The sequence below is a fragment of the Platalea leucorodia genome (assembly GCF_965183815.1).
Source record: "Platalea leucorodia genome assembly, chromosome: 12".
Taxonomy (NCBI): domain Eukaryota; kingdom Metazoa; phylum Chordata; class Aves; order Pelecaniformes; family Threskiornithidae; genus Platalea; species Platalea leucorodia.
The window spans coordinates 1,032,726-1,147,138 of NC_138834.1; the positions used below are offsets into that span (position 1 = coordinate 1,032,726).

Genomic DNA, 114,413 nt, shown 5'->3' on the forward strand with positions numbered 1-114,413 from the left:
GTGAAATAATTACCTTGCAGAGCCCACAGTGGCAGGTAAAGCACTTGGCTCAGGACACAGAGCTGGCTTTATTAGAAGCCCCGCTGTAATACTCGCCGTTATTATCATTCGCCTTCAATTATGTTCATGGTTGGTGCTTTGCAATAGATGGCTATTTGTTCCTTCTCGGGGGCTGCTTCAGCAGGCACCTTACATTCCTCTGGCGTCGCAGGCCAGGGGTGCTCACCCCAACCTTTGAGGCATATAAACAAAACTTGCCAGAGGTGGAAGTTGTCTCCCCGGATGCCGCCGTATTTGGTGAAGCGCAAACCAAAAGCACCTCATTCGGGTCCTTCCAGCGTCTCAATTGCGCTGACTTGGAGCCTTTCGTGCTCACGTACCCACGTGAGGATATAACTAGCTCTGAGAGACTCTCAAGAGCTGCGAGGGAGACAAGCTAGGCTAATTTTGTAAAGCTAATGGTTAAACAAAACCAAACTCATTCCCTGTGTAAGCTCCAGTGCCTGCAGTCATCTCAGCAATGAATTTGGCCCCTTTCACCTCTGCCCTTGCTGGCCTTATCCCTAAGCATCAGTAGGATGAAATGCCCAAGCTATGGGCTTTAAAGGACTTTACAAGTTCAGTTTACAAGCTCCATAAAATTATGAATTCTCCCTCCCCACTGCAGAAGTACCTTGTAAAACATGTCCTGTATTGTTTCAGTCTGGTGAGTCAGGCAGCAAAAGCAAGGCAGCATCTGAGCGGCAGCAAGCAGGGGAGGGAGCGCATCTGGTACTGAGCGGAGTCTCTGGCTGGGAGAGGAGAAAGCAGGAGGTGGACATGGTTGGCAGCAAGTAAAAATAATGCTCTGCCTCGTGCTACAGGAAAGCCCAAGGGCTAGTTCCATCTTCTGTTTCTCCTCTCTTATTGAGCCATTATTTGCAACATACATTTTGGTCAGTTTGCTTCAGGGTGTGACATCCATAAGCATCTCTGCACGTGCTTACATCCTAACCTAGCCTCAGCATCCAGGGCTGGGGCCACGTGGCTCTATCCTTAGCTAAGCACCTGGCACTCTGGAGGAAACTGCAGTGACCCTCCATGGCAAACACCTGGCACTACGCTGGCACCAGGGCAGCAATCCCCGTCTCGGATAGTTCCTGCTGCTGATTGTATGCCAGAGGTCTGCAGAGGTCATGTACTTCAGCTTTCTGGGTTTCAGTTTGGGCTGCCTTGAATAGCATCAGAAAACAAGCAGCAGCCCCAGCAGATGCGCGCAAAACACTTTCACATCTTACACACGTCTGCACCCAGAATTATTTGGTGTCAGGCTGAGCACAATGAGTCCTAACTCACCTTTTCACTGGAGCTGGAAAAAATACTCTGGACTTGTTGCCAGTGTCAGCACCATTGCCGATATATTTAACACCAAGGGAAAGCGTTAGTTGAAGAAGAAAGCAAATAAGGTCCTCCCAACATCAGCTGAAAGACTGCCAGCAAAGGATGGAAAGAAAAATTCTGGGTTCTGCTGATGGCCTGTGCCAATCCATCATGTCCACAAAAACACTCGAGGACCTGTCGGGATGGCTGGGCTGTGCCAGCACACAGTGCCGGTCAGTCGGGGCTGGCAGGGAGGAGCGCAGAGGCGTTGCGCCACCTGCGACAGGGCAGCAGAGGCATCTCCAGGGGGAAAGGCCCGAGGGAGCAAACTGCCCCTGGAGAAAGCTGCGGTTCAATTTACTCAAATGCACTCTGGGCGATGTACAAATGGGAGCGTGTCACTGGACACAGTTTTAAAGATGTCTCTTAAAATACACTTGTGCCCAGAAATGATGACGGGTAACACAATCTCAGGGGCACCCTGAGAAGAAAAAGAGATAAAAAAAGCTTTGCCAACACAGATGGCCTGCAGATGCCCCCCAGCCCTGTTGCGCCCGGTGCTGTGGCCCCTGCGGCTCTTCCCAAGGGTGGCAAGCTCTGGCTGTCCTAGATTTGAGGTCTCGTGTCAGGGCCACACAGTCTCGCGGAGCCCCCTTGTTATACTAACTCAGGTGTCTCCAGGGATCACCATTGCAACAGCTTCACGCAACGGGACTGAGCTCTCACAGGGGCCAGACCATTTCAGGCTGTATAGGAAAGGAAAAACCTTTCTAAAATCCAGAAATCCTTTATGCAGTAATGACAAGATTTTATCCTCCCCCCACTATGGTGCAGGATGTTTATGGGCATTTTTTTGCAAGTTGTCTCTTTTTAATACAAAACTCAGCTGGCTCTGAGCAGGGACTCGTGATGGAAAGGACGACAGGGAGGGACCCAGGGTCTGTATCTTGTTTTCAAGGCTGGATACTGCGAGGGGCTCAGGAGCGTGGGAAGAGGGGTCAGGGCTTGGGTTCAAGCCCAGCTTTATGCCCCCCCGCAGCCACCCAAGCCTTTCGCAGAGGGACACCAAGTTTTCTGAAGTGCCCGTCACTCTCAGCCTCCTCAGCACTTACCCGCCCTGCAGCTTCTTGGCTCCAAGCGCTCCCATCAGCCTCTGCCTCCGTCCTTCCCCAGAGAACCTCCTTCTGCTGGCCTCTCCCTGGCCACGGGCTCCCAGCTGAATTTCAGCCGGAGCAGAGGCAGCGGGTGCCTCCAGCAGGCAGGGACCTTGCAGGGCTGCGTCCCACAGTCCCGCTCCAGCCTGGTTGTGTGTCCGCAGGCAGAGCCAGACATGGGCGGCTGCCTGGTGGCTACTGGCCTTTTCGGCTGACTTCTTCAATCTGCGATGGCAGTGCCAATGTAGCTGCAACATTTTTTAGATGTTCAAGAGGACAAAGTTGATATATGATTCCCCTGCTCACCCCTCTGCTACTTTGGATGCAAACTGTTTACAAACAGCTGTTGTAACATCCCTGCGATCCAAAGGAAAATACTCTGCTAGAGAGAAAAAGATCTTAGCATGGACTATGTCCAGGAATTTCATGAACAGAGCCAGGAGCCTGTTCAGATGTTTCCCTTCCAGGCTCTGGGTTAACAGGATCTGTGGAGATGAGAGGGTTTATCATTCGTAACAGCTGTGACTGGAGCGGGGCTGCGATACGGCCTGGCGTGGAGGACAGCCTTGAGGGGGGCGGCCGTCACGGAGGGCAGCCATCGGAGGTCCAGCCCAGCTGCGGGGACTCCCATGGCAGCAGCAGCCACCGCTGTCCAGGTGATTGCTCCTTGGCCAAGACCCCGCGGTCCGCACTGGCACCTCTGCTCCCGCCATCGAACCCTGGGGCAGAGGCCAGCGTGGCCCACGGTCCCCAGGGTGCCACCAGGAGTTCTGTGACCAGCTCTGCTGGCAGCGAAATCTGGCTGGCCATGCTGTGCTGCACCGAGATGCAAAGAGAATGTAATCTGCAGCCATCAGCGCTACCTCTGCCCAGCTGAGCCCTCGCTGCCTCCACTGCCAGGGCTGGAAGGGCCACGCACCGATCCTGCTCATGGCTGGTGGCTGGGGTGCTGGGTCCCAGCCCGCTGCCGCCCTCCTCCCAGCATGTGGCACACCTGCTCCTCAGGCTGCCACACCATACGGGCGTCATTCCTGCTGTATTTAAAAAAGAAACCCTCTTGCTTTCTCGTCCCTGTATTCTATGAATCTCCCCTCTCCTTGCCCCACTTCCCATCAGCAGGGTCGGCACGAGGAGCTGCTTTCTCACCCTGGAGAAAACCGTTGCTCAGCCACACAACAGCGGGAAAAAATAGCTTGTGAAAAAGAGGGAATCAGATCCCTCAAGCTAAAGTTAAATTTTCTTTGAGTCCCCCTTTCTGGAAGCAGTTTCCTGCTTTTCTAATTGGCGTTTCTGAAGGGAGAGAAAGAGGTCCCTGTTCCAGGGGTATTAAGCCCTTTAAAGATGCTTTAACTAACAAAGCAAAGATTAGAGAACACAGATCAGATGTTTTTCCTATCAAAGCCTTTTCTTTTCTTTCTTTACTTTTTTTTTCCCCACTGTGGATGTTTTGAGTCTCCTCTGGGCCGGGCTTCATTAAGGCTGTTAACTTCGTAGCGCTGATGTCTCTTTGCCCAGCTCACAGTTTGGGTGGCCTGAACTAAAATCTCCCAGAGGGCTCATTACAGGTGGTAGGCAGACAGGGCTGGAGCCTGGGCCACACCACATATCCCTGAGAGAAATGTGTTTCCCTGACCAAAAAAGCACAATATTATATTCTTAAAACATTCCAGCCCCGTCTGGGTGTTCTCTGCATGCATTCCTGTACGTGGGATTATTATTGTAGAGAATTTATAAAGTCATTCATTTCTCTGGAAGTGTATGACATGGGTTTTGGTTGAATGGGCCCAGTGCAAACTTAGAGCCATGTGGTGCTATAAAAACACAACAGTAAATAAATCAGCAGGGAGAATTTACACTTCAGCCTTCTGATTGTTTTTACATTCGGAGGCTCAGACTCAGAGCCAGAGTGTAAAATAAATACCTGTAGCACCGAAAGTGCAGTGTCACACTCTCGCCTGCTAGCAATCAAACCGGCAAAGCCGAGATACGTGCAAAGCAAGGGTGTTTACAGCAAGCTTGCGGTGACTTTTTTTTTTTCTTTGGCTGCTTCCTATTTTTCTTGGTGATACTTCAGATCTTTATTATGGTATTGTTGGTCCTACTGCTCCTGTGAGCGAAGGTTGTGTCAGGCCTTCAAGGGTTTGAGTGCTTGATTTTTTTTTCCCGGGGGTTATTTTTATCGCAGCTCTTTAGAGAAAAAAAAGGAATCACTCCACGCTGAAACTTGCCAGCTCCTGGGTGTTACCAGGAGGAAATCACGCTTTTCATCTGTGAAAAACAGGAATGAAAGGAGCCGGGAGATGGACATCCGGGCCCTGCGCTTTTATGGTCCTGCCATCGCGCAGGGAGCTCAGGGCGGGAGAGCCGAGTCCCAGGAAGGAGCCGCACGGGTCGAGGTCCCTCGCAAACCTGCCTTCGGTAAGAGCTGAATGGGGACCTCCTCACCACGCTGACAAGGTGACCCTGCAATTTAGCACTCCCCAATCGGAGGAATTTCTGCTGCGCTCGTCCCTGCATAACGTGAGAATGTCACTCAGCTGCAATTTCACCCGTGAAGAGGCAAAGGGTGAAATCATCTCTGATGACATCAAATTGTTTTCGGAAAACCAAAGCTATTCTGAGATGGGTGGAACTTTCCTATACTGAAGTAAACCTTTTCCAGGCACAAAAATGGATCACAAATCCTGCGAGGCAGTAAAACAACCCCTGGATTAACCTTCTCCCTGGGAGCCCCCCTGCATACCCCAGGTTGCTCCGGTTGAGTTCTCCTCTGCTGACCATTGCACAAAAACAGATTTTTGCTTTACTGCCAAAAAAGCACTAGGGTTATTTACCACCTCGGAGCTGGGGCCATTGCCAGTTCCGATGGACCATTTCTCATTAGCAATTAGCATCTATCTCGCCACCGACGTCTCCTCCAGGACCGATCTGTAAGAACGCCTGATTTTACCTGTCAGCCTGAAATCACCTCTTCCCACGCAGAGCAGATGCGGGGGACGTGTGCCAGCGTTGAGGTGCCTCCAGGTGACCTGTGGCAGCACAGTGCTTTTGTAACCCGCCGGCTGCCTCTGTCCCGTAGCAAGGGACGCTGGGGCAGCCCACCGCGGGTACGGCAGCAGTGGCTCTGCCGAGCTTTCTTGCTTTAAGAGCCTGCTGTGCTTTGTGCACGCTTGACAAAATAATGCTGCTGGTGAAGGTACCTGAGAGCATAAGAGAATGTGGAATTTGGCTCAGTTAAAGGAACATATTACTGACATTTGCATTTTCCATATTTTCTTAGTAAAATGAATCTCTGGTCTAATAAAAGGATGAGAATTAAGATAGTGTGGCTCCATGCCTTTGGTAAAAAGAGGTTGTTACACACACGCATCCCTTGACTCCCCGGCACTTGCAAGGCTGAATGGGCCACCTCTTCAGGCAGGTTAAGACCTTGACAACTCTATTTTGGTGGCTGAGACCAGATTTAAGCCTGCAATTCAAATGCACACGCAAAAACATGAACCCAAACTGTGTGTGCAAGAGAGCTTGTCCCCACCATCATGCAGATCTTGTGGCTTTTAGTCCCTCTGAAGGTATAGAAACTCTGAAAACTGGAAGCACATCAATCTCTATGAATGCATTATACAAGCCAGATTCCTGTTGTCTTTAATAACGGATTATTTTTGTTAGCCAGGCAGTAGAGTTATCGGATAGAAAAATGGAAGTATTTTCCTCTGGTGGGTCCCAGAACGCTGCCCTCCAGGAACAGCTCCCCCCTCCTCCAAGCCCCATCCCCAAGATCGTCCTCCGCTGTGCATACACTTTTCATGGGTGAGGAAGATTTTGTTGAGTTTTTGGGTAATGGATCCTCTATGCTCACTTGCTCTCTGTTTGGATTGTGAAGGAGCCTTTCTAGCAAAGCAGTATTCAGTGGTGGTCTCCAGGAAAAGGCATTTCTTGCATTAAAAACAATAAAAGGCCCAATGTTTTACAGACAGATGTCCATCAACAGCTGGCGCTGGAGTGGGAAGAGAACACCGGATCTTCTCCATCGTCACAGTGCTGAGGCTCTGCATAGCCACTTGTTTATTTAACAAGCTACGTTATTAAACTGGACCTTGGGTTGTGAGTGGAAGCTCAATCCCCTGAAAAGCCACACAGACACTTTGATCGTTTATAAAGACCTACTTGAGAGACCGTGCACTTCACCAGGGCTGCAGGGAAGGAAAAGGGCAAGGTCTGTATTTCACCAGCTTTCACTAAGTTGGGCCATTGACTCAGCTTGTCGTTGACTCAGATGTCTTTGGACTTGGTCTCATTTGCAAACTTAGCCATATCAAAATCCTGTAGTTGGAGCAGCGTGCTGTGAGGAGCATGGGCACCCAGATGGGCAGAGGCCTGCGTCCCTGTCCCAAACCAAGCACGCCACTGCAGGCAGTGCTCCGGGCAGCGATGGCCCCTTACCCGGCCTCGCAAATCCCACTTGCACTTGGCTTTGAGCCCTTCTCCATCCCACCACTCCGTCCCCAGACGGACACTGGTTCAAGCTATACCAAAGCCCAGAAAGGCTCTTGGTGGTCCCAGCACGCAGGTGAGCCCTCGGCAGCACTGTCTCCTGCTGCCGGCTACCTGGGCTCGGGCAGCTCTGTGCCACGAATGCTTCAGTTCTCTCCACGCGGCAGCTGCCCCCTGACTTTGTCACAGCAGCTGTGTCCCAGGACACGGCAACACTTCCAGCTAGGGAGGGAACATTTTATCCAGCTGAGACTGGCCGGCAGTTTAAATGGGGAAACGTAATTACCCGCACTTAAATTTGGCCTTGAGATGGCATCTGATGTCTCTGTTTGCAGTGAGCACCCGTCATGCTCCGTGTCAGCCCTCCCTCACCAGGACACCGCGCCTGCCCGTTGGAGGCAGTGCCAGCACTTGGGAGGAAGAGTCGCGTGTCCAAAGATGCCCTGATAATTTAAGACAGAAGAAGTTAGACTAAGACTTTCAGAAATACACTGAAAATCTGTCATTGCCCCAGGGGGAACCTATTCGCCCATCATCTGCAGGGAGGGACTCGTGGGGCAAGCACCGTGGGGGCTGCGGTGGGACCTGTCCTGGGGTGGTACCACCCCCTGCAAAACCACCACGAGGCCCCTCAGTTTGGGCCCCAAATTACTCCCACAAAGTCTTGTTCTCTTCAGTCACAGCCACCATCACTTTTGCTTGGGCATTTGTCCTCTGGATCTCCCTTGATTAAAAAGGTCTCTAGGTAAAGCTGGGATCAGCTGAGCAGCTCTTCGCTGTGCCCTCCCTGCCAGACCCCTGCTTGCAGGCGCACAGAGCACTGCTCCGGGGGCAAGGCAGGGTCTGCTCCCCAAAACTACCAAGCTTTTGCTACTGGATATGGCAGTAAAAGCAGGGCCCTTCCCTGATGCTCTCTACATGCTGGAGGTCAAGTTTGTCTGGATCAGCCCCCCCCAGACACTGTGAATACCTGCCAGATGCCTGCCGAACTCGCTAAGCCAAAAACCCGCCCTGGTCCCAGCCTGCCTCCCTCGCCAGGGCAGGCTGTTCCCCCAGGAATTTGACACTTTGACTTGATAGCATCGGTTTGGCCACCTGCTAAAGCCCCACTCACTCCACAAGCTGGGCAAGGCAGGCTGATACCCAGGCTGCCCTGGGGACCCGGAGGCGCTTTGTGGCGACCACGTGCCTTGGACAAAAGATTTTGCAAGGAGGCAGATTTTCAGCAAAGGATCCCAAAGCTGACTCAGTTGCCAGGCCAAGGGGAGGTTTGTCCAAGCTTTTGGGTACAGAAGAGCTGTCCTGCGCCAAGATCTCCCTCTGCGCGTAAGGAGAGCGAGCACTGCGCTAAAAGCTGAGCATGTTTTCCTGCCTCCACTCGCCTTCAGCGCTGCTTGCCTCTTCTGGCACAGCGCAGCGCCTCGCCGGACCGGGCAAAACTCTTGCAGGTTTGTCAGAGCATGAAATAAGGTGGAAATCACTAAAACCTGGCATTGAAATGGAAGTACTCTCAGCACAGCAACACCAAGAAAAGCACGGTGTCTGCGGATTGTTTTGCAGTGGCTACATACTTTGATTGTTTCAAAGAGATTTTACATTTAATTTTTTTTTCTACTTAGCCAATTTATTCTTTGTCCATGTTTTCAAGAAGTCTAAAATCACTACAGCACAACCCAGCCACGGGCTGAAAAAGTGATATTCCCAAAGCTGTTATGTAGTCCTAGGTATTTTGGACTCTACTCCTGACACAAGTAACAAAAACAAACACTTGGAACAGATACCTAATTTTAACTAGAAGCCAATCTAAGCTTTAGGATCATAAACAGCATAATCGTTATTTATGCTTGACTAACTTGTGTTTCAGTGAAACCTAAAAGTTTCTGTTGTGTGTTCAGTAAGGTTGTCATTTCAGGTTGGCCTCAATATGCTTCTGCTAAAGAAAGCAAACAGAAAATAAGAAATTCAGTCTCCGATAGTGCACCGAGGCAGAATAATTCAGCATTGGATACAAAGGTTGTGCTTACTCGCTCTGAGCCTGAAGTTAATCCTATTCTGTATATCGGCTGCTGTGCTGGAAAGGTTGCACTGGACAATTCACTTTATTGGATTAACTTTGTGCGTGAAGAGCCACCAGCAAGCCCCATTCTTGGGAATTTCCATTATTCAGCACTAGACCTGTGCTGCACTTTCTTACGCTCCCATATTTCTCTTTCTGTAGTTTTATTCTTGATGAACAACCCTCAGATATATTTGGTCTGTTGAGCAGCAGGCACTCGGCGCTGTTTCATCCCCCATAGGTTCCTTCCGCTGGTGGCAGGGACTGGGAGAGCTGCTCAGAAGCGATGGGGCTGTTAACAAGATGTGCTGCAGCAGCGAGCAGGACAGCCTCGCGGGGAAAGGAGCTTCCCAGTAGCAAAAGGCTGAGAATAGACATGGGATCTGGCACCGTCAACATACAAGTTACCTCCCACCAGCTGAGCTGCTGGAGCTGCCCTTCACACTTCTACCTGCACCCAGATGTAACACACTTCAGCTGGACCCTGAAGAAGTGCACGCTTCTTGGCTGGTGTTTCCAGAACTGACGTAACACCATAAATCCCACCGAGAGTCAGTGAGACTCAGGATGGTATTTTCAAGAGAGTGCAAGCATTTTGGCAGCCTGCATCACATCTGCAGAAGTGTATAAGGGTTCCTGTTTAATGCAGATAGTGCCTAGTGAAACTAGTAAACGAGTCAAGAGGTCAGGACCAGTATTGCTCTGATTTATTCATCTTTACTGGTCTTTGTTCTCTCCATCACTGACCAGTGCCTGGATACCTTCAGGTGGCAAACCTGTGGGTACGCAGCAAACATGCACTTAAGTACTTTCTCACTTTTGAAAATGGGGCTCCACCTCCTAAATCACCACAGTCCTGTTGGAAGCAACCCACCACATATAACAAGCAGGGCCCCTGCGTCTGCGTGGAAATCAGTGCAGCCTCACCGACTCTTGACAGCTTCAGCAACCTCCATCAGCTGTCCCACATCGTAAGCAATTTAATTATCATCATTTCTGCTGTACAGCATTTAATGTCACAGCCAGACACGTGGTTCTATGTGAGTTTATCACTGCATGCTCCCTACACGCTGTTTTCTCTCCTGTTTCAAGAGACCTTGCTGTACTTCTAAGAAACTCCACCTCAGAGAGCCCCGCGGTGTCCGTCCCTGCCATGAGGTGGGTTTGCGGCTTTCCCCGGAGGCTGAGCTGTTAATGGGGAAATCGCTTGGGCTCGGCCTCCCGGCAGACTCACGTTTCCATCAGCAGACACAGGCTGCTGCGGACTCCCCGAAGCTTCAGGCAGATTTTCCGTGCACTGCTCAGCTCTCACATAGCAGAGTGATGCCACACAGGGGTGCTAAAACTTCTTCTATAAAACATCTTCTTGCAAACCCCATTGTTCGGCTATGGGAACCTGCCCCTCTGTCTGGAGGGCAGATCCAGCAAAGCCACTCCGGGGAGACTGCCCCTGACCACCCAGGGGCTTGCCTTAGCCCCTGCTCTGCAAAATGATCCGATACCTCTTAGACCACAAAAGTAGAAATAAGATGATTAGTGGGGAGGAGCGCGTAGAAGCGGGCTTAAAAGGGATGAAAGGGAATTTTCTGTTTATAGAGAGATATGATTTTTTTTTTTAAGAAATGCACACTGTCTCCAACTTGCTTTTCTCATGAAGCCATGGTTACCTGATGGGTTAGACATCTCTTTGGATAAAAGAAAACTTAAGTCAGTCAAACAGCTTGCTGAATAAATGCAGGTCTTCTGCAGTTATTTCAGAGGACAAACGCAAGCCAGACAGAGGATTTTTCCTATCTTAGAGCATTAATAATCCAACAGCAAGTGCTGTCTGGTTGTGAATAAGCCAGTGTACAATGTTGCATATACAATATGTAGAATTAATTTCACTATAATATGGCTCAGGGATATTTTACCTGGATCCCTTACTGTGTAGGGCTGTATACTTCATTATCTTAAAGGGTGAATTCATCTCCTCATGGCTGTCACCAGCTTGAGGACCGTGTCAGCCACCGTGATGCTCCTGCTTGCTGCCAGGGAAGGACCAATGTGTTTTCCCAGCAGCAGGGAGCAACACCACGGCCACCCCAGCCCCAGCATCCCAGCCTCCAGCCTTGCTGGGAGACGGGCTGGCCCTGGAGGCCACTCGGCAGCTGACCACTGCCCGAGCAGTAACGCGAGCCCTGGCGATGGCTACAATCATAGACAAATAGTAATAAATAAGCAGCAAAGCACTGTGACTTGACAAGCCTTGGGCATCCCCGGGGATTTGTAATGGGATCTGGAGGTTTTCACCTCCTGGTCTCTGGTTCACATTTCAAATCCAGCCCCGCTCCGAAGTGACCAAAGGTCATTGCCAGGCTCAGTCGCCCGTGTGAAGACATAAATGGCCTCATTTCTCTAATTCCTCAAGTGAGGCTGGGGGGAGGACTGGATTTGTTTGTGTTTTATGATCCTGGTGGAACAGCCTGACATCAAGGCTATCTGTGCGCCTCTCCGTCCAGTCCCCATCCTGGCTGTGTCTGGTGCCCAGACACCTACCTGGCGGCTCCCGGGCACTGCGCCTGGCCCCAGCCCCCAACGCACAGAGGGGCTGGCTTTCCTCTAACTGAATCCTGCGCCTCATTTTACTTTTTTCATCTATAAAGCTAAGCAAGAGTGTGCATTTTTGGTGCGTCTTCTGTACAGGGCCTGGGAGATTTGCAGAGCTTGCTGCAAGTGTGAAACTCCGCTATTTAGTCGCAGATCCTCAGCCTGTCCCCAGAGCTTGGTCCTGGTCCCTGTAGCCCAGATGTCACGGGAGGGCAGCAAATGGGACCTTCTAAACAAACCCGGCATGAAAGGCGATGGCACTGGTGCAGCCTTCCTCGCCAGCCGCACCCGGGCTCCGTGGGCAGTCCTGGGGAGCCTGGGCATGGTCAGGCTGCCATGCACCATGCCGGCTTTGATTTCTCTAGTGGCATCTCTCTTTCCCCCAAGCACCAGGCTGCAGCTGGGACCAGGGGAAGAGCATTTATGACCCCCGCTCTTCCCCTGTTTCGCTCTGCTGGCAGGGAGGTGGCCAGGCCTGGGGTGTCCCTGCCTCTGCGCCCTTGCAGGACCACAGTGCTGGTGCTCACGGCTTGCACCGGACCTTTGCAGTGGCCCCTCCAGCCCGCACATTTGTCATAGCATTCAATGGGGATAGGGTTCATTTTCCCTTCGTGGCGATCACCGGAGTGGCTCGGGGCTGACAGGCAGACTTGCATAGGTTTGCAGATTGCTCTGGATTCCCAGGCACGGAGGTGTTTTATAAATATCCCCTATTATTACGGTGCTCTATTAATAACTGCCTTGGGGAACAACAGGAGCACGTAACAGCTTTGGTTATCTGATGCCAACCAGCCAAGCCTCCGCGGGGCCATGGGACGTTCCCAGAAAAGCGTCTATTTGGGGAAGCGTAGCATTTACACACAAGCCCAGGGGATGCACGAGGCCCTGGAGGAGGCCGGGCCGTGGTGCCTGCTCCTGGTGACGTGCTGCCTGGAGCATGGATGCTCCTCACCGTGCTGCGCCCTGCCCGCACCCAACATGGGGATGTGGCGGGGCCCAGCCTGTCCGCAGACGTCCCCTCGCCCCACTGCAAGAGATGCATCAGGGCTGTGACCCCGGGAATTAGGTTGTGCCTTTCCTCTTCCCCCGGCTATGCCAGACAGGCAGGGCAGGCAGGGAAGGAACGTGGCTTGTGGTAAAATCGGTTCTGCCCAGACACTGTGCAACTTGTGGTTGCAGCTCTTGCAAAATTTGATGAATTTGGGGACGTCCTGCACATTGTCACAGCCACGATGTCTGCATTGACGTGAGTCGTTCAGGATGAGGCAGCTTTTGGGCAGCCTTGATGCTCAATCAAAAGGCATTTTGGGGGTAAGACGGGAAGTTAAAGAGGCTGATGGAGTGACCTAGCATGTGTCCTTCTGCAAGACACTGCTTCCCACTCAGGCCAGAGACGGGGAGCTCATTGGGGACCCCCTGCCAGCCCTTGCTACTGCATGTGCCCCCAGCGTGCCCAGGCAGGATGAGACATCCCTCCCCGTCGTGCTGGGGATGTGGCTCAGCAAAGGAAGAGGAGGGAAATGAAAGGAGGGAGCTCAGCCCTCGTTTCCCCATGAGGGGCACGAGGGAGCCCCGCTCCTGCCGGGTGTTATGGTCCCTGCTTGGGACCCCGCCAGGTTCACCAGGGAAAATGGTACCGGGTTTTTTTCACATTGTTCCTGATGGCTGGGCACTTCCTGAGCCTTTCCAGCGTCCTGGGGAAGGGGAGCAAGAGGAAAACGGAACCTTGTTTTATTTTCCTTCCTTTCGCAATTTCTCTGCGATCACAAACAGCCATATTGCGGCTAATTTTCCTGCCTGCATTCACACGGGCATTTTGCAAGGGCACAGGAATTCCTCTATGAGGGACGTGGGCTCTTCTGATGCCCCGCGGCTGGCACCATGCCTCCCTGAGCTCCCCAAGCCACCGACTTATCAGCTTCCTGCACTCAGGGGCTTGGGGTGCAGCGTCGGGCCCCGCATCCCGCCCGCTGCCCTGGCCTGGGGTGGCAGAGGCAGGGAGCGGAAGCAGAGGCAAGCGCAGGGCACGCGGCCCCGGGACCTTTGCAGGGGCAGAGGTGGGAATGCAGAGAGGCAGCGGAGAGGCTGCACCGCAGGGCTGTGACTCGCCAGCCCCAGAGCACCAGGAAGGGCTGCCATCCCTGCGGGGTCGGGGAACAGGACAGTGCTGAGAACTGACATAACTCACCAGACACTGCTTGCAGCTGCTGTGACTGCAGAGCTACTGATCTCACGGACTCTGCACTGATTTACCTGGCTAAGGAGAGAGGTCTAAAAATGTGAAAGGAAATAAAAGTTGCAGAGTTTTGTGCTCTCTATTCATGACCAGGTCACTCAGCAACCGTATAAAGAAGTTGCAAAGCGCAGCAGGTACCCAAGGGGACTTTCTGTGTGATATGAAGATGGAAAATCTTTCAGTTCATCAATTCTGGAAAAACAGAGGTTTTGCCTAACCTGATTGTTTCCAGGGCCCCAACGGGAGTGCAGCCCTACCCTCGGTGCAGGCAGGATGCAGCGGATGCTCTTGCGCATGGGAGAGTGTGTGTGGCCACACTGGTTCCCTCCTGCCATGTTGCTTTTTGCCAGCGAGGGAAAGCCAGTGACCCCTAGGGTGTTTCAGCAGGGTCTGGGCTGGGAACGGGCCTTCTTCTTGCCCCAAGCGTGATCAGAGCCCTGAGCCGAGCAAGGGGACCCGGCTCTGAGCATCCACCACCCCCTAATTCCTCCCCGGTTCAGCTTTCACTTAGTAAGGACATTCTTTTTCTCTTTACCAACTGCAAAGCTGGAGAAAACTAATGCCAGTATTAAGAAAAATACTTTTCAAATTATCCTTTAGTTCCAACAGCTTAATGTCCTTATATATGCTTAGTGTGGAGTTTCAGCCTCATCTGTCTGCAGCGGGACAGCCCGCCACACTTGGGAGCAGCAGGACCCCTTTCATGTGGATGTGCCGGTCCCCCGGCCAGCTGCAGGGAGGAGCGGCCACGTGGAGCATCGGGCCCTCCCAGGAGGAGACTCCGGAGAAGGGCTGAGCACGAATAGCTGATTAGGTTTCTAAGGTTGTATCCACCCGTGCTGGAAAAGATGCAATGGGTGGAGCGGTCCTTCTTTTGCCGTGGGTGTGCTGAGGGTTTCTGCAGCCCCTGTGCTCTCATGTTGGCTCTGAGAGCAGGACCTGGTGCCCATGACTTCAGCATGGGCATGGCCATGCTTCATGCTCTGTGTGCGTACAGCACCGAGCACAGGGAAGGACTAACCCATGGCACGAGCCTGGGGATTTCATGTTTGCCTGGCTGGAGGCTCTGCCATTGTCGCCTCAGGGTGGGAACGTGAGTTATGTGCCAGACGAGCCCGTGGACAGCAGAGCAGTCAAGGCAATGACATCCAGGGGGTCTGTGTGGGCACAGACGGTCCTTTCGGAGAGTAACAGGACAGGCAGGAGCAAGGCTGCGAGGTGGTCTGCTGCCGAGCCCTTCCCACCTCCCCGCGCCACTGGAGCCCAGATGAGAGCAGCCGTAAGCCAGTGGGGATGGCTGGCAGCTTGTCAGGTGCTTTTCCAGTTGCACTGGTGAGAGCCTGCACCCTCAACCCCGCGCCGCCCCGCCTGTGCAGCTCCTCTGCATCACACGGCTGTCCCGCCTGCCGCACCCGGGGTTTTCTGGGTGAGGGAACGCATCACCCCAAAGCGGGGCTGCCCTCCACCTCCTCTCCGCTCCCCCTCCTGCCCGCTCCTGCTCCACAAATAAACAGGGAGGTGCTGACAGCTGCCAGCTTTGGCCAGAAAACTTTTGACAGAAAATTGAAGCCCCCGCTGCGAGGAGGGCGAGCTGGGGGGGATGCGTGCGTGCAGGGCAGCCAGGAGCGCGGCTGGGCTGAGGAGGCTGCATTTCTAAAGCAAATTCAAATACCAGCCTGATGCTCACCTGAGCAGGGAGAGCTGTGAAAGCCCAGCCCAGCATCTAATTTCCTTTTCTCTCCTTTTTTTTTTTCCTGAAGTAACTCATACATAACATCTGGCATTCATCTTTTCTTTCCTTCAGATGCATGGCAGAAACCCTGGTGTGAGTCATGTCCATTTAAATATGGAAGCACATCATAAAACCTAATGGAGAGTCCAAGAGGTGAGCTTTTATGTGGTTAAAACTCATAGAGAGGTCAAGATTGTTTGGTTTAAACATGGGGGGTCATTCTGCTCGTGAAGGTGGTCCTCTAAACCTTTAGAAAGGCTTGTTTGCTCAGCGCGAGAGCTCAGCTCAGCGCCCCGCGGTTTTACTGTCTGGCTCCCGGCAGCGCTGTGACTGCTGCAGAGAAGGGCTGCGTCACCGCAGCGCTCCTCGTCACCGGCGAAGGGGAAACACGGGGCGTGGGCCGCATCCCGCAGCCACGGGGAGGCCGTGGCCTCGTGGAGGGGTGTCCAGCCGGCAGCAGAAGTTGGAGTTGGGGCCGTGCTGACAACGGGGTTTTGGGGTTGTCACCTCCCTCACGGCAAAAGGCAGCGATGGTCACACTGCCTGTCCCGCAAGACCAGGAGAGCTTTGCATTCGACCGTCGCCTGTAAAACCTGGCATGTTTTATGAGACAGGGAAGAGGAGTAGTGTTAACAATTCATTTATCCTTGTTAAACTCTGTTTTTGTTTTATTGACTCTGAAATAATTTTTGGTGACCATTTTTACTATTTTATTGGCTAGTTTATTGTGACTAAGTACACGATAAAGCAAACCTTGTGGTCGGGGCTGGCGTAAAGATGGTGTTTGATCTCCAAATTCTTTTGCCTGATGTACATTAGCTTGAGCCAAAACCAGGCATCTGCAGCCCGTCTGGGGCCAGACAGTCCCTGCCTGTCCCTGGGACAGAGTCTTGTCCCAGTGACTATCCCAGCCATGGGCATGGGTGAGTCCCAGCCTGGGGAAGCAAGGGCAGGATCTGCCCTTCTGCTTCTGGAACAGGCCAGCTGAAAGCTTCAGACTCCTCCTTGCTGATTCCCTGGACAAGGATGATTTTTGACTGTCAGCAAACAAGTCAGTTGGGGTTATTAACCCTGGATTATGTCAATGTGGTTGATCGGTGTAGCCAAGATCACGTCCGACTCTCTCTTCAGCGCAGTCTTGGCTGTGGCAGGCACCGGAGTTGATCCATCCCGTGTCCTCAGACACCTGCTCTGACCAGAGGCTGCAGATTTAGGATGCAGTTAAAATAACAACAGCCAGGGGCAAAGTCCCTGACAACTTAGAGGTATTAAGCACTTAGGGTTTGCTCTGTGGTCCTCCCTCCCTCCAGCCTTGTTTCCATTACCATAACAACATCTCTATTTACTGCTGCTGTCCCTGGTCATCTAACGCTAGCGTGCCGAGTGTCTTGACTAATATAAGCCCCTTGCTCAGCTGTCTTTTGAATTTTCCACGATTTAATCCCCAGTTGTCAAGTTGGCCCTGGATTGGACGATGGTAGCCTGCACAGTCACCTCTGACAGTGAAGGAGGAGGTGACGGTCCCTGCTCGAGACTCTCCCTCTGCCCCTGGACTCTGCCCCAGTATCGCATGGCCGCGGGGGTCAGTGCAGTCGGGTTTTGGCGTGGGACCAGCCTTTGAACAGAATCAAGGAGCAATGGCTGGTCCCCGCGGTGGTGGGGAACCTCCCAGGTGGGCATATCCCACTCCTGAGCCCAAAGTTTGGGGTCTGATCAGCAGAGACTGGACACCTCCCTTTGCCCCAGGGATCCTGGGGATGCTCTTCACGCCTCCGGCTCCCTTCCTGCAAACCCAAGGGACAAACGATACCCTCCTCTTGCCCCAACCTGCTCTGTATCTGCTGCACTCGTGTTTATCCATCACCCGCCAGGCTGCTCTTGAGGAGAGCAAGGCGAAGCTGGATTTCTGCACTTTGGGTAATCTGTGGTTTCTCCTCTGCTGAAGACATTTAAGTGCTTGGGAGAAGGTGCGATTTCATTTAACGTCGCTCTGTCCTGTCTCTGGCTGCTTCCTGCCAAGAAACTGTCAGTTCCAGCCGAGCTTCCCGTTTGCTTGTTCTTTGCCATACCATGAAGTCTGGGCTCAGTTTGTAGCTCCCATAACTGCAGGAAAACAAATCCATCCTGCCCTTGCAGCCCAGGGCTGTGCCTGAACATCCCTGGGCCCTGAGTTTGCTCCTCCACTCTTCCTTCTCTGCCAGCCTTGCCCCTGCTTGCTGCCAAAAGGCAGAGAAAATGGGATCTCATGCTAATAAGCAATCCAGGTCGAGGTCGTGTTTGAACACAGTCAAAAATGGCCCCTGTCCAGTCTGACTTGCAGCATTTTGCCTTGCCAAAGCTGAGAGAAGTGGGGAAGAGACTGTCAAACCGGGCTGCTTTTAGACCCAGACTTGTGCAGAAGGGAGAGAGGCAGCAGGACACTGACACCGAACCGCCATTGCTCTAGCTCCTCAGCAGGGCACGATGGCGGGATTTATCTTGTTCCCTCAGCCCCCTTCCCCTGTCGCTGTCTCCTCTGCTCTTTTTTCATTTTCAGGTACAAGGTCTGCTAGTCCTTCCAAGGGGTTTCCATGCAGGTCTGGCAGAGAAGCTGCCATATGTTTTTCATTTTGATAACTCCCTTATGGTGTCTGTTATCACCCAAGTCTCTATTAAGATTTATTCCTGTTATTGTAGCAGTCATTTTCCCCAGTACATGTGCATTGTATTTGGAGAGAGTCATAACCACTCTCCACATCCAACAGATGCTGTAGTCAGAGCGACTCCTGCTTCCATTTACCAGACCTTTCTACTAATATGGGATTTCACCAATAACCACAAGTGCTGTTCACTCCCCAAGATTTCCGCACTGTCATTTCTCGACTGTGTTAGTGGCAAAACACCGATCAGAGCTCCAGTCCCTCACAAAGCGAAGGTTTTGCTTGGCTTTGCTTTTCAGCCGCTTTCCCATTCAAAGCAGTGAGAGACTCCTGCTCCCGATGGCTGGAGGGCTGAGCGAGGAGGGGACGTGCAGACCCGGGGTGGGCAATGGGTGATGTGAGAGGGGTAAAAGGCTGGTTCCCCTCACTTGGAGGATTTGATGAGGGTGGATTGGGGAAGGGGGTGTGATTTAAGAAGAGGCCAAGGTGCCGTGCATGGGGCTGGTTGCAGCCAGGAGGGGCCAGGCCTCGCTGGCATCGGTTTGGTGGTGCCCTACCACAGCTCTGCCGCTTGGCAGGCGGGTAGGAAAGAGATGTCCCCCCTCCCCGGGGGCTGGCAGTGACCCTGGCCCCACGGCTGCTTCGCTCTGGGCCCTGTTGCAGGCAGCAGCACAACTTGGGCTCCCTAAGCGAGGCAGCCTGCCCGCAGCATCCACAGACCCTTCCAATTTACCCCTCTTTCATCCTGTAGCAGTTTGGTCAGCTCGTACGGAAGAAAGGAGCTCCAAATGCTTTCCGGGCCTAATAATATCCATCAAAGCATTTCCAGGGCTGAGGCAAGGATATACACTGCAGCACGCAGAGCAGGAAATGGGCTCGGGTTTTCCAAAGCTGCCTCTTCCAGCCAGAGCAAACCACAAGATCACGGGAGGACAAGAGCGCTGCGCTCGTGGATTTGTTTGCCCCAGAAGGAATTGATTTGATGAGAAAGGAAATTGGCTTTCTTTAATCTGTCCTTGTGCGAATTCCGCAGAGGAAGGCGTGAGCATCGGCAGTTCCCGAAACTGAACCACTCCTCAGTGCCAGTCGGTTCGTGCTATTTGTGGGGATGGCGGTGTTTCGCAGGCCGTGGCCCATGGGAAGCGCCCGTGGACCGCAGTGAGCCATGCGTGGCGGAGGCAGGGAGCCCTTGCCTCCAGGGCCAGTGGCAGCCGGGGCCCCCACAGAGCCAGTGGCCAGCACAGCTCGGGCCCCGGGTGCGTTACGGGTCCCCTGACACGCGTGCCTTCCTCAGGCGACGGGGGTCCCGCTACCGGCTTCACCAGGGCCAGGTTTTCGCCAGCAAAAACCATGAGGAAGGAAACAGCTGTGCTGCTTCTCACCTCTAGGAGTCTGTGTGCCTTCACATCTCTTTTCCAAAGCCTGTCTCTGAGCCCAGTGGGGCAAGGAGGAGGACGTTCCTCATGCAGCAGCCATGTGTGTGAGAACAGGTTAGATTCGAACACCCTTTTCCATTAAAAATATTCTTTGAGAGAATGACAAGAAATGTAAAAAATCCACAGGAACATGGATTCCTGACCAGTTCCAGGCTGGCATTTCAACTAAAAAGGGGGAAATTGAATTAATGAGTAGGAAGAACAAGAGCTAATTAAGATGTCATCAGAGAAGAGCTAGAAACGGTGCAGTGCTATTTTATACAACAAAACCTAAAAATACAATAAATAAATTCTACAAAAACCTAAGCCAAGATTATCCTGGATCCCTTTCAATGCCAAACAGCTTTCCCAAGGTGACTAAACATCATCACTGTTGCTTGCACAGAAGGACATTGAGATGCAATTAGCAAAGGGATTTAATTGTGCCGAGCGACCCTGGGCACCCCGTGTTGAAATTGTTTGAGGCATCACGGAGGCAGGAGTGGGAGCACTGAGCTTTGCTCCACTCTGTTCTGCTTCATTATGCTTAGTTAGTTTAGTAACACACCATTGCCCTTAGCAGGGCTTGCGCAGGGATTACAAAACCTATTGTAAGGGCTTCCCGGCGTTTGGTGCAGTCCCTGCCCCTTCCTTTCTGTGAGGTGTCCGTTAAGGGGTGCCAGGTCTCCGGCCAGGACTCTGCGGGCAGGAGCACACAGGGTGCAGGGCAGGAGCACCTGCAGGCAGGGCTGGCCACCCGGCCGGCTGGGCTCAGTGCCTGGCAGGCCCTGACCGCAGTGGCTGCCTGCTCCAGCAGCCCCGAGCTCCAGCAGAGACAATCTGCTGGTCCCCAGCACGCACAGCAAGGTATCTGCCTGGGTTGATGGGGTGGTGGAAGCAGGAACCAGAGCAATGGCCTGAAATCCCCTAATTCCTTGTGACTGGGGAGAGGGATGTGCTGTCAGTAGCATGGGTGTGGGTCTGCAGGCAGGCAGAAGGGACCAGCACCCCTGCCTCACCTGCCCCACCACAACGCTCCGAAAAGGGGCGAGGTGTCCCGCAAGGCACAAGGAAATAGCTGAGAAAAACCCACAGGTCACAAAATCCCGAGGCACATCCACAAGTGGGTAAAGTGAGAAGGAGAAGGAGAAGGATAGGGGAAGGAGAAGGAGAAGGAGAAGGAGAAGGAGAAGGAGAAGGAGAAGAAGGAGAAGGAGAAGGAAGAAGGAGTGGAGCAGGCTGGCAGAAGGAACACTGCTTTTTTGCAAACAAACGTGGGCTCCAGGTAGGGTCCTGGGCTCATCTTCAGGTCTGGTCTCTGCTCTCAGAGACTGCGCTCTCCCATATGACTTTAACGTGCGCGAGCTGCCCTTGGTGACAGCGCAGAGCCCGCTGCCTCTCGGCTGGACGCGTTCCAGAGGGTACAGCTCCAGCATTGACGCAAGAAGAAAAATCTCCGGGATGGAGTTAGTCAGTTTTTATGCTGGATTGGATTTGAAGAAGCAGCTGACGTCGGCTGAAGCATCCGTTCCTTATGGTGCTTGGGTTAAGTTTGCAACGTGTCCAATGAAATACCCGGCAATGCAGGGAGAGGATTTATCTCAGTGGGAGCCCTGTAGATTGTGCAGCCTTCCATTAGCATGCTGAGCCTTGCGGTTTATTGTTGCTGTTAATTTGTTTGTGCTAACATACTGTGTTGTGTTAGTGATTAATATATAACATCAACTGCCACACCAAAACCCCATGAAAACATACGAGCTGCAGAACAAGTGATGTTGATCTGTTCTTTGCTGTGTCAGGGGACAAGGTGGAACAACAAGGAATGTCAGGGGTATTTTACTGGTCTAACAGAAAAGGGAAAAAGTCCTCACAAGGGAAAAATCTTTACAGAACAGTCTACAGCAACTGCCGGCAGGGAGCTTTGGGGGACACCTCATCTCCTGGCAGCGACAGCTCCACAATGCCCCTCCGTGCGAGGACCGTGCCCGTCTAACTGCAGCCCCGTGCAGGCTGGCACCCTCCGGGGCCCTGCGCGGGAGGGAAGCCTCGCAGCCAAGCTGCGGGCCGCAGCAGCTCCACCAGCAGCTCCTCCCAGCGCCCGTGTGGGTCTGCAGTGACTGCATCCAAACGAGAACCAGGCTGCCGTTAGCCAAAATAAATGTCTGCAGAGGATGCTGCTGTGGGGCTGAGTGAATACAAACCTTCGGTGCAACAACCACAACTGAGTCATGGAGAAATGCCTCCCCTTCCCTCTAGCCACTCGGCTGCAAGTGGATGGCTCGAAAACGACTCTCACTCCACAGAAAGGATCTAGCAAGAAGCAGCGAGGCGGCTGCTTTCCCTTCAGATGCAGCGCAGCGGCAGTGTCCTCCTGCACTCTGCGGGGCTCCTCTCCGCTCTTCCCCAAACTTGTGCTGTGAGAAGGAAACACGCTTCAACTGAGCCGTCTTTGGCACCTCAGTACGGGGATGGGGGGGGCTCCTTCCTTCCGACTGAAAGCGCCTCGTCCCCTGTGGCTGCAGCCCCGTTGCCCTGCGTGCTCAGGGAGCGCAGGCAGCCAGGAGGAGCTTCCCGCTCCGAGCCGGAGCCGGGGTGCGAGTGAGGGGAGAGCCAGGCCGGAGGGGACGGGCACAAATTCACTCGCACATATTAAGCGACAGACGTGTGTGTCAGCCCCAGGCAGCAGAACAGCACCCCCGTACAGAGCTTCTTGTCAGCATTAATGAACATTAATGAGGACAGGAGTGACTGAGAGTGACTGGTTTTAGAGGCAGCTCCTGGTGCACTCAAAACCAGAGAAGCTGGGGTGGGCTCCTAGGGGAGCCCCAGGCGATGGCCCCAACGGCCACGTCCCCTGGCCCAAGCCGCCCCGGAGCTCCCAAGGGAGCTCTGCGCCCCGGGGCTGGGCAGGGGTCCCAGAAACCTCAGAGCCCCAAACCGTGGGCCACGCAGGGCAGCTGCGCTGCAGGAGAGCACGGATAGCTCACTGGAGAAGCATGAGCGGGCGGGGGGAGCAAAAAAGGGAAAAGGAAAAAAGAGGGGGAAAGGGAGAAAGCCTGACGGCTGTGTGCTGGGGTAGAGTGGCTGACAGTTTTATTTCTGAGAATTTCCCCGTGCGTGATCTCTACATTGGGATCTGCAGGCAAGTGACCCATAAAACCAGCCCGAAATCCCCATGGTAAATAACGTGGAGCCAAGGCTGGCAAGCGGGAGACCGGCCCCGCTCCCCTGGGCCCTGCGGAGCCCCCACACCGCCACGGGCTCCCCGCCGTGCCCGTCTGCGGGGTCGGGCAGCCCACGGAGCCCCGCAAGCCCCGGCTTTCCCAGGCGCATCACTGCCTGTTCGCAAGAAAACAACTGTTGTTCATGGGGATTGTGCTGGCTGTAACAATGATTATTTGTTATTGAATGCTTTCTTCCTCAGGGTGTTTATCTCGTTTATTTTTCTTTCATTTGTTCATTCTTTCTTTCTCTCTCGTTGTTTTTCTTCCCCCCTCTCTCTCTTTGTCTTTGTTTCTTCCTTTCCTTTCCTTTCCTTTCCTTTCCTTTCCTTTCCTTTCCTTTCCTTTCCTTTCCTTTCCTTTCCTTTCCTTTCCTTTCCTTTCCTTTCCTTTCCTTTCCTTTCCTTTCCTTTCCTTTCCTTTCCTTTCCTTTCCTTTCCTTTCCTTTCCTTTCTCCTTTCCTTTCCTTTCTCCTTTCCTTTCCTTTCTCCTTTCCTTTCCTTTCTCCTTTCCTTTCCCCTTTCCTTTCCTTTCTCCTTTCCTTTCCTTTCTCCTTTCCTTTCCCCTTTCCTTTCCTTTCTCCTTTCCTTTCCTTTCCTTTCCTTTCCTTTCCTTTCCTTCTTCCCTTCCCTTCCCTTCCCTTCCCTTCCCTTCCCTTCCCTTCCCTTCCCTTCCCTTCCCTTCCCTTCCCTTCCCTTCCCTTCCCTTCTCTTCTCTTCTCTTCTCTTCTCTTCTCTTCTCTTCTCTTCTCTTCTCTTCTCTTCTCCTTCTCCTTCTCCTTCTCCTTCTCCTTCTCCTTCTCCTTCTCTTCTCTCCAACTCTCTCCTCTCCTCTCTCGCTTGTCTCCCGCTTCCCTCTCCTTTCCCCCCCTCCTTCCCGAGCCCCGAGCACCGAACGCGCCCACCGGCGGAGCACAGCGCGGCTGCCGGGCGGGGCCGCGGACCCCGGCGGCGGCGGCCCGGGCAGGAGCCGCTCCCGCCGCGGCCGCAGGTGCCCGGTCCCGATCCTGGTCCCGGTCCCGATCCTGGTCCCGGTCCCGGTCCCGGTGCGGGCCGCCGCGGGGGCCGAGCCGCGCTCCGCGGGGCCGCGCACCTGCCGCGCTGCCGCCGGCCGGGCCGGGGCGGCCAAATCCCCGCTCGCCACCAGCGGCGGGGCCGGGCCGGGGCAGCGCTGCCGCCGCTGGGCCGTGCCGGCGGCCGGAGGGGAGCGGCTCGGCTCGGCTCGGCCGGGCCGGGCTCGGGGCGGCCGCGGGGGCTCTGGAGGCCGCGCAACGGGGGCGAGCGGGGTCGGGGCGCCCCGGAGAAGCCGGCGCGCTGCCGCGGGGGTGAGCGCAGGGACGGGACGGCGGCGGGCCGCGGTGGCGGCACCCCCGGCCCGAAGCGCTCCCGCTGCGGGAGAGCGGGTGGGCGAAGCGGCCCGGCGGGACGCCGTGCCGTGCCGTGCCGTGCCGTGCCGTGCCGCTCCTTCGTCCGTCCTTCCCGGCCTGGCCGTCTTTCCGATGTCTTCTTCGGGCTCTCTTTTTCTTTTTGCTTTCTCTTTCTTTGTCTTTTTTCTTCCTTTCTCTTTCTGTCCTTTTCTTTCTTTTTCCTTCTATTTTTGCTAATCTTTCTTCTCTTTCCATTCTTTCTTCCTTTCTTTCTTTTTCTGTCTTTCTGTCTGTTTCTTTCTTTTTTTCTTCCTTTCATTCGTCTTTCTTTCTGCCTGTCTTGCCCTACTTTCCGTCTTTCTGTCTGTCTTTCTCGGTGAGACCTGGTTAACGCATTCGATTTTTGGATTCGTTAGATTCGTTAATTTCGGTTCCTGTAGTTCAAACACCCGTTGCAAAATCATACTAATAGTCGCCGTAGTTGGAGTAATAACGAGGATGACTGTAATTGTAATAAGAGCACTCATCGATAACGGTCCCAAATTAAACGCCAGGAAATCCCCGTTTTTCCCGGGACCCGCGGGACCCGCGGGCTTTTTTCACCCGCCGAGACCTCCCCGTTATCTCCCCCTTACAACGACGCCGCAAATGCCCGCGGCTCCCGTGAGCCGAGCCCTGCCAAGGACGAGCGCTCCAGCACAGCACCGCTGCCGGCAGCGCGGCCCTGCCCGCGCCGCTGCTCGCCCCCGGGGCCGGCGGGACCCGGCCCGGGCCGCCCCGCCGCAGGGCCACTGTGCGGGAGGCGTGCGGGGACGACGGCGTGTGCGGGCCCCTGCGCGGGGCGCGGTGCCGCCGCCGCCCCCCGCTCGCTGTTTGCGGCTCGGCGGGGAGCCGGGGCCGCCGTGCCGAGCCCCAGCCCGAGCCGAGCCGTGCGGGGCCGTGCGGAGCCGCCCCCAGCTGCCCCGCGGAGTCTGCGCCCCCCCGCAGGCCGGGCTCGCCGGGGGCCCGTCGGGGCGCGGGGGTCGGGGGGCGGGAGGGACGGCGGGGCCGGGCAAGGGCCGGGGGAGCGGGCAGAAAGGAGGGATCGCGGGAGGGACGGGAGGAGAGATGCGGGCGGACGGGTGAGTGCGAAGGGCGGGCGGAGGGAAGGCGGCGGGCGGTGGGGCTGTGTCGCAGCCGGGCCCCGGGGCCGCGGGGGGAGCCCGTCGGGGCCGCGGCGCACCTGCGGCACGGCCCGGGCTCGGGGTGCGCGGGGGGACCCGGCCTGAGGGACCCGGGCACCTCCGCAGCGAAGGGGCCGTGGCTCGGCGGGAGCGCGGCCCCGGCGCTGGAGCGGAGCGGGGGGTCTCCGCGCCGGGGCGCCTGGCCCGGCCCGTGGGAGCGGTACCGGCGGGGAGACCCCTGCGAGGGAGGACGGAGGCAGCAGCCCCGGGTGTCCGCCCCCGCCTCGCCTGGAAGGTCCGGGGGATTGCGGGGTGCGGGGCCCAAAGGGGGGAGAGGGCGGCAGCGGGCGCCTGCTGCGGGGAGAAGCCTCGCCGGGGCCGGGGCAGGTGGTGGGGCGGCGGGGAGGCGGCGATGCTCGGGCTCCGGGGCTGCCGTCGGGGGGACGCGGGAGCCGTTGCAGCGCGTTGCTTTCCTCGGTGCCGCCACGGCCGAGTTTCTGCACCGCCGGCGCCCGAGCGTTTCGGGGCGAAGCCGATGCGTGTCCGCGGAGGCGGGGGTCGGTCCTGCCCTTCTTCCCCGTCGACCTCTCGGCGTTTCCGCAGCGCGGAGCCGTTCCCGGCGGAGAGGCGGCGGGGCAACCCCGACCTCCCCTCCCGCCTGCCCGGCGAGGTGTGAGCTGGGGACAGCAGAGGAACCCCCCCGCCCTCTCCCTGGAGCCCTTCCGACAGCCCGCGGGACTGATCCGTTGCCCCCCGCCCCAACCCAGGGACGACTGCGGGGCCGGGGGCCGAGCAGCACCGCCGACGGCGGGGTTCGCAACCGCTCGTCGAGGCTGGGCCCTCTGTGCGGCGCTCCGGCGGTGCGGGGCGGCCGGGGAAGGGGACAGGCGCCCGCGGGGCTGGGCGAGACGGCTGGCAAAGGCGGCCTCTGGGGTTAGGCCCTTTCGGCGGTGCAGGAGAGGGAACGACCCCCGTTCGCAGCACGGCGCCGTGCCTCCCGCTCCCCTGGGCTGGCTCTGCCGCTTTCCCCCGGCGCGGGGGAACCGGGGCCGGTTTCGCCCTCCCGGCTCCGCCCGGCGCCGCTCACGCGTGCGGGACCCTGCGAGGCCGGGCACGGGGAGCGGGAGCGGGGCGCCGGGGGCTCCTCTCCGAGATTTGGGGCTCCGGGGCTGCAGCCCCGCGACTCGGCGGGGACCGGCTCCGCTGCCGCCCGGGGACCGGCTGGCAACGATTCCCGGCGGGTCCCGCGTCCCCGGCAGAGCCCGCGCAGCCCCGGCCCCGCCGGCCGGGTGGAGAGGCCGAGGGGCCCGTCCGCGCCCGGGCTGGCCCCGACGGGGCGCGCTTCCAGCCGGGAATTTGCCTAAGGAGCAGGGAAGGAGAAAGGGATAAACCTGGGAAACGGTGCGGGCAAGCCAGGCACGGGCAGCAGCCCCGAGCTCCCCGACGCTGCTGGGGCGCTGGATTCGGGGCTTTTCTTAATTTCCAGGGCGGGGATATTTTCTTTCCTCCCGGGGCAGAGGCTGCCCGGAGCCGGGCACAGCTCGGGGAACGGGCTGGCGCCCGCTCGCATCGGCGCTTGAGCAGCTCGCACCCCGGCACCCGGCGGTGTTGCCCCCAGGTGCCCTAACGAAATCCCTTCCCCTGCCCCTCGTACCGCCGCCGGGGCAGCACCGGGCCGCCCTCCGCCGCGCCGCGGCCCGGGGCTCGGGGCAGAAACTGCCCGGGCCGGGAGCCGCGCTGCCAGCAGCAGCGAAGAACGAGAACACCCGTCGTGTCACGCTCTGCCCTTATGCCGTTAGCTGCGGCAACATATGCTCAAATATGTAAGAGTAGTCTAGATTTTTCTCTGCAAATATTTTTACCACATCCAAAGATAATATTTCAACAGAAGAATCAAGCCCCGCAGGCTACAGACAGGGCAGCTATATATAACCCGCTTGCTCACTGCGGCTCTCCGCGCACCGCTCGGGTTATGCAACCCCCAGCGCGGCGGTAGCCACCGGCGCGCCCCACGGCTCCGCCCGCCCCGTCGGGGCATTTCCCCGGGACCTCGCTGCGGCCGCCCGCCCGGAGGGACCGGCAGCGGGGCCGGCAGCGGGGCCGGGCCCGGCGGGGAGGGCGCGCCGCCTCGGCCCGCGCCGATGCGGAGGAAGGGCCCGGGGGACGCCGGTGCCGGAGGGTGAGTAGCGCCCCAGCCCCGCCGGGGCGGGGGGGACCGGGGCGGCGGCCCCCGGCCCAGGCGGGCGCTGCAGGTGCTGCCGAGGGAGCGGGCTCCCAGGCCGGGCCGGGCAGGGGCTCGCCGGCCGGGCCGCCGGTGGCTTTCCGTTTTCCCCGTTTTTTTCGGCGAAGGAAATGCTCGCACGCCGGCGGGCGCTTTGGGGGTTTGGTGGCCCGGGGCTGGGGGTCCCATCCCGCCCCGGCGAGGAGGCCGGCGGTTCCCGCGCCCGCAGCGCACCCCGACGTGCCCGGCGCCCGCCTGCTGCGGCCCCTCGGGCTGCGGGTCCCCGCGGCCGCCGAGCCCCCGCGGCCCCGCGGTGGATGCGGGCCGGAGGGAGGGAGCAATCCCCCCGCTCGGTGCCGGACATCCGCAGCCTGACGCCGGGCTCGGCTCGGCCGGGCTCGGCTCTTCCCTTCCCGTCGGCCGGCTCCCGGCGCCGTGATTGACACCGCCGGCCCCTCCGCCCGCCCCGCAGCACATCCCAGCCCTCCCCGCCGGCCGCTCGCCGGGCCCGGGAGGCGGGGAAGGGCCTCCCCGGCCCTTTGACACCGTCTCGGCAGGAGTTTCACTTCGCTTTCGCCGCCGCCGCCGCCGCTGCTGCAGGCAAACACCCCCGGCTTCGTGACGCCTCCCAGCCACTGATGGGGAAAGCGCCTATAAGGGAGCCACTTTCCCTACGTGCAGGAGAAAAGGAGGGGACGGGGGGGCAGAAGCAGGAGGTGGTGGTTGGGGGGGAAGGGAAGAGAGAAAATAAATTAATAAATCGCAGGGAACGAAGTTGGGGGGAGAGAAACTGAGGCCCCGGGGAAGAAATTGGTGGGGTTATTTATTTATTCCCCCCCTCCCCGGCCCCCTCTCGCTGACAGGGCTCGCTCCGGCCGTTGCGGTGCTCGGCGCTGGCTGCAAAGGGCCCCGGGGAAGTTTCTTGCTCCCCAACGCCCTTCCCGGGGGGGGGACGGAGGGTTTGGGTTGTTTTCTGTTGGGGTTTTTTTTTTTTTTTGAAGCTTCCCTCCCCCCCGTCTGGAAGGAGGGGGGTCTCGCTCGCACCTCCCTGGATGGTGCGGTAGAAAGGAGGGGAGTGAGGGGGTGGGAGGGGGGGCTCGTGGTGGGAGGCTGCCGCGGCTGCTGCTCCTGCATTGGTGTCTCCCCTATGGACGAAAACAGCCCTCTGTCTCCCAAGGCAAATGCTTTCAGTATCGCCTCTCTGATTTCAGTCGCCGCCGCCGCCGAGCAAGCAGGGCAGGCAGCGCTGGAGGAGCCCCGCGGCGGCCGCAGCGCGCCCGCCCGCCCCGGCTGCCGCCCGCAGAAGATGCACTTCAGCACCGTCACCAGGGACATGGAAGGTGAGCGCCGCGCTCGGCCCCGCAGCCCGCGGGGACCGGACCCCGGCCGCCGCGGCTCGGGCTCTCCTCGGGCGGCCCGGCCGGCGGCAGGGCCCGGGCAGCGCTCGGAGCGCGGCCTGCCCGCGGGGCCGCTCGGAGGGGGCTTTGCGCTGCCCCCCGCGCCCCCGCAGCCCTCCCTCGGGCACCCGGGCGCTGCCCCTGCCCCGCCGGCGGCTTCCGACGGCTGCGCCGCTCGGACCCGCGTCTCCTCGGAGGAGCCGGAGCATCCCCGGGCGGCGGCGGGCCGGGGCTCGGCCCCCGCCGGCTCGGCAGCCCCTGTCCGGCCTGGGGGCCGCGGCGGAAAGGGGCCGGAGCCCCCCGGGCGCCGGAGGGGCCGCCCGCAGCCGGGGCGGCCTGTCCCGCTCCGCAGGGCCCGCTCGGGCCGGCGGCCGGGGGCTGCGCGGCCGGGGCGTCCCGGCGCCCCTCGGCGCGGACCCGGGGCTCTGCTCCGGGCCGCGTCTGTTCCCCCTCTCTCGCCCGGGGATGGGAAGAAGGGGGGATTGCCAAAACAGATCCGTCTTCCCCTGTCAGCCGCGGCCCCAGAGCGAGGGACGTTACCTGCAGCTCCGTAGCTACACGGAAATAAGAACCGGTTTCGTTCTTTGAGTTCCCCCCTCCTCTTTTTTTTTTTTTTTTTTTTTGGGGGGGGTGGGTGGGAGTTTGCTTTGTCCCAAATCGTGTGCGGCGAGGGAGGCCTTCTGCAGAGATAGCACGGGCTCTGCACCGCCGCGGCTCTTGGCAGATCTGTCGGGTTTGCAGAGGAAAAAAAAAAAAGAAGAAAAAAAAAGGAAAAAAAATAGAAAAGATCGGAGGCAGGCAGGCAGCGGGAGCAGCGAGCTCCCCGCCTGCCCCGGGGGGAGCGGGGCTGGGGCCAAGCAAAGCGGAAAGGGGGAGGCGCCCCGCTGGGCCGGGCGCGGGGAGGGCGGCGGGCACCCGCGGAGCGGCGCGGAGCTGCGGGCAAGCGGGACCGGAGCGGAGCCCTGACCGCCTGTTTTTGGAATGATTTCAGCTATCTCCAGCCCCTGGCTCACCCAGCTGTCCCATTTTTGCGATGTTGCAGCTTTCACGGCCAACAGCCTGAGCAGCCTGAACGCCTCCGGGGGGTACCACCTCTCCCCCTCCCCGGGGGACCCGTACGGACAGCATGAGCCGCCGCACTACGAGCCCTGCACGGCTCAGCAGCACCCGCACCCGCCGCCCCAGCCCCAGCACGGCTACCCCTTCGGCGGGGCGGCGGCCGGGGCCAACCCGCCGCCCCCCGGCCCCGAGCCGCCCGAGGGCGCCGGGGGAGCCGCCGCGGGGCCGGCCGCCGTCTCGGGCTGCTCGGCGGGGGCGGCCGCCGCGGCCAAGGCGCCGGTGAAGAAGAACCCCAAGGTGGCCAACGTGAGCGTCCAGCTGGAGATGAAGGCGCTGTGGGACGAGTTCAACCAGCTGGGCACCGAGATGATCGTCACCAAGGCCGGCAGGTCAGTGCGAGCCCCCGAGCGGCCCCGGCTCGCCGGCCGCTCCCCCCGGGCAGCCGGGGCGGGAGGGCCCGGCCGCAGGCGGCCGCCTTCGCGGTGTGGGGGAAAACGGAGGCTGGCCAAGGGCGAGCTGCGGGGCGGCCCGGCCCGGCCCGGCGGTCGCCGTCATTTGATCCTCGGGCTTCTCCCGGGTCGGCATCTGCGAGCCCCTGCGGCCCCGAGGCTGCGGGGGAGAACGCGCGGCTCCCGCGGGCCGGAGGCGGCGGGCAGGGGGCCCGGCCCGGCCAGGCCCGGCCCGGGGCAGCCGCGCCGGGCGCTCCGCCGCCGCGCTTCGCCCCCGCTGGGAAGGGCGCGGTGCTCCGCCGGGCGCCCTCGGCTTTCGGCTGCCCCGCACGGGGCTCGGAGCCCTGTTGCGGGGGACGCGGTGCTGCCGGGGCGGACGGCGAGGGCGCGGGGGGAAGAGCAGGCTGGCAAACCCGCCCGTCCCGTACCTGCAGCGAAACAGATTTTTAGCACGGGCGGATCTTTTCCTTCCGGCGGGGACGCAAGCAGCCCCCACCTTGAAACGTCCTCCAGGGCTGCTGCTTTTCCCGACTATCGAGTAACGAGCCCGGCTGAGCCCGGCTCTCCTCGGCCCTGCTCCGGCCGCCGCGGCGCGGTTCCGCCGGCGGCTCGGCTCGGCCCGGCTCGGCCCCGCGGGCCGGGACCCCGCTCCCGGCCGGGGAACAAAGGAAGCGGCTGATGCGGCCGCGTTAGAAACGAGCAAAACACGTGGGGGGGAAGAGGAGCCCCAATTACGGCGGTTAATGACTGCATTTAATTGCGATCGCCGGGAAGCGCCGTGGCCGCGGCGGCTCGGGCAGAGCTGCGGGGCTTTCCCCGCGCTGGCTCCGGGCGAACGCTGCCTTCGGGGGGGCGAGCGCATCGCTCCGGCTCCGGGCTCTTCCCTTGATTTAAAGCGATCCGGCAGCGGAGGGGAGAAACGAAAAACAAACAAATTAACAAATCCGGCGGTGCTCGCTCTCCGTGAGCCCCGGGGAGGGCTGCGGCGGCGGCGGCTGGAGCCCCGGGCACTGCCGCAGCCCCCGTCCCCGGGGCGGTGACCGCGGCCGTGCGCTCCCGGTCTCCCTCCAGCGCTTTTGAGGGTCCCGAAGGTGCAAAAAATGAAATATATTTATATATACGCAGTTAGTTTGGTTTTTTTTTTTTTTTTAAATTAGCAATTTACTAAAACAAAAAAATCACCGCGGTGCTCGGTGGAGCAGCCGCCGGCGGAGGGGCCGGCGCTGGGCTGCGGGACCCCGGGCGCGATTTCCCGCAGACGGAGCCTGCCCCGGCGCCGGGCTCGGCTGCTTTCCTTAGCGGAAAAGGTCGGTCAGGCTCCAGGCGGAGGCTCCCTGCAAACAGGAGCTCTTCGCTCTGGCTTCCCTCGCTCTCCCAGGACAGCGAAGGGATTGCAAATACCCCACTCCAAAAGGGCTCGGAAATGAACCAACTCGATTTGAATCAGGGGCTTTTCCCCCCTCCTTTTCGTTTGTTTTATGACACCGACAAATCTCCAGACAGGCGGGTAAAAACAGGAGAAAACGGGTAAAAACCAGCAGGAAAAGGCTCGGAGAAGGCGCTGCGAAGCCTGTTCTCTCCCAGCGCCTCTGGGCTGGCCCTGCTGTTTGTCTAGGTGGGTCTTATCATCTCGAGTTGTTTGTTTTAAAACTAAGTTTTAAAACAAGAAACACCGGAACCGGAGCTAATGGGGGCTTTTACACCTTTAAAAATAATAATGACAGAGGGAGCGATTGGAAACGTCCTCCAGCGTTTGCTAAAGCGTTACAGCGAGGGAGGCGCAGCCGCCCGACCCGGGCCCGGGCTGGAAGGAGCCGGGGGGCGCAGGCAGCCTTTCCCCGGCGGAGAGCAGCGGCACACAACCAAAAAAGCCCCGGGAAGAGGCGCAGCGGGTCCGGCCCTGCGCCGCGGGAGTGAGCCGGGGGGGGCTCTCCATCTGCGGCTTCGATCGGGTGGTTTTTGCAGCGGGTGTTGGGAGTTTGGTTTTCCAACGGCTGCAAACCCCCTTCCCGAAATGCCGCCCGCTGTCGCTCCCTGCTCGGGAAGCAAATATCCAACAAAACCGGAGCCGTAACGAGCCCCGGCGCATCTCCGGCGTGTCCCGCGGGCCGGGCCCTGTCCCCGGTGTCTGCAGAGGGAGGGAGGGACGGGGGGGCCGCCCCGGCCCCCTCTCTTAGCCCACCCCCGGTCGCATTCGCCCCGCAGCCACTCGAAGGAATCGTGCCCTCCCTGAGCGAGGGACCCGCGCCCCCGGCTCAGCCTGGGGTCCCCGGGGTCTGCGCGGAGCAGAGCGGTGGGGGCAGCCCCGGGGCCGACCTGCCCTGCCCGGCAGCCCCGGGCTCCTCCCGCTCTCCTCTCGCCCCGCGAAGGTGCGGGGACCCGGAGCCCGACCGGGCTCTGGCAACGAAGCGGAGCCGGGAGGGGGCTCGCCGGGAGATCCCCGTTGCCCTCTAGTCCCTGCCCCGCCGGGGGGTGGGTTTGCCCCCCCGGGCTGCGGGAGGGCTCCCGCCGGCCCCGGGGACCGCGCTGCTGCTGTAGCCGCCGCTGTAAAACGGGCGCAGCTCTGGGGGGCGCGGAAACTGCAGAAGCGGGGACTGGGTCCCCCCGCGTCCCCCGCAGGAGGTTCTGGACCTGCCCCCGGCTGCCCGAGCCGCTGCCCCCGGCTCGGGTGTGCGTCCGGGGACGGGGTAATGCCTTGCATCTGCCTCAAATCGGGTCAGCTGGAAGGATGGGGAAACGGCGGGGAGGAAATTCTTTCCACTTGTGTCTCCCCATGGCGAAGGCGGCGGTGCCGCTCGTTCCCCCCGACGGGGCACTTCGGGTGCCCGGCACAAAGGGTCCCGGAGCCGGCGGGAGAGGCAGGGCCGCCAGCGCTGCCCCGGCTCCTCCGTCGGGACGCTGCCGAGGGCCGGGGGACGCGGCAGCCCCTCGCCCCTTTTCCTCCCGTTCCGGCCGGCGGCTCCTGCGCGGGGACCCGGCATCGCAAGCGGGCGGGCACCGGGGCGGCTGGAGGGGAAGGGCCGGGAGGGCTGCGGGGCTCCCGCACCCGGCCCTGAGCATCCCCGGGCCGGCCCCTGGGGCTCCCCGCCGCCCCTCCGCTCAGCTCTCCTCTCTCTCCTCTCTGTGCCAGGCGCATGTTCCCCACCTTCCAGGTGAAGATATTCGGGATGGACCCCATGGCCGACTACATGCTCCTGATGGATTTCGTCCCCGTGGACGACAAGCGATACCGGCAAGTAACGCCCTGCCCGCCCCGCGGGGCCGGGGGATGCGCCCCGGGCCGGGCCGCGTCGGTGCGGGCCGAGGCGGAGCGGCGGGGTGCGGCTGCCCGGGGTCCGCTCCGCAGCGCTGCGGCGCCCGGGGCCAGCCCGGCGCGGGGCGGCAGGGCAGGAGGAGGCAGCTCCTGCCCAGAACAGCCCTCCCCGTCCCGCTGCTCCCCGTCCCCGGCCGGGTTCCCCCCCGGCGCTCCGCGGGTGCCGCAGCCTCTCGGCTGGGGCCGGCGGTGCCGGCCCGGCGGCCTCCGGGGCTGCGCCCTGCCCGCCGGGGAGCCCGCGGGGTGCTGGGGTGAAGAGAGCGGGCGTTGTGCGCTGGGGAGGCACCGGCCGCCCGAGCCGCAACACCCGGCCCTTGTTCCCAGCGGCAGCGTGGGAAGGCCTGGGAAAGCGGCGAGGCGCAAGGCAGCGATGCGGTCTGGTTCGCCACCCCTTCGATTGAAAGACAGTGAAAGGCGCATTATGTATTTAGCTTCAGATCAGGACGCCGAGCCGGCAGCCCGCGTAGGAATCGCAGGGTCCGATATATAAATATTTAGACAGATATCCAAATTCTCAGGGCGTCCTAGAAATGTTTGCTTGTCAAGGGAAGTGGGATATATAACATCCAATTGAGTATATCTTTAAAAAGTAATGTTTCTGCTGGAGTCCAATGGTGTCTAATTCCCCCTGTGCAAACACTGGCTTTTAAAGTAAACACGTGTATAGAAGATTGGTTTCTCTGTTTTAAATGTTACTGTTGAATATGTACTTTGAAAGAATGAAACAAGGCTGCTAAACTCTGGACCTGCTATTAATCTACACATAAATTTCCACTCTTCGCTTAAAGCCAGAACATTACTGTACAGAGGGCTCCCTTTCACCCTTTTTTTTAGGAGAAGGGGGAGCCTTTGTGGCTTCTCTCCCAAATCTGCGCAGGTAGCTATAAGTTTCCTCCGTCCCGCAGATTTCTCTCCCGCCAGTTCCACCGGCGACCTGATAAAACGTTGTTTTCCCGCCGCAAGGAGCCTGGCCGCGGAGCCGGGCTCCTTCCTCCGCTGCCCGGGGACGCGGGAGGGACGGGCGGCCGTGCCTCCCCCCGGCGGGCCGGGAGCCCCGGGACCCCGCGGGTGCTGCAGGGGCGGGCGGGGGCCGAGGCGGCGGGCTGAGGCTGCCTCCCCCCCGGCAGGTACGCCTTCCACAGCTCCTCCTGGCTGGTGGCCGGCAAAGCCGACCCCGCCACCCCCGGCAGGGTGCACTACCACCCCGACTCCCCGGCCAAAGGGGCGCAGTGGATGAAGCAGATCGTCTCCTTCGACAAGCTCAAACTGACCAACAATTTGCTGGATGACAACGGGCATGTAAGTGCTCCCGGGGGAAGGCGTCAGACGCGGGGCTGCCGCGGGGGAGCCCCCCGCCGCGGGGTGCCCCCGCCCCGGGCTCCGCGGCCCGGGGAGCCGGCAGGGCCGGGGCCGCGCTCTCCTCCTCCATGCTCCGCCTGGATCAGTTATTGTCTCCTTGCTCGTTTTATCATTCAGATCATTTTGAACTCCATGCACAGATACCAGCCGCGTTTTCACGTGGTCTACGTGGACCCCCGGAAAGACAGCGAGAAATACGCGGAGGAGAACTTCAAAACCTTCGTCTTCGAGGAGACGCGCTTCACGGCCGTGACCGCCTACCAGAACCACCGGGTGAGGCGGCGGCGGGGCCCGCGGCAGCGGAAAAGGGGGGCCGGGGCCGCCGCGGGGGTGCCGGGGTGCGGGCGCGCCCGGCGCTGGCTCAGCCCCGCTCCCGGCCGCGGCGGGGCGGCTGCGGGGGCTCCGCCTCCCCCTCCCCATCTGCTAAAGCCATTCCGGGGCCGCGCAAGGAACCCGATAGCCGGGGAGCCGCGCCGCTGCCCGCCGGGGAAGCGCCGTGAGCCCCGTCGCCAGCTTCCCCGGCCCGGGGGACCTCATCGCCTGTGTAAACCCGAGACCGGGGCTAGCTGGGAAACTACAGGCTTCCCGCTGCGAAATGTCACTCACGATTTGTTTGGATAAATCTGCGATTTTACTTCTCTGAGCTGGTGGCGGTCTGTTCCTGCCCAGAACGCAGTTACATGTTAAAAACCGCAACACGCCAGCCCACCCTCCCGAATCTGATGCGGATTTCTGGGCAGCGCGTAATCCAACTGCGTCTCTAAATCGCACCAGCGTCGCGCAAAGAGCGGGAATCCCGGCCGCGAGTGCGGAGGGGGCTCCGCAGCGCTGCCCCGAGCCGCCGGGCTCCGCGCCGGGGCCGGGGCCGTCCCGGGGCTGTCCCCCAGCCGAGGCTGTCCCCCAGCCGGGGCCGTCCCCCAGCCGCCGCGGGGGCTCGGAGCGGGGCAGCCGGGGTCCCCGCCCGCAGCAGGGCTGCGCCTTTAAGGGGCTCCGGAGTCCCTCCCCGGCTGGCATTTGCCTGATGGCTCCGGACAGCTGCTCTGTCTCTCCTGCTTTCTATCAGTTTGACCTCTAAGGCTGGAACTGTCACTGAGGGGCTTAAAGTTTGTTTTTCAACCCATTCCGGAAACTCACAATCACATACTTTATCCGTGGATTTGCTTAAATATAGAAAATGTCCTGCCTTCTCCCCAGCGAATTAAATAAATACATAAGTATGATTTATCCAGTGATTTGTCTTAGCTGCTCCGGTGGTGACCCATATAATGTGGCATTTTCTTACAAGTGCATTTACACAGCCTTTGCAGCCGCGTTGGGCTGCCTCTCCCTTCGCCTTGAACTCGTATTAGGTAGCCTACCAGCCCGCATTTTCTAACGGGGGAAAGCACGTTTGTGCTCTGTGGCAGAGTGCGCCTGGCTCCACCGGCCACCCCGGCCCTCTCCGTTGGACCAGGCACCGCCGGCTCCCAAAGCCTGCTCGGGGACACGCTCGCTGCCTGACCGGGGAGCCCCGCGTGTGCCACTTTGAGACATTGCTCCGCTTCTCCTTACAGATCACGCAGCTGAAGATCGCCAGCAACCCTTTCGCCAAGGGATTCAGAGACTGCGACCCTGAGGACTGGTAAGGCTGCGTCTTTATTGACTACGACTGCACCCCACTCTCGCCCCCAGTTTAGCATGCGCCTGCGCAGCGCGCATTTGCACGAGGCTCGCACAGAGTTCGGGGTACGCTGGGTCAGGCCCCCTTTGCCAGCTGCAGCTCGCAGCAGCAGTGGTCTAAGCACTCATTCTGTGGGACCGTCGGCTCCGTATCACCGCTCCCCTTCTTCTTCTTCCAGGCCCAGGAATCACAGGCCAGGGGCTCTTCCTCTCATGAGCGCTTTTGCCAGATCCCGGAATCCAGTCTCTTCCCCGGCCCACCAGAATGGGACAGAGAAAGGTGAGAGCCCCCAGGGGCCGGGCCAGCCCGTCACCCTGGCCTGCTGGCCCACATGGCCAGCCTCGGCGCATGCATGCTTGGGGCCCGCCTTGCTCGCCATGCCAGCGCGCAGCTGCCTGCAGTGGGCACCGCTCCATTGCTCGTCAGCTTTGCACTACCTCCTAGTTTTTAAACAAAAATAGCCACCTTCATAGCCTAATTAATTTTTCTCAGGTCTAAACCACTCACTGTTGTTGTACTTCGGCAACTTTGCCGCTTTAAAAACACCGCCCTTTCCCTTCAGTGTCCCATTTTTGACTTTTCTGCGGCCAGTGCAGCTTTTCGGGCAGGGACGCAGCGAGGGCCGCTGGCTCCTGCTGGCACTGCCCTTCGAACGCGCCCCGGCAGCGCGTTCCGCGCCGACCCGCTCCCGTTGGGGAGCCGCAGCCGGGTCGAGCAGCCCCTCTGCCCGTTGACTCCCATTACGCAGAGCAACCAACTGCAAAGGCAACCGGGGGCCTTTCTTGCACACGCTCCGGGCTTGCAAAATAAAGGGAAGTCTGTATTTGTTTAGTGTTACACAATTGCAGAACCTCAGGCGTGTGGCGGCCTGCCGGCCGGCGCGGCGCCGCCTCTGCCCTCGGAAGGCCCCGGCCCGCGGCCCCGGCCGCGCCGCGCCCCCGCCGCCGGTGCCGCCGGTGCCGCCGGTGCCGCGGGCCGGGGCCGCGCGCTGACGCTGTGTGCCCCCGCAGATGCCGCCGAGAGCCGCCGGGAGTACGAGCGGGAGGCGGCCGGCGGGACGCCGCTGCACGCCGAGGCCGCGCACCAGCAGCTCATGTCCCGCGTCCTCAGCCCCGCGCTGCCGGGCGCCGGCGGCCCCGGGCTGGTGCCGCTGGGCGGCGGCCGGCCCAGCCCGCCCCACCACGAACTGCGCCTGGAGCCCGCCGCCTCGGAGCCGCTCCACCACCACCCCTACAAGTACCCGCCGGCGGCCGCCGCCTACGACCACTACCTGGGGGCGAAGAGCCGGCCCGCCCCGTACCCGCTGCCCAGCATCCGCGGGCACGGCTACCACCACCACCACCACCACCACCACGTCAACGCGGCGGCCGCCAACGTGTACTCGCCGGCCGGCGCCCCCGCCACCTACGACTACGGGCCCCGATAACGGCGCCGCCCGCGCCCCGCGCGGCCGCCGACGGCGCGAGAGACCGGCGGCGGCCGCGCGTGCCGCGACCGTTACCGCCCTGCCCGCCTTCCCGCCCTTCCCTCTCTTCCCGCCTTACGAGCGAGCTGATAGGCCGGCTTGGCCTGACCGACAACCGGAGAGCCCAATCGCAGGAAGCGGCGGCCCGCCGCCCGCTCCTCAGCCGTCGGCGGGCCGCGAGGGCGGGCGGCGGCGGCGCGGGGCCGGGCGCTCCCGTCGCGGTGTGACCCGCAGCTGCACTTTGATAAATGAAGCCATATGTCGTTATCTCCCTTCTCCCTGCCCCATCTTGCGGATGCCCCGCGAGCGCGCCGGGGACCGCCGGGCCGCTGGGAAGCGGTGGGAGGACGGGGCAGCGGCAGCGGCGGGGCGACTCGGCCCCCTCCCACTCGCCCGCCGCGTCTCCTGATGGAGATTCGGTGTTGCCGCCCGTTCTGGCGGTGCCACGGGTGTTTCCCAGCGCAGCGGAACGCGTAACGTTAGCAGGGAGCCGGGAGGGCCGCCAGCAGCGCCGCACACCCGGCCCCGGCCGCGGCGGGCCCCGGGACGCGGTCTCGTTGTGCGCCCGCCGAGCCGAGCCGAGCCGCTCTCTTAGCGGCCGTTCTCTGAGGAGACTGCCGGAGGAAGCAGAGTTTAGCTTAAGGGAACACTTTGAATCCTCACTGTCAGAACTAATTGTCCACTTCTCCCCCGGTCCTGCCCCGCTCGTGAGTTTTGGGGTTCACTGGGGCAGCTTAACCACAACGGCGTTTTCCGGAGCTGTTGAGAGGAGCCGGTGGCCAAGAGCGCGGCCACGGACAGCTGCTTGTTCTCACAACAGTGGCTGCTCCGGCTTAAGAACCAGCTGGGGTGGGGGCAATACCCGCAGAGCCCAGGCCGCGCATCCTCAGCAGTAGTTTGTAGACTGGCTGCTTCCCAGGCAGCCTCGCGGTGCTGCCTTGCTACACCCTTCCCGGGCCCTTGGTGCTCCCCGCTGAGAGGCGCCTTTTAGTGGAACTTCAGGGTTTTTTCCCCAGAATGCCTCACCCCTTATATTGGGCTGACCCAAACTGCAGTAGTCCCAAAGCACCTATTCTGCACCTACCTGCTTGCTGCATCTTCCCTCTTAGAGCTGGTAAGTACTTTTTTCTTTTTTTCTTTAATATCTTCCTTCAGTAGTCTTTCCTTATTGTTGAAAAGATGGGCCTGTTCATCACAGTTTCTGCAGTGATGTGTTTTGAATAGTTGGCTTGCGGTTTTTTGTCAGATGCTCACGGAAGGGCAGTCCCTTTGTGTTCAGAGAAGGTATTGAACAGCTCCTCAGCTGCGTTGGTATACAGTATTATGAACGCTCTTCTGATTTTTCCACATGACTCTATGAAAAGAAATGTTTTTGTTTTTTTTTTTTTTTAAGTAAGTCCTCTATTCATCCACGTTTGTGCATTTTCACTACAAACCTTTTAAAACATAATCCTTCCCTTGTGCAGGTGGCAGTGTTAATAGCAATGTTTATTCCATCTCTGGCAGTGGGCTTTGGGCTTCCAAAACTTTTTGGAAGGGATTAAGAAGGGATACAGGCTAACATGAATATTTTATGTAATTTTTTTTTTCTGTTATAAAAAATATATCTGGATCCATGAAAAAGACTTGTGCAAGAAATATGTATTTTATTTGACATTTGCAGTGAATTGTGAGATTCTTAGTGTCTGACTAAATCATAATTAATGTTCCCGGAAAGGTTGGTGTAAAATAGCCTTGTGCTTATTATTAGTCAGCGGGAAATGGCTCTTGGATGTGCTCTGTTGCTTTGCCGCTGTTATTTCAGAGTTTTCAGTATGAGTTGTTATCTGTAAACCGATTAGTGCCAAAGCTTTGGTCAAACGTTTAATGAAGTTGTAATATTTATTATTTCTTTCAAAGATTATACAAACACTTTTTTTTTTTTCCTTGATAGTTGCAGTGTAGGAAAAAAGTGAAGACAACCAAAGAATCATATCTGCAAACAGTGTAGATACATGTAGATATTTGTAGATATATGTAGATAATCTTATTTCATTTAAATTGAAAAGACATTGGACAGTGACATTTATAAATGTTTTTCCTCTTCTTTCTTTCTTTCATTTCTTGTTTGATTACTTGTGTGTATTTGTCAGTTTGTCTGCTCTGAAGTCTAAACCTCCCCTACAAAACGAGGTCCCTTAAATAAGGAGGGATGCTAAACTGGCGTTGTTCAGTCTGAGCAAATAGCGAATCTCCATAGGCGAGTGCTCCCTCCCTTCTGGCTCCCTGCTTGCTGGAGCTGCCCACGGTTGTAGCTTGTAGCCATCTCTATCAGTCTATCAGTATGCAACAGCTTGCAGGGTCGGGGTCCCAGGCTTCCCTTTGTATTTGTAAGCACCAGTTCTCTTTGAACATACCTGGAGCGCTGCAGGAAGTGCCGCTGGCTCTCAGGGCAGACTGGCCACGCACCTTCTCAAACGTACTTTACTGCGCAAGAGCTGAGAGGACTGCGTGACCCAAGACACCAGGACTAAACTGTGCTCTTACAGAAAGTGGGTCAAGGTCCTTGCCTTGATTGTAGGAATTTTAATTTATCTCTATTAGAAGAAGAGAAAAATCATAGAACTTCAACCTATGGCTGCGGGCAGTGGGCCCTCAGGATCACCAGTCTGTCCTCTGTGCTAGAAGAACCACTACAGAAGTCTTGCGTCTGAATGGGAAGGAGAGACCATGCAGCTGTATCAAGACTATGTTTTTAACTATGAAAATGGTATTTCTAACCTTGCTTTTAGGCCATCAACATGCAAGGTGCTTATATATGTTAGTATTAAGCATGTTAGCAGTCCATTTCATGTCATGTTTTAGTCCTTAAATCAGGCTTCCTCGGGGCTTTGACTAGTGTTTCCTCCTTGTATAGCCATGTCTGTTTCACTGGATGGGAGTGTTCCAGATATGGAAAGCAGTGTTATTTTTCTATCGCAACAAAAAATCCACGTCAAACAAACAAAAACCCCATAACACTGCCCACTGAGTAGTAGAAGCCTTTTGAAAATCACAGAAAAGCTGTAACACTTAAATTTCATGTTACCGGGCAGCCAGTTAGTCAAGGTATATCATGTACAGGCCATGCCTTATCTATATGCATTGCAGTTTCATTTGAAAAATGACTTTGTATGATTTGATTACATGTATGTTTAAACTTCACGCAGTACATGCTGTCACCAAGGTCCATGGCACATACTCGGAAAGAAGGCTGCAGCATTTCCAGACAGTACTTCCACTGATGCTCGTCTCAAGTCACACATAACACTGTGTATTTAAAAGCTGCTGGTAAAACAGGCCCAAGCACAGAGGTTACAAGCACCCTTTGTCTCTTCCAAACAGGGCTAGAGAATAAATTAGCCATGTGGCTCCATTTTCCAGAGGTACAGCCTGAATTTACTGATTGCTCCCAAGGTCTGAAAACTGCATCACTTACCTCAGTGGATAAATAAAGGATTAGGCAGCCACAGGTGAAGCAAGGGAGGTCTTTGCTTGATCACTTACCCAAACACTGGGGATAGCTCAGGTTTTCAGGAATTCTTTGTTGTTGTTTTTATTTTTTCCTTGCTAATGGATCTGACTAAATTTGATGTAGGATAGGGGCACGGGGATGAGACTTCTGTGTGCTTGCAGTGTTCATGCACACTGTTTACACACTTCATGGATGTTCTTTTTAATCTTTCCTCCTGTTCAGGGAGACCCTAGAACTGCTTTGGGTGGAACTGTGAAGGTGGTCCCTGCTAGGTGCCTCTTAGCATCAGCCAGTCTCAAGCACACATGCTCACGGCCATCGCCAGGGGAGCAAGTGCTCTGCTTTCCCTCATGCGACAGTCTGCGTAACTGTGGGTTGCAGTGTGGAGAATGACCCGAGGACTGCAGTTAGCATAAAAAGGCATTTTGCAGCCACCAGGCCACTGGGGACAGTGTGGGTCTCCCATGAGCTGGGGGCTTCCTAGTGCATTGCCTCAAGGAGCCATGGCTAGCGGGGCTGCCTGGCTCAGGGCCACCTCAGCTGGCGTGCTGGCCTCCCTGCCAAACAGACCTCATTCTCTCCAGCAAGTGGATTTCAGCTTGTGACGCCTGGATCCCTGGCCAAGGGGCAGTCGCACCTTGACCTGGTCCGAAAGGAATAAGAAAAGCAGGTTCACTTGTGCTGTGCAACATTCAGCCTGTGTAAAGGGATCCCTATAGCTGCTGGAAACACGTTAGGCACCCGCAGGTTAGGTCTGGGGGCGGCGGCTGAGCCCCGCCGCCCCGGGGAGCTCCGGAAGAGCTACCGCAGCGGTACTTGCGAAGCAAGTTTTAGCGCCTTCGTCCCAGGAGCTCAAGAAGTTGCTGTGCTCCTGTTGAACGCGTGCACATACACGTTATGGGTCCCGCTGCTTCCCCTCCTGGTGTTCAGTTTCCTGACGGGTTGAAACCAAAGGCGTTTTTGCTGGCAGAGCGTCGAGGCGGCGGGTGCGATGCTCTGACCCGCCCGCCCTTCGTCTTAAACCGCCTGTGTGGCCGGAGCCGCTGGGCCTCCCCTCCCCTCCCCTCCCCGCCGGGCACCGGGCACCGGCACCGGGCACCGGGCACCGGCACCGGCACGGGCACGGCGGCCGCGGCGGCGCAGCCGGCTCCCTCCGCAGGGGAGAGCTGGGCATCGCACGCCCAGAACCGAGCCTTGGAGAGCTTTGCCAGAGCTCGCAAATGTGCGATCTGAGAGAAAAATACAGACTTGTTTTATAAAGCAAAGATGTGATCGTCGAAGCACAAGGGCATACATAAGGAAGGGCAGTAATCTGTGAGTCAGAATTTGAGGATAATCGGCCAGCAATAATTCAGCTGTTCCTATAAGCTGGTGTTCCAAAGAGTGCAGTCTACGAGTGTAGAGGCTAGTATGTGTGTACGTATGTAACTTTTTTCTAAAGGTATGCGTTTTTTTTCTTCATTTAATTATCCTAGTTCAATTGATCAGCAAGATAATTAATTTACATGAGTGTTTGGCACAACTAGATGAAAGCGACCGTACCCAAAGATTTCTGTTACTGGCTGTTATCATGAGCACAGTGCATGCTTATAAAATGTGCTCTCTATTAAAGCGAGACACCCATTGTCTGTGGGAATCTAGTTAGTGTATCAGAGGTTTGCTAATCTCCAAGAACAGTATTTCATACTTTTTTTTTTTTTTTTCTGCCCAGTATGTTGTACACACGATCAGTGCAAAAGGCAAGAGCTGGTTTTGAAGATATACATTAATTTTGAAAAATATGGACATGTCCCATATACACTATATATGTACATGTATAAGTCTGCTTTTCAAAGGTCCTCCTCCCTCCAGGAAATCTATGTAAAGTACTGTATGTGTTGCATATGCCAGAAAAATGCACTCATTCCCCCCCATTAATAGAAATGACCTATTATAAATTTACCAAAGATACCATAGTTTTATAAATTGACCACATATGTCTGTGTAATATATTTATTATATCACATTTCATAGCATTTCTGTTTTATGAAATTCAGCCTTGAATATGTCACATATGTTTTGCATATATGTGCAATAGTCAGCCAAGTATATCCGAGTAAAGTATGATAGATGTGTTCTTTCCATATGGGAAATTAAATGTTTTTCCAGATTTTTTAAAGAAGTTTATGAAGAGCAGCCTATACAAAATAATTACAATAAATCACTCACTTCTATTTAGGTTAAAATTATAAATTTGAACTAGTAACAAAGTGTTTAAGAACAAAAGCCAGAAGAGTCACATTTAGGACCTAATTCTATAAGGAGATGGAGCAGCATAAAGGGAAAGAGAACACAGGGATTTTCAAGGCTGGCTGCTACACGGTGTAAAATCATGCAGACTTGTATAGCAACTTCCATCTTATGCTCCCAGCGTGATTCTGCAGCTGATAACGGATAGCCTCTCGTCACCTCCGAGAGAGGATGAACATTTCCTACAGCGTGCCTCGTTGAGAAAGCAAGTGCCCTTTGACGTCTGGTCTAGCCTGAGTTCTAGTTACAGAACTTTGTAGTTCTGTATGAACAGCTCTTCGTGGTCATTGGTAGCTGGAGAAGGAAGGGGTATGTTTGCCTGCAACCAAATGCGCTCTCACTGAAGCTAGCTCTGGTACCCAGCGCGCCGGCTGGCTCCGAGGGCAGGGCAGGACACTTGTGCTGCTGGTGCTGTGTTCTGTACCTGCCTCTCACGGGGTGATTGCACAAGTGCCCCGGTACCCAGCCTGAAGTCCTTGGGCTGTAGCTGTAAATTGCCAAAGGAACTAAAACCAGAATAAACAACACGTAAAACTTATTGAAGCACCTTCCTGCGAGGTGTTTGCACTGTTAGTCTTTCAGTGGTCTTAGCTTGGCCGATGGACAAAGGCTCTGCGTTTGTGTTTGCTTTTTCGCTCTGCTTGCGTAGTGCTCCCATTGTCCCTCGTTCCGGGGGGCAGGCGGCGCTCCTTCTTTCTCCCTCGGTGCTCCAGCCTGCCTGCTTCAGCTGCCTTTTGGCCGGGGTGTGAGCTCCAACAGCGGCAGTCAGCGCTAGCACCGAGAGCGGCGGGGTTGCAGGTAAAGCCGTCCAGTTCCAATCATCTTAAAAGGGCAGAGGAGGGCTGGTGAGAGGGGAGTGCAGCGGCGCTCCTCCCAGGCTGATTTTTTTTGAGCACTGCTTTACACATTTCTTTTATTTCAGCAAACATGAAGTGAGTCTTTCATTCTATTCCCTTTCCTGCTTGTTGTCAACTACTTCAAACCAGATGGGCTCAAGAGATAAAACTATAAAGACTCAATGTCTCTATTTAGCATGATGCCAAGTCTGCATGCCATCAAAATATCCGAGTCAAAAAAAGGTCTGAAAAGACAGTACTTACCATAAGTATTATGTTAAAAGCAGCCTAGATGCTTTTCTGTGAACACAGACAATGTGTCCATGAATCACTGAGATTTTTTATCAGCAATTTTTTTAATTACCATCAAGACAAATGCCATGTCCACATTCTGTGCCATGTTTAAAGTTATTATGTAGGCCCAATGCACCAGCCTTCCTCCTACCTATGTCAGAACATGTTTATAGCAAGCAGTGCCATGGGTGCCTGAAAAATGTACTGTTGCATGCATGAGATGCCAGAGCTACGGAGCAGAATAATGGCTCAGCATTTTAACATCCTCCCTAGATTCCCTGATCCGGTCGTAATCAGGATCAATCAACTCTGCAGCTGGTAGGAAAGAGAGATCATTGCTGTTCAGAAAGTGCCACAGAATTTCTATATTTTTTTGCTGCCCTAGTTTACATATACTGTGAATAAAAACTAGGAGGAAACGGCATCCAGCTGTAATCTCAATCTAATGTAACAGCTTTTTTTTTTTTCAAATTAGAACTTCAAATTGTAATAGACAGTTGTTAGAATGAATATTTTTTCACTGCCGTGTCACTCTCCTGTAAGGAGATAGTCAGTACTGCTCTGGGATGGTTTTTCTGCAGTGCATGTGGCTGCTTCGAGACCTCAGTCCCTCCCCCTGCTATGTCCAGTGGTACTGTAACAGCTGGCATTACAACTGTTCATAGTAGAGAAATAAATATGTGCTTCCCTGGGTGAGCACAGGCTTATTTAGAGGTGTAGGCTGTGGTTTACAGGATTTCCTAGTGTTCCGACACCTTTTAAAAAGCATGGTGGGGAGGTAAAAGCAAATACTTCTGAAAGTGAAATGACCTGGTGTACAAGTTTAGAAAGACAGGCCTATTGCCATATGCTCGCTCTAGGTCCATCCTGAGTGATGTACCTCACTCCTTGTCCTTTTCCCATAAGGAATCTGGCACCTCGCTGGAGGTGGTTTGCTTCAAGGCCCTTCGTGCTTTCCAGAATCTTTATCTGACCTGACTTACAGCGGCAAGTTGCTTCTTCCTTTTGATTTGCCTCCCTCGCCCCCCTTTCCCCTCCTCTTATGATACTGCACTGCAAATCAAATTCCTCTGAGATAAGTCAGAATAAAGCAGTGCTCAGTAATGCTGCTGGAACATACAGATATATTTCATGCCGTTAATCAGATGAGCAAAACATTCGCAACTGAGAGATTATGTTGCTATGGTCCCAACTATGCGGTTTAATAATACATTATAGTGTCAAAGTTTTTGTGATAGATTGTATTGAAGGGGATTAAACCACTAATAGTTAAAATTTACCTCCTTAGACATGAGCATTAAAAGTGTTTGGGGGTGTGTATCACTACTAAATGTATTTGGGGGGGCGTCACTACTCTGGAACAAAATTCTTAATAGGCTGAACTGATGATAGCTTTAAAAATGCATAGGGGAGCAGGTGGCTCAAGCCACACAGACCTGTTATTTCGTGGTGTTTGCTAAGGGGTGGTGGTAAATAAAACCAGACACGAGGAAGGCTGAGTGACTAACCAGCCCAAACTCTGGCTGCTGGTCTTGTCTTGACCAAAAGGGACGAGAGCATGTGGTAAGGTTAGGGGACGGAGAATATGGTATCCAGAATATGGCTACTTGCTACTTTGATGTTGTTGGCAAGTTTCATGACTGGTATGCTTCAATTTAAGTCTGTTTAAAAAGTTACATTTCTCTCATCTGCTGTATCTGATAGTACAGACAGGAGGGGTTTGTTTTGTTTTGTTTTGTTTTTTGCGTTTAATTTCATACTCTGAGATCTTTAAATGAATTGCCAAAAAACCCAGTATGATCTTAATTCTGGATAGTTTTCTTCACATTATAAAAGAAACCTCTAGCATGCCGCAGAAGAGTAGGGCATGGATTAAACACAGCCAAGTTTACTTGGAAAAATTACTCTAGTAAGGGGACCCAGGCTGGAATTTCAGACTACTACAAACAACACAAACCCCATGCCTTCTTCTTTAGTCATTGCCATCACTTTCTTGGTAGCACACTGGTCATGCTTCAACATCAACCTTTGTCTCTCAGCATTGCTGTAACGTTGTCTAGTGTTAATCCAGGCCGTCACGTGCCGTGTTTTATGTAATGATCCATACTTTCACACCACAGACACACAGCCAGAAAAGGCAACACATTGATTTAGCACTCGGTAATCCTTGTTTAATCCCTAGTCCTTTGGTTTACATCACTAACGTGGCTCCTGCAGTAGTCACTGTTCTATCTTTGTTCTTGGCAGACTGAATTAAAGGAAAGATTTATTAATTTGTAAGTTGGCTTTGTAGATGCATCTTAAATGTACTAAAAACCGAAGCAGCCCAGAAGCCGCTATTGACTTAACTATAAAAATCTGCTCTTTAAAACTCAAACCTTTGCAACAATCCAAGTCAAGCTGCAGAGAGTAATTTATTGGCTTACTAATGCAATTGCATTGTATAGGGCTAAGTTTAACAACTGTCTCATTGCAGGCCCTCAGCCTACTTCCCTTTTCACTCATTACTACAAATACAATTAATCTCCTCTTTCCTTGCTCATCTACACCTAGGACTGCAGTGCTTCATGGCTCATGTACTGATAAGAGAAAGGGGTTGGAACTAATGGATTCATTTGCAAAAAATGTTAGAGGGTCAGAGATCACCATTCATTCCAGCGGTGATAAATATTCCATGTAATTGCTGCACAAATGCTAGTGTTTGGGATTGATTTCTATTAGTTTATGAATGCTGGTTGCTTTCTTCCCTCTCACAGTGCCAAAGACGATAATTCTTGGGAGGAAGCCTTTTGTAATAATTTAGCTGTCATCGCCTTCACTCCTGAATCCTTTAGGCCAGGTACAGGCTAGCCCTGTTCCTTTCTGGCAGGTGAGCTTCCAGAGCTAGCTCCAGCAGCTTAAGGTGGCTCTTCACTCACAACCTTCCTGCTAGCAAGTCAGCTGAAACCTCGCGTGGTGACCATGCTCGTGTTACAATTGTAAAGAGCTTTAGTTTTTCTTTTGGGAAAAAGAATTGTTAATTTCCTAGCTGCAATCAGACAACCGTATTTTACTGTCTATAGCAATATAGACTGTCTTTCCTGCTGGAAATCATTCTACTTTGGGAAAGTCCCGGTCAGTTCCTTAAGCAAATAAACTTTTAGAAGATTGTAATTCACTTTCTATGGCATTTAGGCTCAACTCTAAATCAAACTAATGATGTAGTCTGGTTGCTCATTTCAAGGAAACTATGACGTGAAAAAAAATTAAAATTCCCTTTACTGAGTGTTTAAATAAAATCAGTAGTGATGTAAAGTGTTAATGAATTAATGTTGTAATGTGCAAAAGTATCACATGGATAGTGCTTTGGTAATGGGAAGTAAGTATAGGATGGGTCTGTTCTTGCAAGCAGATCTGCAACATGTGTCCATCCTCTTGAAGCTGATGAAACTCTTTACCTCTGTGTCTGTCTGCTCGTAAGATTGCAGATGCGGTTCATGCCCTCATTTTCAATTTGTGCTTGCATGACTGAGTTTATTTTTAAATCTACCTAGTCAGACAAACATAAATATTTAACCCCCAGCAAAGGGTGGTGAGTTAGCTGTGAAGGCACATAGTAATCCTCAGAGTATCTTCCAAAAGACCTATTAATAAATCTAAACATCCCTTGTGAGTCTCCATAATGACTTTAGACACCAATGCTGACAGGAAATGGTGTTTTTCAGAGAAAAGAATATACTGAAATGTTCCTAACTTTCAGGCTGTGATCCAGTAGCATTCTTATTAAGACATGGGGTATTAATCCATTCTTCCTAGGGGGCTGCCACGGTGCCAATATCATAGTATTTGCATCAAAAGTTTTTTCCTGCAGTGGATGTAAGATGCACAGGCCTTCGTTAAAGATGCATTTTGCATACTGCTTTGGGACCTGAGGTCTAGAGCACAGGAGGGAAGTACCGTGTGTGGGTGGCTGTGCGCCAGCCCATCAGCCAGCCGTGCCAGGAGCAGAAGCCAGGCTGTGTCAATGCCTTGGAGCCTCACAGTGGCCCTGGAGGATTAGGTGCTCATAGCTGGCATTCAGAGCAAGGGGTGTGCTGAGCGTGGAGCTGCCCTGAAATGCTGGAGGGGTTTGCATCTTAGTCCCTGCTCCAGTCTTGAAACTGGCTTCTCACCACTTGCAATATTCTCCGGTGGCACAGCTGCCGTTTCCTGGCAAAAGGATGAGAGGAGAGCGTGATTACTTCTTCTCTACCGCGACCAGGCTTGGCCCTTCTCATTTCCTACAGTAACCATTCACCCAAGATAGGCCAGCCCTGGATTGCCTTTCCTTTTCTGCTGGATTTCAGGGACTATGTCTCTTGTGGGTTGGTTTTGGTTTGTGGGTTTTTTTTTTTTTTTTTAGTGATAAGCTGTGGAAACTTAAATTTTGCTCAGAAGCTAAGTTTTTCAGATAGTCTAAAAGTGTGTTGGGTTCCAGCACTGAGCAGTCCCATGCCTGTTGTACCAGGAGTCCCAAGAAGGCATTCCTGGGCTTGAGCCATGCAAAACGATGGTAGCAGTTGTGCCTGTAACCCTGTAGCAACAAAGGGGTTGGGGGGATAACGTGCTCATTTTTGACACAGGACACCTAGATCCATGCTTGAGGAGGTGCAGAGCTGGTTTTTCACCTTCCCGGACAGTGCCCCACCACCAGCTTGACAGTGCTTTTTTACGGCATGGGCCTTCATCACCTCTCACTTTGAGGCTGTTGAGTAAAAAGGTGCGGTGATTACACAGGTTAAAGCACAGGGCACGCCACTCTCCTGAGCAGATGGAGACTTATTTGATTTAATTTAATATTAAACTTATTTATAATCTAAGTGGAGAGGAGACTAAAACCCAAGCGTGTATGCACTGGGTTATGTCCTTTTAAAAATTAAGTGATTGTGAAATTGTTCTTGTACAGCCGAGTTTCACTAAGTTGTGTTTGCAGAGCACCACTCGATGGAAGACACCAGTCTCAGGGCTGCCTGACAGGCGCCTCGTGTGGTGCAGTACGAGACAGGACAGCCGAAAGGAAATCTCTTTGCAAGCTCCCTATGACGGGTCCCTGGACCACACACGACAATGTTTTCCGTATTTATTTATTTGTTTGTTTATCTCTGTTGATTCTGACATACTTTAAGAAAGGGGAAAAAAGACAAAAAGAACAGGTTTCTTCCAGCAGCAGGCGAAAGAGCCTGTCTCATTCCATAGGGCTGCTGGCTGGAGCCTCTTGCGCGGTGCAGGTAGCAGCTCCTCTGCGTGGGAGGTGGACGACGGGTGGAAACGGAGCACTCACCGTCTGCACAACTCTGGTTGATGTAATGGACACCAGCACCTCCCCTTGACTCAGGATCACTCAAAATTAGGTTTTAACTTTCAACTGCAATGTGATCCTCCATGCAGCTACCGAATAGTAAAGAAATAATCAAAAAGAAATGCATTATTTAAAGTGTCATCACACTCCAAAACGTGTAAGGCCAAGTTTTATTTAGAAGAGCCTGGCAACAGTATCCTGTTTCTGTGTTTTAATGGAAAGAACGTCGGGCTTGGTGCTTAAGGCTGTTAGTCCAACAGTATTCTCTGCCTGTGAACCACAGCTGGATAGCAGACCCAGACCTTAATTTGCTTGTGTGTTTTCCCTGAAATAATTTCTAAAGTCTTTTGATGTTGCTGTTCACTACAATTCTGGTGATTTTTTCTTTGATGTGCAGCTCTGTACAGAGGCAGAAACAAATATTTCCAGTAAAGTATCAACAGTGCACAGCCTGGACACAAAACACTTTTGTTTGTAAAGTTTGTAAAGCGGAGTTCTAGTTTTTTCAGGCCACCTCCTTTTTAACAAACTGACCCTTTCCAGTTGCTTCAGTGGGACAGTTGTAACTGCAACTTGGTGACTGAATACGACAGTAAGATGTCTATGAACAGGCTGTTGTATGTCTAATATGCTCTAAAAGAATGCAAATGCTGCTTCATGATTCAAACAAAACAACCTTCATGAATGAATTTCAGCTTCCATGACCATAGAGATGACAAATTAACGGAGCCATTTGCACTGTGTGGATAAGGATTTATCCATGCGATTCCCCTAAATGTGAATGGAGTTGTGTAGCTGAATCCCAGGCTTGCCATGCTGAAACTTACCCCTAACTCTCCAAGGAGCAGGGCGCTAATTGGATTGCCGAGTTTAAATCCTTCAGCTAGTCAGTCTATAGAAAGGATTTAGCACTGGCTCTGTAACAGGCTTTACATAGCTTTGCAGTGCAGTGCAGGGGAAGATTTTTTCCCTTTCTTTCTTATGATTAATTGTGAGGCTTGAGGTGACAGGAGACATAATGAAATTCATAAATGCCAAAGGCCGTCCCTAGTCACATTCCTGGCTGTTGGTTTAAGTTAGTAACTGACAGAAGTGTGAACAAATCAAGGTTGTTCTGCTAGCCTTTCAGTTACGGGGAAGAAAAAGTAACTGACAATGAGAAACCACTGGAGGTGGTTTAATGGGTATAAATTTTCAAGAAAGAGTGATATTTTTACACTGATTCAGATTCTTGGATACATAAATGACTTACAAACAGACGTATTCTGCCCCCACTGCAGTCTGAGGGATTCCAGTCCTTTTTCACAGAAGAAGATATTGGCGCAAGTTATTTAAGCAACCTGCCAAAGAAAAGTTGTTGCAAAACCTGTAGCAGAACTCAAAGTGACTTGTTCTGTGTCTTCGTTCGTGACTGGCCTTGCTTTGCTTGTTACGAATTTTAAAAATTCACTTCCCTCTCTGGAGAACAAAACTTGCAGCTTGAACAAGCAGCATAAAAATTAACCTAGGACTCTCACTTCAGCCTGGAAATACATTCTGCTACTTCCCCACATCCAGGTTTGAATTACAGTGTAAAGAATTGCTTCGCCAATCCTGTTCTCCTCGTCCACGACAGCACAGAACATGTCACGTCTGAGTATATATTGACCAGATACTGATGCGGTGATCTTTTGAGCCAGCTGCCAGCAGTCTCCCACTGGGGTTTTTGTGATCTGAGAAGCACACACAATGGAGAGTTGCTGTGTGGTAGTCCAGCACTGCTAAGGGCTTCAGTTTTTTCCAGCCAAAGATCCTGATGCGATGATCCCACCCCGCTGTTGCTAAAATCTTCTTGTCTGGACGGATGGCGATATCAGATATGCCGGCGTTGACAAGTTTGTGTGTTTTGTAAACCTGTGTGAGAAAGTTATAGATAAGCTCTAATTGTTTAAAACAAACAGAAGGAAAAGGGACCTTTTGGAATTTTAGAATGTATTGTGCCCACCCATATGCACTGGTATCACACAGGTAGCACGGAGCTTGTCACCACGTGGTGGGTGATGCCTTAGTGCGAACAGTTGCAGACGGAGACGGAAAAGACCTTAACTTGAGCACATCTATCTCCAGCACCATTCTCTAAAAGCATCCCGTATATGTTTTTAGTTTCTATTGCATTGAAAGCTATTTATATTCTGTCACAAGCGAAGCTCTGAGTCAAGGTTTTGAGAACCAGACTGCACAGCCTTGCTCTTTTCTTCCCGCTATTCTTGCATGAGCTGCAGTGTTCAGAGCTATGGCCATGTATTTTCCCTGCTTCTGCAATATTCCCATGCTGAGATTCTGAGCTGATGTTTAAACTACCTGCTACTTATTTCTGCTACTGTGGCCCCTCACAAAAACCCCAATAAGCTGTGGTAGCATTTACCACAGGCTTGAGAAAGGAATGCTTCCAGGAATTAGGTTACAGTATCAGGAAATCTGTATTTCTAGTACTCCTTCCCAAGAGACTTTTATTTACACCAAATTCCAAGAAGGGGATTATGAACAAGTTATTGATTTCAATCTTGGAAGCTTTTTGTTACTGTTTGGAGACTACTGGGGCACAAGTTTCTGCGGGGCACAATTAAACTGGAAGGCATTCAGCTTCCTTCAGGAGGCACTGGGGCTGCGCAGGACTTAGCCCTTGGAAAGAAAAGCTTTGACTTCGCTGACATGAGCTTCCCCCGAAGCACAGAGAACAGCTCGCTATAATACACGTTTGCCATTCTCACCTCAGGTAACTTGTATTAGTCAGCAGGCTACCTCTGAAACGCAGTATATGCACCAGAGTGTGCGTGCGCCTGCACGCGCGCGTGCATGTATGTTGACATAGCCTAGCTTTTGTCACAATGTGGAAAACACCTTTTGAGTGTATCCTGACCTTGAAGTGCTGTTATTTAAAAGCACAACTGGAAATAACACGTTAATGCCACCATCTACTTCAGACGGAATGTGTAACTGTCTTGTACCAAAGCTTAACATAATTCAGTGCATGTTTTAATACACTGCGTGTTGTTTGCTGTTTTTCCGAGGCGGGAAGGGATTGAAAAGCATATTACATCTGAGTAGCTTTTTCCTCGAAGGACATTCCTTGATGCATAGTTGTGCAGGATTATAAAGAATATATTAATTGAAGATAATTTTAACTATAATACTGGATGTAGAAAACTAAAACTCCAGAAATGCTGGTCAAAGCTGGTTTCAGATGCAGTTGAACACATCTTGGAATCTTACAGGCACAAAGCTATAAGCAATTATTTTTCAACTATATAACAACTGCCCAGCTACTTAAACAGCAAGAAAGAGATGTGCAACTCAATGAGAAAAAAGGCTAAATGAAACTTGATGCGCTTCTTGCATGCTCCGTACATTCCTCTCTTAAACAGAACCTGACGAATGTGTCTACAACCAATTCAGGACAGAGGACAGCAAGTTTTGCTCAAGCCTGATGAACAGTAGGAGGCTGTACACGAGCCTTTTTGCTCCTGTAAAACCTGTGCTTTTTGCTAGTACGTATGTTCTTCCAGACTCCCCAGATACGCTAATGTAGCATGGCTTCAGTGGGATTTTTGTTGGCGTATGTGTACTGGCAAGGGAAGGCTTTATTACTTACATCATGTGCCTGGCAAATGTAAGATGGGCCTTACTCTGTAACTGAGATTATTAGTTAATGGCTATAACCAATCCCGGGCGTGGTGCTTCCCATCATTACTGTCAATTATGTGGGCTAGATCCATACAGCAAAATCAGGATGACTGGGAGAAATTGCATGTCATCAGCAAGCTACAACTTGAAAAGGAAGCCTATAATGGTGATGCCTTTTGGCTATGGAACATGAGGGAACAGTGGGCATTTGTGCATGATCTGCAAATACAAGAGGTGAGAGAGAAAAACAAAGTAGAACAACTTGCTCAAGGTATATGCAGCCAGGTGAAATCCTAGTGTCAGGATTTGTGCCATCCAGTCACTTACGGGCAGCTACTGTAGTCAAATGCATACCAACCTCATTTCCTAACCAGAAAACCAGCTTGTCATTAAGAAAACAAAGAGGTAAAAACAGGTGAGCTGCTTTCAGCCAGTCATGACCAAGGATACTTGCATCTACTAGCAGATGCATTAAGAAATTTTGACATGCTGAGGCCAACAGATATCCACCTCTCCTTCCCTCCTTAACACAGGCTATCTATGATTTTTCTTTCTGTTTTTTTTTTCTTTTTTTTTTTAAATCTCCCTCTCCTACACCCAAATCATGTCTTTAAGCCCTATGCTTATTAGAAAAATAGCCAAGATAGCGGCAGCCTTAGCTTCAGCATTTGAGGGAAAAGCCTCAGCAACCCAACCAACAAAACTTGTGCGCTTACTTACCTTACAGCTTATAGATTTTTTTTTTCTTGTCATATATAAAGGAGCCTCTGTGATTATCAGATTTCTTAGTTCTGCTTTGTTTATTCACCTGCAGAAGCTGTTTACCTCCTACATTCTACCACAAACATCATCACGTAATTACACTATCTCGTCCAAATCAGAAGGCTCATAACCAATCCAATCATTTGCTGACAGTGATGATTTCAGCAACTTTCTTGTAGAAGACAATACACCAAACTTTCCCCATAGCAATAAACTATGAAGTTACCTTCATCATCTATTCATTGACACACTGGAACATTGCCACTTAAAACAGAGCTGAAGTACCATCATTGTGTCATTATTTCTCCAACGGCAGATAGCTATGCACTGCGTTTACTTATTAAAACCTTTTAGAATAAAAATAATGTGCCACTGAGTGGCTTTCCAACGTCTACCATTACCTCAGGTACCTGGAATGTCAGGGAAAAAAAAATCCCCATCTGGTTTATATTATTAATGCAATAGTGGAAAAAAACTTAATCTATGTCCTTGACAATCTCTAGCGCTCATATGAAAGATGCATTTTATTAGGGCATTCACACTATGCATGAAGCACAGAAACATACACTTTATAATACTTGGCATTTAAATTTCTTCTGAGAAAAGCTACTATCTCTCAGTGTGATGTGCTGAAGATGTAACTAATCCTACATCTCCTGGGAATGCAAATACCCTGTGGAATATTAACAATACCTGCAATATTTCAGGTGAACAACTGCTTATTTTTCCCATGAGTCATACCTGTACCCCTGCATTACGGTTAACTCATAACTGAAATGTGCTGTGGAGAACAGTATTTTCTTTGAATTTAGGAAAAAGCTTTGCTATAATTAATATGAAGGAATAGCTTCCTCTCCAACACCAGAGTATCTGAAGGTTTAAGAAGCCTGTCATGATGTCAGATTTCTGACACCTTGGCCTTAGAAAACTAGTCTCAATACCAAGTTTCTTACTGGGACCTTCATTCTGCTTCCCCGAGCTAAGGACACCAGGTGCAGATGTGTGCCAGTAGTGATAGAGGGGCCGGGGCAGGGCAAACATGACAAAAAAACCCAAGCCGTGAAAATTCTGTATCAGACTTGTTAAAACTCTTCTTTATCACATTGGCTTTGCTACTTATTCGGAGTCTAGAGTGCCTCTTTTACTTCGTGTTGTATTGCTTATTAAAGTTGAGACGTTCTCCTCAGTGAGCGCTGCGTCCTCCAAACGCCATCTCCGCTGGATGCATTTACAGTGCATGCGCTGGGGTCTTAGTGCCCTGCCACTCCATACGTGCTAGCTCTGTGGCGATGCCTAACAGATTACATACTTCACAGCATCCCCCAGGTGACGAGCCACCGTTGGATGTCCAAGCACTTGCTTTTCTCCCTGTAGCACCATTCAGAAAACAGCGTTAACTTGCCACGCTGCCTAAAAAAGTCTCCACAGAAGCTACAAGCTGGAAGAGTGGTTATTGTTATTCCATGAATTGGCGTATCCAGCAGCTCTATTCTCAAGGATGATATAGGCACACAGGGGCTGGTTCAGGTCCTCTTCATTGTGTGTTCAGGGGCCAACTGCCGCTTTAGAAAAGGTTAAAGCACGCAGCAGTGGAGAGGCTATGCAGGGGCCATTTTAATTTTCATGAGCTTTTATTTATGCACTTCATTTCCACACCTAGTTAAAACCTACTTAACCCCCTGGCACTGTTGGAACACTTGCTAAAGTTGTCTAGATTAAGCAATATTTATTGCCATTCACTAGCATAGCCTGAACTGGTGATTATGAGACCTCCTTCTAAACCAGCCGTTCCAGGTATGCGTAGCTCAGACACAAACTGATATATCCAATTAACTTATTTTCCCTGTCTCCGGCTCAGGCTCTAAAGGTGCCAAAGGAAGCTGGCTGCCTAAACCTCGTGTCCTCTTGGTGCTAGCTGGGCTACTCCTACTCTTTGTTTGCAAAGTATTTCATGGGGTATTTCTGCCTTTCCCACAGAGGAAGGAAAGCTCTATCCATTCAAGCAGAACCTTTGGAAAAGCAATCCTTTGTTTCTCATTTTTATAACTCATTTATAATGTTTAGGACATTCCGAGAGCTGGATACTACTAACGTGATAAATGAAGATACAGAGGCAATGGCTTGAGTAATGCTAGGCTTGTGTGCCTGTTGCAACTTTGGTAAAACCAGAAACATGTGAGAGACGTTTTTGTTCTTTTTTTTTTAAATCCTCACCATCTTTTTGCTAAGTCTAGTCACATAGCACAGACATTCTAACCAGTCTGTGATTAATTAGCTAGAGATCTGCAACAACTCCTCTTCATGACTAAATATTTTTTTAGTCTATCAAACTGTTAGTGCAAAGTGGGATAAATGACACTAGAGGGCCAATGATCCTGACCTGGAGGTTCTGTTGCTCATTGAGGCTCCAGATGCTAAGCACCTTTTCAGACGAGCCCGAGATCCCCTTGGCCTTCTCCGAGTCAAAGTCAAGGCTCATCACTGGCTCCTGGTGGCAAACAAGTTGGCTCAACGCTTTTCCCATTGACAAATTCCAAAGGACGACTGATCCATCTTCATAGCCAGCCAGAAGCAAAGGTTGTGAACCACAGTTGAGCTAATCAAGGGAAAAGTAAAATTGTTTGAGAAGTAAATAGTCTGTTAGGAAAATTATCCCCAGGTAGGTTTCAGTCCAAGCACCAGGAAAATAAATGAAAATGCCGACTGGCATAGAGGTGAAAAGTTTAGAAGTCTGAATGTCAAATCTTGATAGCCCATCCACTCACAAAAAACGTGGCTAGGTAACTGCTGTCACACACTTATGGTTTTTACATCTACATAATAAAAGTCTATGTTTTTTATATATATCTAACATACACATATATATATGCACATATAGAAATTTTCTCTCTGAAAATCCAAACTGTTGCCTTCTACAACACCTGAAAAAAGGCTGCCTGAAGTTTTCAGAAGTTTTACTTCCTGGTCTGAACTTTGCTTGCGCTCCTTAAAAAAAATTACTTAGAGCAGCTGAGTTACTATCAAGCTATAGAAACCCCTATGGACACGGAAAGAAGTGCCATGCTTAAAGATTCCAGTTTCACGTTGCCAAGTGTAGGGTTACACGTAGGGATCGGTTACCCAAGTGCACCGCAGTGCTTAAAGGTAAACACTGAACCTCTCCTCAGGAATCTCTGGGCGCGTCACCAAGGGGTTAACGGGCGCCCGAGTCCCACTGTAACCAATTGAAAGCTATTTTGATTAATGATGTCACAGGCCAAAGGGCATGGCACCCTGGGCAGACACCTAATTTATTTAAGCCTCTGAAATAACTCAAAGAAGGGAACATTACTGGATTACATGTCACACTTAAGGAAAATATTCATCATTGCTCCAGCCAAAAGACTAATGACCCCGTGAGCAGTAACTGGTTATGTGAGTGAAGATGCGAATCCCTAATGAAAAGCAACTAAAAAACAGGCATCTCTAATGCCAGCTATTTCTTTAACAGGAGAAGAAACACCAAAATAGCCATTGGGATTAGGACCACCTCATGCAGGGACATCTTACCCTAAGAAATGTATCCAACAGCTTATTCAGCTCTTTCCAAACACCGTCTGATCCTACAGGATTCATTTGCTTGGTTTTCAGTTCAAAATAAAGGTGAAGGACATTTATAAAGAATTAATTTTTACTGGTACCACATTGTTGAATGAGGTTCTTCAAACTCGCTGGCTGTCAATGTCATGATACAAACCTGCAGTGGCCAAAGGCTCACTGCCGCTATTAACGGTCCAGACTATTCTCCCACTGGTTATTATTTGTTCTAGGGGGAGTTAAACTAACAAGAGATGGGTGGTCTAGGTAATAAGACTGCCGAGTAAAAGCCTCATGTTCTTTCTCAGATTTATTCAGCCTAAAGAAGTGTTTAAATGAGGAATTGCCCCTTAAAAGAACGGAACCAAGGGGAAAGCCCCTACATCATCTTTCTGAACAGGTCTGCCCACACCTGGGATCCTGCAGGAGCCTCATTCCTTGCTTTAAGATCCCTTTTCTTTTGCAAAGGTAGGGAGCGTGCTCTGGCTAGAAAGGCCCATGAAGGTGGTGTCTCATAATGCCCAGAACTGTGCACGATTTTTCTGTCAAAAGGTGATCTGCTGTCAACTCAACAGGAATAATTGCTATAGTTTATATAAAGTAATAACTCTGCATTTCCAGTTTCTACATGTATTATTTCTGTTGAATTATTTTGTTTGCACCATTACGCAACATGATGCCTTCCCCAAGGAGTGCAAAAAATTTAAGGGAAGACTATCCTTACGCCTGCAAATCCTACCCCACCCAATTAGTAATAGCAGGAAGGTGTGAAGCTGAAGGGACAAGGTATTTAAGAATACGAACCTTCACAAGGAAAAAACCCATTGAATGAACTAATACATTTAAGGACAGACCTAGTAAAATGAGGGGTGGGGGGAAAGGTTTCAAACCAACAAAATAAAGAGCTGCCAGCTTTTTAACAGCTTAGGAGAAGCCAGTGAGGGTTAATCTACAAGCCTAACCTAAGCCTCAATTTCCTTCTGCTCTATAGTAAGGTTTCTAATTCATGCTGCGGCTGGCAAGGTGCATTGTTTCCCTGATACGTGGATCTTTTTTTATTGGCATGCAAAAACCTATGATGATACATGGCTGCAGCCCCCAAACGCGTGTTGAACAACCCTGCGCATACTTCCTTCAGACCATTATGTGGCTCTCTCCGTGTCAGCTTCTGTTTCAACTTGTTAATTTACTGCGCCATAAGCAACATCAAATAGTCTCTTAGGCAACATGTTGCCCATAAGCAATGGGTTGGGGAGTGCTCATCTCCTGGGTATGTCTATATTGCCCAATGCAGTAATGTACAAAGAAATCCTGGACGGCCTCTATTCAGGAAGGGGTACAGCTGGGTTAGCTCATGTTCTTCTGCTTTTATGGTTACAGGGTTACTCAGTGAGCCACTTCCAGCGAAACCACAAACCAGAACGCAGAGCATCACTTCGGTACACCACATATAATTATTTGCCCTTAAGAGTATCCTCCTCCCCCATGCTTTTACACCGAGTTGCGCACATTTGTAAAAGAGCAGCTACAGCTGTGAGACTGTAAGGGATTATCTCTCCTTGCCTGTTGCAGTCTAGGAAGTTGTGGTGACTTCCCAAAGCCTGAATTTGCATGGAATAATTTACCTCTCCCAGTTCCCAGTCCTCTGCTTTATCCCCACTGGCAACAAAATTAAAAACTACATAAAATTAAGACTCTGCACCTGCTCTGCTTCCTAGAGGAATAGCAGTATTAATGCATGTAGAAAATACGGCGAGACAGAGGACTTTTTATACAGGCAACAACATTTTCAACACTGAACATTTCCTCAGTTATCTTCAGCTTATTAAAATATGTCCAGGAGACAGAAAGCCCCATTCATTTCATTGAGTACTGAACACTGATTGCATTTCTAGGAGAAACTTTCTGTTTAATAAAAGCCTAATCAGTCAATTTAATTTTCCTTCTAATTTTTTTTCTAGTTTTTAATTACACCATGGGACTTGACCTGTGGCGTCTCCTACTTTTGTCTGAAGTTGGCAGCTGAATCCCTCTAGACTTCAGTCTGTTCAGGACCTTGAGTGAAGACACTAAGGCCTCAAACTCACAGCTGATTGATAATTTTTTCAACTTAAACCAATACAAATGTTCAGATGAACCTGCAGGAATAACATACTTGAAATCAGCTCGGCTAGTAGTGCAGACCTATAACCGTATGGGGTCGGGGGTTAAACTGGGAATCAGCTTTGCCACCCGTTCTTTGGAGATTTAGAGCCGATCACCTGAACTCCTTCCTCCCTCTACTGCCACCTTTTTGTATTACTTGTCTTTCACTGGTGGCACCCCATAAACATTATTTGCTGAATACTCTGCAAATGTGGGGTTTTTTCATTAACTGCTTTTATTTACCTTTTTGTCCAAAGTCAATACAACCATAAATATTTTGTTCCTATTGTATGTCTGGAATAGAAATGTTCACAGAGTGCTTCCTCGTCCTGAGGGCATTGAAGTGAATGTAACCTGCCATTAAAATCACTGTTTTTAAGTAACCGAATCATTTCTCATCATTCTTAATGCAGCGAGAAGCCATATCAAACAACTGGCTTTGGTAAGTCACTCATTTTCCTCTTGATTGATGCAAAAACCGTATCTGTCCTAAGGACACAAAGCTTTTCCTGAGCATTTGCAAATCTTCCATTAAAGCTTGGAAAGCTCTGAAAGTTACATTAGGGATGTTCACAAATCTTTCCCCCCTTTAATAGTATAATTACTTGATTGGTTTGATAATAAATCAAAATCCAAGTGAAGAAAGATTCATGTGCTTCATATAAAATGAATCACAGGGAAAACATTTCACAATTAGCAGGCGCTCTTGCCTTACCTGCCATAACTTCAGACACATGGGCATGCCCAGCTTGGCACCCACCTCTGGCTTCAAGGTACAGACTGACGTCTTGGATGGCAGCTCCAAAACCTGAACCTGACATCAGGAAAACAAGAGTATTTGGTCAGGCTCCAGGTCAAAATTCTGCTCTTAAAAACACAAGTCTTTCAAGGTGATTAAGGCTAGTATAAGCCCTTCCAGTAAAAACTGTCTGGAGGAAACTGAGGAATGCATCTTAAGTTGGAGCTGGAGGGGAATCCACAGCGATCTAAATAAACGCATTGTTTTAGGAGAAACCAGACAAAACTGCTAGAATGAACACATCATCTTCTTCTGCTCTTCTATTTAATCTGTATTATAGTCGTCTTTCCATACAGTAGATCATACTGTGCATACACTAGATAATATTGCAGACTGCTTAATCTGAAAACACTTCCCTGCTTCCTCTCCCTTTCCCCTTTTTCCATCTCTGTTGCTAATTTTTTTGCTATATTCTCTTGTGGACACCTGCATTGTCTCCTCTGTTCTGTCATGGTAACACGGCTTGCGTGGAAATACAGGCAATATGATTTTTTTATTTACTGGCTGACTGCACTAACAAAATGTAAAACCAGAATTATCTGCTAATGCAGGCTGGAGCAGTGATGGCACGCAGGTATTTTAACACAATATTGTCTGACCCTGTTCAAAGCAGGGTGTCTTTGTCTACATAGCAGCTTCCTCTGTTGCTTGCACTGATGGTAATGAATTATGGATCTGATTATTACTATTATTTTTTTTTTAGCATGGGGCAAGTCTTTCCCCTGCCAAGGAAGTAGCTCATTTCCACGTCAGGATGATGGCAGGCAAGATCAGGGCAGCCCGCCTTTGCAATTCGGCACTGGAAGGTTTTGAGTCTCTTGACTGACGCAGAAGTGCCTCACTCTGGGCTGATTCTCAAGCCTGGAACTATAGAGAAATAGAAGTTCGTAGGCATCAAAAACTTGCTGCCAGGAACATCGCTGTTTCTCAAATGCATACTTAATCACTAAGGTGATCTTTTATTTTAACTAAATAAACAGTGGTCTGCGTTATCTTGTAAAATTAAAGGACTTCAAACATTTGATAAATCCAGCCTCAGCAGCCATTCTAGGCCATTTCAGAATGTGCGAAAGCCCAGCAGGGCTGTTGGACAGCCCCAGTCATGCGAATTTCCTTAAGCATCTGAGATGAGGTATTACACAAATATGGCTCCTCGGGGAGCCATCGATCAAGGCCACGGCAGCTGCGATGGCTTTCCAGTCCCATACCTTTAGTTCAAAGCTTGCCAGAACATCTTCCTATTTCTAGAGGTTGTCAGCTAGCCTGCCAAAAGCCAGCTGCGCTCTCGGACGGCGAGTCGACAATGTACTAAACACAATATACAGAACACTTTCTAAAGCCACTTAGCAATGGAGCAGGAAACTGTTCGCCAGATTCGAGGAATGGAGACGACAGCAAAGAGCCATCCAATCTGTAGACCAAACCTATGAACAGACCAAAGTTTGATCATCTGGGAATTCTGGTTCTTCGGAGCTACACTCTTAACAAAAGCTGCTTTTCTCTTGGCAACTTCCTTGCTATCAGCATAATGACCGAGTTAGCTATTGCAGGAAATGGGCTATAACCATGAAGATGACCTGTTCTCATCGTGCGTCTCTCATCACTGGTTCTCCACAGGGCATCGCCTCCTAGGCCAGACTGAAACCACAACTTTGACATAATAAGGAAGGATAAGTGTGCTGTGATAGAGGCACTTCTGCAGGTTAAAAACAAAACAAAACCAAACCCAAACCTTCTTCGCTTTACCTTCATCAAAAATAGACAAACTGGTGGTACAAGGGCTACAGTTGGGCTTGCGAAGGACAAAGAAAAACACAAAGAGGAGAAAAGCTTTTTGCAGAAGGCAGGCAGGCATGAGCTGCCTCTGCTAGACTGACAGTTCCAGAGACTGTCTGCATTAGAGGCAGCCGAGCCTTAGAAATAAATACTATTTCATATATTTTGACAACTGTAACCTAAAACTTGAAGTTCTGTGTTTATATTGGTTTTGCTTAATAGGAGAAAGATTTGCCTTTGCCTGAGGTTAATAGTGTTCCTGGGTGGCTAAAACTGGCCACAAGGAAACACACCCTTTTTCTTTTTCACATTAATAAAGCTTTTAACATGTTTCTGGCAAATTGGCAAGAAAAGCGCATGTAACTCATAATTGGTGATTTAAATGCAATCATGAACAAATAAATGCCTGTTCAGATCTCATTATTTATGGACTGAACCTGCTTTAAGACAAAATTACTCTTTTTTTGGGCACCAGCCAAGCATAAACACTTATTAAGTCTTAATTTTAATCATAAGCTGCAAATGTACTGTGTCTCACACAGTGCTGCCTATTTGGAAGCACTATATATTATGGGAGCTTACGTGAATTTATTGAAACCTGACACAGTTCTAATGTAAAGGTTCATACACAGAGTGGAACTTTTTTACCTCAGGAGACAGCAAATCATTATCAGTTTGCAGGGCCCAGGCAAACAAACGAACACAAACCAGAGATGAGTTGTAAGAGACACTGGGGTAAGTGTCCTCTCTTTGGATCGGATGCTTATTTAATTCTTCATTACCAGAATGCGTGTGCACTCTTTGCCTGACACAGAAACTCTGCTCGGGCTGACACAAGAACGCGCTTGTCAATTTTGTTTAACTTAAATATTATTGAGCACTGCTGTGAAATGGAGAGAGTTCTTCCCTTGGTCAGAACCACCGGTGGGGCTTAGAGCGGGTGTAGTTACTGCGACAGTGGTTGTGTCTACAGGCGAACTCAGCTCTGTAAAAGGCTGAGCATTCTGGTTGTGAGCCAACAAAGTACTTAAATGTGTGCTTAGCTTCTGAATAATAAAAAGTTTGCATTTTCTTGCAATACAGGCACCATTCCCACTTATTACTTCGTATATAAAATATCCAACTTTCCGTTTCAAGCTACGCATCCTATAGTCCAGAAAAGCATGTGACCTTTTATGCTCATGAACAATTTGCGATTAGCTACAATATTTCTTTTCATATTTATGCCACTTTTTTCATACTGTTGGTATTTTGATGTCAGGTGTTTGAACTAATGTATTTTTGTGTGATGTCCTCAAATAGTCCTTCAAAGAAAACAAAAATACGATTTCTACAGAGCAGAAGTGGAAATTGCCACCGCAGCTGTCAGTCAGTGATTGCTGTGACAACGGGTATTAGATGTGGCCTTATCCAGTAGGAACTGAAACGGAGCCTGCAATTATCTCGCACTGAGCAAACCTCTGGCCGCTAATAGTAATTCAACTATTTCCAGCCAAAGTACCAGTTAAAGAATTAGCCCGGGGTGAAAGACCACATATCGCATTACAAATCACCTGCGCCTCCCCTTCTCTCACCAAACACGGCTTCCCGCTTCAGAGGGAAGATGAGTACCTCCATCTGATGACAGACTTTCTGACCATTAGCTCCCCAGAAGGACTCTTGTTCCCCTTTAACGGTATTCAGCAGCACCAGAGGAGTTTTCAAAACTCCTGCACATGAAAGACCAGCAGCAGCTGCAAATACTTAAACGTCGGACAAATCTTGGGGTGGTATCCTTGTTATTGAAGCATGAGTTATATAATTCCGTCGTCTTTCTGGCAGGTAAAATTAGCGATTAGAACCCCCAAAGGTTCCTTGTGCTGCCCTCTCTTGAGCAGAGACTGAGAGCAATGATGTTTCCCCTTCCGAACTATCTCGTTTCAAAACCAAAAGCCATCTCCCAAGCACCAGAAAAAGAGACTTCCTACCTCCTCCAGGGCTTTGGCTGCCGTGGCCATTAGCCAGCGTCCCTCTGCCACCTTTAACAGAGAGCATCTGCAGAATCCCACGTTCTCCGTGAAGACAGAATCCGTCACTGAAGTCCGTCCCTCTGCTAAATCCCACAAGCAGATCCTCTGGTCACGGCCCTGACTGTGACAGGGAAACAAGTTACCGGTGAGCAGCAGGGCTGCGGAAGCCTGGCTTCCTGCAGGCTGGCATCTCAGAGTTGGGTCTTTATCATGCAGTGAAGGAATGAGCTTTGAACAGCTTCTGGGGGGGATTCACGGGGTCTTCCACGAAGTGTGCGGGAACTCAGCATCACCGAGACCACCACCCTTCTGCTGACTGCAGAACTGGCCGGGAGGTTCAGAAGGGGGGACCTGAGAGCCGGTCAGACACACCGCAGTCACAGCTAGCCACGTTTCCTTGCAAAGGGAGACTTGGTCAAACAGTTATGCTGTTTATGTGTGCCTATATATTTATGAAGTCTCATGAGTATTTGAACATTTTCATAATAAAAATACTGGCATTTTACCATTCTTTACATCTAATTTAAAAGGAAACAAAAGTATGCAGAGAGTAAGGCATTTAATACTCTTTCTCCCTAGCAATGAAATAGAAATGTCAGGCGTGTTGACAGCTGAAAGACAACAAAGACCACATCAAAGATAAATAAAAAGCTACCATTATTCAGTGGTCAACTTCCTACAGCCACAGGGAGGGCGCAGAAAACTCTTACGACTGTGTACGTGTGGAGACCCAACAGGAGAGGGACCGGCAGTGCAGGGAGTAGCAGGAATTAAACAATGAAACGTTGTGGTTAAAGCATCCAAAACCAGAGCACCAGCGGCTGCACCGCCGATGGACCAGTGCAGCTCGCGCAGGCTCCTCCGCACACCTCTCCGTCCCACAGAAGTCTGTGTGTGGGTCCCAGACAGTAAGACCAAGGCGGCCAGACAACGGGCACAGCATCGATTGCTACACGTTTACGTGATCCCACTGGCTCTGGAACAACGTACCGCTGTGGAGAAGCTTCCAATCCACAACCTGCAGTAGCACAGGATATGTGTCCTCATGTTATCGCCTGGGACAAGCGCTTGTCATTATTTTAATTAGCATCACCTGATGGAAGTATGAAACCAAAACAAAGGTAGATGCAAATCTACAGATTGTTGGGACTCCTTCAACATCGGTACAGAAACTCCCATCTGCTGTTCAGCTGAGTGACAAACTGTCAAAACGTTGATGGCACGGGGCATACAAACAATGTGGTACTGCAGGGAGTTGTGGTGAGTTAGCTTTAGAACAGAGAAACAAAAACATACAGGAAACTGCTGTCCTAACATTGCACTGCTATGTGAACTGTTACAAATATACAGCAAAAACAGATGTACAGAAAAACTCTATAATTATACAAACAATGCTCATTCAACATGATTTTTATGGGGGAGAGTGTTGATAATTGTACTTAAGCAGATAACAAATATAAATGCTAATGAGTTCCACCGTATATTATAAGAGATGTCTTCTCTAGATAAACATGTCAGAACACCTCCTCGTCATACAGACACTTTGGCATTTACCCTAGATCACCTGTCTAATCCAAAGTACACAAATCTTCCCGACCTTCCCTTGCTAAAGGAGAACAGAAGATATTTTGCAACAAAGCAAAGGCATGCAACTCGGCATTCTTGCTCATTTTCAGTCTTCCAGTCTCCATCTCTGATTCTTCTCTTCCTTCCTTACCTTTTCTCCCTCTCCCCTCTATTTATAAACTCTTTATGTCAATTTTGATCTTCCCTGAGAACCAGTTGCGAAGCGTTTGTCAACTGCAAATCCAAGTGTATTTCCTTTACGCAAAGACCTCACCTGATCTCAATACAGTAATAAAGACACTATGGACCCCAAGTTGTTGTGATGTTGTCACATATATATCATAAAGAAATTAATCGCATCATTTTTTCAACTTTTTCTTATACAGTTTTTCTGTATTTTTGTACTTCTGTTCATTTCCATATGTGTTGGAGAGACTTTCAGTGACTCCAGAAATAAGAGATTCCCTTTGGGTTTTTTTGGGTTTTTTTTCTTCTTCAATCCTGTACCTCACAGAAACAAGAAAAATTTCACTGGTTTTTGCCTGCTTGCTAACCTGAGGAGCCTGTTTTTACCGCCCATTGTCTCCACGCGGTAGACAGATTTTCTTCCGTGGCCATCCAGTGCTGCGTCCGCTCTGTGTGTTTCCAGGTTCCAGACATGGATAAACCCGTTCTCAGACCTGGCAGCAAGAACAGATGCTGTTAGGGTGACCACCACATACAGTCTGACAAGACAGTCTGATACTTCTCCTTTTTTTCAGAACTGAAGCTGTAAGTACAAAGATAACACACCCAGCATTCACCAATTGTGCATCTTGTTGTTTTCTCCAGACAGATACAATTTATCTAAATAATACGCTTTGTTTTAAAAGGCAATGTCCGTGTGATGCTCAGCTCAGCCAGAAATCCTGGTTTACTCACCCAGAGAAAAGAACGGGGACATCAGGTTCTTGGCCGCCACAGGAAAAATGCAGAGTGTGGACTGCGGCACTGGTGCCTCTGAGAACGAACTGCGGATCCGGAGGTGGCAGAGCCATCGAGCGGGGAGCCGGGGGGTGAGAAGACGACACAGGTACCGTCGAGGGTAAGCAGCCTAAAGTGAACTGACAACTGTACCGATATTCTGAGCAGGACATGTGCTTCTCCCAGTCACTTTCCTCCTTGAATTACCTTTACAGGATGTTATTTCTGTTGCCATGCAGGTCAGTGTAAAGCATTTCCTCTTAACAGCCACTGATGAAGCAGCTGTCAAATCTGCTTTTTGCTGCCTTCCTTTTTAAGCCAGGCAAGCGCTGAGCTGGCCGTGTGTACGCACCTCTTGCGCACCTGTAAATACAAGATTGTTCAGCTGTTCTCCCTGCTGCAAAGAGGAAGAGCTACAAAATGCGAGAAACTGGATACCCATCATTTCAGCGGGCAAGCAATTTGTCATTCCACTTAGCCCCTTGGCAAGTCTTTCCCCTTCCTCCCCATAAAAACACTATTTCTGTGCATTCCACTCACAACCATTTACAGAAAAGCATTGCAGTGAACATATCAACTGAAAAGAATTTCAGGTGAGATTCGAGTTATGATCATTTTTACACAAGAATCCCATTACTCCCAAGCGTTTGAATTTTTGGTTCCAGGCACAGTTACTTGAAAAAAGAAATGCAGGATTATTTCACACTAATGTAGTGACTACTGTGTTAAACATTTTATTCCCGGGGGTTCGTATTCCCCAATGGATCAATAAAGAGAGACGGATGCTTTCCGCTTCAAGCGTGGTCCGCGTCAGCAAAGAGCAGGACGGGCGCACGGGGAAGCGCGCGGCCCTGTCTAAACGGGAAAGGGGAAGGACAATTTACTGGGACCTGCCAGGGAGCTGGTGTGCTCTGGCGAGGCGTGCTGCTACTGAGCTGGCGCCTGCGCCGAGCCCTGCCTTCACGTTAACACCTTTGCAGGCAGGCGTGCGCAAGCACCAAAGAAGGACGAGGGACTTTTCGGTGTCCTGACTTGCTGCAAATGACCCTCCACACCCGTGCTGGGACAAGGTAACCGGCAGCTTCTTTGACTGTAAGTACAGTTTGCAATTCATTGGAAAATGCATTATAACTTGTATTTCTGCTTCTTCCTTTTTGACCTGACCTCCCAGAGAAAAGGACAGCTTTTGCCACTACAGAGGTCACCTCTCATCACTCTTTCCCATTCATGCACATATCAGACGGGATTAAACAACAGGTTTTCTAAATCCAGCGAGGGAAGATCAGCAGGTGTTTTTCTGCCTGCTGATTCACAGCGGAGGAACTGCAGAGAATCAGAACAGAGCGAACAGTTACATGGTAAGTTAAAACAGCTCAACTTTTGTCACCTCACCTCAGTATCGCCTTTTGAATTGTGCTTAATGGATGCACTTGCTATTGCACCTCATTTGCAGGGCTGCCTTGAGTGTTTATAGATCAGTAATCACCGTGGTATCTATAGGGCCTAATTAAACACAGGTATCTTTTAGGACTAATGATGAAACAGGATTCTTCAGCATAACGTGCAGGTCTCCCTCAATAACACTGTGTAATTAGGTATGAAAATAATGAGCTCAGCGGATAACCTCCATGTTTTAGTGCCCTGACTCATCTGTTTTATGATGTTGTCTGACGATCTAGACTCATGACAGGCTGGAGCAGATTTTCAGATGATGGCACGACGCACAGGTTTGCCCCCATGGTGAGATCCAGCTCCCAAGTGCCCATCTCTAAGATGCTTCACCTGCGTTATAAACCTGTTAGGCTAAGGATTTTGTCACCAAAGTGACCCCTTTGGGACACTACAGCCGTATGCTGCTGCCCTCACAATGACACTGTGGAACCACGTAGATACACCGGGAGCGAGGCGGCTGGCCAGGGCAGCGGGGTCCCTCTGCACGGTGGAACGGTCCTGGGTTGCTGCACTGAGCAAGGGAAGCAGAACTGAGTCAGCCCAGAGGCTATCTGGGATTACAGGGCAGGTTTTTAATAGCATTTTTCTAATTACTGACACAGAAGTTTTTGCTGACAGACAGCAAGTGTGTGCGTGGCTGTGGGAAGGGTTTCGCCTGGCATGAAGCAGACGCTACTAATGCATGTCTTTACAAGGACAGCATTTCAGAAAAATCCTCAGACTGGCTACAGGAAAAAAACCCAACTGCAAACATACTTCCAAGCTGTAAGCAAATGAAGGGACTTTCTGCTTCTTGAAGCCTCGTTCTCTGCTTGCTTTTTTGCTAATCAGATATGCGAATCTGGGAATCGGGCTTAATATGAAACCTATCTCATGTTTTATTGGGCGTATGACTCCTTATTACTTCCTATCATGACTCGGCAGATGAGTGGCAGCGTGACAGTATTAAGCATCTCATTTTTCCTTCCAGCAAGTGCTGAACTATACTGTTGCATCTGTGTGGTCTTCTTCATCCAAGAGCTTGGACAAGTCACTTAAGACCAAGATTTAATTAAAAGCTCTTAGGTACCTAAATCAACAGAAACTCTCATGAGGTTGCAAATAGATGGAAATTTGGTGCACCAGTGCCTTGAAAACTTTGGGAAAGCATCCATCTGTTCCTGTTGACACATAAGCATCCTCAAAGAAGTGACATTTAGCCGACCTTCCACTCACCGGGTAGCCCAGTGTCCCCACCTTACTTACAGGGATCGTGAAGCACCTTGTGCCAGACTAATGATCACGGTTATGCCATGCTTTGCTAAGCAGACAGCTACAAACTCGCTGAATAGGATGACTGTGCGATGGTTAAAGCCCCTGGGTACATTTTTTGAAAGTGCCTAAGTGATTTGGAAGCCTAAGACTCATTTTCAAATAATTTTTCAATCCTAAATCTCTAAGACTTTTTAAAGTTTCACCCCAGGTGTCTGAAAATGAGTTCTCTAATTAGCACAACATTTATTTTCTTGTTAACTCCATCTAGCCTCAGGGAAACCAATCTGTTCTTGTTAACTGGGGATATCTGCAGCAAATTTAATTAAATGAATTTGCTTAGTATTTAGGCTAGTCTGAGAGCAAAATCTGGCTCAAGGGCTTGAACAAGCAAAGTGCAACCTACGGAAGAAAGTTCATTTAAAAGCATCTCAGGGCTAGACTGTGTTTGTCCCTGCGATATCCTCGTGCTATGACTCCTGCCTCCTGCGAAAGGACGTTGAAAGAGATGTATCATTTTGCTTATGGCAGTACTTGTTTGCAAGAGGGCATCACCAGTAAGGGACGCGACACCTCGTCATCATGCTCTTGTTTTTTAAAGATGTTCCACTTCTTATTTCCCGCAGCCCTGCCCGTGCTGGTAACAGCCGCCTCCTCCGGGGGCTGAGCCACGCTCCGGTACGGCACAGACAACTAAAGGACGTTTCACAAGGGGCACCGCAAACCCGGGGCTCCTGCACAGCTTGCGTTTGCTGCGCGAGTGAGGAGTTCAAATTAGCGTTTCAATTAGCAAACGGCTATGCGCACCGCACATTAGGTACGAAACAGGGGTTTGTCTAAAGAAATGCTTCCACTAAATGCCTGAACAATTGAATTTCCTTCAAAAGTACGGTATTTTAAAGACCAAGTCGCTATTAATATCCCTCACAAAACTTACTTTGTTTAGGTTGCAATTAGAATCATCTTCAAACCATTTGAATTTCTATGCAGTGGTATTCCAGTATCATCACTTCAGCATTTGATATAAAAAAGTTAAGCTTTTATTTAATGAGAGTCATTTAAAATATGTAAATGTCAAAAGGATTACCTTAGAAAAATCTCTCAGAGAATTAACAACATTAACAGATTCCCACAGGAAAAATTCCAGCAGAATTCAGCAACTCTCCTTTTCCCACTCCTGTCACTTGTATTTCTATCACACATTGAAGCAAAAACAAATTGCTATTAAAATATCATCCAAACACCCTCCTCCCCCTACAGACTCCACAATTCGGCTTAAGATACCAATGGCTCAAGCAAAGACAAGAAAAAATCCTCCTCTTTTTTTCTTTAGGCTTATTTAGAGTAGTAAAAACTCAGTGGTAAAAGAGCTTTTTCAGGTATAGGAGAAATAAATCTCTCTAGGCATGTCTGGCAAACTGATTTGGGACTGAAACCAGCAGGTGTGCAGACGTAATTACTACTGCAAAATATTCAGCACATCCAGGTGTGCTCACGAACAGATATATGAAATCCTGTTATTTTTTGAAAATTCCTGGCCTACCAGGTGCCACCCTCCCAAAGGAAAAATCAGAGCAAAGAATGAGTTGAGAGAGACGTGAATGAACTGTTCCTCCCCCTGCCCGGGCCGTTCGGTTTTCCTTCACGCGAAAGCCCACGCTGGCCCGCGCTCCCGCGCCCGCCCGCGCCCACCCACCAGGGCTGCGGCACCGCCGCGCCGCGCCGCCCGAGGCCCTGCCCGCGGCGTCCGCGTGGGTCACTGGCTGTGACTGCAGGGGAGGTGGGGGGAAATAGAAGACGCCCTCAAATTAACAGTGCAACGCAAACAATTTGGTTTATTCCAGGACGTTGGCAATCTCCAGCGTTACAGTGCAGCAGGCGGCCCTTGCAGCATGAGCTTTCCAAACACAATATTCCCATGTTTCCAGCCTGCGACCCGCTGCAGACAACTGGGTTTCACAGCACAAAGCTACGAACTCTCCTCTGCCCCAGGAACGCCCTGGGAAGCGGGCTGCCCGGGCCTCCCGCGGGAGCGTCCCCGCGGCGGGCGGTTCCCGCACTGAGTTACGCCAGAACACTGCGGGACTTGGAAACAGCTTGGACATCCCTGGTGGATGCAGAACGCTGCCGGTTATATGGCGCTTCTAGGGCACGGAGAACAAGAGTTTAGGGCTACCAGAACCCATTTAACGAGCAGTGTTTCCGTACATAATTAAAAGAGACGCCGGACAAACCTGCACAAGTTGAATAGGTAAAGTTCACCTCATCTGACTGCAAAAGGGAATTTCTACAGGTTATCGACTACAAAAGGTCTGACAGCAGGTATATGGTTTGGTAAACAAATCTTCAGACGTGTTGTGACAAATTTTTAAGCCCAGCTTTTCATTCTGCATGCACAAATCAAAAAATGGCAGAGCGCACTGAAACGGGGAAGTCAGCAATAGGCAGGGATGTTGCGAGACAGTCGTCTGAAGAAATCTCCTTGCACCCGAGGTGAACAGTAACCGACTGTGCAAAGGAACACCTCTCTCTGGCCTGTAACGGCCTAACGCACGCAGAACCCTTCGGGAAGAATGAAGCGGCCACTTGGGTTGAAATCCAAGATTAAAAGCCAGGCAGCCCGCTTTTCACATTCTTACCCCAGTCCCCCAAACACGCGGTCGGTCTGTTGTGCGCAAAGGCAGGAAAAGTAAAACCAGGAGAAGCTTGCGCAGAAGCTGCCTGCGCAGATCGAGAGACGCGGGAGTGCTGCACAAAGAGCTGCGACGGCCGGAGCCCCAGAACGTACGAAATTCACTCCGCAGACACCTCACACCGCAGCTTTCGGCTTAAAGCTCCCTTTGCTATCTTTGGTGCTAAATTAAGATATAAACTGTATTATACAGCTAGGATTTCTTTAAAGCTAATTTAAAAACCAATTTATTTCAAGTGGAAATTAGAAATCAGTAGAAATCTTTAAATCACAAAATTAATTTTGAGCAGAAATTATTATTAGTAGAAATTGCTGATTTAACCAGTAGAATGTACTAATTAATTTTCAGGAGTAAGGATAACCAAATGATTTCCCTTCAATTGGTTACTCTGCATACTCTTCTTACTTACTTCTACCTCCCTATGACTACCAAAGTAGAGATTAAGCCCAGTGATGTATACTTGTATTTTGAATGTGACTTCAAAACCTAAAAAAAATTAAAAAACAGAAGAAAATCACCAGGGTGGACTGGAAGCACTCATCAGTGTGCTTGTGCTTGCACGGGAAGGTACAGCAGCTAGATGCTGTAGGTAGGCTTCCAGGCAGAATCCTCTTGCTTGCAAAACTCGCTGGTTCGAGCCACGCCACCGTCGAAGAGCACGCAGCGATTTGCGTGCCCTCGCTACACAATCCTCAGTCACCGACACCAGAAGCCTGCTGCCACGCAGCCAGCGCTGCCACTGGCAAGCGTCCTTCCTCCCACCCTAAATGCTGTCGGAGCCTTCCTTCCGAATGGGCACCAGGTCGTTTCTAGGCTCGAACCGCGACTGCCTGCTCGGAAGGCCACTTCAAAAGCCTCGTCTTGCGGAGCGCCGAGAGCCCCGCTTCCCATCGGCTTTCAGGGCAGCTGGGAGCTCCCCAGAATTACCTCCTCCCCTGACAGTTAGGCAGTGAATGATGGAAGTCTCCACATTTTAATTGTGAGAGTCCATGGACAGATAGCAAACAAAATTGCTTACCAGCAGCTGGTGGTATGCCAAGAAACCTTTTGGGAGCAGAAAAGAAGCTGACTAACAGCCGGCCCGCAAGGCGACGCATTTTTAATGACTTCCACTCAGGTGCTGGCTCCTCGCAGTGTTAGCACCTTCTCTGTCTCTAAGCAGCCCCTAACCGAATGAGGCTAAACCGCAATATATTACATATATTTTAAGTAATGAAGTTTGCAAGAAAAATGTATATAAATGTCAAGTGTGTAACCTTCAGGAATACTGAAACCCAGGCTTGTGTCTCGAGGTTCACTTTCAACTACTTCCATCTGCAGTTTTTAAAAAAGTCACTGTACGATAATTATTTTCTATATGAAAACATAGATTCAGCATGGGAACAAAACTAAGAATGATTGTAATTATTTGAAAGACACTGACTTAGCATATGGATCTCATTGCCACTTACACATTTTGGTCACTGAAACAAAAAGCTATTAATCAATATGTAAAAGCCATAAATTAACATAAACATTAATCATTCTAATACTCCCACTGTGTCGGACTGATAATTTTTTTTCAGTCTTTCATTCTGACATATTCGCCTTCAGCTATCAGCTGGCTGACCTTTTTTAACACAGTTAAACATTTTGGGCATTGCAAATCTTACTGAAGTAAACATTTTGGAGACAGCCAAATAGCACGGCTATGTTTATGCCAAAAATACGGGGTCTGAAAACATGAGAGCCCCTGCCTCACATATCATTGCACTAGCTGTTACTAAGGGAGGCTAAAATACAGCATGAAATACAGCTGAAACGGCGGGGTTTCATAAGCAGGTCCGTTCTGCAGGTGAGGGAAGAGACGCCCATCTGGTTTACTTTCTGAAACCATGAATTGCTTGGTACAGCGCGATGGTGTAACTCCAGCCAGCCTTGTCTGGAGAAATAAAACTGGCATAAAAGCCCATAGCAGTTCAGCTCTGCAAGACACTCTCTATAAAATTAATAAAAATAATTTTAAAAGGACAACAAATGCCTAATCGCTTTGAAAAACTGAAGTATATGAAAATGCACAATGTAAGTGAAAAGAAGTATTTCTGCAACTGTCTCTCTATACCAAACCATTAGACCTAAAATGATTTTCAGTTTGTACACTTGATAAATTATTGTCATCTAGCAGAAAAGCGATAAGCCAAGGGCTACCAAAAGATTGCTTGGAGTAGCCTCTAGTTCAGCCGGGCACAGCAGCCTGTCAGCCGCGGGGCTCCGTCGGCCCGTCCTCCGGCATCAGGGGTGCTGCGCAGCGCAGCGTCAGCCACAGACGGCTGGGCTCCCAGAGCCAGGAACGTCCGCGGATGGCGTGGCCCTAACGAAGCATCTCCCAGGCGCCGCCGCAGACGTCCCTGCTACAATCTCGGTTAGCAACCAACTATTAAACAGAATTGACAGGGAAGAAATAGATCAAGTTGTTACAGCAACTGAAGCTATTTGGGCCAGAATTATATGTCTGCAATTAAGGATTCTGTAACTCTGAGCAATTAAAATATCACTGTATTTGAAAACTAATTAATTCTAAACACATATTTTTCCCATGACAAACTTTTATGATTATTTAATTTATTCCATTCTAATTACACTTTAATTAATCTGCTCTTGTATATTATACTGTTTTTCTGGCATTTGACCAATGAAGACAATAAATTGATTGCAGTTCCGTTGCGCAAGAGCAGAAACTGCCATGCCGGTTTCAACACCGCGCTTATTTATTTGTCTGTGCTATTACTTTTCTTTTCCTCCCACTGGGCACAGGAACACGAAACACAACAAATCGGATGACGTTTTGTCTTCTGTACTTTTTTCTTCAAAGTGTAGGAGTTTTTAGTATTAAGGAAATTTATATGTAACATGAAATTACGTAATAAAAATATAACCTATAGGAAATTAACTTCTAAAATACATCACGCAATGACGTATCGATCGCCGCCTGGCGTACAGGCCCATCGCCAGAGCTGCTCCCACTGACACTGAGCTCTGCTCAGCATCTGGCCTGATACGGTCAACGGTAAGGCAGAAAGAGACCAAACCCCATTTTCCTACGTGCCTTAAAACGACATTCATTTCGGTATCTCAGTACGTTTTACACGTCACTGCATTTTAATTTTGCATCAGGTGACCTTAGAGTCAACTAAACCGAAAGTACATAAATTCTTTCCTTACTCAATAAATATTATATTTGGACTAAACTCCGATAGAAGACATAGGTACAAATACTTTATTACACATGGAGTTAGCGGTGTTGGATTGTATTTTGCTTTGGCCATACTTGAAGTGAAAATGACTGTCGTTTACGGTCGGCAGTCCTCACGTTTCTTTGAATACGAGCATCCCTGCAGTTCGCGCGTGGTGGGAGGAGATCCTGAGCTGCGACTCTTGGGAAGCCGCAGTGCAGCAATCCGCTTTTCCTGAACTTGGAAAGCCCCGCTCGCTTCCCGGCTGTGTGCTTGCCTCTGCTTAGGCACCCCCCGCTGTACAGGCCTCGCCCAGAGCCAGAGCCTTGCAGGGGCAGGCAGTTCAATAAAACGCGCTCTGACAGTGCTTTCCAAAATACTTCCTTTGACTTCAGTCAGGCAGCTTACTTTCCAGAGAATTAAAAAGACAAGTACAAAATACGTTCGCAAAATACGTATTCATTAAAAGAGGAAAAAAAGACCCTGCGCTTCATTGACCAGGCCAAGTACGTTACCAGCAACATGCGTATCAGAATATTGTACCTGCTTCCTGCCCCATGTTTACATTCTCAACGACCGTTTCGTAACAGTTAAAAAATATACTTTGAAATTGCAAATAGCAAATGGGTAAATTGACGTAAACATAGAAAGAATATTAAATAACCACAGGCGATTCCTATTTGTGTGCAGCTCGTGTTTGTCTGTTAGGATTCCCACCCAATACAGCATCAGTATTTGGATGAGCCAAGTTATTGGAGAGCAAATTAGTCCAAGAAATCTAATAAGGATCGCTGTAATTCCAGCGCAAACAGGAATGACATTTACAAGGCAAGTATCGCCTGAATATCAGATTTTACAAAAATGTTTATTTTACCAGTTTTGTCTAAGCTTACGCTTTAGGTACGACCCCACAACTGGTCTTTCGTGCCAGTTTGATCCCCTAAGTCTACACCCATTTGGCATAAGGACGTAGGATGCATTAGTTAAATGTGCCCATCTCCAAGGCTCTGAGACAAGAGCAATCATATGTTAAACAGTTAAAATGTTAAAATGTGAGGGATATTAATAAAAAGCTGGTCCCGCATTTAACAGCGGTCGAATACCGATGACGGTTAATTCAGTTTCTAGTACTGACCGTTCCCCGTGCCTGCGATCAGCTAGTTTCCCCATGTTTTGAGCAGCAAGGCTAACTACTATTTAGCAGATGGAGAGAAATAAAACCAGTTACAGAACAGAGTGCCATAGTTCACACATGGACCTTCAAGCCTCACTCCTCTCATCCACGATAAACCACTCCTGACCAGAAATGTAGTGAAAAATGCAAAACTGTTTCACTGCCTTAATTTGAAACTTGGAACAATTCTGCAGTACCTGAACTTGAACTCCCAGCCTTTGAATGTGTGCGGAACAGCCCCCTATTGTGCCGCGCTTTTATGCTGGCAGGAACTGAAGTGTCAATCTTTCATCAGATCATCAGATTATGTCACGTTCTGACCAAATTCATTAGGAAAGCTTTTACCAACCCTATTACCTCAAACCAGAAAATCTAGATCAAAGTATAACCGATTTTACAGCACAATAAAACTGTTCTAAATATTTAAACACTAATTAAAAGGCCTCTTCTGTTAAAAGTAAATAAATAATTGAAAGCTACCTCTTCTTATAAATGCAACCATATTTATCTCATGCCTCTCAGAAAAACAGGACCTATATATGGTGGAGAGTGAGAAGAAACGCACTTAAAAGCCGTCATTTGAGAAGCTGGCGGGTTGCTGGACTCCTCCATCATTTGCCTACAGTAAGGCACACTGAGCGCCCACTCCAGTGACAGAGCATTAACCCCTGAATGTCTTTGCTGGCGCCATTCATGCGGGACAATCGTATCTCCTTACTCCATGCAGATGTCCTGGACGGACACCACATCCAAAACAAGAGAAGAAATACTTTTTAAGGAAAGCCTACATCAATGAGTGATTTCTCAGTAAATGCAATTATATTGTAATTTGTTTTCTTCCTAGAATAGGCATGATCTTGCCTCCTAACAAGGTAAAGAGCTGTCATTAAGTTTGGCAGATGTATTTTCTGCTTTTTGAGCAGATACGACATCTGTGTAAAACAAACACTGAACGTGGGAGTACTAAATAGTTTCTCTTGTCCCCATTTCAGGTGGATAGCAGGGATGGAATAAGAATTCACATTAATATAATTAACAGCAAGGAACTGAGTTTAGACTAAGCCGTGAGCAGGAGCAGCAACAGCAAATAATGACAGGACAGTCATCAATATTGATTTCATGTATTTTTCAGTACTACAATCAGATTCTCCATCTGTAACTCAAACTTTCAAAGTATGATAATTTACGGAAAGGAGATTAATTTCGCCATTTTGAGTCAAAGACGTATTTCATAGCTTCATCCCAAATCCTGTATATTGTTAGGATCCCTTTCCCCTTTGAAGACTTAGTGAATGATTGAAGCTTCTACTTTCTGAGAAACAGATAACACAAGACTAGTAATCTGACTCTAAGCCACTGGATAAAGGCAGTTTGTTTCCTCTTAGCCCATCTGTCAACACCTCTTCAGTAATTAGTCCTAATTATTACAAAGGGCTAGCCTCCCATTCGCATTATTAAATCAGAAATACTATCATAGCCAGGTATCTTTCAACGCCTACCAGACTGGCGACCTTCGATTTCATTGAATCTTCCATCAGTATCTGCCTTTGGAAGAGCCTCGGCAGTAATTTTAGCATCAGCTTCAAAGATGCAGATCCCACAGTGGAATTCCAGGGATGCATTCATACACACACCCACGGCATGTGACAGGAGAGCAAGCAACACAATTGACCTTCGCATTGTTCTCTAAACTCCCGTGATATAAACCACACATCTCCATTTTCTACAGCAGAACTGCCTTTTGCCTGCTGCTTAGAAGGGCTCCTTTGAACTAAAAGCTGATAGGAAAAATAGTGAAACTGTGCCTATAAAGATGAGGGTCAAATCTTTGTTAAGAAAACAATACATCTGAAACTTTTTGCCAGATCAAGAGAAATTTGCAAGAAGTAAATAGTAACTAAAAATACACATAAATGTATTTAAGCGTGACGAAGATTTAAAAGGTTTCCTTTGTTTATTTTTGCTCTAGAGCTGAAGTACTTCCCCAGAAAACTGGAAAACAAAAAGGACAATGACATCGAAACTCACGGAACCAAAGCGCAATTAGCTGAGGCTTTCGTCAGACAGTTTTAAGCTCTTCATTTATGTTAACATTTATTTAACCGAAACAAGAGGAAAAAAGATGCTCTCAAGAACCAAACACTCCAATTCTTTTGATTAAAAGCCAAACACGTTTCCCAGTCGCACATCTGAGACCAGTAGTGAGGATCTGTTTACGCTGGGTTTCTCATCCACAGCAGAGCACTACCAGTTTCCTCCGACACAACGAAGCAGCCTGAGCCGCCCTGGTACGGTCTAGCGCTTGGCTAAGCATCTCTGCTAAAAGCTGGTGCCCAGCGCAGGAGAGCTACGCAAAGATCCGAAAGTCTCCATGTGAACAAAGCCCACGTCCTCGAATTAAAACAGAGAATGTTTTTGTTGATATGCTTAGTGTTTCAAAAAATAAAGCATACAAAAGAGGGTTTTTTTTTTTACAAAAAAACAAATTAAAGAACTTTTCTGTGTCCTGTATTAAAGTGAATCAGTGATTTTTTTTTTTTCCTCTTTGCAGGTCTCCTCTAAATGCTACAGATGTTGACAACAAACAGTATCTACATAAATTTAAAAAAAGAGATGCAAATAATAAAAGAGCTAGCTACTATATAAGAAGCAGTAGCCTAAATATTTAGGGTTTGCCTGAGCAATCAGCGTTGGGCCAGCACTGAACAGGGGGCGTGGGAGGATGCCCAGCCTGCAGGGATGTCCCCGCAGCTCCCTGGTGTCCCTAAGGCCCAGTGCCTGGAGGAGGGAGCGGGTCCCGGGTTCTGGGCCCCCGACCCGTGGATGTGGCCGGCCCAAAGTCCCTCTTCTGTCTCATTCTCTCAACTCGGCCTACTTGGAACCAGCACAAAGACATCTCAGCAGCACGCAGTGCTGGGGCATGAAGAAACTACTCTGATTTCAGCTTCCCGCATACTTGCCCTGCATACCTTCCTGCTAGAGGACTCATGGCACCATACAGCTTCGCTGCACCTGGATGGCTTTTCACTTCGGAGAGAACTAAAACTCACTGCCAAGAAAAATAAACACACAAACTTAAAATTCATTTTCCAAGTCGTACATTTTCCAAATAAATGCCATGTTAGTAACATGCACAGTAACGGGCAGGCATTTGACTAGCAACGCATCAGGCTTTAAAATACATTAATATTTCAGGTATCAACGATGCAGTATTAACACTTGCTACCATTTTTTTCTTGATTATCCTTATGAGAATTCAGTGTACTAACAGTAAGAACCTTTCAAAGGAAACCATCGTATGGCTCTAGTACTGCAGAAAAGCCCTGCAGGGTCAGACGAGTGGTCCATCCAGCCTCGTATCCCGTTTCCAGCAGTGGCATGCTGTTTAGAGATGCTATTTAGGGAGAAGACAGAAGCCTGACTGCTTTTGGAGTCCATTCCCCCCATACTCCTCCAAGCACAACTGCGGTATTAATGATCTTACAGGGCACGTCATTTCACTGCCCAGCTGTAGTCCTGCTGACGGTGAAACTGTCTAATCCCTTTTCAACCTGCTGACACCAGTGCCTTCGCTACCTTCTGTGGCAAAAACCCCCGCTATCTGACGTTTCAGAACATGGAGGAGTATTTTCTTTTATTTGTTTTAAACCTGATCTGCTACTAGCTTCACTGAGTGCCCGCTAGTTCTTGCATTGCAGGATGTGGAGGGCAACAGTTTCTCATTCAGCTTTTTCATCGCTTTCATGATTTTGTAGATCTCAGTAATAAATACCTGTCTTTCTCTAAACCAAACAGTACCAGCCTGTTCAATCTCTCCTCATATGACAGTTCTGCCGTTTCCCCCAACCATTTCAGTTGCCATTTTCGGCACCATCTCTAACTCCACTAAATCCGTCTGGAAAAGCGGAGAACTGAAGATAGTCCTTCAGATATGAGCCCACTGAGGTTTTCCTTAGTAGCAAAATGACATCCTTGACGAGACAAATCCTCACTGACCTCAAAAGTCACACCTCACTTTCAAGAGGGGAGTTACTCCTTTCTGTGACAGATACCATTCCAGCTAATACACCTGGCGAAGGAAGTTATCTTTGCTCTCAATAGTTCAGGATTTCTGCTGCAGGGCAAGCCAGGAGAGGAAAGGCTAAGTGTAAGTGCACTGTCCAAGGATCTACATCCGGAAGAAATAACATAATATTTAATAGCACTTCCTGAAACACCTAGACTTCCTGGAATTACTAGTTGAAATCCCAGAGGAACCGGTCATGTTCTCTGTCCATCCGAGCCTAGCAGGCTGCTTCCCTACGCCACTGTGTATCTTTCAGGGAAAAATTGTAATGCTTGAGAGCTCTGGTCCATTTTTATAGCACCAAACCCTGTAGCTTCTCTTGCTGACTTGGACCAAAATCCCCCTAATACTTCATGCCAGCAGCTGTTTCTCTCCATTCCCAGCTACGTGTACTTAAGCGGCATATTTTACAGTAAACCAGATCCTTCCCTATTTTAAGGTTACTTTGTACCACGCGGAAATGTTGGAGTAGCAACGGGTTGCCTTTTTCCCTTGATTTTCATTTCATGTCATTAACTTTCATGGAAGTGGAAGTGTTCGGGTCAAAAAGACGCAAAAATTATAAAAGCGTATGTGCACAATGTAATCTCAAAAGAAAAAAGAAACCAGACCCCAGCAGAAGGAACAAAAGGAAGTCCATCTTGGTTCCAGCTGCATGAGCCACCCCAGCACCGAGGAGACAGCGCTGGGATCTCCCAAGCCTGCGCACAACGTCGCTGCACTGTAACCACAGCTCTGCCTCGGCCTCGCTCCTGCCACCACATGCCCAAGTCCAGCAGCAAGAATCCACCGGGACACAGGAGCCGCATCTCCCTGTGGTCACCCAGAAACGCCTCCGTCTCAAAATGGCAGCGGGATGGATGGATCCCACAGCCTTTGTCCGGCAGCTTTGCCCAAGTGCAGAGAGGAAGATGAGGCCCCATGTTCCCAGTGCAGGCCTCGCAGGAGGAAATGAGATCTGGATGTCACGAAACTGCTAGCAAACTAAGTCTGCAAAGCAGAATATTCATTTTTAGATACTACACACTAGAATGTTTTATATAAATGTACTTCTGCAGTTTCCTCCGTTCCCGCAACGGTCCAAAATACTTACATACATCAACAACTACACAACGGTAGCACCGCTAAACTAACACTGACTTTAAAGAGGCTACTCACATAGTGAAGATGTTCACCCACATCTGCAACAGCCATGGAACACTAACTGAGCAACGGGCTTTAGCTCTCTCAGACACAAAAGTCTTCATAATGATGTGTTTTGTATAAAACCAGATTACAGTGTAACCTGCGAGGTCTCTGGTATGTTCCCTTTTCAAGTCTGCAAGTACTAGTTTCAGGGAAGAAGTCTGTGCCAAAGTATATTATACCTACTGTGGCAGTAAATTCTTCATGGATGAGGTTTTATACATAAATTACCTTCATTTGCAGTCTCTGAATGCTCTTCTAAATTTTATGGGATAATATGAATTATGAGCACCCATGTATTTCTTGTAGGCATAATGTGAGACAGATTTTTTTTCTACTATATGCAAAAGATTATGCAAGTGAGTTGTACTCTGCACCTCTCTCCCCCGACCCGTGTTGAACAAATGCGGTAACACAGAGCAGTCAATTGCTTATGAGAAGTGTACAGCCTGCTATAAAGGTATGTATGTATGTATGAATTAGGTCTAACTAGGAATAAATATGAATCACATGGTTAAACAAAAGCATTAAAAATATCTGAAACTTTTTTCTAAACGTTATAAACTTAGATTTCTTAATCTGTTATTTCTTGGTTTAGTTATTGGTACATTTATGGTTTGGCAAAATAACTCCTTTTAAATAAATTCTATATTTAAAATGCACAATTTATATTTAATTGAAGCTACCATTGTAATCTTTACAAAACTTGGCTGGATTTCAGTGGCTGGGCTTTAGGTATTTTGCTGGTTCTGCTGGATTTTTAAAACCCTAGAGATCTGGGAATGGAACGAGTCTGTTCACTGTTATTATTAGTCTCTACTAAATACTGTTGGTGACCCACTGGAACTTAAATCCTAGCCATTCTCATATATCTGTTGAACACTGGGTGCTTTGGACTCAGTTCATACACAACACTCGCCTCAGAAGCAAAGTTCCAGGTTTCCACAGGAGCTCTAATTTCAGGAATCACTAGGAATATGAACTGGCAAACGGTGCCCAGACCCCCGTTCTGCAAACTGCTCTACCGCCGCTGGCTGAATCAGCCTAGTAGTTTCCAGGGCTCCGCACGAACAGGCCCAGGATCGGCCATTTTTCTGCAAGGACACACTCTTGGTCCGCTGCAGGAAACAGCAGCAACCCTGTGAAATGCACCTACTCGCAGCCACTGAAACCAAGAGGCAAAACACAGCAGGAATGGTACAGATGGTATGGGAATGCTTGCCCTGCTCCCACGACAGTGGGGGAAGGATCAGGCAGGAAGGCTCGTCAACAAGATCAGACAAAAGAGAAAACACTGAATCATATTAAAGTAATTACCAGAAAATAAGACTTCTGTAAAATATTTGCAATCAGCTAGTTCAGGCCTTCAGGCTCAGTCTTGTATTGGGCTGCATGTAGCGGCACCACCCCAGGAGGCGCTCCAGGAAGGATGGGTGACTCAGAGCCACAGTTCCTCCCTGGCTCCCTTCCTCTCGCATGGGAGCACAAATCATTTCACCCCGTCCTGAATGCAGCGTACTTCCACGTTACTCCTAACCAGCCTGAGAGTGCAAGAAGCCACGGCCCTGCTCCCTCTGCTCGCCCTACGTCCATGACCGCGGGGGAAGGATCAGGCAGGAAGATCCATTATCTCTCCCCGCCATTGTCTCTCCTCTCCCCTCTCCCCACACCCAAACCTGCTGTCTAAAGCAGCCAGATGGGACACATTTACTTCCCGCTCCTGCCCCAAGATGCTACTGGGACGGGAATAATCTAGCATGGAGATAGTATCAGCAGGAAAGAGAAGAGAATCCTAGTTCGGAAGAACATAGTCGTCACTAGATAATGATAACCACATTTAATGGGCACAAGCACGAAGGCACGAATTTCAGAGATTTTCCCCTTATTTAAAAGAATAGGGGGTTATTATAAAAATGCCCAATTACATCATCAGGCACTACACGATATTTATGGTATAAAATCACTGTAATTAAACGCTAAGTGCTGATTTCAATTATTTAGCAGTGGAGCAATAAAATAAGCGAGTGCCTTTAAAATGTTATTTTCACAGAGTAATCACAGAATACAAAAGGAGCTAAAAAATTACCTGTCAGGACCTTAGACGTCCCATGGCAAGACGTGAGATTTAAGGTGCAAGGGTTCTCAGGCACAGCGTCGCAATTAAGCTCTGCGTCCCTCAGATCCACTCTTTTGCTGCACGCTTGCAGTGGAGCTATAGTACATGGGAAAAGAGAAGAGTGAATTCCTGCCCTGACTGGGTTAGAGTTACCATGTCACCTTAAAACTAGTCACTTGGGAAAAACAAAGGCTTACACAGAGACTAAAAGTATTAAAGATCTGAAGCAGCGAGGTAGTTCAGTCCGCAGTGGCCATGTCTGCACACGCCTCTCCGCTGAAGAACCAGGGCTGTGTTCATCAGTGTTGGAAAACCTTGCAAGATTATATTAAAAAAATAATTTTAATTGGAAAATTCGTTCCAAAACATAACCTCTATTGAGAAATATCATCCAAAACATAGGAAATAAAGGATATTCCCAGCAGATATTCTCAATAAGCTATCTGTCATAGAGGGGGAAAAAAGACTGCAATATTAAATATTACTAATTCTACTTTGGGGCTAAATAACAGTCCTGGACAAATGGCGATACAGACATCCAGCCAGCAGGCGTGAAGCCGTGGCAAACCAGACGCCGTACCGTCCTTAAGCAGGATGCAGTGCATGCTGTCCTGAACAGGGGTGCCTCAGGAGCCCACGAAGGGAAGTGGCCATGCACCTTCCTTCCTGCTTGGTGGAACCGATGCTGCTTTAAGGAAAGACCCCCAGCACAGCTCCAAATCTGCAAGGCTCCAGTGCTGTCAGTGTGCCAGGCGCATCCGTACAGGGCAAAATAACGGGTGCATGTGGAGCTCTCAGACTGCCTTCACCTCAGCTGTGACCCTTGCAGAAGCTGCGATGGATGACACTGAAAAATTCTTCACGTTTGGCATTACATTAAGATTTTTTTTATCAAAAAATAGAATGCAGCCCACTTCCATTCAGGTTTCTGACAAACTTTTGTTTTTCTAGGTAGATTTTCAGCCAAACAAAAAAACTGAGCTGGAAATGTCCAGTTCAAATTCTTTGCTTCCTTACATGCTTCTCCTTTACCAAGAACAAAATACAACTTGTCAAAGAACACACTTCGAAGCAGGAATAATGACCGTTCCCAACCCCACAGCTCCATATTCATTATAAATAAAAGAACCCGAAGGTCTTCCATTAGCTTTGGTGGTTGGGAGGGAGTGGGAAGAACGATGCGTCAAGCTGCAATGGAGGAAGTACATACGCCAACTGGAAAAACGGACTATAAAAAGCTTTTCTTACACAAACACAGGAGGAAGTAACCAACACCCTCAATTGTCGAAGTGAAAGGTGGGGAGCCTAAACACACAACTAGGAAAAAGAAAAGTAAAAATTGAGAGTCCTGAATGTTTCACGTGTTGCCAATTACTCTCAAATTTGAGCACCTTGTTCAATACGGTCAAACTGTTATTACAGCAGATCTGGCAAATCTCATGCAAAGAGCACAAATGCTGTATAACCCCACCAGGCTTGAGAGCCTTCTGCAGTTACGGCTGTGTATCACCTGCGTATGCGGCACAGCACTACCGACTCTCCCTCTCCGCCACCTACTGCAGGCTGGGTGGAGAGCCCTCTGCACCTGGGACGAGGGATCAGAGTGCCAAGAAAGGCCACGGTGCTGCGCTGCAGGAAAAGCGTGTGCCACCGCGGCAAGCCACTTCTGCTCCAAGGGCCTCTACTAACCAGCAGCGTCCCCAGCTGCATGCAGGAACGCATCCCCTCCAGTTCACCCAGCTGGCAACCAGCATGGCATCATCTCTTACGTCAGAGGACAGAAGAATCAAAGGGTCTAACACGGGTGCAAGAATGCAAAGTACAGCTTCAGAAGGTCAAACAAGCCCATCACAGAAATGAAAATTTATTAGAGCAAATAGCTAAATACTGGCAGGCAGAGATGCAGATTCTAACAAGGCAGATTGAGGAAAAAGGAGGCAGACAGTGAAGCCGGCTGCACTGATTATCCCTCCTCTGGAGAGAGTGCTACACGGGCCTTTGCGCTGGGCAACGCCCCGTCGGAACCAGCCATCACTGCTACAGGCTCATACGCTTCCACGACCCAAGCAACCGTCCCGTACACCAAGTATTCTGATCCCTAGCAGACACAAAGTCTCTAAGAGAGATACGACCGAAAGAGCGCTACCATGATGATCTACTGGCGCTTCAGTAGTCTCATATTTTTCCATTAAGGTCATTTTCCTTATCCGTGAAAATATATTAGCTCATGGCATTTCGCAAGGTCACAACCTTCTGGTTACAGAGCTTGAACTTGTCAACAATTATTTAGTGAGTGCAAGGGAGGCAGGTCAGAACATAGATACATAGCACACAGATTCTACTAATCTTCACAAAATCATTCCTTCCCCCGCCAGTCACTGCACAAAAGGACATAAACCTAACCTCAAATTAGGTAAAGGTTTGGTCTTGTAATGAGCCTGTAGCTTCAAGGTCATTTCACCTGAAAATTTCTTACATGGTTTTGAACATCTACCGTTTATAAATGACAACAAATTAAAACCAGAGAAGACTTCACACAATATTCAAGTGGAAGCAGATAGCCCGCATTCTCTCCTGCCTCCAGAACACATCAAGTTGTTTCGGAATTTTTGAAAATAACAATTAGAAACACACTAAATGCTTGGACAACACAGCACAACCCATCTGGGATAAAACTGCATTCTTCTTCCTCTGCTGCTTACTTAGCGAAGGTGTTAGCATTGCTTTGCCCAGGACAACAAAGCCAGCAACACAGCTTAGCACTTTAAACACCAGGAGAGTCAACACAGAAGAAACCAGTCTGCTTTGTCCCTGGTATTAATGGTCAATGCAAAACAGACCAGGACACTGGGCTCTTGACTATGTTTTCTTTGTTCTGCAGAAGGCACAAGAAGTTTTGTGACAGGCCAATCTCCCTCCTGATTTCAAATTGAGAATCCACGGCTTTACAGAGGTCTGCGTAGACACGGCTCTGAGCAACCTCCATCCTAGATGGCTCCTGGTCTCCCACATTGGTATCTCTGCTCACTTTATCGCTTTGTCTCATTGTTTTAGGTGGGTTTGTGGGGTTTTTTTCACATTAAGTGTGTGCATGGGTCTTCTCCACAGCTCATCCTGTGTACACTTAAAATCCCTGATATATCTTGTTTGCAGCTCTGCTTCTCCCACCTCCTAACACTAACAAGGACTTTTTTTCCCTCAAACAGTCTCACCACTTTCTTGTGGCAAAATTAGCACTGTAGACTGCCAGGTGATTCCTGACAATTTACTTGTATGCATAGAGCATCGTGCAATTCTACAGTGTGCATTAAAAAAAAAAAAATCCTCAAATGTTTACACAAGTCTCCTGTTTCTAGTTCTCAAGAAGTTACTTTCTTGATATTCAAACTCAAACCCTGATGATAGAAACTCACATTTTAAGGAGAGGCAAGTAGAAATTTCTCATCAACTGAACAAGTTGAGCTATGCTTCTGGGTATGTATTACAATATCTTTTTCGCATCACACCTACTCTACTAAATATACAAACCAGCGAGCAAGTGATAGTTTTGTCAGCCACCAGCTAATCAAATGAAAAATTATTAGGCTTAGAAAAATAATAAAAGCAGAAGCCAGCTGTGCATTTGTTGGATGAAAATCCCAGTATCTCCCATGTTAGCTCATGTGCATTTCAATTTCTGGGAAGAAAATAATGGGAGTTTCTCCACCCTTTCTCATGTGAGCCATAAAACAGATTTATTACCTAGGATATATTCTGTGTTTTCTCCTGAGGAAAAAAAGAAAGTGGTGGAACAAGTTCATTTTTTTCCCTTCTACAACTAGGATTTTCTTTATAATAAACACAGAGCTTAATTTTGGTATCATATGGCCCTTCTATTTAATGCTCCGGTCACACTTTTTACCTTTCTAAATCTTGAACTGTAGCATTTTCATTTCAGTGGGGAATCTACAGCTGCTCCAGCTGTCTGAGTGCGGAAGGTCTGTCCTAAGATTCGTATCTGCTGTATTTTAAAGCAGAATCCTTCCCTCCCCTAAATCAAAGAAATTTAGCTTCTACTGAAAAATTATGGAATAACTAAAAGAAAAAGCAAAACATTAGTCTATGTTTCTTTCTTGTTCTTACGCCCAACAGTCACCCAGCAGCTCTGGGAAACTTAGGCTGCAAACTCCGAGGTTTTGCAGGACAGGGTTGCATCTCATCTGGGAAGGTTTTCCTGTACAAATTACTATTTTTTGACTGTAACAGTCACCTTCTGACCTTTAAAAATACATCACGGTAGAGAAAATTTGCTGACTAAAATATTTTTTGCCTCTAAGACTCCTAATTTGCTTACAGTACGATGTTACAATTCTAAAGACCCGTGCTGGTAACTCCATTTATAGAAAAGGTGGTTTTCCCTGTAACTTTCACTTTTGAGATGCAGAAGAGCCTGATTCATATTTTAAATGCTTCTGAATCATGACATAGCCTGGATTCTCCAGTTTAGTGGTCTGGAAACTTTCAAGGCTAATATATGCCTTTTTGAATGACATCCAGCAATAACTCTTTTTTTAAGCAAATCTGTTGACTCTAATATTTGTAGCCTAAACGCGCTCTACAATCTACTCTTGATAACTAGCACCTATTGTTTAATGAGTCACTTTTCTCAACACAGCAAACTTGGCATCTCTCAAAGTTCCAGTTCCTTCAGATAATCCTATGACATACGAGCGTTTACACCAAGTCAAAAATGCCATTGAAACAATCTCTGAAATGACGAGCTATGCCATCATTAGCTGCATATAATTAGAATGTACCACAGAATTGCATTCATTACAGTTGTGAAATTATTTTTATTGCTTATGAACAGCAAAAAAAATCCACTTTTTATCATACAACTGTGCCAGCATAGAGCTCAAAAGGAAGCTGGTTTGCTTGGGCAAAAATTGTGCAGGTTTTTTTGTAGATTTATTTCTTTCTCATTGCTTTGTAATCACTTTTACTGCTCCACAGAGACCAATAATTCGAAAAAAAACCCCAAACCCGTAGCTAAAGTGGCTAATTTGAAACCCTTCATTTGTACTAGCACGTATTTTCTACTGCAGTCAAACTGCATTCTTACAAAGAAAGCATAAATCTATCCATACAGGTATTTTTGGGATCAAACACTATTACTGCTACTAAACTTACCTTTTTTCTCTATAAAGACATACACACAAACATGTAATACTGTGCTGAGGTTTCAAGTTTGTACAAAAGTAATGCATCAGCATTACAACTCAGGTGTCCAAAAAAGAAAGTTGAACCTTTTTTTTTATCATTACTAAATTTGTCTTCACAATCCTAGAAATCTCACTGATGTACACCTATAATCCAACACAGCTACAACAAAAGAATTTATTGCAGAAGAGTAGTCATAGTAGCTATTTTCCCCAGTGAAGACAGTGCTTCATAGAATATCGTTTTGCAAAACCAGGATCTTCAGCGTTAAATCTCCCATATAAGCTAATCAGTGACGACTGGTTTACAGTTCTTACTGTTCCAGTGAAACAGTATGTTGTCATGGCTGAGCTTGCAGAGAAATAGTCCTCAAATTAAAAATAAAAGTTATGCAAACACAAAACGTAGTATAGCCTGATGTAGTACGTGATAGAGAGCCAAAAAAATTGTCTCTTTAGAACATAAGAACATATATGGGTCAGTAGTTAAGCGTTTCTTTGCAGAAAGAAACTCACAGTATTCTAAAACGGTCAACAGGGTCAGAAAAGGCGTTAACGTACTTAGTCAACAGATCTGCTCCCTAGCATGTTATGATTCTAATATTGTAATTCTAAGGCTTAAAAATAAGTCTTTACACCAATTAACCAAAACCAGACTATTTATCTGATATTAGCAACTGGCGTCTATTCCAGTGCATGCACCAACATAATTTCCATCTGCAGAATCTTTATAACTGATAATGACACATCCGAGCCAGAACAAACAGAGTTAGATTTCCTGATCACAGGCTATTTTTACAACAAGAAAAGACTAGTTTACCTGTAAATCAATAAAAACGTTAATAGGAATCATTAAAAAACAAGAAGTTACTCCCGTAGTTTCTTTAAAATGTAGTAATTTAGTTAAAAATAAATAAAACGTCCTCTATACTCCACATAACTTACGCAGACAGGACAAATTATTAATGAAACGCTCCCCAGTCGCGGAGCCCTCTCTAAAAGCCTCACAGAAATGCTACTAAAATTGGGGGTTGGTGGAAGGAGCTTTGGAAGAACGACAGGTCACAAAGAGACTGCTAAAAAGTGTGGAGAAGGGCTTTCAAAACGATTCCCAGAGAAAGAGTAAAAGTTACACACAGATTTCCATCTCTCGTGTCCTGTATGTTTTCCAGAGCACGCACCACGCCTGTTTTTTACCTTGTTCATTTCAAAATGAAGCTATTGAATCTGAACATTAGATTATTTTCTACTGTGAAGTGGCATATAAAGGAGTCGCGTAAGGCACCTTCTTCATTTCAAACAACCAGCGCTATTGAGAAGAAAAATACACAGCAAAAGAATCCAAGCGTCAGGTATCAGCACGCAGACGTCGGCCAAACGCTGCGCGGCTCCGTTCGGAAGGCCAGCTAGGTCCGTGAAAGGCAAGAGGGCCACCGGGGCGCCCAGGCTGCGCAGCCCGGCGGGACGGGCGGCGGCCCGGGGCCCGGTACGGCGGGGCTGGCGGCAGAGCCCCGCCGCCAGCAGAGGGAGCAACCCGAAAACCGGTCACCGGAGCTGCCCACCGCCCACGGGAGCAGCACGCCCAGGGCTGACCTGCATGAAGGTTCAACGAATCCATCTGTGGAAAATCCATCCAGGCAAGATTTCCTCCATTTTCTGACAGCCATCAAAGTAAAAACCGAGGGATTCAAGTCCCTGTGTTGAAATGAGGCTAGTTCTGTAGATTTCCGTAGGCTACGTCTGAATAGAAGTTTGCATTATGAAATTATGGCGTATTAATTATACAGTCGCAGCATCCCTCTGGATGGAAGGGCCGCAGGAGGTCTGCGGTCTGATCTCCAGCTGAAAGCCGGGTCAGCTATGAGACCAGACCAGGCTGATCAGAGCTCTATCCAGTTGATCAATACAATGTTACTTTTTCATATTACTATATCATATGTATTATTAACAATACGACGTTTTACTTTTGTAAATGCTTTCAACTGAAGGGCATTAAAGCGCTTAAAACACTACTCATCAGCAGGCCTGCCTGGGGGCTGCCATGCCAGTCCTGCGGGTGGCGGGGAAGGCACGGAGCAAGCAGCGGCCCAGCCCCGGCCGTGCCCGACATAGGCAGCCCGGGCTCTGAAACCCAGCCGATGCCTTGCCCGGCCGTGCCTTGGTCTGCAGCGTTTACGTAAGCTCGTTCACTCTCCCTTACTTTTAGATACTTAAAAACACTCATTTCTGTTGGTCCTAAAAGAAAAGCACCGGGATTATTATGGAAGGGTTGTAAAATTCAATACGTTAGAATTGTAAGCTCCGTTACAAGCAGGTTCGGTATTTATGGCTCTCTGACGTTAACTATTTGATGGGCGCATTCCGCACGCAAAGCAGGAGGCACCGGTGTCAGAGCTGCCAGCAGAGCTGGCACAGCGCCTCTCCGGGCAGGCCGCCTCCGAGCGAGGCCGCCGCCAGGCCGGCGCGGGCCCCGATCGGGCCCTGCCGCTCCCGCCGCCTCACGCCAGCCACGGGCGCCGCGCCCCGCTCGAGCACCCGCCCCGCCCCGCCCCGCCGGGGCCCCGTCCCCGCGCCCGCTCCCTCCTCCGGCCGGGACGGGCCCCGCCGCTGCCGGGGCCGGGGCCGCCTGTGAGAGGCGGCGCGAGGCGGCGGGGGATAACGGTCCCCCCGGCGCGCGCCCCGCCGTTGCCGTGGCGACGCGCCCGCGCAGGCGCAGGCTCCCCAGGCCGCAGCGGCGGTGACGGGCGCCTCCTCCCCGCTCCGCCGTCGCCTCCCCGGCGGCCCGGCCCGGCCGGGCGTGCCCCGGGGCGGCGGGGATGCAGGGATGCGGGGGGGCGGCGGCGTCCCGTCCCCCCCTCCCCGCCTCTCACCGAGCGCCGCGCCGCCCGCCGGGGGAGGAAGCGCGGCAGCGATGACTCGGCGATCCTCCGCTGTACCTAAGGCTGCCTGCCGGGAGCCAGGCAGGCGCAGAGGAGCGCCGAGCGCCAGCGCGCTGCCTGCGGACCCTTCCTGACGTCACGGGGCAGCGCACGCGCGGCTCGGGCCCCCCCGGGCGCCTCGGCCCCCCCGGGCCGGCAGCGGCACCCCGGCCCCCGGCCCCGCTGCGGGCCGCAGGGCGGCGAGCGGCGTGGCGCCCGCCGGGAGGACCTCGCCTCCAGCGGGCGGCAGGGCCGGGCCCGGCCCGAAAGGCGCCGCTGCGCTGTGGAGGCAGGCGCGGAGGGGAGGGGCGCTGGGACCCCGGGGCGGCCTGGGCTGGGGCGCCGCGCCGGGCTGCTGCTGCCATCGAGCGTGCATCCAGTCGGGCTGCACTTACGCGACCCATGACGTCACCCACCGTAGCTCTCCGTACGACGTTTGATCAGTGCGGTGTGCGCGGGGCAGCGATGTAGGCTCTCTTCCGCTCCCTGTTTGCACAGCACTCGTCTGCCAGAAGCTCTGCCCAGCATGGGGCTATCGCGTTCCTGAATTCATTTGCCTCTTCTGGCCACCGCCGTCAATCTGGCTTTGTTCTGGCACAAACAGACCCAAGCCTTCCCGTGCAACATAGCCGCGCTTAGTTTTCCAGGTGCTGTCTTGCAGGAGAGCCGCTTTAGAGAAGGAAGTTGCCTCCTGAAATGGTTCCAAATGGAAGTTAACGGTTAGGTGTCACAATCGGACTGAATCAGGCAACAGAGAAATAACCCAGTATCTATTGCTGCTACTAGAACACAACTGCTGCCATGTGGGACTGAACGTGCCCTGCCAACGTCCCCATCCGCCCTCCTCGGGCAGCTGACGGCAAGCTCGGTGCGGGCACGTACACGACAGCCCTGCAGAAAGGCACAGTCTTCCCCCTGTGTGAAGGTGTCCCCTGCTGCTCTCCAGCCACACCAAGCCTTGCTCGAGGAAAGCAAATAAACCAGCACTTGCTTGTGTCACCTGGCTAGGAGATAAAAGCTTTGTCATTTACGTAGCTTCTCACAAGGCTATACTGCTGTAATTCCAGCCTGAAAGATTGGTACCTCATAAAGCTAATGCTCTTCAGTTTTCCCTGCTATTTTTGCCTATGGAGCCAAAGAGTTTCAAAGCTAAATTATGCCTGGAGTACCACAGTGCTGTTAAATACGTTTTGTTCTGTTCCACTTCTGTTGATGCAAACAAAGGCACGGAGATGTTCTGTGAGTTTGTGAAGGTCAATCTGGGCCTTGCTTTTCTGCTCAAATTATATCAAACCCCTCATCAGCAGGAACACTGATTCCTAAGTCCTTGCTCTAAAGGGCTCTTAAACGGCATTCAGTGGTTATGAAAACGCAGTACACTGAGGAGGCTATGCCTCTCATTATTAGGAATGTCCTAAACACAGATAAATACCTTCGGTATTGTATAATGCACAAATATGGCCCCATATTTCCCTACATGTTTTGCTGAAATGATTTGAATTAAGAGATTTAGAGCAGCAGATCGTTGCTATAAAATGCTATGCATAATGAAACCACATGTGCAGTATACTTTCAGGTCTTTAATTTGTTAGGAGCTAAATGTTTATTAGAATATTGTACAGTTCATATTCCCTACAGTTGCCTTGAAAATGAAATACCCCTTTCACAACACAAAGATAATAAGTTATATGGCAAGATAAGGCGGTTACCAGAATTCAGGAATGACAGAATCCAATTAATTTAACATGAATTAATGCAAGATCAAATTTATTACAGTTGGATGCAATTTGTAATTGAAAGTTCCATTACAGTGCATGTTTTTACATGTTATCTCCCATCAGTAAGATCTCAAAAGAGCAGATTCTCCATTTTGAACGGCAGCGATGTATTTGTTACATCACCAATAACTCTTTCCTTATGCATTTGCTGCGAGGAGCTTCAGGGACGAGCAGCCCGGTTGTGCACTAGGGGCTGTGCTCTTGCTCTTTCTCACAGAGAGCCATGACTGAGGCTTAAACAGAAACCGGGGCTGCATTTTCTTTGGCTGCTTTGCTGGGCTGCCCCTGCCTTGTTACTTGTTCACCCCTTTTCCCATTTTCCCTCTTCTAGGGGCTCAACCCTCTTTTTTTGTTTTTTTGGGTGGGAGGGGTGAAATCAGCCCTCTAGTCAAATAAACCTTTCAACCTTCTATCTTCAAAATAAACACTTTTATTGTGGACAGTCCAAGCTCCTTAGGCAAAGCTTTAGGTCTCAAATCCAAAAGATACACTGTGTCCTTTTAATAATTTCATAGTGGAAACCCTTTATTTGCCCATTCCTTTGGTGTTATGGAGGTTTTCAATGATTCTGGTTTAGGTTTCGGGATTAGGTGAAACCAGAGTGCCTTAAACCTCTTTAGAGGTTTGGGATTAGGTCTGCATCAGGCCTAATATAGCCTTTCTGTGCAAGGCTAAATTAAATGGCAGGAATATTTGTTGTGCAGTGATTCACAGGTGTTTGGCAAAATACCAGAAAACATAAAGGAACCACTGGAAGAATCATGAAGGCAAAGCCATCGAAACATGAGTATTAGTTAAGTACTGCAGTATCACTTGCAACTGTGGGGTCTTTCAGACTGCTTCTAAGTAATTTTAAACATGGATATCATTTTTATGTGTCTCTTTCACATGAATGTGAGTAAATTGAAGATCTGTCGTGCAAATGGATCATGGATTTTTATTTGAGTATCACATTCTGATAATTGCTGCCTGTTTTATAGCAATGTATATTAAAGTTCGTCAAACAGCTGATTTCACTGAAGCTCTATTGTTTTATTGTACACATAAATTCGACTCCTTCTCTGGGGTATGCATTGTCTTGACAGAATATGCTAGGTCACGAGGAGAAAAGCACAACAGATTTATGCCTATTATTAAAACACCCTGTCCGGCTCAGGAGGCAGAGACATGTGCGTCACTGATGACCATGGACTAATTGGAGGAGGTGAGTTTCGTTGTGTAGGCTGTCTACTGTGAGGCTTTGTCTCCAGGAGGGATATTTTTCCTCCATGTGCTCAGCTCCTTAGTTTGTAATACTGGCAAGGCCTGACTAACTGGCCATACCCCTCAGGTAGTGTCCGAGGTGAGCAGATTTCATCAAGCAGAACGAAGAGCAGCTCACCACTACAGTCTCAGGCTCTCTGTAAACTGCGGCAGCTGCTCTGGCTGCATTTGTAGGGAAAAGCTGAGCTTCAGATGCCTGGCTCTGTGATGCCTGGCCCTGGTATCAAAAGGAGCCAGATACATAGTTATGGGGAGGCGATGCATGGAGCCCAATGAGTTAGTTCCTACGGCTGTCCAAAATCAGTTACTACCTGCTCTGCTACTATCTCCTCACACCAAAGCATTCCCGTCACTGATTATGTACCTGTCAGCCCTCTCCAGAAAAGTGTATTTTGAATGCATTTCTCTCCCCAGATAGACAGATTTCAATTTCAGTTGTAGACTTGCCTGTATTTAGAAAGTCGACTACATCTCAGAGTTACAGGGCTTCTCTGGAGGTTTTTTCCATGCCAACCATCAGTTCTCTTGCAGGCAAGCTTTTTTGCATTCCTATGGCAACTCTTCTGATCAGCAATGCATACAGCCAGATTCTGTCTTCTCAGGTCTGCTTGCAAACACAAAACAGAAATAGTTAAGACAATTTTCAAAAGAATATGTCCTCTCTAATCAGATGAGCTGTAAATGTAAGAGGGAGGCTAACTAGAAGGATTTAATCATCTTAGAATTTGTATAAAACATTATTTATGGCTTAAGAGCTACACAAGGCTTAAGCTTTAAATGTAAGTTCTTTCTCTCTTTAATGGTGCATGTAAGGTAGAACAAGAGAGAAATGTTCCAGTCAAGGGCAAAATCATAAAATAATGAGCAGAAGAAGAATGAAATGGAAGTATTAGGGACCAAGGGAGGCTGAGTGGGAGTTTGTCTTCATACATGATTGATCTAAACTTGAAAAGAAAAAAAAAAAGACTCCTTATCCTTAAATGAGATGGTTATTTGATCATAAATAACAGCCTCATGTCAAATATGCTGCTATGGAGTCTTTTCACTACAAAACCACAACATTCTCAGCCCTAATCTCCTCAGATAAAACAATACGGCTGGTGGCCGGGAATCAGCACTTTGAAACCAACCTTTGAAAACAGCAACACATTCAGGGCGAAGAGAAATGGAGGAGACAAAGAGCTGCTGTTTATAGAGCTTTGCAAAGTGAGGCCCCACCTCGCTTGCTTGGACACAGGCTGTAACACCCGAGAATTGTTTTTCTCTCTGGGTGGGAAGCCCTGCTCCACGCAGCTACCTCAAGGGACTGGGGCTATTGATGTATCCCTGTGTTTAGTCCCACACCAGGCCTAGCTGTCACCGAAATCAGGTGCAGCGAAACACCAAAATCCTCCTGGATGCTTGAGCCTTGGATTATTTTAACCTTTCAAAACATAGAATCATAGAACGCTTTGGGACGGAAGGGAGCTTTAAAGCCCATCCAGTCCATCCCCCCTGCAATTGGCAGGGACATCTACAACCAGATCAGGTTGCTCAGAGCCCCATCCAGCCTGGCCTTGAATGTGTCCAAGGATGGGGCATCTACCACCTCTCTGGGCAACCTGTTCCAGTGTTTCGCTACCCTCATTGTAAAAAATTTCTTCCTTATATCCCATCTGACAAAACAACAAAGGGCTCTGACCAGAAATCTGAAGGGTTCTTGCATGTTCAGAGCTCATGGAAGGTGGTGGGTGATCCCAAGCAGAGAGGGGGGGAAAAGGGGCATGACAGCGTCAAACAGAGACTTGCTCAGCTCCAGTCTGGGCAGGAAGGGTGCAGTGAGAATGAGCAGCTGGGCTCTCCGTGCCAAAATGAGCGCTCCTCCTTTCCCAACCCATTCACAGCCGCACAGCCATGTCCCCTCCCTTGCGCTGACCCTAGCACTCATCCGAGGAGCATCGGGACCGATGCAAGGCAGGAGCACGGCGCCAGGAAAGGAGAGGGCCCGGGAGGAAGAGCGATCACACTGGAAGAGGCCTGCCCTGAGCGGTGGCACCCAAAGGAGCAGGCCAGCCGGGACACAAAGGTTTCCATCCAGCAAATGACACCTCACCTTAAGCAGGAAGCTCATTTCCCTCCCCAGCCAGTGAGGAAAAACAGGCTCTTAACTACATGGAAACATCCCTTCCACTTTTTTTTCTGATTCCACTGTTTCCTAGCGTAACACACTTAAACAAGCTTTGAAATCCAGAGATGCCATCCCATGGGAAGTGGAGGAAGACTTTGGTCTCAGCACAGAGCGCAGTACTGCTGTGCTCTGACTAGGAAGACCTTGCACCGGTGGTGGGGGACGTCCCGTGGCAGTGAGACCTGGAGCAGGACCAAATGGGGAAACGCTGTGGCATTTGCATTTTCATGTGGCTTTTAGGGGCATTGTCTGTAACTCTGGGAAATTCCTGATGATCTTTTTGAGCCCTTTTCAGAAAAAGAGAAATGAACTGGGCATTGTTCTCCTCAAAGGCATCATTGGAAAATGGCTTTTGGACACGGTCTGGAGGCATCAGCTGCACAAACACCCCACCAGTGCTCCCCTTGCAGCAAAGCTCCTGAGGCAGAGCCCAGATAAGAGAGAGATGCTGATGGGATGCCAAATCCAAACCCTCTGGAACTAGGCAGAAAAGAGGACTAAGGGGCAAACCTGTATCTGGGTCCAGCTGCAAAAGCCCATGCTTTTGTTAAGTCTGAACAAAAACCTTTGATCCAAACACCCCCACTTTTTAGGGATTCCAAACTTGAGTGAAAACACAGCGGTTTCACCCTCGGTTGAAACACAGCCTCACACCTTTGATTTCTGAGGACAGATCATTTTTCCTGGGGTGGGGCACGTGGACAGCAACAGATACCTCATGTCTGGTTCAGCCAGACCAACCAAAAGGCTTAAGTGGACACACACACTACCAGCAGCATGTGATAGGATTTAGTGCAAGGAAATCAAACTCTCTGCCCCACCTCCTGAGCTTATCCTTTAAAGACCAGTCCTGTGCTCACAGCTGGAGTTTATGTGAGTCCTGCCTTATTAATTAAGTGTAGCCAGTGCCTTTTTCCCCTGAATTCCAACAGAAGCAATTAGAAAGCAGATACTTCACACATAACAGCTGGTTCATTTAATGCCCTCCCCATGCTATTTGCTCCCCTCCCCCAGCCAATTCATGTCCCCCTTTTCCATCCTTTCATGTAATGGAGAAGGAGAGTAAAATCAAGGTGGCAAAACCAGGGGCAGCAGATAACCATATTCTTATTAAAAATCATCTAGTGTAACGCTGAAAGTGGAGGAGTGTTGTTGAGAGCATGCTTCTGAGCAGGGAATTGTAACATTCACCTAACAGATGGGAAAAAGAGCCTTGGCTGTCTACTATGTCCTCCTTAAAAGGGGATCTGTATCAAAGTAGCAGCATATTTTCTTCACCGCAGGCTGTTGATGTCATTAGAGCAAGTCTCCTTTTTATTTAACGCCAGAGTTAAGAGTCACATAAAATTGGCACAGGTGAAGGCACCAGGCCCATTAAGTTGTGCAACGTGACTCTCTGGGAATTTTTTGAATGTTTGTGCACCTCTAATTTATTTGTGCTTGGGCAGGCCAGCCTCAGAGCCTCTCCTCCCTGTTTCCCAGTATGAATACAGCCTCAATCCTGCCATTAGACCTGTAAAAAACCCACTCAATCCACTAAATTTCCCCGACTCCCAGGGAAGATCCAGTTACAGGAAGGGCAGTCCTGCCCCTCTCCGTGTTACATGCATCACTGGGAGATGCTACGGACGTAAAATTAAACCCATAGCCCACTGTAACACTGAAAGTGAAATCTGCCCTTGCCTAACAACGTTAAGTGCATGTTTTGCTCCCAAACAGGTACTCTAGAGGCCAGCTCTTCATTTAAGGCAGGTAGAGCTTTTCAGAGGGAAACCAAGTTAAGAGGAATGGAGATTAATTTGCCTCTGCAAAACAGTTCTGAAGCAGGGAAGTAATTCCAGTGTATTTGAGACAAAGTGGTGCTCAAGAGTCACAATGTTTCATTTGCTAGTGTGGCTGGCATTTTTTTTTAGTGTAGAATTTATAGGTAAAATAGAGATCTGGTCTCACACAGGGCATCTGCTTATGATATCAATAGGAATAATAACAAAAGAGTAGACAGCCAAAGTACCCCAGTGCTGTGAGATTTTTCTGCTAGATGATTCCTCACTGATCCTGAAATCAGGCAGCACCGTGAGGACATTTTCAGTTATAATATGGGGAAGATTTCAGTCCAGCCATAAACTTCCCATTTCCTTCCTCAAAAAGGTAGCAGAGAGGCTGCTATTGCAGCTATCCATCCAGGTGTTTGCCATCTTTATATCAAATTTTCAGGAATCTTACAACACTTACATACTCTACAGCTGCCTGATGAGGCAGCTATCTAATACCTACGTTACAGACAGGGAGAACAAGTTAGGAGGGATTAAATGATCTGCCTAGCTTCCCACAAGACAACACAGGTGTGGCTAGAAATCAAAACTCCCAACTTCCAATCTGTGCTGCATTATACTAATCTGCTTATATACTTTGCTGTAAAGAAAAAAAAAATCATCATTTCAGTAATGCGTTTGTTGGTAACTAGTACGGGTACTCCTAATCAAACAGAAAGATCAGCATATTCTAGAAACTGCTACAGCTGATTAGTCAGCTGAGCCCCCCCTTCCCCTCTTTTTTCCCCTGGATTTTTCTAGAAGGAGAAAAATAAAAGGGAAGGGCATCCCTTTATAACTGCAAAGGCTTTGGCTAATTAGAGCAGAAATCACATTTTATATTTTGGCAGTTAGTAGTAAACACTATTATTAAAACTATAAGATCAGCTAATATTGTATGAAATATTAGTGATGTCTGAGCACAAAGTAGAGCCCCCATCTCTTTAGTTAAAATTACAAAATGATTAACAGCCCAATTAAAAACATTTTTGTTTTTGACATGATAAATTATACTTTATCTACCTATCTGTAGATATAATTGATTATTTTATCCGTTTGCTGTTGGCTGTCATTAAAAAAGACAGATACCATGGCTTTCTGGCCTCTCTCCCACTGAGAGAAAGAACAAATCCTGCTATTAATGACAGACAGCATCATTATGAAAAAATTCCATTTGCCACTAGGCAACATAGCCGAGTTCCAGTAATTATTGTATTAGTCAAGCCGTTGAGAAGTTCCATAAAATTGAGAGAGTTTTTAAGGAGCATTCAACACTATTTGGCAACTTTTGTGATGTAACAATTAAAACCATGCTCCAGGCCCCAAAATGTGCAGGAGATTGCCAAAATCAGATAAAACCCTAGAGGGCCCCTGACTCGCAAAGAAAAAAAAAAAAAAAAAATCAAACTGTTTACTTTTAGGATCAGACATTCATCAACATTTGGCTTTTGTTTCAGCCAGTGTCAGATAATAACAGCACCACGTTTTCAGTCAGCTTCTAACAAAACCCTACACGGTTTGATGGCAGGCCTCTGAGAGAGTGAAAGCTTATGGGAGCTGATGCTACCAACCTCGCTGGGCAGATCAGACACCTGGGAGCACTCAGCAGTACCTTCTGGACGGAATCGTGTCTGTTCACCACCACTGAGCATCAGGAAATCACTGGGGAGAAGTGCAAGTTGTTCCCTCCTCTCACGTCTAGGAGCCGAGCCAGGCAACACCTCAAATTGTCAGGGCTCCAGGGGATAAAGCAGAAGTCTCCTGTCCATGTACCCCCATTAACCTGTCAAGGAACCGTTAAAAAAAAAAAAAATTAAGAAAAATCACACTTTAAAACTGCTAAGGGAGATTGCTACTGAACCAACTTATGACCAAGTTTATCATCTACCTACTTCTCTGCTGAGTGGTGTTAAGGAATAATGATTTACAGTACCAGAAATGAAGGTACAGTATCAAGCTTCTGCAGTGGAAGGTGAAGTTGGTTACAAAATGCAGACCTGGTTTAGCCTAATACAGACTATAGGAACCACTTCAAGAGCACATCTGTTCGTAAAGGGATTGATCCCCCTTCCCAGAATAACGTGCCCAAGTCAGGAAGCCTCCACATACCAAAGAACTGTGATGGGAGCAGTAGTGTCCAGGGCAGTCAAAGGGAGCAGGTGGGACGAGGAGCCAGGATACTGCTGTTGTCACTAGGGAACGGCAGTAGGGCAGGGTTTAGCACCAGCATCCTGCCAGTCTCCACCTGGAACATGCCGTACCAAGTAGGGCAGATAAAAAGATACACTGGAGCCTGCCATAATATGGCCTTTCATCACACCCAGCTCCCGGATTGGAGATGGCTGCCAACTGCTAGGGCCTGCTGACCTATTTAATAAAAAAAGCAAACCCACAGCCCTTAGCAATCATGGCTTCTATCTGATTTAAACGGGAACAGTGGCACAGCACTACAGGCCAAGGGCCAGCCACCTGTGGCGCATGGGCAGCTCTTGAACCATATGTTGCATTGCCAAGGCAAAGGCAGGAGCTCAGACTTGCGAGAGGGAGGGTGTGGGAAAGAAAATCTGCTCCTTTCTCCCAGTTCCGAGACTTACCTTGCTGCTATGCAAGGCAGGCATGCCTGAGTCCCACTAAGCCCAGGAATCGGCAAATGCTGGAAGCTACTGCCACATTTTCCACACTTTTAACCTCTAGTTTGGGTCTGGCAATTGCTGGGGTGTGGTGAGATGTGTTGCTACAGAAGTATAAAACCCTCAGTAACTAACTGCTTTTTCAGAAACAGCATCGCCTCCCAGTTTTCTTCGGCAGAGCTAAAGCATATATTGTGGTAGTATTAAATTTTCTCGCATTTGGAGCTGTCATCTAAAGTGAAGCATCCTAGGTCAGCTCAAGAACTTCGGTCAGTATCTGTCAGTGTGGAGAATGAATAATTTCAGCTCTTATTCTTGAATTATATGAGTAAATTGTGCCAAATCTTCAACATATTAGACTAGTGCCAGATGAACGCTTAGGAAGTTTTTTTAATATATGTTCTTTATTAGCATTAAAACTTTTATTATTAAAAGAATTATGTTACAACATACATGCACAAGATCCATCTAAACTTAAAAAAATAATCTGAGAAAACTACATTCCTAGTATTTTTTTGTTAGTCCCTTTGGCTTACAGCTCATTTGAGCCATGAGTGAGGAAAACACAAACCCCAGCACACAGCAAAGGGAACTCAGTGAAGAAAGAGAGAGAGCAGAACGGATTGACAGCGCGTTGGTTGTGGGTATTGCTGAGAACAAGACGAACTCATTGGAAAAAATGATAACTTTGTAATGAAATTGTGGGGACTTTGGATCAAGGGCTACAAAGCAGGCTAAACCCCCTGATTCAGCCAGCTCCTCTCAGAGCACTCCTGTAGTTCCCCTGCGGACTGCAGGGACAAGCCTGCACAATTCGACCCGTTTCCACCCCAGCCTGGCTGTTCGGGCTCTAGTTTGTAGGTGCTTGCATCTCCCCCCAGTTGTGTCAGCTGGCTGGTGTTGCTGTTCAGAAGGATGCCAGATGGCTAGTACTTCAGCCAACCTGATTTCCAGATGACTGATTTTTGTAGCTACCGCTTTAATTAAAATAAAAAATATAGTAAAAGACACAAGTTTATCACCTGCTAGCACATGCCATGGTCGTCTCTCGGTCAATTGGCACGCAGCAGACAGAGCTGCAGACTTCTCTTCCACACCACCAGTATCCAGAGGAAAAAAAGATTAGTCCATCTGCTAAAGCTATCAGGCCCTTTGTGCTTCACTGGATCCATTCCTCTTTATAGGATCCAGTGCCCTCTACTGAGCAGAACCAAAAAAGCATTAATGTGTCCCGGGCCCCGCAAAGTTACTGTTAAGGTACAGCAGTGCTAGAACTGAACAGCTGGAAGTCTACCTTTCCCCTTCGTGCCCACACGTGCACCCATTGCTCCATCTGCCACCAGCATTTCCAGGTTATTGTAAAGCAACACATGGAAAGTATCGAGGAACTTGCAAAGGCTACAGAGCTGTCAGAGGAGTAACATGTCACTTTCTGGAAGGGGAAATCCATGTGGACATATGGTAGTCGTGAAAGGAGCTGGACTAGCAACCTTGGCAGGCTTGAGTCAAACAGAAATGTTGCTGCTTTGCCTTGATCTTTATTTACAATAAACGCCTCGGCTCCAGCTCAGCGTTTTATCTGGGAACAGCCGCCGGTGTTTCTGCGACCATGTTCCGTCTCATTGGTGCACTGACATATTTACACGCGGGCCGGGGCCCGGGCAGCTGTGAATAAGGGGCCATATATCAAGAGAGGAAAAAGGGATGCAAAGATGAATTTTATGAAATATTTTCCATTTTTCTTTGACTTGGTTGTGCATTTTGCTACGGCCCATTGGGCACTCACTCAGCACTTGGACACTTTGCTCCATGCAGTCTAGCCTATATTTCTAATTGTGTCTACATGCCAAGCCTAGCCCAGTACCTGAGGCAGCCCACAGGGAAATGGAGATTCAAAAAAAGAAAAGGTGGGTGTGAGGGAAATTTCCTGCCCTTCAATGGCATGTACCACAGGAAAGAGAATGATGTCTTGTAAGTCACCAGTCTTTCCTGATTCCTGTGGGACACAGGCTGTTGCATTTTACATCTGAGTGCCAAAGTGAGAGGAATTATTTCCACTACTTTGTGAGAGAAAACAATCCAGTCCCTTTTGCAATTTAAGGAGATCATATAATCTTTTGATTTCTTCTCAGGGCAATAGAAAGGGTTAATTCCTTACAGTGTTGACTTAATCCTTTCCTTTTTCCCTGTGGCTGACTAATAGGTTAGATGTGTTGACTCTGTTTAAAAAGACAAGCTTTGGACATAATATTAATGATATTGTATGTGCAATAACATTAGAAAACAAACACAGAGGCACCTGGGGAGTCTGAAGGCATCTTCTGGCCTTTCTGGGCTGACAGCTCAGAGTGGCCCTCCAGCACTTCCATGTGGAAAAACACTATCTAGCACGCGAGAGTTTACTTTGAGTGACCCTCTTGCCTTTCAAACAATGAGAAGTCAGGACCATTGTGAAGCTGAAAACTTGTTTCATAAGAACAGGCCATCGCTCAACCAGATGAAGAGGGGAAAAAAATAAAAAAGGAACTCAGAGAAACAATCGGAAAGAAAAACTGGACCTTTGAATGGAATAACTGCTGGTGTCTTTCCTCTGGCATTGACATCCTAACAAAGGGTGTGAGAGTTTTTTCCCTTATGTTTTTGCAAGGCAAAGATGGGAAGAGAGCACTGTTTGTTTATTCATTTGTCTTAGAGCCCCACTAGCACAAAAAAGCCACTGCAAATACTTATCCAAGGCTCAGGTTCATCCCACTGGGATGCAAGAACTGCATGCTCCCTTGATAGCCTACGTGAGATCCAAACCAGCATGTGGAAGCACTTATTTCCCTATATTGTCTATTTAGGAGGTCTAGGGGAGAGAAGCACAATTCCAGTTACGTCACCTTGGTGTGGTCTGAAAGCTAGGTAGGCCGAATTGATCACCTGTAGGTACTACCTACCACAGATGTGTACAAGGCCTTGCTACAAGTCTCACTTCAAAGACTTGTCAGGCTTTCTGCAGGTGTCCCATCCTAAGTGTCATAGTACAGGCAAAATAAACTAGATGCCCTGCTGCTGCCGAACCATAGATTTTTCTGGTACAGCTGTGCTTAAATGGAGCCGAATCAAGGCAAGCTCACCTTGGATAAAAGGCCAGCAGTTCCCAGGAAGGGATCCTCTCCACTGAGTAAAACATCTGTCAGCACTGTTGAGGAATTTTCTCAGATGGTTCTTTGGAACGCTCTTCTCTGGACGGTTTCATTGTCTGCACTGGAGCAGCTGAAGTTGCACTGGAAAGGAGCACTGGAGGCCCTCGAGCATGCCCAGAGCTCAGCAGGAGACTGGCAGGGGAAAAAAAGACAATCACCACTTTAAGCTAAGATATGGGGACCATTTAGTGACTCACCCAAGATCACACGGATGGTGCTTACACCAAGAATTAGACCCACCAAGCCATCCAACACCTCTGGATTGTTCGTTGAGGATTAGGGTGCATTTTTAATATATAAATGTAGGATTTGGAGTTATGATGGAATGGTAAATTAAATAACGAGCAGTTTTTCACATCTCTGTTCAAAGCAGGCTAACATTTCATGTAAGGAATTACATGCTTCAGACAGTTGCAATCATCTTCTGCACAAATAATTTAAGCTTACTTCGTCTGTCGTATTCTGATTTAAGTTTTTATTGGAAATATAAATACCTATGTCGGTCACCAAACCAAATAAAACAAACATATTGAGTAGGGTCTATTATAGACTAATATGGAAACAAATAATCTGCAAGTCTGGTTTTATTTATAAGCTTATTTGAGTTTTTACTCTAGGCTCATATTAATCGGGTTTGTGGTTTCCACATCTGTACTGCTGATGCCCAGTGCAGACAGCATGCCAAGTCGGACCTGGGCATCCTCCAAGCTCTAAATGGAAAACATATGCTTCAACTCTAGCTACCTCAAGACAAGCAGGGCAAGTAACCTACCAAGTAACCACAGCGGGTGCAGCAGGCAGAGCAAACCTCTGGGGAGCTTTCTGAGGTGCCTGCTTGCAAGCTTCTTGCTTCTGACTTGCTCCAGGGGCAGCCAGCCTGCCGCCTGTATTATATTTGCTCTTTCTGATGATCAAGAGATACCAATTCCCTTCACAGCCTCCCTTCTCCTCTAGCTGTAGCTAGAAATTCCCAGACTGGACCAGTTAGTTCGCAGTGTCAGCTAGTAATACATATTCTAGAGGAAGATGGAAGAACTCCTGCAGATGATGGCAATGCAGTATGAATTCTTTCCAGAACCCTTGATTATTTTTAATATTTATAAAAAGCATTCTGAATGTTCACGAGAGCCATAAATATATATAAAAAAATGCCCATGCCCCTTGTCAAGCCAAAATGGATCCAGCTGTTCTGCGGTGCTAGTCTCTGATTGTGGAGAATCCCTGTATTAATGAAAGATGTATAAAGGGAATCCCAAACTAGAAATACGATCTCTGCTAAAGACTGTTCAAATCAACTATTAGAGAGTATTTCAGGGAAGTACGTGAATACAAAGCTGATTCTCAATACAGCCGAGATCCAGTCCTGAGAACCCATCTTCATGAGGACATCTGTACTGCTTGCAGACACATTTCAGAGCAAGCTGCTTCCAGACAAACTTTGCTTCATGCTGGCACATCATCTCCAGAGCTTTGTGCCAGTATAACTGCATCACTGCAAACCCATCGCCTACAGCCCAACAGAACCTCAGCACAGTATAAGTGCCAGACCTGCTTCTTCCTTGAGCACAGGAGGGAGGCCAGTATGCAAGCTGTAGCAAAATGACATATATGACAGCAGTGAGAGAAAAGGAAGCAGTATCGCTGGAGTAAACACTAGAAATGTGGCAGAGGCAGTCAAATTTATTCCCTATGTACCCTCTGATGGTCATCCGGCAGCCTCTGCCACCTGTAGCAATGATCTCTTTCCTGACAATTTTGACAAAAGTGATGCATAGCAGTGCCATCAAGTGTATTTTTTCAAGTTACTATAGTATCGTCTGTGTGTGTTGTCATACAGCAATGCCATGATTCGTTTTAAGAATTCAGAGCAGGGAAAAGGGGAATACGTTGGGGGGGGGGGGGATAAAAATTACCACCACCTCAGTGCCCCAGCCATGTCGAAGGGAATCACTCTGTCATCCATCATTCTTCTCCTCAGAGAACTGCTTTGCCCAACACGGCTGCTCCACTGGCTCCCAGGCAGAGGCAATTGTCATGAAACTGAGATGGCAAAAGAGCAGTGTCTGATAACAGAGGGGCAGATCTGTCATCAGCACAGAAGGCAGTCATTCCTCGTGGCAGTGGCTAGAGAAAAGAAGATGCAATTAACAATTAGCTTTGGTAAGAGAAGACAAAACCTTTAAAACACAGTTTCTACTGCAGCAAATCAAGCCACAGACTTAGGAATTAATGGTTCAAAGTCTTGGTTCTTGCCTTTCTAGATATACTGTAAGATGAAAGAGAGAGTGAATTTCTCCTGCCACTTCATTCTGGCTAGCTAAGAACTGGGGCTTAGCCATGGAAAAAGGCCAACCTCACAATAGTTACAGGAAATGAGAACAGCTTTGCAGCATTTCCAAGCAAATCCAGCACACCTTCAGCTTTGTATTTTAGGCACAAAATTCAGGCTTCTCACCACAGAAAATAAAATGGAAGCTTTTCAATGGGTGTTGCACTATCTTCCCTTCCCACCCTCCCCTCGCAGCTCCCCAGTTTCTGAAGTTAGAATCAAATTCACACCGAGCTTTTGGTGTGTCAAACAGGCTTTGCTTTCATAGGTTTGACCTCTGAGTTGCATCTTCCTTCTCCCAAACTTGGTTAATCGTTCTGGAAAAACATGGTCATGCCAGTTATGCTATTTATATACATAAACTGAAGGTTTATCTACATTGCTTTCTTCTAATCAGCTCTCTTAAATACTGCTGTGAGTGCAGCCCTGGCAACAACTGCCCCAAGAAGCTGTGTCCCCAATCTAATTACAGTATCTAACGACACCATCAGTGTTGCCCACTAGACAGGTGCAGTTTAGGCACAGCTTGGTCTGCCTCAATGGCCACAGCTGCAGATTCTCCTAGAGCACCTAACTATTACAAGCCCCACGAGCACGCTTCTGGTAGGGCCACATCTAGAGATGTGCAAGGAATATCATCAACTAACATATGCATAAAAGCACTATTTCTGGGGCAAAGTCAGACATCTTCCTCTCCCTAGAACACCTTGGGCGTGGATTAATTAGGACTCTGAAATGACGTTAAAGAACTACCTCGTTCTATGATTTCACAGTCCACAGGTGCAGGAGACCAAATCCAGCACAGCCTACAGGCCTAGCTCGACATCTTGTACAGCATTGCCAGCCACTCTCTCCTCCCTCCTTCCCGATCACTTTGGTTCTTTGTGCCCTACAATAATTTCCCCTTCTATTCTCCAGCTTCTCTTTTTCCTTTGTCCATAGCACACTACAAATTATTGGTGGTTGCAATGATTAATTTTGCAACTCGCACCTAATTTGACCCTAATAACTTTGGCTGCAAAGTGGGAAAAGGGACAATTCCTTGTTGATCCAGACAACTTATCACCCCATGAACACAATAAAAAGGCAGAGCTGGTTATCAACAGGGAGATGCCCATTAGTATTTTTGCAGGCAGAATGTCAGGAGGTCCCTTATCAAGCGGGGAGAGAGTTGGCATGTACTCCAGGCATGCAGGGGGGAGGCAGGCTGCTTTCAGCCTGCAAGGCCACACAATATGGGAAGTGGTCGCTTGAAAGAGGAGTGGGAAGAATGACAGATGGTTTGTGCCTGTGCGTTTTTTTAGAGGACACCAGGTTCCTGCCATGGGAACAGGGTGGACAGTAAAGGCAGCGACTAGACGTGAAGAGTGACAAAGCAAGTCAGCCACGGACGGCCTGTGGGAGGCCAGAGGAAATGCACCATTAGTCAAAGTTGGAGGAAAAATAAAATGCGATGACAACTGGGCCATTCATGTGCTTCCCCTTCAAGGACTGACCAGACCCTTCGCAACTCAAAAGACTCAAGTATCAGCTTCTTTTTCTCTTCAGCCAGGCTAATGTGCACTGGCACAGTCTGAGAAACTCCCTTGTCACTTATATTAATTCTTATCTTGTTGTTCTTGGCTACACTTCACTGAAGTACAGTGAGGGAGAGTGCTTCAATCAATAATGTAGATCCAAGCGAGCACCCCCCCCTCTGCTGTTCTTAGGCATCAACTCAATAGCTTAAAGCAAACGTTCACCCAACTTGTGAACTTGGGAAATATTAGGACTTCCAGAACTAGAGCGTAAGACAATGAGGTGGCCTCACAAGGATGTTTAAGCCCCACACATGGACAATCTCGTCACTCCAGGGCAGCTTTCTGCACTTTGAGAATTTGCTACTCAATACAAAAAATGCAAGACCGTAGAGCTCTCAGTAAGCACAGGGACAGAGAAGGCGGCCTTGCATTTCACAAGCAGATTTCATCGGATGCTCCGCTTTGCCATAGCTTGCGAATCTGATGCATTTTGTCATTAAGGAAAGGTGATGCCCTTCAGAAGGTCCAACTGTAAACACTCACAAATGGTTGGTCTCTTATTCTTCAACGGGGACTATACCACAGCTAAGGACAGGACTTATTTAGAACCGCCTCCTCTGGAGCTGTGGCATCTCCAGACTTGGAAAGTACAAGGGAATTAAAGGAAGACACAAGCAGAAAATCCTGAAATGCTCTCTTAAGAATACATTGGACTCTCTATCCATCCAAAGGGAATTCAGTTATTAACACTTAAATAGGGCTGAAAGTAACTAAGTAAAATAGAATAAGCATCTCACAAAAAAGCAGAACATGAAAAGTTTGAAGAGCAAAGAAGAATACGATTAAAACCCTAATTAAGGACAAGAACCAAAGCCCTGACCTAAAACTTCAAGGTATCCTGGATGTATGTAGAATGAGCAAGGCCAGAAATCAATGCAAACAAAGTCTGAAGTGTCAAGAGAATTCTCCTTGTTTTTTCTGTGTTTGAAATATGTCTAAGAAATAAACTCAATGAGAATTAAAGAGGGAAAAAATCAAAAGCGCTCTCGTGATTTAATTAGATCCCAGTCTGGTGTAAATTAAATGAGTCAAAAAAAAAAAAAAAAAACAACAAAAAAAACCAAACCCCAAACCTTTGACAATCTGAGAGCCATTTCTTAAGCCTCCAAAGCAGCCTGTATTCTTTAAATTGCTTCCTGTTATATGGTTAATAATCTCTGCTTTCTACATTCCGGGAATCATTCATCCAAGCTAGCCAAACTGAACAGTGCTATCAGAGTACGAACACCCTGCTGCCCAAACTACTGTGCCTAACAACATCTTCCCAATTATTCAGGAGTCTCTTGCCAGCAGAACATTAGTTGACTCCATTTCTCTAAGGAAAATGCCTGGGTTTCCTGATGTTTTCAGCTGTGTTTGTACAACCTGCCTTCGTGTGAAGCTGAAAATTAATGCACTTCCTCTTAATCCTTTGAGAGAGACACGAAAAGGAAGATTATCAAGATTGAATAAAAATGCCAAAACTCAATCCTTTGTCCCTGTTGAACAAAGGTGTTTAAATAAAGATTGCTGTGCATCACTAATTGTGTAACAAACTAAGGTGTCACGTAAAACAGCTCACCCTCCTGCATAAAGTTAAAAGCTGCTACATAACCCGTTGCTCTGACACAGTGTGAATATTGGTTGGCTGCATTACAGTTCATTCACACATTAGTAAGAGACAAAAAACAAGCTTTCAATTCTGACTGTTTTGTGAGGAGTACGCAATGGAATAATATATTTGGGCCTTGTCTCACAGGGAGCCTGCAAAGAAGGGAACATATTTATTTATTTTATTGATTTTTGTTTAAAGCCTAAAAGCTGTCTTTTTATCCCTGTTTTTTTTTTTTTTTCCCCCTTGGTATTTTATTTTACTAGAGTTACATAATATTCTAATAGACGAAGACTGAACAGGTATCTATAGTCCTTTTGTTTTAGATTTGCTTGAGTTATGTTACCACCGAGCTAATTCTAACTCCTCACACAGCCTTGGGAAAAAGAAGTATCCTTAGGAAAGATTTAAGAAGAGGGATCTTGCTGTTTGGTTTCCTGCCAAAACAAGGAAGAACAAGTCTGATTCCCATGTTGCTTTAAGGTAAAGGGAAGAAGGACAGAAAAAACCCAACAGTCTTTCTGGTCTTCATACGATCTGAAGGAAAACAGGGGAGGAGGCACAGGAAGGATGAGTATCTTTACAGATCATCTTTCACGGAGCATAAAGGGTTTCCTTAAATGATTGTATTAGTATATTGGACATACTCTACCACAAACTGCTGAAACTTTTACCTGGAAAAATCTCCCCCCACCTCCTCCTTGGAGATGCTGGTTCTGACAGGCTGCAACTCCCAATACCTCTACCTAGCTAACAATGCAAAGCACCTTGTTCAAACAAGACTGGTCTCCATTTCACACTACCCCCCAGGGAATATCCACTTTTCTCTTCATACTATATCTTTCTGACTGATGCAATCAGATTCTGGAAACCTGCCTTATTAGTTTATATTCCAGCTTCTTAGGGATGATGTTAATTTTCCATTGTACGACCAGAAGATTTTTAGATGTGCTAGATCTTGTCTATGAGAAACAACAACAAAAAAATGGCATGCACAGTACTTAAATGCAATGCTTAGAAACGGACTTCAGTGAACAGTACTCCTTGCAAAGAAAGGCTAGGGGTTACAGAAAAAGACACTCTCCTATCTCCAACAGTGCTTGAAACGAGGTATTTTACAATTACGTGATGAACAGATAAATATGCATTTTCTTACTTATCCACATGAGAGATTCTGCGTAACTTCTGCACCAAGTCACTATCCTAATTGTTTTCTTCCTAGATCATTGGTTTAGCACTAAGCCTTTATACTGCGACGGGCAAAGAGTTCCTTTATATCCATTAAGGATTAGATCATTTTCTTTTGTTTCCTGCAGCAAATAGGATCCCATTCACGTCCCAAACAGAATGTCAGTAGTTGGAATGGTGTTTTCTTAAGGTGCACATAAGATTAAAGACTGAAATCAGATGCCGTGTTGCCAAAGCCTTTGTAATACGCATGTTTTTCATGGCAAGATGATTGACACGTATTGCAGTAAGGTGCTGAAGGGGATATTTCACCTGGCCCATCAAAACTCCATGTAGAGGATTAGAACTAAGAAGAGCTGACAATATTGACTTTGAGTGCCACAACGGAAACATAATTAGCTCTTTGACACGTAGTGGACAGAAATACTCCATTTTAAAAAAATCAGTTGGAGTAATTACACCATATCTGTTGCATGCTGCCCTGGAAAAAAAAAGGTCTGCTCTGCTGTTTCCTCTTTTCCCAGTAAAGTTCAAGTTTGGCACTAGAATAAATGCATGCAAACCCAGCCTTTCTGCTGGAAGAACATCAGGAAAACTTTGTGCATAAAACTAAAAAACCTCTCTTAAAAGAGAGCACACAGATCTGAAAGAATGAAAAAGTCAATGAATTTTATACAAGTTTACTTATTGCAAAACAAACTGTCTGCACTATGCTTATTAAAGGCATATTTCATTGCCTAATCATAGATGTCTATTGTACCTTTTATGTTTTGAATCATAATTGCAGTCTGTTCCCCAACTGTAATAATGAAAGACATTTTGGCATATGCTTATATTGATTCCCCTTTAACAAAGCACTTAGGACACATACTTGCACCCCGCTGAAATTAATGGCTAACATTAACTTTGAGTACATTGATTTCACCGGGATTTAGACAAATGGCAATTTATACAGGCACAAAACTGCCACTTTGTTGGATAGGCATGAGCCTCTGAAGAGAAGCCTTCAAACTCAAAAGTCCGTACAATGTGCAACTGTTTCGGTTAGAAATACATTGCACTATGGCATCTGTGTTTTTATCAGAATAACTATGCTAGCAAAAAAACCCAACCAAATAAAAAAACCCCACGTGTATCTGCTGTTCTGAATTATCTTTTCCAGCTCCTGGTCTGGAATAATCTAAACTGTAGAAACATTTTCCAGTAGGTATAACATACAGTGCGTGCATAAATGGGAAACGGCAAAACTTAATTGTACACAATACCTTAGCACTGAGAACAAGCTATCATTAGGTATAATATAAATAATGCAGTATATTCGGTTCCTAATTTATAAAGATTATTGTCTACATGCTTGTCTGTTATTCTTGTTTGCTTCAGGATTAAGTGGTATATGAAAATAAGGAGGAAAAAACCATCAAGAATTATGCTTACCTTATTCCCTTTTTTTAGCCACTGTTCCTAGCTATCCTAATTAGTTAGAACCTGCAATGAAAAATTCCAGGAAATTAAAACAGATGAAAAATGCAGAAGTAACAGTGCTTTTAAATATAATAAAGTCAATATTCCTTCTCAGCATCAAATCTAGGGCATATACTGAGGTAATATTAAACTACCTTGTTTCAGAAGCTCAGCATCACCTGACTTAATGGGAACTTCTCATCAAAATAAGTGGATTTAAAGAAATAAAAGAAAATTGAGATAAATTCGAACAATGTAGTCCCTTTCTTTTCTGACAGGCAAGTTTCTCACAGTTTTTAAATATATTTTGCTAGTAATTTCCTAATT

At 49.2% G+C, this 114,413-nt stretch overlaps 2 protein-coding genes across 5 annotated transcripts; one reads left to right on the plus strand and one right to left on the minus strand.

Moving 5' to 3' along the window:
- Nucleotides 1-28,936: 28,936 nt before the first annotated feature.
- Nucleotides 28,937-38,308, plus strand: TBX1 (T-box transcription factor 1; the record flags this gene model as incomplete). The annotated part of the gene is made up of 8 exons (XM_082325462.1): nucleotides 28,937-28,985; nucleotides 30,085-30,490; nucleotides 33,681-33,782; nucleotides 34,991-35,162; nucleotides 35,340-35,495; nucleotides 36,776-36,843; nucleotides 37,061-37,161; nucleotides 37,893-38,308. The coding sequence occupies exons 1-8, from the start codon at nucleotides 28,952-28,954 to the stop codon at nucleotides 38,306-38,308; spliced, it is 1,455 nt and encodes a 484-aa protein (XP_082181588.1). The 5' UTR covers nucleotides 28,937-28,951.
- Nucleotides 38,309-51,782: 13,474 nt separating this feature from the next.
- GNB1L (G protein subunit beta 1 like) lies at nucleotides 51,783-93,201 on the minus strand. Of its 4 annotated transcripts, none has more exons than XM_082325447.1 (9): nucleotides 93,053-93,104; nucleotides 85,182-85,298; nucleotides 84,955-85,080; nucleotides 67,794-68,198; nucleotides 67,427-67,552; nucleotides 65,265-65,427; nucleotides 61,438-61,536; nucleotides 57,382-57,597; nucleotides 51,783-52,469 (listed from the first exon to the last, which is right to left on the minus strand). In XM_082325447.1, the coding sequence occupies exons 4-9, from the start codon at nucleotides 68,006-68,008 to the stop codon at nucleotides 52,203-52,205; spliced, it is 1,086 nt and encodes a 361-aa protein (XP_082181573.1). In that variant the 5' UTR covers nucleotides 68,009-68,198; nucleotides 84,955-85,080; nucleotides 85,182-85,298; nucleotides 93,053-93,104; the 3' UTR covers nucleotides 51,783-52,202. The 4 variants fall into 4 exon arrangements, with proteins under 4 accessions (XP_082181573.1, XP_082181572.1, XP_082181574.1 ...); XM_082325446.1 differs by lacking the exon at nucleotides 93,053-93,104 and adding an exon at nucleotides 85,565-85,730; XM_082325448.1 differs by lacking the exons at nucleotides 84,955-85,080; nucleotides 85,182-85,298; nucleotides 93,053-93,104 and adding an exon at nucleotides 93,119-93,201.
- Nucleotides 93,202-114,413: the final 21,212 nt, after the last annotated feature.

What these genes read in the sequence shown, in the direction of transcription:
- GNB1L (XM_082325448.1), bottom strand. Translation starts at nt 68,008, where the DNA reads ATGTCCTGCTCAGAATATCGGTACAGTTGTCAGTTCACTTTAGGCTGC. An exon ending in TGTGTCTGAAGTTATGGCAG is followed by an intron (nt 57,598 to 61,437) that starts GTAAGGCAAGAG and finishes TCCCTTGATTAG; the next exon opens with CTCAACTGTGGTTCACAACC. An exon ending in ATGAGCAACAGAACCTCCAG is followed by an intron (nt 52,470 to 57,381) that starts GTCAGGATCATT and finishes TTTCTCACACAG; the next exon opens with GTTTACAAAACACACAAACT.